Below are 121,896 nucleotides of genomic sequence, written 5' to 3'. Positions count from 1 at the left end.
TGAAGTTCCCTGAGCATCACAGTTCAATTTCTGCTCAGAGCTGTCCCACTTTGCTTTTCATGATTGGGCCAACATAACTGAAATCCTAAACACATCACTTTTTGAAGTTCATAGGCTTAATCATTATCAAGGCAGGCACAATTAGAAAAAAATATATAAAGGTGGCCACTTATAAAGAGGCCAACAATGACAGTTCAGAAATAAAGCACTGAAATGGAGCCGGAAGGAAACTGGGGAAAACCCACTGGCTAATGGGAGACCGAAGGATGTGTCTGTCTAAATTACTAATTATGGAAAGAAGGGTCTGCTGGGACGTCAAAATGTTCATTGGAGGCCTCTTTGATTGAGATGATCAAGGGGCAAAGTCTTCCCTATTTTTGGAAGGATATGGAGGTGGATGTATTTACACTTGTAGCTCTAAAAATGAGAACAGGAAAGAAATTCTTGCATAGAATAAAAGAATCTGGACAATCCTTTCTTCAGATCAGCTTCCTGAGGTGATGCTTTCCTCTCCCAGCCATTCTGCATTGAGTTTCTATGGTGTATCCAGAGGTGCAGACACCACTCAGGGAGCTCTGTGCCACACGGGAAATCAGCATATCTCTTATTAAATTGTTGGAGGGGAGAAATCTTCTCAAAGTTTACATCTCGCAAACTCATACAGAACTAATAAAAGCCATTTCTCCAGGCTTTCTGAATTTTGCAGGCCTGCTGCAAACAATTCAGGAATTAATTGCAAAACAGAAAATGTCGTGAAGATCTTTCATAATGGTAAATTTCCCAGCAACTTAAACACAGGAATCAGGTGAGTTTTAGCATAACAAAGGCTTGGATGTGCACAAATCAGGTCTGCTCCATCACCTTTTCTGACCCACCTATCACCAATTTCAATGTCAAAGGCTCCAGTACCATCTGCCTGTTGATCACAGTGCTTTCAGTACAGCTTGTTAAAAGTTATTCAGCAAGTTAGAAATGACAGCGACGCCACGTGCTGATATCCCTACAAGTCCAGAAAAGCAGGATCTGAGCTTTTGATTTTCTTATTTCAGTATGCCATTGCAGTGGTTTTGTAGTGCAAGGATTTTAAATACAAGCAGACCAAACCGTCCTTATCACATTTTGCACATAGTCTATTTAAATATATAGGAGCTAGAACAGATGAACAGTTAAAGTCTGGCAAAAGCTGGCAAGACTGCAGTCTTGCAAAGCCCAGCAAAAGCAAAACTGCAAACTTCTGCTAGACAGAGTTATTTTAATGGTTATATCGAAAATCTTCTTCTCTAGAGAAGCATCACTCACTTTCCCCTACAGACCTGCTAAATAAGCAATATTTCCTCATATTTGTAAGCAATTCCGGTGAAAGTTCTTTAAAAGATGGTATGTCTGTGTTCCGGCTGTAACTCTTGGCTGTGATCTGCATTCCTTTTTGTGTCTTATTCTTTTACTTTTTTATAGATATGAAATAGTTGAACGACTTCTACTAAGGCTGTGGAAAACAATTTGGTATCGCTCTTAAGGCTAATCATTATTCACATATAAACTGCCCGTTTACCAGTTCTCATATCCAATTTTTGAAGAAAATATTGATGGTGACATAGAAATACCTTGGTGAGGCTTTGAAGAAGCTCTACAAAGCTATTACAGAAATAAATTGCAAAACCGAGGTGCACTTTCCAACCATGTCAAGTGAATGTCAATGTATAAAGTTGAGGACTTCTTAGTTTCAGTCTTTCTAGGCTGTTATTCTAAACAAAAATAACCTTAGACATTGTGTCTCCTGATTCCTGGTTTTTCTCATTCCAGAATGGAGAAAAACTGAGATGCTGCAGTTATGAAATTTGAAGGCAAATGTTATTAACCACTTCAAACATCAGAATTCCTCAGTTCAGTTTAGGTAAATCCTGCCCTAAACCAGCTAGGACTTATATGTGACCTATATTAATGACGTGTCGTGGAAAGGCAGCAAGTCTTATAAATGGCTGTGTGAAAAGCAGCATTGAGATACCAGGGAAATCAGGTCAGGAAAGTAGTGCTGGGAGTCTGAGGAAGAGAGGAATGGATGCAAGGTGGGTTTAGGATCACATCTGTATAACCTTGGGTGTTTAAAAATGTGTTATCATAGATCAGTAAGCGTGGAGAAGGAGCAAACCAAATTCAGCCTGTCTTTCCGTAAAAAATCCAACTGCCAATTCCCTGTCTCCTCGAAATAAAAAAAAAAAAGAAATAAAAAATAGCTGCCCATCTGTTTGGATACAGCACTGACATGGTGATCTTCATGCTCGATGGATACATCTCATGCTGCACACACCTGGGAAAAGCCGCTGTTGGTACCAAACATAACAGCAAACCCCTCTCAACAATGGGTATCGCTGCGTTTATCTTGCCATCCTGCTCTTTGCACCCATTCTCTACTGAAAAGCCTTCAAGAAAAGGCCTTTCATATCCAAGCTCCTCAGGGGTTTGGGCACAAGAGACCATTTTCACTTACGATGGTGAAGATTTGAGCAAAAGGGAAGGATGATCCTGGGCAGAGGTGGAAATTTCATGGGGATGAAATGTGGAATATCGTCAAGGCAACGCTTGAAACTTCGCCTCACCCTGTGACCAGCGGGGAGCTCTCTTGCTTCTTCCACTATAATATTTGCACATGAACAAGAAATTACATTTTCTTTTTCCTACAGCTTGGGGGAAAAGTACCACTTGTATTTTTGATACTTGAATATGCCCGAATGCTTCAACACTCCTTTATAGAAAAGGTGAAAACTGTCTAAACACCCAGACGAACAGATCACCAGACAAAGGAAAACAGTTGTGTTGACTTTGGCTATGAAACAGCACCTAAATGGTTAATTCTTTGTAATTTCATAAGCCATTTTAGTACATCTATAACTTAATTTGCCTTGTACAGCCACTAGCAAAGGCTGCTGTTTTTCATCTTCTGATCTTTTTTTTTCTTTTATTTTCTTGGGGCTTTGCCATGAAAGCTACTTTAATCTTCATAGATAAATCTTCAGGTTTGTTGCTGTTTTGTTGGGGTTTTTTTCCATTTTCTTCTCTTAAGACTTCAGCTATCTTAAGTCTTTCCATTTCATCATGTTTAAATATTTTAGACAATTTGAAGCCCTATTTATAAATGGATATTTATATGATTAAGATTAGGCTCTAATAAGTGCTAATCTTTTCCTCCAACCAGGGAGATAAAGCCTGTCTTTAACCTGGATGGCTTAAGACAAGTTCATTTTTTTGATCCTTACAAAGTGAACAAATAAAACACTATCCAGCAGCCGTATTCACTGGAAATACTGAAGATAATCCCTTCCATTTATTACTGCAAAGTGCTTTTCTTTGTGGGTCTCAGCCTGCTTTACCTTCAGAAGTGCGGGCTGCAGATTATGAAGCTGCCTGAAACGTGGTATTGAAACCCCAACCTCACCTGGTCTCAAAACAAACGTGAAACTTGGCTTCACTTTTTATTACTTTTGATGGAATTTTGGGTGAAGTAGGGCCAATAGAGGCACTAGTGCTTTTTCTTCGAGGCATTTGTAAGCACAAATTAATTACCTAGTTTTCACACCACTCCTCAAGGTGAACAATATCTCTTTTTGGCAGGTAAACTCTGATGCTTTCATGTGCATTCCCCTGTGCAGTTTTGAGATCATTTCTGCTTGTACTTAGTTGAGCCCAAGGTTGAGCCCAAGGTTTTTAATCAAACATGGAGCTCCAGCATTATAAAGAATGCTAAAAAATTATTGAACATGACAATGTAGCCCTGGAGTTCTGGGAAGTGTGAAACACAGTTTTGCCAGTAAACCAAATGTAAATAGAGACATTGATCTCAGAGTTTTCACTGAATGCCAGGCTGAGAAGCTGGAGTATTTTATGACACAGAGCATGAGCTTGAGCTCACTGACCACAAGGGTCATGTAAGCTCCTTGGATAACTGGCCTGTTTCCACCACTCTCTTCCTTCAACGTGCACCCTGCTTGTGTTTGTCTTCCCAGCAGACGTAACCAGCCCTCCCCTATCAAGCAAAGGGGATTATGCTGTTCATTTAAATAGCTTTAATACTCCAGACCATCTTAAAGGAGATCTGGTGGGACTAAAAGTATAATATGCTTCACAGCTGATCGATTGGTAGCTTACGTTCCATATATATATCTGCAGCCAAAAAATGGTGGAGGAAGAGGGAAAACAAGGTTCTTGCTGTATGACAAAATTAACAACTATTAACTAACCTGGTTTCCTCTTGGACAAGCACTCTAACAAACCCTCTAACATTCGTCTGTCTCAAGGGCTGAGCCTTATGATACGTGGTTTATGGAGTAGGAAGGGACAAATGACTGATCTTCATCAATGTGTAAACTGCCCAGTAGTGAACAAATTCCCTTGTTTCTCTGTGCATTTTTCCTCCCTGCAATGACAGGGCTAAATCCTATGTACCTTATCTAAAGTTACAGAGGAAATCCAATTAAAAATGTCTCAGAGTTCCTCAGTCCTGATGCAGTAAAGACTCCTTCCAGTTATTCCACAACAGGAATAAACACCCTTTTATTTCGTGTGAAACTGAAGCTTGAAAGAAATTTAAGGGATCACAAATCAAAGTGAGAATGTGGGTTGGTAGAAAACCCTAAACGTCAGTCTTGTTAAGGTTCTTACCTCTGTGCTCAGGTGTTGTTTCTAACTGTAGCTTTAAATACAGAGATTCAAAACCAGTTTAAAGATATTTTAATACGGACTGAATAGACAAAGCCCACAATGTTAACCAATCTATTTTCCCTTGTTGTTAAGAGCAGTATGAGAACAAAGGTAGAAAATGACAACAGGAATAGCCTTAAGAAACACAGAAGGTTTATAACTTATAGCACAACTCCACCAGATGGATTTTAGTTGAATTTCAGTTGGGTTTTTTTGTACTTATAAACGTTACATTTACTTTCAAGAAAAGTGGCTCTGGGAGCAATTAGGCATGTACTCCTTTATTTTGTGGCATCTACATTTGTGAAAGTTGATTGCAAAAATACAAAATGACATTTGATTGTGAAAATCAGATTTAAGTACACACAAAAAAAACCCTGCGCACCACAGAAGACACATAAAAAGGCTGAAACTTAAATAATCTAATTATAAATATGGTGATCTATAGAATTCCAGCATCAAATTCTGCATTACTTCATCTCGCATGGATGTAAACCTAACAGTCCAAACCTCATACATGACAGGCTCTTGATACTACTCCAGCTAAAGTACTTAATCCAGAGCTCACAAAGTCAGTATGAATCATTTAAGTTTGGAAGTTGAATGCCAATTATTCTGCAGAAAATTACCTTACAAGTCTTTCATTGTTCTTAGGGGAAACTTTGTAATTAAAAGTAGTCTTGAGTATTGTAACGATAATTGGGACATAATTTATCTAGAATAATATATTACTTTTACATTCTTTAGAGATAGCTTATAGGTATCCCATGCACAATGCCTTTCAGTAAGGCATTATAGAATATATGACATGAAAAACTGTATTTACATGGCTACTAACAACATGGGTTTCCTACAGGAAAGAACATGTTTAAATGCTACAAAATGATGCACAAGATAAGGTGAAATTTGGGTAAATATCTTCTAAATCCAGTATTTTTTCCTGATGCTCATGTCACTTGTTCTCCAATTATGTGCTTGTTTACTGCCAGGTCAGAGAACCTCAGCTGTCTCCAGTTTGCATGGTCTTTGGAACTCTTGTATTAAAACACATAATAATTTATGTCTACTTTTTCATCCAAATGTTTTTGGTCAAACAGAAAAAACCCTCCAAATTTGTTTCAAAGAAGAGAGTGTTATGACATATTTTTAGATTAATACATATTATGCAAACTATGGTTCCTTCTCAAGATCAAATAATCCACATGTGTTTCCACAGGCTCTCAACACAAATTGCCTGTCGGGGTAAAATCTTGAAAACTGTCCTGTAACCATCATGATGAAGGAAAATTACTGCCAGACAGATTATATAGTCAAGAAAAACTCTGCAAGTTATTTTGTGCCTCCTAGCTTGAATACATATGGGACAAATGCAAATTTTCCAAATGAAATACAGCTCCGAGTGCTTACATTTCAAACAGATAATAGTTTGCACTTATTAAAGCTTGGTTTAGATCATAAGCAGAGTGCTTTTTCCTGAAATGCCAGCTTTTCTGTAAAGACTGTTTTTTCCCCCTAAAGGAGCATCAATTATAAATAATGGTCTAACCACCAAAATTGCTAGAGTCAAAGCAAATAAACTGAAAAAATGTGATTGATTAAAAAATTGTTATATTGCTATGTGCTCTAGGTATCCTTTCAGGGAATGGCATGGGAGCTTATTGGCAGATACATAAATACCTGGTCTGGAATAGCCAAGAAGTGATGCACAGATCTATAACTGCATGTATCTATAGGGTGAGCATAGACAGAGCTTTTCTGAAAAATTAAATGTTACACGGAAGCTCTATAGCTCTCTGGGCCCTAAGCACTAACTGAAGGTTAGTGTTAGCAGTGGATAATGGGGTAACTTGTATGAAAAGCTACTTGAAGCCTCCTTGCACTCAGCTATGTTGATTTAGATTTAGCTGCTTAAAGCGAGGCACTAAATCAGCAAGAAGAATAGATTGGTTCTTCCAGAGATTAAGTTCTAAATAAATTACGATGAAAACATAGAAGAGCTCAGATACAAAGATAAACAGAGGCATGTTTTGCAGTGGCTTTGGGAACAAAGGTTGACATGAGATGGGAAGACTTGCAGCAGCAGGAGTGTGGGTGCTGGGGGAGGACATGTCTTCTTTTGGCAGCATAGCCACAGACCTGTTGCGTTTATCTGCTGAAAAGTGGATCCACGCCAGCTCTATCTCACCTGTCCTTGGCCAAGGGAAAAGCTCTATCAAGTATAATTCGAGGCAATTCCCTCATCGCTGTGCTTTTCAGGGCACCCCCCGCCTCTTCTGCCGGGAGGAGCGCAGTTCACAAACACTACCACGTATTTTTGTTTTAGCTGTAGAAAAGCCTTTGCACAATTCTGGGGGAAAAAAGGTGAAGAAAGTACATACCAAAAACTTGAAAGTTGGAGGATGTAAGTGCTGTAAATGTGTTATTTTACCTCAGGATTTTGCCTTGTGGAGTGGCCGATGGGTGTGTGGCGGCAGCAGCGCCATGTCTATCGCTGTCTGCAATGCCTGAAAGGAGCTTGGAGCATGTAGAGGGTTGGTCTCTTCTCCTGAGTAACAAGAAATAAGAAAAAGGAAATGTCCTTTCCAACCAGGGAAGGTTCAGATTGGATACTAGGAAAAAATTCTTAACAAATGGTTGTGAAGCATCGGAACAAGCTGCCCAGGGCAGTGGTGGAGTCGCCATCCCTGGAGGGGTTTAAAAGACATGAAGATGAGGCTCTTAGGGACATGGGTTAGTGTCAGAGTTAGGTTATGGCTGGACTCGATCTCTTCCAACCTGAGTGATTCAATGGTTCTGTGATGCAAAGGGACTTTTAGGCTCGGGTTTAAAGCCAGAGGGAACCAGCAGTGATGGGTCTGGCTTTGCTCCCTCTCAGCAACAGCAGGAGCCTGGAGCTCTTGGGCCGCCCAAGGAAACGTCTGTGGGGCTGGAGCCTCCAGGGCAGCCCTGGGGCAAGTGAGAGATGTAGATCACGGGAGCTGTGGTGGTCTGGAGTCTGATTTTAGCCAAACGTGAACACAGCCTTGGGGCACTAGCAGAGGATCTGTGATTCCACAGACTTGTCTACAGCTGCCTGAAAGGAGGTTGAAATATGGAAAGGGTTGGTCTCTTCTCCTCAGTAGCAAGTGATATGAAAAAAGGAAAAGGGCTTAAGTTGCACCAGGGGAGGTTTAGATTGGATATCAGGAAAAAAAATCTTCATGGAAAGGGTTGTCAGGCATTGGAACAGGCTGCCCAGGGCAGTGGTGGAGTCACCAATCCTGGAGGGGTTTAAAAGGCGTTTAGACGAGGTTCTTAGGGACATGGTTTAGTGCTGGAGTTAGGTTAGGTTATGGCTGGACTCTATGATCCTGAGGGTCTGTTCCAACTGAAAGGATTCTATGATTTTATGAGCACCCCGTCAGGGCGGGAGACCTCTCCCCGCAGCTCACCCCCCCGCCGCACGGAGTAGTCTCTCCCCACACGTCCCACCCCCGCGGCGCCAAATGGACTCTCCCGGTCCGCACGCGCCCAGCCCGGCTGCCATGGGAACGGCGCGCGGCGGCGCTGAGAAGCGGGACGGGCCTGATCCCCGCGGGGTGAGCGGCGCCCGGAGGGGACACTGCAGTCGGCCGGGGGAGGGAACCCGAACCTGTGTCTGGGCAGAGGTGGCGCGGCCGCGGCCCGGCGAGCCCCGCCGGTGCCCGGGGGGCAGCCTCGGCCGTGGGGGGTTCGCTCAGGGGCGAATGCTCCGGCCCGAACCAGCGCGTCCCGCCCGGGGCTGCCTCCCGTCCCCAGGCCGGGCCGAGAGAATATCTGGGGACAGGTGGCAGCGCCCCCAAATTCTCCCTGGGAATCCCCTCGCCACGTGCCTTTGCAGTTTGAATTCGGCCTCTACACTTCTCTCTTTATTCCTCCCCCTTTTATGGCTTTTTGGTTCTAGGTTACAGTTCCAAGCAGTTTCCTTCTTCCCTGGCCTTCCTTTCGTCAGTTTCATTGGCAAACTGAGCTATCGGTAACAAACAAACACAAAAAGCCAATGCTTCGATAGCAGGGGGGTTTTAATGCATTTTTTTTCCTCTGCACTTGTACATTGTTGTGTGTTTTCCTAGAGCTGCCGTCCGGACTGACTGAAATCTCTCTGAAAGCACAGACTAGGCTTTGATAGAGGCATTAAAGGCAAATAGAGACTTGGCTCTGTTAATTCACCTGTTAGTGTCCCCACCTGCTGCTTCCTTTGCTGAGTTCTAGGCAGCACTTCTGCAGGTCACAGGGCAATTACTGTCCCTGGATAGTGTGGATGGTAAGGCATCGATCTCATGAAACATACTTGGTAACGTGGTTGGTTGTTTCCTTTTTTATGTTTTTTATTTTTAATAGACTTCATGGGGAGTCAGAGACTGCTCTGCTAGTGTCTTTTGTGTTTGAAGTTACTCAGAATATAGTTGAAAATATGGTTCTTCATTAAACAATGCAGATGTAGGACAGGTAGAAATAGGTGTTGACTTGTCAGAGTTAATGAAACAACACATATTTGCACTGTGTGACAGAATAGCAAAGTATGGGAAAATAGTTAATTATCTTTTAACTGTTTTAATCTGGTTTTCATTATATTACTTTGTGCGTGTTGTGCAACATTAAACAGAAATGCATAATTGATTTTAAAATAGAAAGTGAAGCTTGAAATGGTTGCGACACAGATATTGGGGTGTGGACAACATGAGCTTCTCCAGAGAGACGGAGATTACATCAGTTTACGTTTGTGGTGGTGCTTTGTTTGTTTGTTATTTCAACTAATTAGTGAAATGTTGAAGGGTATTGTTTGTAAGGACCAGAAGTCTCGGTTGATATAATTAACAGCAAATGGGTGGAGAGCAATACTAGGCCAATTCTTTGTTACACTAAGGATTCCTCAAAGGAAATAGTTTGGTTTGAATTATTGGTAAGTGGATAGGACTCAGTCTAGCATGAAATCCGTGTTCATGGTTATGATAATTGGATATGAGCTATTACACGTACGGTAGTATCCCTTTGGATTTTATGGGTTTATTGATGTAAGAAAGCTGTTGGAATTTAGTCTGCTCTAGTTAAACTGCTGTAGTTTGAAATAAAGACAGCTGAAGATGACATCAGTTTAGGTTATAAAACTCTTTAAATTGATTAGGAAGAAATCTGAACTAAGCTAAGATATATGTATATGGGATTTCTGTTCATTTAGCTATGCAGACTTTAAAATTAAATCAACTTAAATTTCTTTTAGCTGAAACACCATTTTTTTTGGTTCAGTCGCACTGTATGTCCATTAGCAGCAGAGAGGAATCCTCTAGAATGCTGAAATTTGAGTACTAGCGTGTGTAGAAGAGCAGGCAGAAAGAATGGGGATAATTAATCCTTGGTTTATTTATGTTGATGCTTTGCTCTGCTGTTTGCCTAACTGGAAAATTGTCTTACAAAGAGAAAAGGATTCACAGATAAGCCAAAAGCACACAGAAAATGGGAACTTTGGTCTATATTTAAATTAGAAGTCTGTTTCTAAGTACGGAGTTTGTTTCTGCGGAGTTTCGATTTGTGTATTAGTCCTTCCCTGTCAGCCAATCTCTGGGGTACTGCGAGGTGTCCTGCAAGCAAAGTATTTCCCCAAATGTTTAATTTTAAATGTTACAGTCTCAGTGTTTACACTAACAGCTGTTCTTATAAAAATAGGATTATGTTCTAACAGCTATTTTCTCAGAACAATTCAGGTTTTTGATCACCTTCTGTCTGTCTCCCATGTTCTCTACAACTTGATGCTTTTTTCCCCACCCAGTATTACTGTGTTCCCAAAAATCTGTAGATGATTTTATCTCTGATCCTATCACAACTTCTAAGTTAGCTCTTGAAATATTTGCTTCCAGTGGAATATGTTAAAGTTTGTAACAAAATATCATTTACATGAGTTAACTACTTTCCTTCCTTGAGCTTCCCGAGCTGGTTTCAGTAATTTATCTCTATTTTTACTATTAGATAGTCTCTTGGCTATATCAAAACCTGCATGTTATCCCTGCCTGTCTAGATGCGTTAGTCCTGCCTGCACACATTTGCCAATACAACCTTCTTCTAGTCTAAGTTATTATTATAGGATATTCTTTTATCTTAGGATGTGATAAAAGAATAATTGTTTTGAAATTATAGGAAAGAATGGAGTGCTTGTTTTTTCCAGCACAGTAAGAAACACTTATTGTGTGCACATCTGATGTTTCTGTCAGCACCGAAATGTCGTTGTGTTCAGGCTCTGTGGCACCAGATGTTTTAACTATTTGTAATGTGCTCTGATGTGTTTTGCCTCGTGGGTAGTGTTATTTGGAAGCATTTTAACTGTATTAATGGTCATTTTCAGGTTTATGTGTGAACAGGCAGCTGAGCTTTTGCTCTTAAGCTGCTACACATTTGACGTATTTCAAATATAACCCTAAGCCTCTCTGCGTAATTTCAATCGGGTCATTCTTTCAGCTGGGATCTAGCAGCCAACTGTTGAAGAACAGTTTCCAAATGTCCTGTCAGCTGTAAGTCTCCAGTCTATAAAGTTGGGGTGTTTTTTCCCTTTTCCATATGCATCCCAGCAGCACAAGTAAATGTTCAGCTTTGGTACTGTGCTTGAAATCTGGTGTTGGCACATTTCTTCCAGCAGCCTGCTTAGGCTGGACTAGTTACGCTGCAAACATTCTAGCACAGGGCGAGTATGGCTGTTAAACTTCAGTTTGGACTCTGTGCTGTATGAACTTGTTTGTTGGAAGAGTATTTTACAACCTGGGAGGCAGGGGGGTAAGGTCTTTAAAATACCACTCTCTTCAAGTTTTGAGAGTAGAAAATGACTGCAAACTATTGTATCCTTTTTTATCAATTTGTGTGTGACAGAAGACAGTTATCTCTCTGCATCAAGATGTTTTGACTTTATAGCAGCTGATAGAATTTTCTCCTCCTCTGTGCTTTCTATAGGTCTGGTTCAAGAAAGCTGTGTTTTATTTAATATTGGACTGCTTTCATTGAAATTTAGGGAATTGCACAAATGAAACAGACAAATCTTTTCCCTGGTATCATAAATGTAATAAAAAGTTTTTATTTCAGTTAAATGTAATTTAGAGTTGCCCTAGGATTTGATTGGGACTTCATATAAACAAGTTCTGCACTCCATTTCTTTCCTTCTATATGATAATATTTTTGATTTGTAACAAGTTTTTACTGTTGTAATTTCAATCAAATTCTCATTTCAACAGGTTTCTAACTGTAGATCATGGAAATTCTATTTTATCTTTTTTTTTAGACGAGATTATACTTGGAATCATGAACATCAATGATTTTGTAATACTCCCGGGCTCAAAAACTGGAACCTCAGTGAGATTAAAAGCAAAGTAAGTGCATTTAACCTGATTGTGATAGAGATGCATTTTCTTCATTTTTAGTAAGCTTTAATGCAACATTAAGTAGAAGAACTTATTTGCGTAAGAGCAAGAGGAATCACAATGAGTTTCTTTTCTTGTATTTTCCCTATACTTTTGTCCTTAAGCCTTTCTTTTCTTAGGCTCTAATCTATTTTCTGAGCAAGTTATAGGTTCTTAATGCTGTATATCAAGCATATATGTTTTGTAAACAAATGATACTAAAGGATTCACTGGGATAGTTTAATATAATTAAGCAACAAACCTTTCTGAAAAGGGGCAGAACCATATCAGTTTTATGTTGGGCACTCTGAAGCTTATATTGGAGTAGACACAGCACTGTCACCGTATCCCCCTGTAATGAGATATTCTTGGGTCCAAGGGCTTTGCTCTGACCTGCTCTAAATTTTCCAGAACTGTTTTCAGTCTTGCTGGGAGACAGAAGAGTGATGTGCCTTTAATAACAAATCTTTCAACTTTTTTCCTGCTGCTTTAAACTTCTTCAGGTGCCTCACTCTTTCATATAATTCTAATGAATGTTTGACTACTTTAACTTTGCCAGAACTGTCAGAGAATTGCAGTTGGAGAAAGAGCAGTTAGAAACAGAGAACAAAGAGATGGAGAAGAAGTTGCGGCAACTGCAGTCAAATATGAGCAGAGAAAAAGAAGAGAGAAAGTAGGTTATATTTCTATTTCAAAAAAGGAATGCAATGAGAGGCTCCCTTCTCACCTCCCTGTGCCACAGATGGGATCTCATGCTAAGTTTGGAATTCACAATAGTGTTGAGTCTCCTCTCTCTGATATTTCTTCCCAATGATAAACTTGCTACCCTGTGACTTTCTCAGTTTTAAACTCTTGTGTGGAATTTTGATTTTTTTTTTTCTCTTTTTTTAAAAAGTAACCCAATAAATCCTTCAGCAGCAGAGATCCCTTTTCCTTATTTATTCCTTCTTTTTCCTTTTCCCCCTGTCTGATTGGATTTGTCACCTTAGTTTTAAAGCAGGAGACAGAAAGTAGTTTCTCTTGCACTATTTCAGTCTGATTTCTGACATTTCTAAAGAGGATGCTGTTCCTAATATTGCTTTGATCCTGTTTTGCATGCATCCATGTAGCTTCTTGAGCTTTTTCTGTATGATGGCTTAGAAAGAAAGCAAATTGTAATGAACCAAGTGCTAGGGTGGTCACGTCAATCTCGGCTCACTCTGGATGTTAGCAAATCTCTGCAACATCTGCTGCCATTTCTTTGTACTTCTGCCTGATTCATTTTGTCACTGGAGATACAAGTGTCTTGGATACCTTGGTGCCTTAGTCCTGGTGATGCTGAGGGCCTGCTGCTTGCAGCTCCACCAACAAAGGGCAACAAAGATGATTAAGAGAGTGGAGCATCTCCCTTATGAGGAAAGACTGAGGGAGCTGGGGCTCTGGAGCTGGAGGAGACTGAGGGGTGACCTCATTAATGTTTACAAATATATAAAGGGTGGGTGTCAGGAGGATGGAGCCAGGCTCTTCTCGGTGACAACCAATGATAGGACAAGGGGTAATGGGTACAAACTGGAACACAAAAGGTTCCACTTAAATTTGAGAAGAAACTTCTTCTCAGTAAGGGTGACAGAACACTGGAACAGGCTGCCCAGGGGGCTTGTGGAGTCTCCTACTCTGGAGACAATCAAACCTGCCTGGACGCCTTCCTGTGTAACCTCATCTGGGTGTTCCTGCTCCGGTGGGGGGATTGCACTGGATGAGCTTTTGAGGTCCCTTTGAATCCCTGACGTTCTGTGATTCTGTGAACTTTTGTTTGAGCTGTTGAGGCAGCATTTTCCAGCACTTTTTCCTGGTATTGTTCTCATGGAGGCGTTTTTGTATTGTTCTCATGGCCTTGTACCTGCAAACCCTGATAGTGTTGTTAAACTGAGTTCAAGTAACAGTAATCATTGGCATTTGCACCACTGGTGGGAAGATCATCCTTTTCCCCCCACTGCATGTTTTCCTCACCCCTTGTTTTGTTTGCTTTAGTTTGTTTTGCTCTATGTTTGGTTTTCTGTAGACCAGTCATTTGAATACTTGATAAATATTATGTAATAGTGTATTATGCACTGTGCTAAAGCTGAAAATCACTGTTTAATCTCCCTTAGTCTTCAATTCTTTCCCGCTACCTACTGTGTTTGTCATAGTAGTCAATATCTAAACTGATATTCACTGAAATATTAATTGTAGGTATGTCTTCCTAGCTTATTAAAATATGTTACATTGATATTCAATGAAACATTAATTGTAGGTATGTGTTCCTGGCTTATGAAAATATGCCACATTTTAACTGTGCTAAATGAATGGCCTGGAGCAGGGGTGTCAAACTCATTTTCACTGGAGCCACATCCATCTCACAGTTGCCTTCAAAGGCCTGAATGTAATTTTAGGACTGTATAAATGTGGGAGTAGTTACAATAAACTAGAGTAAATCAGGACAATAAAGATTTATCTAAAGTGTACTTCTCTTACATTTTTATTCTTCCAAAACCAACCTTAAAGAATTGATGGGTTTTTCTTATGGTTAAAAACTTAGACCAATTTGACCGTCTAAACACAAGTACTTTATTATACATTTGATGTTTTACTACTAGTAAAGTAGATGTGAAGCAGGTTTCAATGAAAGGGAGTTGTTTGTGTTTTGTGGAATCAATGATCCTATAGACAAATACTTTATTTTTGATGCTCTGTTCTTATTTGAAAATCTGAAGGAAAACCTTTATGTTGCTCTTGCTTACAGAATGCATAATTTGTATGTTCTTTCTTGCTCTCGGTTTGTAGGAAATCAAGTGCTTATCGTTGGAAATCTGGACAGGCAGGACCAATGACCATCCAAGCCCGGGTTTTTTCACACAGCAAAGAAAACCATAATAAGGTAGTAATCTATCAGTATATTTGTAGACAAATCTATTTAAAACAAGATTTAGAATATCTATGCTACAGAACATGGGAATTTTATATACTCTAAAAATGTTGAGCACCTTCTGAGTAAAATTTCTGATATATTTTCCCATGCTAAAGTTAAGCTTCACTTTGAGCTGGAGGAACATCAAGTTCTCTGTGGTGATCTGTTTTTGTTTGTTTGTTTTTTAATTGCCATAGATAGCAAATTACTATTTATTCTACAGATTTAATATTGTAAGAGTCTAATTCAATAGTGCTGGAAGTCATTGGGAGCCTGTCTTTAGAATTAATTAGGCCTTGTCTAATGTCCATCATGAAACTGAAATACAAGGCTTCACATGAGGTTTTGAATTAAATTCTTTATCTTCATAGATAACAGCTATGAGAAAGGCATACTACTTTGAAAATACTACACTTAAAGTTGTGGGTTTTTTTTCTTTTAACTCAGTCACTGCATAATGGCATCTGCATTCACAGTAGAACTCTCTTTTTCCTCTGTCCTCCACTTCTGCATGTCCTATAATCTGTCTTATGATGTTTTAGGATTGAAATCCCAACTTTCTACTTGGCCCACAGTAGCTGGAAAAGTCCTACATTTGTCCCCTGAGGACTGATGCTAGTTGGTCAGGTGTGGGTTAAACACATTTTTGAAGCATCCTCTTAGACAAGGATGGGGCTCAGCCCATTCTCTTGGACTGAGACCGAATGTTTCTGAGTGTTTTAAAATGTGGATTAGGTTTATCAGTTGACTTTTGTTCTATGATGTCTTTGCTCAGACCTAAAAGGAGGGATGTAGAACTTTCCTGATGGATCACTGAAAAATTTGTGTTCCTTTTGATATGTGCACAATGGGGTATTTTCTCCTAATTTCCTTTTTGGGAATGACTAGGGCAATTTTTCTCAACCTCAAGAAGTATTAAGGATAAGGCAGATGTATGGGAAAGGTAAAAATTGGTCAAATTTTTAAGTAGGTGAAGACTGGACCTTGTAGGAAGCGTTATCACTTATGACTGTAATAACTAGTCTTAATATTTCATTCGCTGGTGAAATAAATTCATCTTTTTACTAGCTTAGGCTCTTGTCCTTGAGGCTTTATACATCAGGGAAGCACACATTAGATGTATCCGTCATCAAATAACGTTCACAAGTGCTGTTAAAATACCAAGGGTGATAACGGACTTGTGGTCTTCTTCCTTGAATTAGTATGAAAAATCTGTAGGGGATCCCAAATCCAAACTAATTGAACTTGTTCTTTCCTTTGGTAGACACTGATATGTCTATAGAAGCATGAAATTAGACTGAGTAGGACATAAAAAGAGAGCTTTATGTGTTATTTTTCTGGAAGCCATGCCACGTATGCTATAGTGAAATGAGAGCTGTTAATTAAGAGAGACCACTTGAAACGGGCTGAAATAAATCTTATAGAAGTCTGAAGGGAAAAACAGACAATGCCAACTTCAGACTAAGCTGTCACAGTTGCTATTTAAAGTCTTTTGAAGCAGCAGCAGCATTTGGGTATGAAGGTCTTAGCCAACACACCCAATTTCAATAAAATTGCCTACTTGCCTGTAAGTAGAAGAGAGGATCAGAATGAAAAGGGTTTTTTAACCCACCTCTTTCTCTTTCCCCTTCTCTGAGACAAGTAACTCAGAGATGTTACTACTTCAAAGACTTCAGATTTCAGCTGTGATGGCAAAGCAGAAGATGCATGGGGCAGAATTTTTGAAAAGGCAAAATCGAAATGCCAGCTTGTATGTGCAGGAGACTTCACAGGTCTGAAGCTGAACTGAAGTTGCTGTAGTAAGTTCTGCAGGTCTGTGGTTGTGGGAAACACTCGCTATGTAGCAATAATACCTGGCTGGGCAAACGGGGACAATGTCGTTTCATGAATGGGAAGGGAAACTGGTCACAGACATAACTGTTGTCCTGAGCCATATGTGGAGTTTTCTCTTTATATATGTGCTTAGCTATTTTCCTAGTAATGGTAACGTTTTAGTTCTATAAAAGTTAAGCTTTTATTCATTATAGCCCCTTAGTGGTTTGCTTTTTTTTGATATTCATACTCCAGTACCATGGTGTTTATATATGCATATGTAAATATTCTTCCATATAGATTTCTTCAGGAAAAGTGAAGTTGCAGATACTCAAAGAACAGCTTCAAGGTAAATACATATTTGTTAACTAAATAAAAACTCGTGAATTTCTGGCAGAGTATCTGGTTCTTGGCGATTGCTGCAGTTAAGCATTGAAGAAATCGGAGACCAGAGTACTGGGTGGGTGTCTTCTGGTTTTTTTCTTCTTTTCCAGAGCCAATGAAAGGATTGTTTAGGCATGAAATGGCAAATGCTGGAGCTCATGGAAAACCCGAAGTGGAAGAGACAGCATATGGACTCATTGGAATTAAGAGTACACTGCTGGTAAGTAAATAGTTTAAAAATTACTCTGTAGCAACATACTATAATGTGTATATAAAGTAACTTTGTAGCAGTATCTAGATGTACATGTATTATATAGTATAATACCTTGTAAAATGAATCGCCTTGGGTTTATCCAGGCTGTAAGTGATGTGTGGTCTGCACAGACAAACCCTCTGACCCAGAATTCACCTCCATGTGCCTTCATGAAGAGACCTATACATCTCAATACCTATGTGCGTGCCTAAAACACAGGTGCAGGTCTAAATGTAACATTAGCTTTTCTGTACGATGGAGGTGTATGTGGTAGCATATGGACATTGTTGTATGAGCTGCCTCTGTCCCTTCCGTAAAAAGGAATAATTCTGATGGCGATATTGCTACTTTGAGATAAAAAGTCAAGGAGCTCCTTTGAACTTCCAGCTTTAGTTTTCTAGTGAATTGAAGTTTTTTAGTACTTTATTTTTGCAGTTTTTCTGCTGGGAAAAATAGGACTTCTCTAAGATGGTCAGCTTAAGGTGCCATATCAATTATTATATGTGCAACGACTTAAAGGAGGAAAAATACTTATATATTTGATACTAATTTTATCCTACCTTACTTAAATATCTTATCTTTCTAGAATTGAAATGATAATAATAGTTTTTCTTGTCTGTTTCCTAAAATATATTAGTGATATCCACTTTAAGCTTTCTCTCTGTGATAACTATTTAGTGCACATAAGGTAAAGGGAGGTTTTATGTACTGAATTGCAAGGAAACAGATTAAATTGTTGTGTTATCAGAACTTTTATCAGCTCTTTAACAGAGAGTTTTGTTAAGCTGTATTATTATTAATTTGCCCAGCATGTGACTGAAGAAGACTGATCTTTTCCTTAAGAACACTACCATATGATTAAAATAAAATGTATGGTTGCAGGCAAATAGGACAAAATTGAGTGGTGTGTGAATATCTGGTAATTTTAAATACTCTGATTAGCATCAGGGCACATTCTTAATTCTGGCTGCTTTCTGAGCTGATGCTGGCTGCCTGGGGTAGGGTGGGAATTAGTATTATCAACTATGAGGTGATTTACATTTAATAAAGAGATTTTGCCTTTTAGCAGGTATAACTAGTGCTCCATTAGCGCTCACCTGAGCGTTGATGTCTTGTCAGTACGGTCCAGCTGAACATCCCCAGCAGCACAAGGGGGTTTTTCCTTGCCGCAGGCTGTTTTTGTGCTGTCCGCTGCAAATCTTTGTGTATGAGCCGGTACCGAGTTCTGCCGCAGCTGCCGTGGCGAAAACGTTAAGAGCTCGGTGTAACCGGCCGAGCAGCAGCCACAGGGCAGCACCCCCGGCAGCGTTCGGGGTTTGGGGGGTGTGTGTGCGGAAGGTGACCGACGGGATCCGGCGGGGGCTGCTGGGCCGGGGCGCGCCGCCAGGAGGCGCTGTGAGCCCGCGGGATGGACTCACAGCATCCCAAGGTGGAAGGGACCACAAGGATCAGCTGGTCCGACGTTTCTTGGCAAAAGCCCAGTCTAGACAAGCCGGCCCAGCACCCTGTCAAATCTTAAAAGTATCCGATGTTGTGGAATCTGCCAGTTTCTGGGCAGTTTATTGCAGTGGCTAATTGTTCTCGTCATGATAAATTTCCTTCTTGTGTCCAATCAGAATCTTCCCAGGAGCAACTTGTACCCATTACCCCTCATCTTTTCCATAGGACGCCTTGTATAAAGGGAGTTGCCATCTGCTTTGTAGCCACCCTTTAAATATTGGAACATGGTGCTGAGATCTCTCATAAGCCTCTTTTCTCAATGCTGAACCAGCCCAGTTCTCTCAGCCATTACCCAGGTGGTCCTCCCAGGTCATGAACAGCACTTGTAAGATCAGGATAACGCTGGTGGATGGCAAAGCATCATTTTAACACTGCTTTCATTACAAACGGATTACTTTCACACTGTATATGTGACTTTCTTATTCGGTAGAAAGTTTTTCAGCTAAAAAAAAAGGAGTTTTCAGAGAAGCAAATAGCATAGCTGTTTTACTGCAATACTTATTGGAAAAAATAATCATGCTGTCTTGTGCCTTGGTGGATTTTATAGTTATGCACTCCTCATGGAAAATTGGATTGAATTGAAACAATTGTAGTGTTACTTGGTTGAAAATATGTAACAAATTGATGGGTCAGGAGATGTTTACACAGGTTCTTTGAAATATTGTTATTGGTATTTTGTTTGAGACTTTTCCAAATCGTTAAATGTTGAACATTTAAAAAAAAAATGTAAATACTAAGAATGGCCAGAGGTGTTTGTTCTTTCATGAAGCACAATTATATACCTTTGTGAGTAAATTTAACAGTCTGTGTTAATTGTAATTATAATATATGGAATCTTGGAACTCTGAATTCCTACTTGTAATTACGTCCGTTCTGTCAGGTGCCACTTTGGGTGTTCCTGATTCTTTCATACTTGGATTCTACTCACAAAGGAATAAACTGTGATGAAAGTAAAATATTATACTGCACAGTGGAGACTGTAGTTGTGTGTAGTTTTATTATTCAGCACAGTAATATCCAGTTTCTAACGTATGACTTGATGTTGTGTATCTGTTATGAAACAATAAAAATTTTATAATTTTATAATTAGGGTAGTAAAGATTCCTCCTAGAATTATTGTTTAGTGCTTAGTTGGAACAAACTTAAGCTTCTCATGCGTGGATATCACTGGATATGTCATTCTGTTATCCTGCTAAAATTTGTTTGATTACCTCATTCTTTCTCCCCAGAAGTATAATCCTTTTAGAACTGCAGTAAATTGTCAAAGCTATTGCCCTGATAAATACATCCTTGCCAAAATGATCCTTGCTTATAGTATGTTGGTAGAAAGATTACATCATTTGATGGAAAAACTTCAGGTGAGAGTTTAAGGTATTTACAGAAGGATGCACCATCCTGTGAGTAACGAAAAGTAGCAATAAATTGTCTTTTGGGGATCATGTGCTATCCTGAGTTATTCAGTGGATGTAAATGTTATTTTCCATGAGCTGTTTTGTGTGGATAGAAAAATATTTCACCAAACCCATCTAAATGCAGGCTGTAGGATTTTTTCTTTTTTAATGTACTGTAACAGACCTTTTAAACCTGGAACTGAAAACTGGATTGAGATGTTGAAAGTTTATTGTAGGGACTAAAGGCCAGACAGCAGTTCATTGGAACAGTATGAGGATTTAAACTGAGAATCACAGAGGTCTATCATCACTCCGTCTGCATCAGGAGAATTCCACGTTAAGCTGTGTTGATCCCCCCCAAGAAATCACAGAGGGAAATTCCCCTCTTTAAGTATTATATGTGCTTCTGTGGTGTTCATGTGTGTTAATAACATGTTGGGGAAAAGAATCACTGTCAGTTATGGATGATCATGGACTGTAGACAAAGGATCTTGAATTCTGGTCTTTCTCTGTGAGTAGGGAGGGAATAAAGGGAAAGAATGAACATAAAATAAGTTTTGTTTTTGCTTAATAATCATTCAAGAGTTGACAATCAAAACCTTCATATTACATTTTCACAGTAATTTTCTTTGTTTTAATGAAGGTTGCAAATCAGTCCCAGTGTGAATAAAGCTGTTATTCTCCTTCTGTAGCTGTTTTCAGCCAAACTCATCTAGTTCTTTACAGTATGGACTGTCCTGGACTGTTTTTTGTGTGCGAATGGGTATTCCAGTTAGTTCCTCAAACAAACCTTTTCCTCTTGTTGACCTCTACAGTTGTGCTTCTGCTACTGAACAGCTTCAGTAAGCAGAACTTCATTAATAATGTACATAGCTCATAAATTTGTCTGAATGAGATGTGCTGCGTAAAACACCTCACTTAATCTGTCCTGTGTAGTACCTAATGGAATATTCAGGTTATTGATTTTTTGCTCGCACATTTGCACTGTTGATTATTGAAATTATTAGGTGCTTATGTCACCATCACTCTCGGATATGTGGTTACCTTCCTGCTTTTAATATGCTGTTTGGTGGAATGTTTGAGTACATTTATAATAAATGAATGGTTTCACAATGTTTCATTAGCAGGCAGAAGCTGATACATGTGTTGGAAAATTGGAAGCCGCTGATGACTTCATCAAGGAAGTAAATCCAAATGAACCAAAAGTTAATCATGAGCAGAAGAAAGTAAATAGCAAGCATCAGGTCACATCAGACAAGTTTTCATCTCTGCCAGTGTCAGTAGGTGGTGCTGAGGTAATTTACAGTTTGGGGGCAGCTAGTTACTGGGGTAACTAGACTAAGCCCAGAAAACAGGGTCCTGTGTTTAGCTGACACTAAAAATCTTGTTGCTATTGCCTGTAACTGGGTAGAGGATCGTTATCAGAAGTGCTATATTAATTATGTTGTGGAACCGATTTAGGAACAGCCCTCAGAAACAACCTGTGAAGGCCTTGAAAATGAGGACAAAGGACTGTTATTAAGAGGTACATTCAATGAGGAGGAATCTGCAAAGTCTTTTCAGGAAGCTTTGATTCAGTGGAGAAAAGGTAATTGCGATCACAGAGAAGAACTGCGTACCAATCAGGTCCTATCAGGTATGATTTTTTTTCTATCTTAATTGCATTTTAAAAGCATTGGGAGTAATTTTGTTGAGTTAGCAGAGTTTTGATGAGTGAAAGTAGGTGTTCTATTAGAATAGTAAATGCAATTTTTCTTTATAAACAAACAACAACCTCTGAAATTTGTTTTAATGACCTACAGATTATTGTTTTATCCCAGTCCTTGTAACAAATTGTGAGCTTGGACAGATGGTTTAGCTTATGTCCCTGTACTTTTCTGTGGCATTATTTCTCACATCAGACTTGCCTATGAATCGTAATGCCAAAGCATGAAGTCACAGTGAGGAGTGTGCATGGCTCGGGATTTCATATGTTCTAGCAAAGTACATTTTCTGCTTGCCTTCCATAGGCTCTTTACCCCTCACCTCCACTCCTGTCACTGTGGTAATGTCCCTTGATATGAGAAGCTGTAATAAATGAGGTTTTACTGCTTACCCCCACTGTTGACTCTGTCGTGTAAATATAATGCTGCGGCCATTTAGATTTTGGAATTATGCAGAGACTTGTCTAGCCATAGACTACTAATGTGACATTCATTAAAATAATGTAGTTAAATAGCTAGTTTATAAATCTGAATAGCTGTATAAATTTATTTTAAATAATTCTAGTAGAATCTGTGGGAATTTGTGAGGTACAGACCAATCTTCCTGTTAAGAAGGAACCATTCCAAATTGAATTCAAGAAGGGCGGCCTGAGCTACATGGAGAAACTCTTACTAAAGAAATACAGAAGGTATTGTTGAAATTGCTGGTAGTAATGAAAAAAATCAGAACTACTTGATAGCATTCACAAAAATTCCATCAAAACTTTAAAAATATTGGATAGATTATCAAGAGTTAAGGTGACTGTATATAGTGCTTTATTTTAATACAATAACCATTATAACCAGACTTGATGACTTAATATTTAATAATTACTGCACAGGGTGTATTTGGAGGGATTCTCTTTGCTCTCACTGTTGGAGTATTTGAAGACTGGTAATGATACTTGGCTGCTTGATTTTGGGGCGTTTGCTACAGGAGTTTTATAGAGAAAAGGAAGTACAATCTTCAGGATACTGTTATAAACATTAGAGTTGGATTTTTAGTCACTGAGCTGCACAGTCATGTCAGTGAAATTAAGAAGAGTTGCTGCTTTTCAGAGCAGTTAATACTGCGTGGTGTTTTTTGTTTGTTGTTTGGTTTTGTTTGTTAATGACTGTAATATATATATAAAAGATGATATTTTTAAGATTGATTTATCATCCTTTTTTAGAACGCCTGTTGATCAAATTTCTGGTAGTTGTGTTAAAGATTCAAGGCCTCTGCAAACACTGAGTGTACATGAGGCTGTGACTGGAGAAGGGGAAGAAGATGATGATGATGATGTCGATGACTTAACAGGTATAATAGATTTCTGTTTATTGAATCTAACTATTAAATACTTTTTCTTGGGATTGTTGTTATTTCACAATAAATACAAATTTTGTGTTTGTATAAGTGAGTCTTGAACAGGAAAAAATGAAATGCATCAAATTAACTCTATTTTGTAGTTGAAGAGGTGAAGAGGTACTGGACATCTGTTTTTAGAGAGGAAGTAGCTGACACTATTTCTGAAAATGCAGAGTGCTCTTTGAAAATTGAATTCCTTCATGATGTAAGTATGGAATAAAGGACTTCATGGATTTTCACAGGGATCCTAAGTTATTTGTTTCAAAGTTAATCTGTTAAATATTTAAAGTAGCAACAACTATGTAATTTCTAATTTTAAAAATGGTGAGTTTTTTTCTCTTCCATTTTCTTTCCATTTAGCTTCCCAAAGTTTTCCTGCAATTTTTTTCCTGTTGTGACCAGGAACCCTTACTATATAGAAATTATACACTTTTAGTTACTCAAGTTGATGTTCTTTGGAATTTTAATCTGTTGCTGAATCTGTTTTTTCTTTATTTTGTTCTTTACTTAGTCCTATGAGAGGCACTTGGAAGAATCGTCTGACTTGTTGGTGATGGAAGCCTGGGGTGTGGGAATGAATAAGCAAGGAAAAGCTGAAGCACCGGAGCAGTGTGGAAGGTATCAGAAATGCAGAGGTTATTTGGAAGAGAAAAGGGAATAATCTCATCTTCTGATTTAGTTACATTCCTAAATAACACGGGGTTTTACTTGCAGATAGTTGTACTTCATGACTGGGGAGAAACCTTGATTGTAAATTGCAAATTGCTTTACGACATGGTTAAGATGATACATCTTCTCATCCTTGGTGCAAGATATAGACTATGTCAGTGTCGTCACAGTTACTGCTTTCACTTCCTTTGCATTTGTGTGAGATTGCTGGTTTTGTGCTTGAAACTTTTGCAGATCATTCGAAGAACAGGTCAGCAGTTAACGGGTATATGACACGTTTGCCATTAAAGTTAGTGAATAGTAAGTTTGTGTCTTTGACTGTCAGTGAGCCACCAAAGTGTATTAATTTCCTGTAACTAGAGAGACATCACATTGAGATTTCTTTATTTTGTTTCCTTGATCACTCCAATGTTAAACCATTTATTAAGATGTTTCTGTCCTGAATTCCCGGTAGAATTTCTCTTTTGTATTTTCTCATCTCAGTAGGAGCCGGGACTAACATGCAGAGAATTCTGTAGTTGGTCAGTGTTTTGTTCTTTTCAGATACTCTATCTTGTAATTCCAGGCAAAACTAAGAGTCCTAATAATTAACGATACAGTTGCAATTCTTGTGATCTCCAAAAATTTAATCGATTATATGTGATCTGTTCTTCTGCTCTTTGCTCCCTCTGTTTCAAAGTGGATCAGCAGTTGCAGATCAGAATGACACACTGCAAGGCTGTTTGCAAAAAGAAACTGTAGGCGTAATGAGAGTCATCTTGTCATTTACTGTCCACAACTGACACTCAATATTTATCTCTTCCTCTTGACAGAAATCCTGTTTCTTCTAAAGAAGTTTCTCAAGGTAAATTTTGAAAGTTATTTCTACAGTATATGTAAATATGTACAGTTTTGTCATTCTCATATAGGATGTCGTAGTCAACTTCAGTGATTATCTGAAAAATATAATTAAATATTGTTGAATTATGTACCATTCCTTGAGCTATGCAGGTCCCTTGATCACAATTTAATGGTCTGCACAAGCTATTTTGAAATGATAGGCATCCGCTGTGACAGCAATCTCACAGATGTGAGCTCATATTTGAGGGAGTGTCCACCCCAGTATGAGTTGTATACTGAAAACAAACCCATTACAAAGCAGATGAGGTGGTCTTACAAATCTCTTAATTTGTCTTTACTGTAGTAGATCTAATGTACAGCCCATGTCCTTTTTTTTGTGTAAAAATGCTTTTCTGTAAATAGGTTGAGAAATTGAATAAATGATTACCCTTTCTGTGTGAAGAATCATCATTTAAGTATTGCAGTACCTGTTGCATGGCAGTGAAATCACCATGAAAGTTCCTCAACTTTATTTTGTGGCGGTCCCAAAGATCTTGCTCTGTCCCCTAAAACTATGTAAAATATATTGTCACTTTTAAATATTAAGAAATAAGTTAGAATGGAAGGGTACTTCATTTCTTATTCTTGCAAGTACCAAAAAATTGCTGCAACACTTCAGGGCCTGGCACTTGTTCTTTTTGTATTTAGTTCAAGAAGCTGCTTATTCAAGTCATGAAATGTGAAAAAGCAAACAAGGCCTGACTAATGAGGTGTGATTTATGTGCTGCTTTGGGCGCGGGAGAAAAAATAAAATGGCTGTGTCTTGTATAAGCAAAGAAAAACAGCTCGCAGAATCATTCACAGCACGGTAGTATGTATTTCAAACCATTGTACTGCTTTTAAAGAAATTCTATGAAATTGCTACTATTGCAGTTGTTATGCTGGCTCTGGTCAGATTATAGCATTCTACGTGTAAAAAATGACATTATCATGAAGGAGTAGTTGGAAGCATGTTAAGATTGTTATCAAAATCTGACATTTTCATAGACAGTAATGTACAGGAACATATACGTGAGGTATGGAATTGGCACTACTACCTGGTAAGTCTAGTCCAACTCTCTGGGTATTGGGCAGGAAGCTGATGAAAGTTAACTGTTCTTATGTGTAATTGTATGGCTTAGGGGTAACTTCAGTGGAGATTTTGTATTTTAAGTTTGTGAAGAAAATGTGGTAGACTTGCAGCTTATAATTGGTATTGATTTCCATTAAAAAAAAATGTATTTTTATGGTTTTTTTTGTACTATTGTAGAAAAAATGGTTGTCTGCAGTCATCTTGAAAGAAATACAGTGCAAAAGGAGGGTGTTCCACTAAATACTGAGAGGAGATTGCTTAGCTCCTGCAAACTCCCTGAGATCATCTCAAACCCTTCTGAACTAAGGACCAACAAACCTCTTATTGAGACAAAACTGCAGAAAAACCATAAAGATTCACAAAAACCGGACAGTGTCTCCAACAGCCAGAGTTTGGTTTTGCCTGGAATTACAAAGTCTTCAGTGGTAAATATTATATCTTTGTGAAACAGATTAACTGTGTTGCTTAATCTGCTTTCCCAGTTTAGCATGGGGCAACCTACTTTGTTCCTGAATCAGCTGAGAGATCGTGATAGTTGTATGGTTACTATGAAATATTCCACCACTTTTCCCCATTCTTCTGTAGGGGAAAGGGACCTGGGGGTCCTGGTGGACAGCAGGATGACCATGAGCCAGCACTGGGCCCTTGTGGCCAGGAAGGCCAGTGGTACCTGGGGTGGGTTAGAAGGGGGTGGTCAGTAGGTCAGAGAGGTTCTCCTGCCCCTCTACTCTGCCCTGGTGAGACCACACCTGAATATTGTGTCCAGTTGTGGCCCCTCAGTTCCAGAAGGACAGGGAACTGCTGGAGAGAGTCCAGCGCAGAGCAGCGAAGATGCTGAAGGGAGTGGAGCATCTCCCATGTGAGGAAAGGCTGAGGGAGCTGGGGCTCTTTAGCTTGGAGGAGACTGAGGGGTGACCTCATTAATGTTTACAGATATACAAAGGGTGAGTGTCAGGAGGATGGAGCCAGGCTCTTCTCAGTGACAACCAATGATAGGACAAGGGGTAATGGGTTCAAAGTGGAACACAGGAGGTTCCACTTAAATTTGAGAAGAAACTTCTTTTCAGTAAGAGTAACAGAACACTGGAACAGGCTGCCCAGGGGGGTTGTGGAGTCTCCTACTCTGCAGACATTCAAACCCGCCTGGACACCTTCCTGTGTAACCTCATCTGGGTGTTCCTGCTCCAGCGGGGGGATTGCACTGGATCAGCTTTCGAGGTCCCTTCCAACCCCTGACATTCTGTGAGTTTCCAGGCCCTCTCCACGCCACCCAAAGCGATCAAGAGTATAGTTTTAATCAGAGCATTGTCACCGCCTACCATATTTCATCTGTAGTGGATGAAGGCCTCTGTATTTTCGAATTTGTATTGTCAGTTTTCTCTTAATGTTTTGAAAAAGCAAAAGAAAGAGCAGACTAGTCTCAGACAAAAAAAAAAATGTGCTGGGGGAGAAGGCGGCTTTTCTCGTGTTAGTATCAAGGTCGCTTCACCTCTCAGTTGAAAGCCAAAAACTGCAGATACTCTTCTCTAACCTCAATTATTCAAATGTTCTTTCGTTGAATATAAAATTGAAAGAAAAAATAATGGGGGAAGTTGTAACATTAGATTTGCAGTTATTGTTAAACAGTATTACTTTAGTTTATGTGCACAAAGATAAGTGAGAAGATGTCCACATGCAATCAGTGTAAGAATAAACTCAGACTCTCACAATGTTAGCAATGGAAGTTTGTAGGATTTCAAAGCATATATGGTGCAAAATGATCATCCTTATGAATAGCTATTACAGCAGGCTCTCAGAGTCATTCCAAGTTGATGAAATAAGCATTTGATCAATATAAACTTGCAAGGGCAACTTAGGAAGTTTCCTGTTTTTTCCTAATACCTTTTCTAATACCTTTGTCTTATTCAAGTTACAGGATGTAGCCAAAAGACAGAAATCTGTTTCTACACAGTATTTGGGACTTGAAGGTTTCTTTATTGTAGGTGCAAATCCTAAACAAGTAATACCTGAAGGACGTTCTTCACGCTCTGCTGACTCTGGCCCTATGGACAGTACTATCCCATTTTCAGGTAATGGTGTATGAATAGAATCCTCAAACAATATACATATTTATCACTGTTGCTGTAAGACATCCTTCTCTTTCTGTAAATTGGATCTAGCTTACTTTTAGAAGTCACTTTGGGGTAACAATCATGCCAACACACACAACTGGTGCTGTGGAAGGATAAAAGAAATAAGCTTACTACTTTGAGGTAGTAGTAGGTATAATGCTATAGATTTACATGCTGCTTTATATCCCCTGAGAATTTGGTTCCAGCAGTAATTTCTGCTTTTCTTTGTGCATAATATACATCACGAAAAAATGCTTTTAATGGTGTATATGAAACAACACATGAAATGATTGGGCAACGTGAATATTAATTTGAGTGTATCACTTGAATTCAAGCTTGTTAGTGTATTATATGATGTTTTCCCTACAATGTCTGTAGAAAATTTGTTGCATGACTTCTTTAAATCACACACAGCAAATATAGTAACAGTAAATGCATGTTAACACAAAACCTGCAACTAATTTTCTCTAATACTTTTTAGTTTCAGGAGATAGAAAGTGGGTCCCTGAAAGGAGCTTAAGTGAATATGCTGATGGCTCTGTAGTTCAAGATGTCTTAGAAAGTCAATTGAACCAAACTTCATGTGGTTTGGAGACTCAAAATAGCATTTCTCCCCTGATGGAAGCGTGGAGGTCATACCCAGGTAAAGACACAAACAGCTTTGAGTTTTGAGAAACTGTAAGAAGTAGAAGCTCTGTTTGTGATGATTGCCTTGAATTTAAGTCATTTTTGTATCTGCATCTATTTACTTGTATTTTGGGAATAATGGCTTATATACATAGCATTGTTTTCATAAGTATGGGCTTTTGAGTTAAAAATGTTCTCTTTCCAGTGCTCAGTAATAATTCTTTTAATTGTTCTTAGTTTCTACCCCTGCCTTCTACCCCATTACTCCCCTTTAGCTTGAATATTTAGATAATGAACTTTCGCTAACAAGATTATGTATTACTGTGTGTTTTGCAGCATCTAGTACAATATGGTTTTGATGTAATAAAACACTTCTCCATCACATGAACTCTAAGAAACAAGTAATGTTTACCTGCATCTGCACTTCTTCGTTACTTTTCTCAATTTCAGCTGTCTCCATCTCAGGGAACGTAGCTTACATGATTTCTCTCATCTTAAGCAACCAGCTTGGCATTTTAATTTTAAAACCACTATGTGCGGAAATTGAAACTGTCAATTTTGAATCCCATAAAAATATTTGAAAGTCTCTATATTTTATTTGTGTTGCCTTAAATTAAAAAAAGATAGAACCAAAGTTTTGAGCTTTCTATAAGCGTTCTCAATTGCTTCTCTCTCACAAAATATGTGCCATTGTACATAATATTTAAATCAAATATTTATTTTTTCTGAGAGATACCTCTGGAATGTGAGATGCTACTTCCCAATATAACTGTGAACTCTTTAACATTTATTAATTCACAGTCTTAAGCAAAATTAATAATCTATTAAGACCAATTAATAATTTTAACTACAATTAATATAATTAATGAGCTGAGATAAAATTCTCTTTATTTGTGAAATCTTGAATTATTAGCAGTTGTGACCTTTTCTGTTATTTCAGGGAGTTATTCTAGACCGTGGTCAACAAATACGCTACACCGTAAACTGACTGCAAATTGCCCAACAGACACACAGCCAAGACCCAGGAGTTCACCTCTGCATGCGTTTAGAGCTGATACGGAGATACCAAAACACAAGTGCCTTGATGTAACCAAACACGTTGACTATCTTTGGGAATGTGCTGCTGAACAAGAAGCCCTACTTGCTCTGGAAGAAGAATTACAAACTTATACAGGCAAGTGACAATACTGGTGTGGTTTTTAAAGTTTTCCTCATGCTTACAAGTAACACAACAAAGCAAGTACCTATTTCATTCGCCTTCTCAGATCTGATTTTGATGCAAAAATGTACTAAACCATTTGATGATGTGTGTTCTGGTTGAACAGTGATTTATTTTAGTAGAAGCAAACTGTTCCATGCAACTTCTTAAAGTTGTTTATTCCCTGCATTTTTTTGCAAAAATCTTCAGGATGTGCTAGGTATTATTTCAGATAATAACTGCCTTTTAAATAGATATCCTTTCCTTGGTTATTTAATAACGAACACCCCAGGTGGTGTTAGAAGTTAGATGTGATTTGACACAAGGGTAGCAAGAGAGGAAGAGATGGACAGAAAGTTCTATAAATCTATCCTGACAAGAACTGTCACTATTAGAACTTGATATTACACCTCATTTTGGGTTTGACTCAATGCCTCTTCCTCTTTATTTCTTTTAACCCCTCTCCTTGTTTTTCAAAGGTGAGAGAGGTGGCAGGTGGGCAAGGTCAATTGTTTATGGTTGAACAGAATGAGTGAGTTCTAGTTTCATTCTTTGAATCCAGGAAGAAAAAGATATTGAGATGCTTCTGTTCCATCTTAGTGAGGAGACAGGTCATGTGCATAAGACACACTGTGCACGATCAGCCCTGGTGAGCTGCATCTCTTAGGCTGTAACAGGGTGCCTCCATTCTGAGTTGCTGTGGTGCTTTAATATTGGCAGGTCCTGGCTATGATGCATCTTTAGTAAATAAAAGTAGTCTGGATTCCAGAGTATTCTGTCTTTTAAGACGTTTTTACCTTAGGTTTTGCTGTGCTTTTTCACATAACTCTTCTGAGGCTTCCAAATACCACATTTCAGGACAACTATCTTTTCTTTTTTGATCTGTACTCATCAGAACACGTGTTTTTTGGAAGAGTTTCTCTTGTTACTGCTTGAAGAATGAACATCCATGCTGAATGTGACCAGAGGAGAACAGGGAGGGCAATTACTGTCTAACTGTCCCGTTTTTCTTTCCCTTTCTTTCCACTTTCTTGGATTACTTTTCACTTATTTATAGGTTCATAGCAGAGACTTATGGCTAGCTGGGAAACTAGTGATGTACTTTTACATGTGTTGTGTAAGAAGCAAAGACTGTGAGCCCAGTTGATCATCTTTTTGTATTGGTAGATGTGAGATATATCCTATGACTTCACTCTAAATACATACTAGCAATACTCAGCTACTCGAGGTCTACATTTGCTACTGTGTTTTGAAGTTGCATAGGTATTAGTGGGCCATATATATAAGGTTTCATATTGTACAGGCATGAACATCTGAGAAGTAATTGAGAGAGTTTGTTTCTAATGATACAGGAACCGTATTATAAAAAAATCATAATTTATTTGAGGGCTTGTAGTGTCATCCTTCATCAGCTAGAGTTGTTTTGAGACTTTTAATGGCAAGTTTTTGTTGATACTGTGAAATTCTTTAAGATTTAGTGTAGATAAAGTGTTTTCTTGTTTATATTTGTTTCTGAAATGACCTAAAATATTTCAGCTCATGAAAAGCATTACAGCTTAACTTCTGAAGATGTGACCTCTGCTGGCAGACACCCAGAGAAGATAGGTAGAAATACTACAGATTTCCATAAAAAACTTGAGCTAAAAGACCACAGCAGACTTGGTGCTCTCAGGTAAGCTGAACTTGCTGAGTATCTTTTTATGATATTGTAAGGTGCTCAATATGCCAAACATCTTTCCAGAACTGAGATAAAACCAGTCTTGACTTTCTGATTGTACTCAACATGCTGATGACAAATGTCAGCACAATGACCTGTTTTGTATCTTGGCGTTCTAAACCGGTGACCTCAGGCAGTGATGTATTTTGTTGCTGAGACTCCAAGCTACAAATTTTGGGCTTATGCTTTTTAATGCATTAGCTTTTGTTAATATACAGCAACAAGATTTATAAAGGAAAGTATGTCTAGTAGACATCATCTAAGTTCTTTGGGTTTGGCACATTTAAAAAGAGAGTTGTGAGCAGGTGAGCCAATAATATTTAACTCACCATAGTCTGTGATACACCTGTTAGATTGCCGTGGAAACAAGGAGATTCCCCAAAGTTCTGTCTGTCATTGGTTTCTTACTGTCATCTCGTAACTAGTCAGGGTCAGCGAGGCACTGTGAGGTTAATTACATGCTGTGTGAGTAGAGCTGATTCAGAGATGTGTGCTTGCTTATTTTTCATTTTGAATTTAATATTGAAATTTCGGGTGAGTAGAAAAGCAAACAATATTTGCAAATAGTGCAGATAGTAGAAATGAAACCCACTTTCCTGCCTTATCTGTTCTAGGATATGGGATTTCTCTGTTAAGGCACAATAGTGACAACGTGATTTACTTGTTACTCGTTTAAGAGGTGAAAATGTATGTGACAAAAAATGAGGGGAAAAAATAAATATAGTAGCTTGTAATGTATATATACTTGCGAAATATACTGCAAAAGCTATTTTCGTGCCTTCTAGCTTTGCATATGTGAACGTATGTCACTAAGGCTTAAAGTGGAGTAGCTTGAGGAATTGGAGCTGCTGAAAATCACTGTGGTGTGTTTCTTTTAAGGGGCTGGGATGAAAGCCAAATGGAGGACGAGGAAGAAGTTCTGGAAGATAAACAACAGGTTCTTGCATTGCAATGAGCACGCAAAGAACACAATTTTAATCTTTGCGTATCGTGCAAAACCAAGAAGCAGTCGAAGAGGTGTCTTGAATGCTGTTCAAGATGTTATTTATTAAGGATTATTTTGTAAAACTGTCAATAAAAATTCTTAAAAGTCCCTTGATTTTGGCTTTTTTATTAGTATGAAGAAGTAATAGAATAAAAGAAAACTCATGCTGGTTTTTTTTAGGATTTTTTTTATTCCATAATTTTTATTCTACATAAGGTTCCTTCCCCTCACACTGAGTTTTGTGTCTCCAAATGCAGTTTTACGTTGCCCAGCTGAGAGGTGATGTGCAAGAGGGTATTAATGGGGTGTTCTTCAATTGGGGATCTCAATATGGCCCAATTGAGATAGTGAGCTGCGTAGTAGAAAGACTAATAGGTATAGTATACTTTACTCCTTATCATGTATTTTACCACTAAGAGACTTTTCACCTTGCAGAATAGAAATGAACTGTTTTACACAGTGTGTTTTACTTCTGCTACACTCTTTTCTTCTTAATTTCAGCAGGTAGCATATATCAGCAGTAAACTTGGCTCCCTCGCCTCAGCATCAATGGGAAGTCACTTATTTTTCTGTCCATTCTGTTTGAATGTGGTGGACACTTTTTCCCCATAAAGACATCTTAAGAGCTTTTTTTTTTTTCCTCCCATTTTTTTCCCCATAATTTTGATTTAAAAAAAGTGCAAGTATTAAATGGCAATCACAAAGATTTCTGTCTCATTGTGTTGGGAAGTTTGAAAGCTTTGGTCTGACAGTTGTTAGCTATTTAAGAGTTAATCACCTAATGAGACTTGTAATTGTTCACAGAAAATGTGAAGTAGAAACTTTATATGCTGCTTTACATCTTCCATCTCTGTTCCACAGTCCTCTCATAATTGCTTTAAATGAGTATATAGACAATGAAATTCGGAGAGCAACACTGTATGTACTTTTGAACCATGTTATCCATTTTAAATTTAATGAAAGGGTTATGTGTCTACTTCAGTCATTTTTCACCACTGCAACAGTGATCAGTGAGTTATGAAACTTCATGTCAGATACCTTTTAACAAAGGTCATGGTTTCCATCCCTAATATGGTTAATTAGCAAATATAGAGAGCTTTAAGAAATAATTTTCTGTAGAGACTACAATGTTTAAAGATGTCTTTGAGTGTTCTTCTTGAGAAACTTGTGATTCTATGTTCAGAGGTGGCAAGTGACCTTCATCAATGTTGTAGTGGAAACATTCCAATGTATTTTTTAGGTTCCGACTATTGAACATTTATATTTTCCCCACGCTGCAGAACTCTAATGTAGTGTCCACTTGTTGTCTGTCCCCCCATCAATTATGCACTAATGTTTGACAACAGAGACAGTAATCTTTTCAACAATTTCTTTTACAGGAAGAAAATCCTAATTCATAAGATCTAGAGCCATCGGGCTGAACAGACCATTGAGTTTATTTCCCGCCTCATTTCTGGTCTTTAAGGTGAGGGCATATTTTCCACTTCAGTTTTCTTTATGGAGTTTACTAGATATTGATGTTTTATTACAGCAGTCCTTTGCCTGAAAGTCTAAGAATGAAATCACAAAGCGGGTGTTCTGCTTTGTAAATTCAGGCCGGTGCTTTTCTCTCATTACTGTAGCCTTTTCTTTCTTTTTGAGTTACTTTTCCAAATATTCCTATTACTCTCATTTCCCTTGCACAGACAGGCTGATGCTTCCACACTGTTCCCAGCCCTTTTTAATTAAAGAAATGATGAAGCAGGTGCTGCTGTGCTGTGTGCCCAGAGCCCTCAACAGGCGGGTTAATCCTTTGTGTTTGTGCTTGTCAGAGAGAACTAGAAAATCACTGACTGTTTTCAACATCTGATTTGAACAGTTTTCCTTTCCCAGCCCTTTTTTTTTTTTGAAAGAAAAACAAAATGCTTACAATAACACCTCGAAGAAACTTTGGGAAACAAGCTTACTTCATTGCACTAGTGAGCTCTTTGGTGATGATTTAAACGCAGTTTTAAATGTTTAGGTTTGACACACTTCAAGTTCTCTTTCTTGTGTAGGGTTCTTTTTTTCTCTCCAAGACATGGTGGTGGAACTCATATCCTAACTAGAAGAACAAAAAGAGCATCCAAGTTGATGCAGTTCTGTGACATTTATTGCTTGCTTTTCCATTGCAAATAGAATAAATGTAATGTTGAAAGCTTGCTGCTTATGGTTATGGATGTGGTTTATTCTACTTCTCTATAATACGAATACAATATGCAAATGGTTGTGTGTGTGGTTATAACATCCATTATATATTAAAAGATTAATAGAGACACACCTATTTTTTAGTAGTCTGGCAGACTCTACATTTCTGTCTCTTTTTTGCCTTTTTAATGTGCTTTCCAGGGACTCTCAGTGTAACAGACATTGATGTAAAAGACTCCTTGGTGGGCAGGTGGGTTTACTGGTTTTGGTGCTTACACAGTACAAGAATGGGTGAACCTGGCAAGAATTACATTGGATTATTGGAGGGATTTTGAGGGCTCTTGTATTATCTTGGGAGCAAATGTTTCCATTCTGTCCTTTCAACTAAAGAAAATACACGATTCATGATTTTTGTTTGTGCTGTTTAAATATTAGTATTCCAACACTCTCAGCTTTTTTCCCCCCCCATGTTTATTTTTCTTAAGAACTTGGTGTGAGACCCAGGAAAAATCTGACTCCACCACTCTTCTGCTTAGAAACTTGCAAATGTAGTTAGTACTAGATAATGGAAAAATTTGTGAAGGAGGAGAGATAATAACCCTATCTCTGATGGGGAAACTCTACCCATGTATTAAGACTCTGAGCTCTGCTAGCTCCAGTTCATGATAGAATTCTTTCCTCACAGCCAGTATTTCTTTGTTTCTTATACCTCAGCGTAATGGCACGTTAAGTGGAGCTGCTATCAGAGCCCATCAAGACTCCTTCGTCATCCTGTTTTCCTGAAATTACCTCTTCCGGTGGATTTACCAGATTGCCTGGCACCAGTGGATGACTCTTACTGGTAAATTTAGCTGGTAGCAAGTTGCCAAATATTCTTAAGTCAGTTCCTGTATCTTGGTGTTTTAAATGCCAGTTCTTCCTACAACTTGCCAGAAGACAAATATCCAGCATAATGATAAAAAAATCATGTGAGATTTGTTTTATTCCCAAACACTATCATTCCAAGATTTTATTTCCCTTGTCTTCCTCCAGGTATCTTAGAGCATTTTAGGGAAGGTCGCAGATTCGCTGCTTAAGTAGTGTCAGGTTGGCACTATACAGCCAGGGTGCTGGGCTGTTGTGCGAGGTTCTGATGGGCATATATGTAATTGCTTAATACGAAACAGCCGTGTTTCTGTGACCATTAATGAGCGGACCTACAGTGTAAAATGAATGTGCCTTGTTCTCAAAATATAGACAAAGTTAACAGCTGTTAACTTCAGCTGAATGCTCATTTCTAAAGTACTTACCTGGGAGTCCATGAGATATTTTAATTGGCTGCTGTTTGGCTGGCTGCCTGATAATGTCTAATGCTGTTATATATATATATATATATATATGTTTTTGTAGAAGGGGCACTCATCCAAATAGTCAAGCTACAGAAACCACGTGAAGTGCTGTCTACTTCTGCTCATGTAGTTGTCTGTACACACGAGAATGTGTTAACATTGCAAAGGGAGAATTGAGATTTTTCCTATTTGTGTTTCATTTCAGCCAGTTATTGCAATGAATGAATTACCTTGAAAACACTGTTCTTGACTCTACTTGTGCTGCACTGTGAAGGTCTCTGGTATGTATTCTTGGACTCTGCCTCTAACAGAGCAGAGCTCTGTTCTGTGGTTTGATTCTAACCTTTAATGGACTTTAAGATGCTTTCATTTGCTGCATCTCATTTATAAAAATTAAGGGTTGTTCTTTCCTCCATCATAATATGGCTTACATGCATCTCATTCAATTATCAGAAATGCATAAAACCAATTAGTTTTAATTTATCTGGACCCTTTAGATCAGGGAAAAATACATCTGTCTTTTTCATTTGAAAAATGAATTCTGCAAATTGCAAGGCATCAACACAAGGGCATTTGTAAATTATTTTGGTCGAGAGAAGTGTTCCATGACTTTCTATTTGATTAGGATTAATTAGGTTGTTGAATATGCTTATGCTTTTTGTACGGGAGGGAAACATGATAATCTACTTAATATTAATATTACAGATCAGTTAACAAGCACAAGAAATGGAAGGCTCAAAAAAAAAAAAAAACCAAAGCTAATTTTCAATATATTGAGCAAACTAAGGAATTCATTCCCTACTTCCCATGGGCAGGCGGGTGTTCAGCCCTCCCCAGGAAAGCTGCGCTTCGTCATGCATTATGTTACTTGGGAAGACAAATGTTGTAACTCTGAATGTCCCTCCTTCCTTCTTCTTCCCCCAATTCTTATAGAGAACATGACATCGTATGGCATGGTGGGGTCAGCTGTCCTGGCCATGTCCCTTCCCAGCTTCTTGTGTACTGTGTGAGAAGCTGCAAAGTCCTTGGCTGCTACTTAGCAACAACTAACACATCAGTGTATTATCGACTTAATTCTCGTTCTAAATCCACAGCAGTAGAAGAGATACCAGGAAGATAATTAGCTCTGTCCCAGTTGAAACCAAGACAGACATCTTCAGTTTCTCATCTGACTAAAGACCAGCCATGACTATATTTTAAAGGAGGGTGCCTGTCTAGCTTGGAAACCCATATGAATGAGGAATAGGAGGTGGAGAAAGTGTAGGACAAGCTTTGCTAGAGGTTTTGAACAAAACCAGTTCAAGTAGCTGTTGGGGGAGAGGTATTTGTAGTCTTTAAATGGGGTTTTTTTGAGTCTAAACCTCAGTTGTGTGTCCTGATGGATTTCTCTGCAGAAAATCTATTTCCTTTGCTATGTGTCTGTGCTCCCTGTAGCTCTGCGCTTGCTCTTCTCCCGGCAAGGTGAGATTACAAGGGAGCTCGTCTGAGCAGATGTGTCTCAGGAACATGAGCAGCACCTTCCATTGCGAAGATGCCCAAGAGCACAGGGTCTGGAAGGAAATAGTCCCTGAGCTGGTGTCTGTGTCACTGTGATCTGGAGATGTCACAGACTCACTGCTCGGGCAGTGAAAAAAAAATATACCGTTTTGGTTGAGTACAACATTAAACTTCAATTTCAATGTAGATATTAAACAAGCTAATTAGATTTTTCAGTTTTGAAGCTGGAAGACTTCATAGCCGATATGGAAAGACTTGCTAAATTAAATAGACTTGGATTTGCTCTGTTTGTATGGAATATTTTTGCTGATTTGCATTTTTAACAGAGGTATCGAAGCAACCACAGGCGTTTTCTGCTAAGAACCAGTTAGATCATGAAATTAAGTGGACCGAAGGTTTAAGAACTTGTTCGACTGTGACATTGTTAGACAGGTCAAAGTCAAGATAGAGTAACTAGCAATAATGCTAAATAACATTCATAGTTATTAATATTATTGTTGCTGAGTCAGCTTTAATTTTACTGGGAACTTTTAGGCCTTGTAGACAAGAGCCTATTGTCACAGAAAATGTTGGTATTTAACAATATAATTTGTATTGAAAGGGCACTGGAAATCATCCTGGTCTTTTACAAACTGCTTGAAAGAGTAAGGAGATTACTGTTCCAAGGAGTTTACAGTTTAAAATGCCGCTCACTTCATCAAAATCCAATACAGAAATTTCATATTACCCTTTATTTTTTTTTTGCTATATTGCACTGGGAGCGTGAAGCATCTTTTCCTAATTTTACAAACATTTGTAACTTACAACACTTCAAAAGACAGTGTTTTATAGTTATGTGCAATTCCATTCTGCAGCGCAAATTAAAACTTTCTTAACTGTCTTAGATAAGCATCACCAAGTACCATTTCTTGTGCTGAGTAGAGATGACTGTTCCGAAAGTCAAAATAGCTTTCTAGAGAATATTTTGCATGTTAATTTTTCTACCTGAATATATTTGGCAATGTAATTCCGGGGACGTTTATGAGTTGGCTTATATAACTTATGTGTATAACATTTGAAATACCAATAATCTTAAAGTAAAGCATTTTCTTTCCGCTTCCCTGCAGCGTTTTATACTGAAATGTTAGAAGTTGGGATGTGCAACTTCTACATTAATGTCTCTTGTATTTACGTCGTTCTGACAATGTCAAGCTGCAGAAATGAGAATTGTGGTGCAGTACTAGGGCCTTGTACTAAAACTTGTCTCAGAAGCTGGAGTAACCCAGCAAGCTCATCAATTTAAAACATGTAGCAAAAGTTATGGGCCACTCCAAGGTATTAACTGTGAAGCAGTTTGCCAAGGTGCAGGAAAATCACTGTCAGACTAAAGCACTGTTTGTCTGGCTCCATGTTAAGGCTCTTTTACTGCTTTCTGCTTTGCATTCTGGACAGCAAGAAAACAACTAAATAAGCACAATAACATTTAATAGCAGTACATTTAGTGAAGGAGGGTGACTAGGGAAGGAAGATGACAGATGTCCTGTCCAGGAGAAATCTACTGGGAAGGAAAGAGCTCGACTGGAAACCTCTGAAGCCCTGATGATGCTCCTCTACTTTCCTCTGAAAGATACATCCTAGTGATCTTCAACAAGCAAGAATGATGAGTGTTTTGTTGCTCTTCTCTTGGCATCTCCCAGTTCTCTTACCACCATCATTGCCTCTCCTAGTTTGGTGTGTGGCTGTCCTGAAAGTCTCAGTTTCCACAAAGGTTACCAGGCCTTAAGTTAAATATGCCTTCAAAAATGTTTTATAATCCCTTAAAATATTACTCTGAATGTACTCTGAATGTAAATAAGAAAAGGAAAGGAGCTGAGCCTTGCGAGGCTGGGCATGAGCTTGGTTTCATGTGAAAATGTTTGTCAATTTGGAGTGACTTTCAAAAGCAGACTAAGATTTTCACGTTATTGGAGAATGGGATTTGAGTCAAAATGAGAGGTTAAATATGAATATAGGCACAAACTTAGGAAATCCAATGGAACAAACCGAAACACTTCTAGAAATTCTTCTGAAAGAAATAGCAAACAAGCAGTGTGCACGTTACTGGCAGCATTTGTCATCTGTATGATGGGGCCATGATGACGTGAGCGAATCCTTTACTGACAGAGCTTTTGTGGTTTTGGGTTTTCTGCAGGATTTCACCGCAGCATCATCGCTCGTGTTGCAGAGCACCAGGAGTTGTGTGGTTGGTGCCACTTCATTACGTGTCGGTGACTGTGTCCAGGAGTTCAACAGGTGCTTGAAGAAAAGTTTGCTGGGAACTGCTAAATGTCCTATTGCCATTTCTTCTTTCTTTAAAAAAGGACCATAATCTCACCTTCTTTTGGTCATATCTGTTCTATATTTGACTCTTCATTTTGATTCAAATTTTGTTGTCTTCTATTGTGAAAATCTCTCTGTACTTTAAAAAGTCACTTTTAATTTACAAATCAGTTAAACATTTTTTTAAGGAACGTCATCCAAGGGTTTGTGCCTGCAAGTATCACTGCACGAAATGGGCTATTTAAAGCAAAACCTTTTTGCTTCAGAGAGAAGAAAAATGCTCTGAATTTGAATAATGTGTCAAAACGTCAACCAAATTGTCACCCGAATGCGGCAGCTCTTCCATTCTTAGCTTCATGTTATATAAAAGATAACTGAGGAATGTTGTAGCTCTTTTTATTTGTTTTGTTTAGTGAAAGTATATTTTATTAGAAGTGACTTTTTCAGTAATCTCCTTTTACAGTAAACAGCCAAACTTTTATCTACGTTTCTGAATAAACTGCCTGTTTCCAAAATCATCTGTGTAAAGTATTGTGAGTGTTGAACGCTGTTAGAGATTTATCCCAGTTTCCTCACATATTCTTCTGTGCTTTCCCTTCACGTTCTGCAACTGCCTTTGCCCCCTTCCATTTTAGTATTGCTAATCAAGATGCAATCCACTGCGAGGTAAAGCAAAGAAACTGTTATTGTGTAAACAATGCAATTCCTTCTTTTTTTCTTTCATCTTCTGTTATAGAAAACATCTACTTCTTGTTCCTCAAACTTTGCTTCTTGTCCTTAAACTCTTCTTTTCCTTCCCTTTGTAGCTGGTAACGAAGAAACGGAAGAGAGAGAAGAAACAAGACGTGGCTGGTTGCAGAGCAGACTTGGTCTTTAATGGTAAGTTTCCCTTTTCAGGCACTTGCTACAGAAATTTCTGGTCTCCAGGACTGATGTTTCCAGGTCTCTCCCCCAATCCGACCAATCCTTCCACCCCACCCTTTGCTGCAGTCAGGGGGAGGTTTGCTTGATTAAATTTTCTTGATTCCCTGCTGTTAGGCAGTGCCTTGACCTCCGTTTCTCTGCAGGCTCTCTGGCTCCAGCCTTTGTTTTGTTCATCAGTGTTTCTCTTTGGTGGACAGCCCTCAGTGAACGTTGCTGGTACCTTCTAAACACTTTGTATAGATCTCAGGCCAGGAAACTGAAGGAATCGATTGCTATTCTTTTGTGTGTGTGCCAGTCAGGAGCTAAAAGCTCCCACAAGATGCACACAACTCTATTCTTCCCTGTCAGTTCTCACTTGGGAAGATCCATACATTTCCATCAAATGAGAGTGATTTGCTTATTTTGGGTTATTGGAAATGTAGCATCCAGTAGACAAAGCCCTATTAAAATCAGCTTGGCTTTCAGGTTATTTTTTAGAAGATGAGAGGAGTAGGAAAAGGAACAGTAGAGAGGAAAATAGTAGGTGTATTTGTATGGATGCATACACTGTGTGTAGATGACTGTGAAACTAATGAACAGATTCCTATTTTTTCATTTGGGAACCAGATTTAAAATGGAAAGATTACTTATTGTGAGAGCAGCAATGTATTTCTAGATGCTTAAACTTACGTTCAAATGTTTTCAGAGCGTGTGTGTATAAAACCATCATAAATGGCCTAACAAAGGCGAATAATTTGTAGCAATGTTGTGGAATATACAGCAGCTTTAAAGTTATGACTTTGACCACATTCCCTTATGAAACCTACCTCACTCACCCCAGCTGGGAAGATGGCAAACAAGCCATGTCTTGCAGAAAAACAGGTGCCACATCTGTGGTTGAGTTTTTGTAGGTAAATGATACTGCTAAATGTGAGTTTTCTGGAGGGTTTGTTGAACTGAATTGACCTTTGTAGCACAGCTTTGTTCTCTTTAGCTATCCGCAGGTTTTGAAACAAATCAATAAATTGAGCAGTAACACTTCACAAAGAGCAGATGGTCTTCACCCAGGACTTCTAAGGGAATTAAAATGTGAAATTACCAGGCTGCTGCTGTGGCGTACCACTTAAATCTGCCTTGGTGCAAAAGGAATAGCAGGGAGTAACTATTCCACCAGCCTTTTTAGTGTTTCAGTGTGTAGCTGAATTCAAAGACAAGTAAGTCTGACTTATTAATACATCATAAGGAACAAGTAAGGTAGTCAGAGGAATGGATAAACTTATGTTGGAAAGTTATCACTGTAACTTATATGGAGATAAACAGGGCCTTGAAGATTGTAGTTTCTTGGAGAAGTTAATGAATATGTTCATGGGGGTAAAAGAATTTACATATTGTGTGTAGATTTTTCCAAAAAGCCTCTTAAAAATTATAAAAAGCTTTTAGAAAATTGAACAAATGTTGGATTAAAGAGGAGGCCTTTTATGCATTTGTAACATTTGAAACTGAAGGACGGGATTGTATGTTTTCATATGGAGGACAATAACAAGGCCTCAACTATGTAACAAGTGTGGTCTGGAAAGGCAAGTAAATAGGTGACAATTTGCTGCTGATACGAAATGACTCAGAATATTCTAATTAAAACTGACTGTGGAAGCTTGCAGAAATGATTGGATGACAGAGGAAATTGAATATTGATAAATGAATTACTGTCTGTGGGTGGGAAGGAACATTAGTCAAAGTCAGGGATGAGTTTTAAATTTGCTGGTTGGGAAATAATCATTGTCTATAGTTCCTTGAAAATGTAGCTGAATGGCAATCAAGCTGCCACGTATGTGGTTCTTTATGTAGATGCTAGTTATGCTACATTGTTCGCTATACAGTGGCACTGTTGATGAAATCTTAGAGGGAGGATTCAAATTCCCTGCCTATACTAGGAACAGATTTCTCTATTAGAGGCCCTGTATCAGCAAGTCGAATCCTCATTTTGCAAGCAACATGTAAATATATTTTTGTTGGTTGTTTTTTGCTGTTGATACCATGTTTGCGAGGTGCTTCCAGAACCTCACTGCTTTAAGGGCCAAGTTGGAACCTTCATCTAACTTCCAGATTAACTTGGATTTTATTAATTAATTTATTTTTGACCTTCAGAAATGTATTTATTTTTAAGTAGCATTTTTAGTTTAGACGGTTCTCTCTCCGCCAGTGCTTTTCTTTCAATTAATTATATCTAATGAGAGGCAGCAATTAAACCCGAAAGTCAGTACTTTGCTAAACCGATTGAAGACAACACTTTCTTTCAGGAGATCCCCCTTGGTTCTCATAGTAACATCTGACAAATTCACCTTTTTAGGAATGCAGCTAGGTTTGGTATAAAAGATATCCCAGGTACCTTCTTTAGTAATGTAGTTTGATGGTTTAGCAGAGGTTTAATGCAGCAATCTACGTGATGAAGCAAATGGCTTTTGAGATTCTATGAAGACTGACTGTATCAATCTAATAAAATTCCTTATTTGTTGCATAGGTGCGAAATCTGGTATTTGGCAGAGCTAGAAGAGAAACTTTTGGATGCTTTTGATCAAAGGTGCTCACAGAAAATTATGCCGCAAAGTATCAAGTGATAAGAATATATGTAATGACAGGGTTTGAGAAAGAATGAAGCTTTCATCAACAGACGCTGGTAAATTTTTAGGGAAATTTGCCGCATACTTTCTTATTCCTCGGTTAAAGCTTGATGCTTCCATGTAACATTCAAATAAGATGCTTTAAATAATGGAGTTCTAAGGCAGATACTATAGTCCAAATTTAACTAAAATTAAGAAAATCAGCTACAGAAAAATGGTCTTATGACAATGGTCACTTGACGGAGTTTGGAAGTTGTTAATTAGCAGCTGAATAATTTTCTCACTCTCCAGTGCTCAGCTTTATGCAAGGATATATAATTTATTTTGCCAGTAGTTCAGTAACTGGAAAAACTCAGTGTCCAAGCTAAAGGAGTGGTTTAGCTTATGTTGCATTTTGAGGGCTATATTATGTTGCAAATCTAAGGCTGTTCAATAAATAATAAGGATTTGTGTGTTCTTCAGGGCTGTGATTTCTGTAATTTCCTAAGCAAACATAACAATGGAGAGAACCTTCTCCCATTAAACAGAGAACAGCTAATCTTGCATTTGACAATTCTCTAATCTGATTTATATCTAGTTTACTGCTGGCCACCTGCAAATAATTTGGTTTTTAATCTTGGGAGCACTCCTTTGTCTGTGAAGGATGGTTCCCTTGGACTGGTGCAGGATCTCGGGCCTGCTACAGCAGCTGGGCGCTTGATTCAGACATTTGGGGTTACTGAATCTTGATTTTTTGGTAGGGGTTTCGGAAGGCTTGTGGAACAACCACTGCACTCCATTTTAGAAGGAAAATTGTCTTTCCTGCTGTGGTGTTGGCTAGAAGCATCTCCTGTGAAGTTACATCTCATTGCATGCAAAATAAAAGGTAAAGAAACCTAACTGGCCATCTAGTCTTCTAGACACTAAAATGAAGCAATCCTTATCTTTTGATACTGGCACTAATATTGTTTTCGCTTTAGTAATTTAGACAAAATCTTTTTATTGCTTCTGTTTGTTTTTGGTTGGGGAGGGAGGGTCATGGTTTTTTCCTTCTTTTTTCTCCTGTAACGTGGTACAGGTCCCCTGATCTTAGGCCTAAATATTTACCTTCTTTTTTCCTTTAATCCCTGGAGTGCCACCAGAATACCTGCGAATCACTGCTCCGTCTTGCTTTTTCATCAAACTGTTCAACTGGTTTTGCTTGTGCAATGCTTGGATAAGATTGGCTGGAACTTCACAAGGGCACTGGATAGAGGGAGGTTTCCTGAGGTACTACAAACATTTCTCCTTCTTCTCTTGGTAGGATGGCTCCTTATTCATTTGAATAACTTGCTTTAGCAGGTCCTTATTCTACTCAGAACTCTTCTGAACTTACCTGTGGTCAAAAATATTCCTCATTTGTGTGTAAATTATTGGACTTCTTTAAGGACCAAATGTCCAATGTATAATATTAAATTCTATGCAGTATGTTCCATGTGTCTAGCATGATCGCACATCATAAATACGCTTTTCATGGTGTGAGTATGAATCTGCTTCCATGTATAATGTAAATTATGGATTTCAGAGGGCATTTGGAGTGAGATGTTTGGAACAGATGTCTCTCATGGTAGTTGGCTTGGTCTAAGACTTCTTGAGAGTGTCTCAATCCACATATTCAGGTATGACAACTGAAGTGATAGGGGGATGTTTAAGCAAACAGACTGTTGATAAAATTAAACTTTGAAGAAGATATTATAGCAGAAATCTAAATTCTATGCTCTTAGCTCATGCACTGTTGTCCAGTCTGTGATGTGGTTGGTGTGTGTATGTACAGGTAACCTATAAAGCAGAAGTTAAAAGCTACACTTGGACTTTCTTGGAATGAAATAGCTGGTTTGGAGTGCTCAGTTAAATATAGAAGGGGGGGACTTGTACGTGCATACGTGCATGTTCTTTAGATCAGTGGTGTATTTTTTATAGTGTACTTTGAATATTGAGATGGGACTTGAGACTCCAATTTGTGAAAAGCAAATGAAATAAAGGAACGTGAGCTGAATTAGGTAAGCCCGTTCCTGTCTTGAATGACAAAAAGAACAGGAACTGTCTGAAATGCTGCTCTGATACAAAAGCTCACCGCAGTCAGAAAGTGACCTGAAAGCCCTGTCACCGAACAAATCCAGCAAGATGGTTTGCTTTGAGGGAAGAGGAAAGGATGCTGATGTCCAGAGGTGCTAATATTGTGGTTGCCACAAGTGTGATCAGCCCATCTGCTGCCCAAAGCCTACAAAACAAAGAGGAAAAAGAAGCCAGTCAAAATAAGTGTAAAACTCATTTTAAAGCGAAGATGGAGTCCTGAGAATGATGCTGTGTAAGGTCTCATTTCCCGTTGCACACCATGCTAAATTGCCATAAACAGACCCAGATGTGACCAGTTCAAAAGGTGCTACAAAAAAGCTGGGTGAGACATCGGAGAACGTACTTTCCCCCTTTTATCATTGCTGCAGGATACTACTTTAAAATACTAAATGACCTCTTTCTGCTGGCTGCGGAGAAGGATGAGGAGAGGAGGAAACCTAATAACTTCACAGTCTCCACCAGCATGAGATGCGTGGAACAAAATTAAAGCAGTCAGAAAAGATAATGGAAGCTAAAGCACTTTTCACTTCTGTGAGAGTTGAGCCACAAAGTAGGGGCCTCCAGGCAGCCCTGCTATTTGATCCCAAATCAGTCACAGCTCTTGAAATACTGAAGTAAATGAAAAATCCACTGGCAGAGACAATACCGTTCAGTGTGTGATGGACACAGAGTGCCATCAGTGATTTGAAATCTTGAATGCATCCACACCCACGCCTCTATACAAGCATCTACTCAGACACTTAACTAAAGCGATGTGGTTCTTCATGGATTCTGTGAGGTAATACAACTGCGCTGAGATGTATGGCCAGATGGATGACATTTGGCTTTCAAATGTGGGAGAAATCCCAGGCAGCCCTGGCAGGGAGCTGTAGAAGGAGGAGCCGTTTCATTCCTTGTGCTGGGACAGGCGCTTGCCATGTCACATCACTGACTCCAAAAGCCGCAGAGATAATGGGAACAAGGGGTCTAGATGAGAACTTCAGGTGAACTGAGAGTTTGGATTCCAAAAACCACAAGTTTGCCTGGTGGTTTATTTTTGCTTTCTGTGGCCAAGAGAATGTTTAAAATACATTATATTGTACAACAAACTTTGGGATGCCTAAGGCAACGCTTAAGTTTTTAATGTTTTAGTGGCAGTGTGTCTGTAATATGTAAAAGGACTCTTTCCTTTCTAAACTGATATCAGGAATACCTCTGCTTCTGCCATGCAACCTCCACTGATACTGATGTTCTTTGGTTTTCCCTCACTCTCGCTCCAGTCAGTTATTATTGCTTAAGGGCTGGAAAGAGATGATTACTTAAGTCAGGGAGCAATTTAACATGGGTGGAATGTGAGGAGCTTTCTAAGGGAGGAGATAATGGAGTTGGTTTTAGCTCTTGCTGTACACAGCAAAAAATTCTTGCCTGTCCTTCCCAGGTGGTGTCTGTCCCTGCCAAAAAAGTCTCTGTGCATCTTGCTGATTTATTCCAGCTTTTCCTTTTCAGTTTGGGTAAGGAGTGAGGAGTAGCCACATCGTTTCTTCCTTATTGTTTCTTTCCATTTATCATTTGCTTTAGAAAGAACCATCTGTGAGTTTGTATAAACATTTAAGTGCAGGAAGTAATAAAACAATGTTTTATGGATGGTAACTCTTTTGTGACTGTTTATATTTATTCAAACTGTTTATATTTATTCAGAGACTCACATGGAACTCTACAGAGACCTGCTGCTGCCAGCCTGGAATGGTCGCAGTCCTAAGACCAGTATCAAGCACTGCTTAGCGTCCTTCTGGTCTGCTCAGATTAATGAGGGTGGCTGCTCTGGGCAAACAAATGTCATCTGTACAATTTAGCAAATACATATGTCTAGGACAGGCACAACTGGAGGTCAAGTTAATGGATAAAACTCAAAATACCCCCATTTTTTCTTAAAGGAATAGGTTAAATGAATAGGAGTGAATAAAGGCAACTGTGTTATAATCGGAAGCAAAGACATGAATACATCCAGATGTTGAACATGAGGGAGGAGAAACCTTAGTCAGTCTTTCCCTGAAGACTAAAAACCAAAGTATTAACGTCATCCTTATATCCAGGATGCCTCTGTTAACTGGGGATGCTGGAAAAATCAATGGACCAGTAGATTTCTTGCCCTGTCTCATAGCTCCAGACCATGGTAATTCAATTTGATCCCTAGTCATGGTAATCTCTGAGCCCATGCAGGATTTCTGTCATGCTGAGGTTGGATATCTCTACTATCGCTTCTGTTTCTGCGTAGTAGAATCAGTTTGTCTGATGGATATGCCGAAATGGTATTGTTTAACACATTGCATCTCTTTCTATAATCTCGCCCACTTAGGGAACTGTGTGCTTCAGTTCTTAAAAAGCAAGATTATTCTGGATGTTACATTTTTATCGCTGAAAGCTTAGTACTACCTGCAGTACTGAATTTCCTCTCCATGAAAATGATACTATTTCTTAAAATATGCTAATTGTAATTTTATATTGGGAAATGTTATGAAAGCTTTTTTTAATTGATTCAAGATTTCCTATCAAATACTTTGAAGAAAGAGGCTTCTTCATAGAAGCCTTTGGTGCCAGGCTGCTATTTAACTCTTCATTAACTGTAATATCGCAAAGAGTTAAGGGCCCTTGGGAAGAGAATGGAAAAGAGAAAAAGGCTGTACTGCCACATTTTTGTTGAAAATTACAATTAAAAGTGTCAGACTTTGTGTGTTCAAGAATGTGATATTAAATGAATTATAGCACTGAAAATGGCTTCTGATGTGGAGAACAGCATCAGCCCCAAAAGATGTGGCATAGTGTCCAAGAGCATTTCAATTTGAGTTATTAAAGGAAAGGAGGCAGAGAAAGAAGAAATATTCCTTCATTCTGCAAAAACAGAAGCAAAGTCTTGAGTACATTTGCAAGAGAAAACACATTGTACGACATCAGTGCAACAATGCAGAATCAATAGGAGATTCTGAAGATGCTCTTGTTTTGTAAATTCAGCAGCACTACAGGGAAAAAAGTGCTGATCCTTTGAAAACTGTAAAAATTACTGCCTCTGAAGAAGTGTTAACAAAATATATTCAGCAATTATAATAACCAGCTTTGCTCTAAACTTGCTATTAGCGTGGTTTTCTGACATGACTACCATGAAAACAGGTGTAAATTGGGTCCTGAGAGATTGGCATATGGTATTCAAACGCTTCCTTGTTGGATTTTAAACAATACATATTGCATGCACACACTATTATGTTTATGCGGCACTTAAAAGTTATTTCTAATCCAATTCCTTCCCAGGTTCCCCATTTTAAATACATTTTTTCTGTAGGTGTCACTGTAGCATAGCGGATAGAAAACACTTCCCTTAATGAAAATGTAGAATACACATAGACCAGAAGCGGCTGTAATCTGGTTTACTGTGCCATGGTTGTCATGTCAACAAAGAGGTTTCCCAGCAACTAACGGAATAAAGTATTATATAGATATATTTACTTATCCTTTCTAATAATGAACCTGATGCAAGACAGTTTTTTCGCCTTTATAATTATGTGTCAATTAAGAAGGATTTCCCAAATCTTTTACATTTTGTCACATCTTAATACTGACAGTTAAAATTAATCTTGTTAATAAAATTGAAGCTGATAGAATTCATGAAGATTTTCCGCTTGCACCAAAAATGTAGCTATTTTATGTTGCAAAACTTCTTGTATTTCTAGTTAACTGATTGATGAGAGAAATGTAAGTTATTAGTATATGTGACTTTGATGGTGTTGCTTTTCATGGGTATTGAAGACATAAACTTTGTTTGCCTCTCTCTGCTTAGACTATACATCATTTCTTAAAGAAGTGTTGAACAGAGCTTACTACTTTAAAGTGTGGTTGAAGGAGATGCCTTGAGCCTGCCTTTTACAGCCAGTACTAATGTAAACTTCAGCCTAAGCATAGCTGTGGGGAGTTTCTGGGAAGCTGTTGGTTTAGTCTTAGCTTTCAAAAAGAATTCTATGTGTGAGTTATTTCCTTATCAACCCAATGCTTGTGTAGCATAAAATGTGTAGACCATTAATGCGAGCAGACCTTGGGTCATCATCCCACCTTCTGGCAGAGGGTCAGAATCACAAGGCTTTGCAGCATCATTGTGAATTTTACTCTCTTTCCTTGCGGCACACTAATTTGATGTGATTTCTCCAGAAGATTTGCCTTCCACTTTGGTCTTCTTGGCAGTCAACTCTATGGGATGCTCACTTGGGTATCATCATCAGCTGTGAACGATGTGGTCTTGAATCCTCTCTGGAAGAAGATTGCATTGACCTGGCCTTCACTTCCCTGGTAGGCTGTTCTAATGAAGCTATTATCTAATCATGTGGAAGTGATATTCTGGTGATCATTTAAAGCACGTACAGTTGCTCTGGTCTATTAGCTGTACTTGGAACATGCTTAATAGTTCAGGGTCTCAAGGGTGTTAAGAGGCCCTCTAGTTAATTAGAGACATGGGATTTATGCATCTGGCTCCTTCAGATACAAATTTAAAAGCTTTCAGAAAAAAGGGAGATTTTGTGGTTTCTTACCTAGGTAACAAGTAAAAATGTTTTGTTTTGGTTTAGTTTTTTTAATGGTAGTTTTGATTTAAGCTCTAAAAACCTGGACAAAGCCTTTGGAGATTGCTTTTGCAGGCATAGCTAATGGATCAAATTGCTAGAGATGCCAGGGTATCACACTGCCACGTCGTCTTAAATAAGAGCTGGAAACCGAGTTCTGGCCTTTAGCCTCTCAAGCAGTAGGTGTGTTAAAGAAAGATTTCTTGCGCACAAACTGTCTCGGATTTCCACTCTGCAAATTACTGTGTAATTTATACCACACGTCCTAATAAACTCTCCCTCTGCTTCTTTGGAGAATACAGCACTTGAAGTTAATTAAATAGAGAAACTCTGTGAAGCTCAGAAGCAACTAGATCAGCTCTGATTGTCTGACTGTTGGAGATCATCTCAAGTAGGCATTTGGGCACTTACTAGCAAACTGGGAAACTGCATGTTAAGAACCAGGGATTGTATATGCTGTGCAAAATCTAAGGAAAGATCTTTGTCCAAGTCTGTGGAGGGAAAAAAACCCACCAAACTGTTCAGTGAACAATCAAAATAAATTTTATGTGATTAATAGAAATAGTTTTACTAGCTCAGCTGGAGATTTTATTTGATTATCTCTTTACTTCTGGAAACTGTTCAGGATTTTTTTCCATTTTTGTTTCTTTGTTTGTCTTCTCTATCTGATTCTTTGGCATTTGTGGATCTTAGTTGCTATGTAATTTATTAGTGAAATTCTAAGACCCTTCTGAGTTTTGTAGCCTGTACTCATTGTCCCTTCATGTTGGGGTGGTTTCTCTTAAGAATACACATGAGTATAAATCCCCAGAAAGAACAGGACACAAAAATCTCCATAGTGGAAGAGAAGATATTGTAGTCTAATTACTAATAATTAGCTTTAGGCACCTTCTGATAATTTCAAGGAACCAAGATAAGTTTCTGAGTAACTCAGCTCAGCATCTCCTTTAGGGAGTGGTATGACTGCTTTCCTGCATGGTATAACCTTTACAATATATATTTGATATATGTGAATATTTTTGAAGGATTAATAAGTAGCATTAATATTTCCTGAAATTACTCAACTGCTACTTTTGTGTTAAAGCTTCACTATTTGCAATCGTCTTTATAATAACTAGTATATGAAGGAAACGTATTTTTGAGAGCCTGTTCTACTTAGCCAGTAGCAATGGAGTCATTTATTGTTGGCTAAAACTCCTTTATCTCTGTTTGTCCCAAGAAGAATCTAAATCACTGGCAGGATAAATTCATTTATCAGGAATATAAGAATAGAGGCTGCTGTTTCACTAGCTGGGATAAAATTACCAGGCTATTAGTTCTCCTGCTTCAGGATATAAATAGATCATTAGATACGTTCAGTGATTTTTCTTCCTATGGTAGCCAGATCCTCTATGTTTTTTGATAACATTAGATATTTTACTTGAAGCAAGTGATATTAGCCAGTGCTGCAGAGAAGTTAAAGCTACTGGGTGTTTCTTAAACTTTCACACTCCCATAGCGACTTCATCAATCTCGGATTCTTCCATTCCTCATTCTTTTTACTCTATACTCCCACTAGGAAGAAATAAATTGAGAAGGTAGACAGATGAAAACAGAAGAAATTGTATACAATGCATTGAAATTGCAGGCAGCATTCTGCACAGCACTTAATTTATTATGCTTTTTTGGTAGGAAGGTCAAATGTGGTAATTTTGAAGTGAGGATTTTGTTATAGAGGATATGGAGTATTAATATAATATAGCAAGAAAAGAAGCTAAAAAAATAGGAGAGGAAAGAGATGAATAATTTATAAGAAAACACTTTCTTCAACTCATTAAAATGGCCTGAGAGTCATAGAAACCCAAGATTTTTCTTGTTCAGGAAGAAAGTAGAACACATGCAAATGAACTTTTAAAAAACTAATCAAATGAAGCTTTTCTCCCTCTTTAAGTCTTTAGAAAGAGAAAAGTCTTAGTAGGATAGTTTGGATCAAAGTTTTTACTACTGTGATATTTACACTGATATTTAAATTTCCCTGAACAGATCTCTATGAGTAATTGAAAAAAAAGTCACTTCAGTTTCCAGTGACAGATGACGGATCACAAAATAATAACTGATTTTATTGTGTTTTTCTTCCTTCTTCAAACAGATTTGAATACCTGATCCAGGAAGAGTAGGGAACGACACATGGTTTTGCTACATTCTGCTCCTTTTTAGTAGAACTTTCTGTAGATGGTATGAAGACCAAGGAGGGAGTGTTGGGGAGGTGGTTCTGTGTGGTGGTTTCTGCAGGGCCCATCGCTGCCTTCCCTGCCCGTGCTGCTCTGGTTTCTTCCAGTTTGGATGACAGACGTTAAGATTCTCTTTTGCAAGAGCCACATTGTTATAGAGCGTAAAGAAATGAGGGGGGAGATGCAGCAGCTTTGCATAGACAGATCTTATTTCACAAAGTACTGCAAATCTTGGAACTTAAAGCTTGTCTTCAAAGTTTTCTATTCAAATTTACAATTTGGGGGATTTTCATGAGACATTATTTATGAAAAGAGTTTATTTTTTTGCCAAATAATTTTCAGAAAAACCTTCATCTTTGTCTTCGTCATAAGGATAAAAAAAAAATTGAAACAAAACTTTTTAAACCATATTTCTTTTTTTTGTTCAAATTTTGGAAAATGTCAGCGGTGATTTGTTTGGTATGAAAAACTTCTGGATTCAAGGGGGAGAGTGTAATTTACCATCTTGCGATTCCAAGTCAATTACCTAAAGTTCGCATCCCTGGTTTAGGACAGAGTGAATATAATCAAATTAACATTTAAAGAAATTATGGAATGCAGGGTTATGTTTTGTTTTGTTTGTTTTCTTTCTGAAATAAGTCATCCCCACTATTCCAGCAGCAGCCCATTGGAATGAAAACTCATTGTGATTTTCCTATTCCCAAAAGAATGAATCAGTCTGCAATAAAAAATGCAGTGCATCACACCACCATCTAGTGTCAGCTGGGTGAACTCCTGAGTACTCTGTGTGTGGATTATAAGAAAAAGAACAGAGTGATATAGTAAAGAACAGTAATAACCGCATCAACTGATCTACTGTCTTAGGTTTTACAAGCGAAGAAGGTGAGGTAATGCGTTCTATGAAGGACAAAGGGCTGAAGACCTCGCATTTTGGTGAGATTCTCAATTATTTGTTTACTTCTTGAAATATTCCATGAATGCACTTACGGTTGTATGACCCATTGATTTTAGCTTCCCTTAGCACATTTTTTCCCACTTGAAATCTAAAATGAAGCAGATTAATAAGGGCTGTCATCCTGCAGTAATTCCAAACTATTAATCCTTTGGACTTTTTAAACTGTTATTTCAAATTTTAAAGATAGTGTGGGTATCTTTTCCTGTCCCTGTTGCATCCAAGTAAATGTAGGGGGAAATAAACCAAAAGAAAACCCTTTCTTTCTTCTTTTTCCAGCTCCTATTTGATCCATCTTTGCTATTGTAGTTTGGGTTTGCATTCAGCTTCTATCCATCACCTGAGCTGGATTATTTAACTGCTGTTCCTGGTTTTGGACTACCCTTAGAAAGTGGGGTTTTTTTGTGTGCATGTGTGGTTTCGTGTTGTGTTTTTTGTTGTGGTTTGGGTTTTTTTAAACTATTTTCTTTTGAATATTGTAAAAAATTGCCCTTGAGGAGTCATTCTTGGTGTTCAGATGGATACTGAGGATGCTCTGTTTTTGTCTGGCTGTTGGACATGGAGCGGTCTGATCCCTCAGAGCCACAGCACTTCTGGCTGTTCACGAAGTAAAAGAGACTTGCAGTTAATTTGTGCATATACAGCAAATCCAGCGCATCTCCAAAGTGCTGGATTTACTGCACGGGATGGGGCAGCCGTGCTGTCGAGGGTTTATGATTGTGGGGAGACAATAAAACCCTGGCAGATGTATTGTTAAGCTCCTCTCCTCCTCTGTTTCCCCCTTTTGCCCCTTCCTCTCCCCACTTCCCACTCAGCACAGGTGATCAGGAGGAAAAGAAGGACAGAGAGAAGAGAGCTGGAAAAATTAAAAATGTTTTACTAATGCTACTAATAAGAATAGAGAAAATAATACAAAATATACAAAACCAGTGTTCAGCAACTGCAGATCTGGCACCCAAAGTCCTGGACTGGACTCTGCAGCCAACCGGAGCTGGATTCAGTCTCTCACTAGGCCTCAGTTTGCAGGGACAGCTTGCAAGGTCCTCTCCTAATGTCGGCCATAAGCAAAAGGGAAAAAAGGAAGGAAAGGGGCGAGATCCTTCTGATCTCACACTTTCATATGAAGTATTCACGTGAATGGAATGTTTTACTTAGTTGGTCAGTTTCTTTATCGTTTCTCATTGCCCCTCTCATGAGATGTCCATCCATGCTTATCAATAAGTTTGCATTCCTTTGCTATGTTTACCAAAACATGTATCTGGTTCTCCAGGAAAAAGCAGCTAATATGAAGGCTTTAGCTGACAGGCAAATTCACTAAAAGAGAAACTTGTTTTTTAGCAAAACCAGGACACGTACTCTCCTCTCCATAGATTTGTGCCCAGGAAATCTCGGACCAGAAATATAGCAACCAGCGCTAGAGCTGAAGCTGTTTCATTTACACAGTGGCTCTTAGTAAAAGGAAGTACTTTAAAACATAAAATGGTTTATAAGTGATCGCCTTGACTAAATATACTCCTTTGACATTTTTCCAGCTTTGCGGCTTTGTTTTTCACTAAAATATAACTGCTTGGAGACCTAATCCCTTAACTCTACACAGTCATTGATTCTACTAGTTTAGGGAAAAACACACACAAGGAAGGGATGTTAATCTGAAATAGAGACAACTTTTTGACCAGCAAGTTGATGAATGCTGCCGATTAAAAGAACAATTCCAACTATGTTTATTTAGATCATAAGAAAATCCTGTTGAAGAGCGGGGCCGGTCACACAAGACTGACCTGGAACTATTCTTTGTACATTTAGCTGTACATGGCCAGTTTGATCCTATTATTTTCAAAGATAAAGGGATATGTATTAACACTCTCTGCTTAGATGGTTCCTTCAAAACCAACAAAACAGCCGCAGGAGTTTAATGTCTCGCAGCGCATAATGAATTACCGGGGCCTAAAGTTCCAGTCTTGAGACTGGCAGTTGGCTCAGCTTTGCATGAGATGGGGAGATTAAAACCGGTGTCCTAAAACCAGACCATGGCTGGTTTTGGTGAATGTGACCGTGGTTCCTTTTGAGTGCACGCTCAGTCAGACCAGCTCTCTCAACTGACTCCGTCATTGAGTGTCATTTCACACTTTTAATGTGTTGCTAACAAGATACAACATCATTTTGTGCTCTTTGTTTTCTTACCGTGCATGTCTTTAATTTGGAATAGAAAGACTCCTTTAAGATCAAAGATTTCTTCAGCTTCTTTATGAGCAGATGATAATTAATTGAAACCTAAATCCAACTCCATAGTTTTTCCAAATAAGCTAAAAACAAAGAAACAGCAAAAAAATCCCCAGGTACTCTGTTTATCCAGCCTATTTTTATTTTTAACAGTGTTGCTGATGTTCATCTTTTCCCCATGGAGAGTCTTTTGGATAACACCTTAGTCCATCAAACATCTGAGTTGTTTGGGTTTTTTCAATGAAGACAGTGGGCTATATTTTTAAATGTGTCATGCACTGTATACTCTTGTGTTTGTGTGAGGAACTGATTTCCAAAATAAGCGTTTACAAAATATTTTTAAGGCTTACTCCAAACTTACTGTGATAAATGAAAGGCCCTAGCCATCAGATTGATCAATGTGGGATGGTTTTATATGCATTTACATAGTTTTGAAGTAGAAGTTTCAAGTCTGTGCTGCTCTTTATAACGACCATAGATCTTTTATATAAGAAGAGTCAGCCAGATTTTCTTTTGACTGTTTCTTGAAGCATAATTTTATTTTTCTTTCTTACCAAAGGAAATATTTATCGTTGTTACCAAGTATGTTCACAAGCAAGAACAGTTGTATCAAATTCAGATGTCCTACTGGAGAAGCTGACTGGCTCCAGCAGGGCTCTGTGGTGCTGCAAACATTTTCTTGAACAAAATGGAAATAGGGGAGGATCACCTAGATAGAAAAACTGAGAGTTTGGACAGCAGTGGTGTTTGACAAGAATGATGATGGTATGCTTCACTGTTTCAGTGATGGAGGGCACCAGAAGAAATCCTGGGTTGCAAAGAGTGCAGAACGGAAAATTTTGGAGGTTTGGTGTTCCACTTGCAACTTTCTCCTTACTTCATTGCTAATGTGGTCTTACAGCTCTGCTGTTGGAACGATAAAGGACTCAGCATTCCGATTCAATGTGAATCACACAAAGCCATTTATTACAGAAACCAGCCTCCTTATATACGCAACTATGTTCTAATCACGCGTCCACGCTCCAAGCGTGGATTCGCTAAATGAGTATCATGGGCTGTCCGTGTGCTGGAGTCTCACTTATGGTACATCCGATGATTCACGCCACGCCAGGACCCTGCTGATTGAGGAACACCCCTCTTTCTCACAGCAGATTCTGTTCTCAGCTTCTCGAAGTGGCCTTGAGATTCCAGACTAGTTCAGCAACAAATCTTTATCTATCAAAACTCCTCCACACTCTACAGCAAAACCTGTCCAGCTTTACCTGGCTTTTCTTCATCCTCTGTTGCTAGCAAGAGAAACAAGAGGGAGGTTAATCTCTCTGGCTGCAGCTGTGAGCTGACTCAGCTTTTGCAATTCCTGATGATGTCCTGACAACAGTGGCATAAATGATTCCATTGCGAACTGTGTATAGATATGTCTTGAGAGATGCTGAACTTTGGGCAGACTCAGAACTAGATATCCCAGAACTAGATATCCCTGGGGTCCTACAGCGATTCTCCAGTGTAAAGAGTTTCTAGAAACTGTGGCTGTTTTACTGTTTAGCTATTTTAGCTTCTGCTCTGATGTGGAAATGCTTTTGGTGTCTTGAGTGTTGGCTAATGTATGTATGTCAAACATTCAAATGGCTCAAGTCAGACCCCTTCAGGAAGGCAGACGTTGATTGCTTTTTCCACATGGTGTTTCAGGCTCTGCTGTGCCAAGACTAAGTCACGTACCTAGTGGGATTATTTTTGTCTGCTTCTCCTCACCTCCCTCAGATGAAAGGACAGATATTGCTGTTATTCAGACTGTATGTACTTCTATAGCACCTTGGCTAGCTTTCCTTTTTCTTGGCTACAGCTCAAGCCCTTGAACTTTTGACACTCTTTTACCTTGCTGGATCTGTTTCAAGATTAAACTGCAGATTATGTTGCCTTTTCAACAGGAATAGGCTTTAAGTTTTAGTCAGAGAACATGCTGGGAAGATGATTTACCTTCTGCCCTAATTATTTTCCCCTTCAAAATGTTTGTCTTCTCAGTAATGGCAGAAATAACAACTGAACAGCCATCAAGTATAGATAGCTGAAGCTGAGCAGTCAAAACAAATAGTCTCAGGCTGAGCCTTATTGGCCTCAACAATTTAGCAAATACAAATAGTGGTTTAAATGTGAAGATTGTGAATATGGAGCTGTGCCCGTTTTGCAAACACAAAGGTAGGCTGCTGTCCACCGCTCTCTTATCAGGCAGCATTTTCTGGGTGAAATTCTGTGCTTTTATCTCAGTAGAGACACAGCCTGTGAAAGGATTTAAAGCTGAGATAGAGGGTTGGAGGTTTTTATCCTCTGGCCCCTGAGTCACCATGGACTCAGTGCTGGTCCCCTCAGCTCCCCGGGGCTGCCGGGGAGGAGGAGGTTCCTGCAGTAGGTTTTTGTAAGGTCTGACAAGGCTCCCTGCATAGCTTGCCCTTGAGGACCTGCCTTCAGTAACAAGTGTCTTTGATGACGTGGCTGCCTTGTTGGCCACACACAGAGGTCTCCTGCTCTTTACTTCAACTACAGTTTGCAAAAGGCTCTTTGGAAGCCTGCCTATAGGTTTTGTTCCTTTCTCCTTGGTCAAAGAGATGCTTGGATTACATTTATCTAACAGTCCTTTCATATGGCATAAGTTTGGAGTGGGGTGAAAAGATGTTTTTTCCCCAAAGCGATTTGCCGTACTAACGACATCTCCAAGTTGTTACGGGTTTCGCAGGTCAGACCTTCGATGGGCCCAGCTTAGACGAAGCAGTGGTTTAAACGCAGGTGTCTGAAAGGGACACTCAGGGCACTTTGGAGTTCCATTTCTCACATTTTCTTTTCAAGGTAAGTGGCTCTTTCAGCTTTATTCTGTGTGTGTCTCGGCGCTGCTCATACGAGTTAAATGTGGGTGTGACTGTGGGTTTAGCACAGACCTCTGTGTTAAGTGCTCTTTGAACTTGGCCTTTCAACTCCCTCCAGAGACTTCTCCAAGAGAACAGAGTTTAATTTCTCTCTGAACTGGGACAGAGTTTATGTGGGAACTAGGCACTTAGGTGTTCGCCTTCTAAACGTAAATAAGAACCTATATGTAGGTGCTAATGGAGAACTGAATTGCAAAAGAACAAGTTGATTTTAGTGCTTCCAAGCCATCCTTAGTCTGGAGAACAGATGGTCCTTTTTATTTTTGATATCTGAGGTATAGGATGTTGGATGTTATGTGGAATACAGGTGGTCTGGTTTTTGGTGTGTCCTACAATGCTGGAAGTCACTGTGCCAATGTAGAACTACAGAACTGGAAAAAAAAAATGATAAAAAATGAACACAATTTTCTACGATAACACCTGGGTTGATAGTGCTGAAGAATCCAGGTCAATAAGCTCTGCCTGCGGTGTTACCTGGTTGTAATCCAAATTGCTGTGCATTCGGTGAATACACTGCTGAGTTTGACAGTCCCTTCTCCAGGCACCAAAGCAGGTTAAGAAACCCCTAGAACATTCTGCTAAATGTATTGGGCCATATTCGTTGATACGCTCTGGCTACTTCGTGCTGCTCTGGTGATGCAAAGCAGCCATAAACCTGGATTAGTGCAGTGGAGCAGTGGGAGACTTCAGTAAAGAAACAGCGTGACTGTAGTTTGCTCTGATATTTGTTCTTCTCCGAGACTCCTATTGAACATATATTAATTGACCAACTTAATAAAATTATCATTTAATGGAGTTCAGCTCTCCGAGGAGTCATGAATGCAGTAAAATGATGATCTTTTTCTTTTAATATATTTTCTTTAGAAGAGGCGTGGAGTAAGTCTTCATATGTTTAACTAGTTATTGCTCATGGTCTTAAAGGACCTGTGAAAGATGAAAATGTCATACTGTATTTGCATACTTTTGCCCAAACAGGGAGGAGACGAGAGAACAGGATGAGCATTTGCTACATAACCATGGAAAGCAGGAGTAATGGATTCTTTTTTTATTGTTGTTTAAAAAATTGTATTCATTTAGAGTCCAAGGGTATAAGGAAAGAGTTCTCTCTCAGAATTTGAGGTCAAGCTTAAGATCTGTGATCACCACCTCTGACTAACATAGGAAGGCAGGAGGAGTATCTTGTGTGGCAGTATTAGACTGTCACAAGGCAGCTGACATTAAACAGATAGTAAAATGGAAAGCTTTATTTCCAAACTCTTAAAATTATATATGAACCCATTCTGAGAAGAAAATGGAGTATGCATTGCAGAAGAAAGATAAGGCTTGCCTTACTTCTCCCCAGTACACCACCATGTTTTATATAATCATTTTCTCTTTATTATATTTTGTTTGCACTCTATTTCAGCATGATGAACTAAATCTTAGGGGACATAAAAATGCCCGAAATGGCTAATAACCAACTTCTCTGGTTTGTAACACAGCATAAGTTACGTAAACTGAGCCAAAGTAGTAAATATTGTGTTTTCTTTATATGCGTAACTATCAACCCTGCTTTTGCAATTATGCACTTTTTTTTGTCCAAAGAAGAAACCATTAATAGAAGACAGGGTTTCATAACTTTAACTGGAGAGCAAACACATTACTCAAGACTCTCTTGCTTCTGTTCTTTGCTTTCCAGTACAAAATTGATGGTATCTCAGGTTAAACCTCTTGAGCATTAAAATCAAGCCCACACTGATAAATTTGACAACTTCCCCATATCACTCTGGAGCAAATATATGTAGTCTCACGTATGCACCCTCCCCCTTTTTATTGAGTTTTGGAGAAAGATTGAATCTCTGAATTTATAGACAATCCACACAGAAATGATGATTAATTACTTATGTTATGTTTATTCTTCTTGACTAACTACCAGGTCAGATTTGATGTTGAGCTCTTCAGAGCTGGGCTTTGAGAAGCTGAGATGTACAATCTAGCAATGTCTAACTTTTTATATTAATTCTTTTTCCCTTTGCATTCAAAGCATCACTTAGGGCTTGTTTATATGCATTACTGTACTTCTTTAAATTAAGGTGTAATTTAAAATCTATTTCGTTAAACTAGTCTAATAGGCTGTGCAGCCACTCTTATTTCAGCATAAACTAAGTTTCTATCAGGTTAGTGTAAATCAGCTAGCAACACTGTTAGCTTAAAATGTAATAATCCATTAAATTAGACTAAAATTGAGGATGTCCTCGCAGGAGTTTGCACTGGTATATACTCACTGAAATTTGCTAGAGCAAGTTTATGTGTACACAAGGAATTAGAAATGAAATCAAGCACATACTGTCCATCACCTGGGACCTGTCGATATCAGCAAGTAAATTTTGTGTGCTTGATTTTTCGTAGCTCAGTTCCATCTCCCTCTATTTGCAGAAATAATGGGGAGAGTGGATGGAGAGGGAGAGTAATCCAAGGAGTGGGGTTTTTGCATGAGGAACGAGCTGTGTTTTGTTGCACTTCTGCAGGATTTTTTAGGAGGGAAATATGCAGGTGCAAAATGGTAAAAATAACCTGTGCTCTCTATCTGAAAAGTTTATAACACCATCTGTGCTTTGGCACAGCTCTCATCAGCAGAAAAATATGAAACTGCTTCCCTGCTACTAGTGATTTATTTCACTGAGTTGCCACTTCAAAAAAAATAATATTTATGTGTTCAGTAATACTTGCTGAATTATTTACTAAAATGTATTACTTGAAATGGACGTATGAAAGATGCATTTTGGGGACCTGTATTTTTCTTCCACCTAATTTAGGTTTGAATTCTTTCACTTTACCTACCTCTGCAAAGACTAAGAGGGAAGGGCAGAGGAAGGGGCAGCATCTTTAGCCTATAATTGAGGTGCCAGTAGCTGATCTGATATTTATGGAGCTCCGCGCAGTACCCAGCAGTGAGGAATCACATTGGGAGCAGCGTGGCCGTGATTCCTTCCCCACAGGAGTGACCTCGGCTGCTTCAACATCATCCTTTCCATCGCAAAATTTCAGGGGGGATGGGGAAGGTTCTTATCCTCAGTTGGCATTGCTGAAGCACTGTCCTCTTAAAAGACAACTCAAGTAGTTATTTTATTATTGTCTTATGCTTACGGCAGGTATTAAGCACCAAATGTCTGTGATCATCATCAGAGCAGCTTCTTAGTGTCATATTGATTTTAAATAAGCAGGAACTAAAACTAAAGCAAATACTAAATATTATGGTTTCTTCTTCTGCTGCTTCTTCTGCTGCTTCTTCTGCTGCTTCTTCTGCTGCTTCTTCTGCTGCTTCTTCTGCTGCTTCTTCTGCTGCTTCTTCTGCTGCTTCTTCTGCTGCTTCTTCTGCTGCTTCTTCTGCTGCTTCTTCTGCTGCTTCTTCTGCTGCTTCTTCTGCTGCTTCTTCTGCTGCTTCTTCTGCTGCTTCTTCTGCTGCTTCTTCTGCTGCTTCTTCTGCTGCTTCTTCTGCTGCTTCTTCTGCTGCTTCTTCTGCTGCTTCTTCTGCTGCTTCTTCTGCTGCTTCTTCTGCTGCTTCTTCTGCTGCTTCTTCTGCTGCTTCTTCTGCTGCTTCTTCTGCTGCTTCTTCTGCTGCTTCTTCTGCTGCTTCTTCTGCTGCTTCTTCTGCTGCTTCTTCTGCTGCTTCTTCTGCTGCTTCTTCTGCTGCTTCTTCTGCTGCTTCTTCTGCTGCTTCAGGACACCTGAGCAGCTTTTTCCTGAATTTCTTTTTTTTGTGTGCTTTGATTAAAAAAAAACCAGAAGAGGCATTTGGGCTTCAGTCACTCCTGCTGCTTCTGTGCTGAGTGTGATGTGAATCAGAATAGGTATTTTTCCTTTTTATCTATAAATTCATTTACATAAATTCATCAGTATGCAAGACGGGGCCTGACTTGTACTGGTGAAGGGATTACTGATATATGAAGAGATACCTCAGCTTTTTAGTTTATTCTTCAGGCAATAAGTACGTGAAGGTGCAGCTTGCTAACGATATAGCATACAGCTTGTCAGTTCTGCAACCTGTATCATATAGAAGGGCTTTTTAACATTAAATTAATTAAAGTATTACTTGGTCATCACCAACACTGAAGTATTGGAATAGGAGATTTTGGGGTTTTTTTAACACAAAAAGAAACCACCATCAATTTCAAGATGAAATTGAATCAAGGTTCTCAATACACAAACTCCCGAACTTTGGGAATACAGGAATGTAAGCCCCATCTATATTTTCTATCTCCCAGCTGTCTTAGAAAAATAAGCATTTAAAAAACAAAGCACAACAAAACAAAACAAACCCCAAACATTTCCCGTGTAGTTAGTGGCAAATTCTAGAAAAGGGAACCTTTGAGTTTAGCAGTTTCTGAATTCATGTAGAGTTTGCCTGGGGTAGGTTAAAGCACTTTTTGAATGAGTAGAAGGGCAAGGGGCCACTGGCTGGATCAGAGAGCAAATGTGATACGATGAAGGTGAGATCCCAGCTGACTCAATTTCACCTGAGGGGCTTCCAGGGAGCAAAATGTTCGTGAAAAATGGTTTGGTTGGTTTAATATTCCTAGATCATCAATTAAAAAGGAAAGTCAAGTTGCTTTTGTGCTTAAGTTGCCTGAAGAAAAATGATGTGTTAGGTTGATTTTTGGAGCTTTTGTCAATTTCAAATATATTGTAGCTGGAAATCTGAATAGTTTGGTGTGAGTTTTTTGTTGTTTGTTTGTTTGTTTGTTTGTTTGTTTGTTTGTTTGTTTTAAAGAAGTGGGAGTTTCCTGCCAGCTTGGCTGTCTGCCCTCTGTTTCATTGACTTCTTTTGCTTTTAATTTTAAAATGGAAATAGCTCTCAAATGTTTACAGCTCCTCAAGGAGAATGCACTTTGGTGGTATATATCATTAGGGCCCTATACTGTTTCCGGGAGGCCTTATTAGCCAAACTGTCTTTTAGCGATCACTTGTTTTTATTGTTTTCTTGGCACCTTCAATGTATTTTGAGCTGCTCAGCAGAAAATATGAGACCTTTGTGTAGTCTCCCTTGTAGGCACCGATTCTGGAAACCTGTAAGTGTTCACTTAATATATTTGGCTGTTGTCTGAAGACAATAGCGTGTGTGGGGGTGAGTAAGCATGAGCTTGTGTAGAAGATGCTAAGGGCATGTCTTAAGGCAGAGGAAATTTCAAATCGTGTCTATATACTTGTTATGGAGAGCTCTTGATTTTTACATTTCTCTTGATGAGATAGTGCACTTGAATTTGCAGTAGGTTATATGTATGCATGTATTTTGGTACAATAGTTGTTAGCCATTCAAGGAGAAAAACATATATTGTGTTCACTGTTGTGATCACAATGACCTAAGTCACAGTTAACGTGGTTTCTATTTGTATGTTTAGAAAAATGAGCTGAGTTCAAGCTCAAGGGTCTGAACGCTGTGAAGGGGAGACGGGTTCTCTTTGCACTCTAATCCATGCTCTCTTATCTGAGCCTTTAAGTGATGCACTTACTGCTTCTGCATGTACATTTATTTTTCTGAGAGAGGAAAGGCAACCTCAAATTCACAAGCACTGTGAGCTGATAGCTGCTCTCTATGTGATCCTGGGAACACCACAGACAGGCGCAAACAGAATTCTCGTTCTTACTCCAAAATATAATAAAGTGGTTGTTCTTTTATTTTCTTCTTGTCTCCATGCTGAATGCACTAGGGGAATATGTGGTGGGGCAGATTATCCAGAACAGTTTGTTCTTTCTACTTCTTTATTTCATTTTTCTGCAATGTGCTGTAAAAACCAGAAAGTACCGTTCCTGCTTCAGAAGGCCATGAAACCAACGTCGCGAGGAGGAGCCAATGAAACCAGAGACCGTGGTTATTTCAGGGATTACAAAGTGAGACCAGGACTTGAAATCCTCACATAAACCAGATATGCTTCGTGGCACATTCAAACTTCTGGTAGTTTAACCCGCTTCCTACCTTGACACAAGAAATTCCTTGGCTACATAGTACAGCAGTAAGTAATACAGGGTGGGCTCGGCACCAGTCAAATGTTTTGACTTGGTACTGACTTTCTTTCCTCATCTCATTTAGATTTTGGGACACTGAATTTAAAAAAAACATTTGTTTTTAAAAAACACTCCATGTGTTCATCACTGTTTTCCTCTCTCAGAAAAACAGGACTAAGAGCAGATTTAATTCTAGAGCGTATATATCTGTAACTTACTCTTGAGTGACTTTGCAACAGCCCTATGTAATTCTTAGTAATGGTGTTTTGTATGTACGTTTTACCTTTTCTCATTGTCTGTGTTTTGTTTTTTTTTCATCTTGTGTGATAATTGTTTAGACCTTTAGACTTTGTAGAGCTATGGATAAAAAAAATATGAGGAAAATTCATTTATTTTTATGTGGGATTCCTCTCTTGTTTCTGTCTTGTCTTCTTACCTGGGCCTCTATGGACATAACATGAAAATAATGTGGGAGTGAACATGACCCTTCAATGAGATTAAGTGACCAGAACATCTCCAAGATCTCTTTTTGTGAATTTTTGCTTTCAGTGTTCTTGTGTTGTCTAAAAGTCTTGGCACATTTGCAATGTTAATAAGGGAGCATCATGGATGGAATGAAAATAGGATGTAGTTCTCCATCTCTGCTTGGTCAGTCTCCTAATTCTAGTTGTCACCTGTGGTTAATTCAGAGTTACCCAAAATAATACAACTTACAAAAGAGAGTGAACTTTTAGAAGTTCTGGAAAGGGTCATGAAGCCAAAGCCTTAAGGCACTTCTGGCTTGTTTTATACAATGTTTAAAGCCAGACAGATATATTACAGGCTTGGGCTCCTTGTTCACCTGGGGTTTATGACTTGGCTCTAAACCAATTCATCTAGTCAAAAGCTAGTCTTGTATTACGTTTTAGTATTTCAGTTAGACTGTAGTGCTGCTTGGTAAGGTTTTATTGGTGTTTGACAGGCATGGACTAAAAGGAAAAACTCCCATTTCAACAAATGCAGGAATTTGAGATGTTCCCTTTTTCTTCTGAAGGTCACGTTGGGCTGAATGGAGAATTAGGTTCTACCAGGCTTGAGTGATGTCTCTGTCTCAATGTGTCACTGGGTAACCAGTGGGAAGCACCACCAGTGTGGTGTGATAGAGTCAAAAAGTAAGGTGTTTTTTCTTCTTTTACATGGTTTCCTAGAGGATCATTTTCACCTTAACAAAGAGCCACCCAAATTCCTATTATCTCCGTTTGTAAAGGACCATTGTCCTCATCTCTTGATTAGTGTGTTCTAGTGCAAACTCATTTTCATATTTGCACTGCAAGACAGTGTGGAGAAACAGCTCTGCTGGAATTTGAAGATATTACCAGAAAATTGTAGGCTTTTACTATAGGTCTCACACTTTTGAATTCTAGGTATTTGGAGCCTGACTGAAAACCAATTTTACAATCATCTCACCTTTCACTGAGCACCCCTATTGCTCCAGGAAATGGAACTGCTTAAGGAAAGCTTCAGATTCAGAATTCCATTATTATCGTGGACTGGCATCTCCACTGTGATCAACCGTGTCTTCTCTTGAGTGTGCGTTGTTTGCTTCCTTTCTGTGCTTTATCAGCAATGAAGGCAGGTGTGTTCTGGTTCGAGGTGCAATATGTGTGACCACATCATGTAGTAACTTTTGCATGATGGAGATGTAAAGCTCTCTCATTTTTGTAGCTGAATTATTTTCAGGTAGAAGCTTCTTTTTCTTAGAAATGTTATGCCCATGTGGTTATTATCAATGCTTTAAAATAAATCATAGTTCTTTAAAGATATTGTCAACCAGACCATTCCCATTTGCCATGCAAGCCTGAGGATAGAGTAATTAAGCTTATCTTGAAGCTGGTTTTCATTTAAAGTCATGATTAATTACATAATTCATAACTAAGGGAGTTTGTTTGCAGAGTTCAACGGCTGTGTTAAGATCTTTCTTATCGTGCTATGTATTTGTTATTTTTTTAAATTGAGTATGCATTTTAAGACTTACATATCAAGTTCTGTCTTTGTTGCTGTTCTGGTCAAGCTGTTTATTCTTGCAAAACAGCTGATACCTGGTTGAGTTATTATATGTGCTGTCAGCTCAACTACCTGTTCTGTTAACTAGTCAGGTCCTCAGTATATTTGACAGTGTTGATGAAGGTGGGAAAATGTGATTCCACCCATTCGCGTTGATTCCTATAGTAGGCACAGCTGAACTGTGCTGGCAGATGTGTCCAGCTGTGGGTATAACATGAGAAAAACCTTGGTGGAATACAGTTGAGACAAGGAATCCAGTTTTTGCTGAGCCCTACGAGCAGTCATGAGAAGAGCCCAGGACCTTGTACTGGATGCGAACCCTGAACTGGCTGCCAGAGCCGCGCTTGGAAGGATTTATGTGCGAAGCTGCTTATGCTGAACTGAAAAATCTCCAATGTTTGCCTGGGCTCTCTTAGAGCACATCGTTAAATCTCTCCTCATTGAGAAAACAGCAGCTGAACGTGCACTAGAAAACGCTAACTGGGTGCTGCGTTATCATGGTTTGAGCTGTAGAGAGACATTGATAAGATATGCCAAACCAAGGCAATTATATTATTGGAGCCCACAGTTCAATCAGGACAATAGGCATCTTTTTTATTAGAAAATTTGGCTGAATCAATGAAATGGGCAGTTCAATCAGTGGGTTATGAATCTGTCCCCAAGGTATATGGAAGAGCAACTACTGCTTTAATGTATGGAATCTGATCATGAAAGTATAGCAACAGTTATTGAACTAGTCAAGTATGTACTTGAAAATGGAATGACTTCTATCTTAAACGGTATCTCGTAACATGAGGATCAATAAAACACTTATGCTGTATGAATCCTAAAGATTATTGTGTATCTCTGAGCTGTTTTCTAACTGGTTTATGTTCTCAAGTTGGTGCAGACAGCTATACAGAAAAAAACACCAAGGGTTAATATTTAAGTAAATTTATTTTCATCTCACTATGATAAATGAAATCCTTTTCAGGATATTATGTACTTGAATTCATTTAAAGGGCAAGAAGGTCTTATCCACTGGTTTGAAGACTGTAAGGTTGGAAATGAGGATCAGATTTGATTTAATTTATATTTAATTTGTATTGTATATTTGTTTTGTAACTAGATTTAATTGGTGATGCTTATTGATATTGTACATTGCATTAACTTTGGATTTAATTTTGTCAAGAAGCAAGAAAGAAGAGTATTACACCTTTTTTAGCTTGATACCTATGTTAGCAGCTTGGAGGCAGAATTCTCTGATGGGTCCTGCAACTGCCAGTCTGAAGACGTCGCTCTTCTCTATTCTAGTGGTTATGGAAATCTCTTGGTACGTTCCTTGGTCTGCTTTCTTCTTCCACTTCCTTTTTTTCATGATCTTCTAAAATTTCTGGTCTTGGTCGCAGGATTTTTGGGGGTGTGTGAAGCATCCAGGAGGAATTCTAATAGGAATAAGTATTTCTCAGTTAAATCTGAGCTATTATATATGTTTGGTTGTTTACAGTAGTTCATAATAGTTTACAACAGTAACTGGGTGTTCATTGTACTGTCTAAACCTTCCTTTTCAATAGTATTTGGGATGGTTTCTCCATAACATTTTAGTGTACGTTCAGTGATCTGCAGGATTTTGAAATGACTAAAGCCTTCCCATACAGTTTGTGCACAATTATGCGCTATTAATCCATGCTACAAAAGTGGTGAAGTATCCAGATTTGCATTTAACTGCTGTAAAAAATAATGATTTTTGCTCATGAATCGGATTTCTTCTCACTCTGGATTGTTTGTTGGTTTGTTTGTTCTTTAATGTAGCAAAAAGTTTTTCTAGGCTTCTTAAACACTTATAATTTTAGAGGAAAAATACAGAATTACTTATCTGGCAGAATTAATGTCAGAAGAAATGAAACAATAACCATGCTGCTTCATATTTTTTCTTGATTGTGTACAGGAGCCAAAAACTGCAGCTTTTAAATATGCATCTAAAGATGCCCATTGCTAATTTTGTCCCATGTAGGATGGACTGAGAAAATCAACAAGCGTTTGAGCTGTACGATCTCTCATTAATATGTTCTGGCTTCTTTACTGGGAGAATGTATCAAAGTAAGTGGTGCAATATATTTACATTGATAAGAAAACACTGTCAAGAAAATTAATTATATATATATACTAAAAAAATATGTATGCATGAAAATAATCAAACTTATATAGTGGTTTGAATTGGTGACATATTTCAGGATCATACATGTATATGGGTAAAGGGAGTGTCTGTGTAAATGTATATTGCTTTGGAGAGGCTTTAAAAAGCTGCTTCTTGCTTGGAGAGTTGGGCAGGGAAAAAAATTAATGAAATATAATAAGGGCGAGTGTAGAGTCTCACATCTGGGTAGGAACAACCCCAGGTTCCAGTATAAGTTGGGGAATGACCTATTAGAGAGCAGTGTAGGGGAAAGGGACCAGGGGGTCCTGGGGACAGCAGGGTGACCATGAGCCAGCACTGGGCCCTTGTGGCCAGGAAGGCCAATGGTACCTGGGGTGGATTAGAAGGGGGGTGGTTAGTAGGTCAGAGAGGTTCTCCTACCCCTCTACTCTGCCCTGGTGAGACCACATCTGGAATATTGTGTCCAGTTGTGGCCCCTCAGTTCCAGAAGGACAGGGAACTGCTGGAGAGAGTCCAGTGCAGGGCAACAAAGATGCTGAAGGGAGTGGAGCATCTCCCGTGTGAGGAAAGGCAAAAAACCCCACACACAAAAACCAAACCAACCAAACAAAAAACCCAACAAAACCACAAGAGTAACCATGAATAAACAGTAAAGGTGTATGGTGTGTCTGGCTGTTATTAAGTCTCATTTTCTAGTATTTTTTGGGAAGCAGAGATCATGTAAGATCTTGGTCCTTCAGCTCCTAAAGCTTAGGAGGAAGTGCAGATCATGAAGGGAACCAACAAATAGCACTCCCTTCGTGTCTTAGCATAATGTTCTCTTAATAACATGGTTCTTAATAAATTATGAGGATTGAAGGGGGGTGTTATTTTTCAGGAACCCTCATTATGAATCAAACAAGAAAGTGTTAAGCAATGTGGCTGAAGGTTTCTTACAGGCTTGCCTACCTACCTCTGGACATGTCTGTTGCTTTGAAACTGATACAGGACTTTGGGATATCTTTGCTAAGGTTTTGCAATGTATATCTGTAGAAATTTAATCCTCCATTAATTCTGGATTTTGGAAATGGCTCCAGAAATAGACTTAAAATCAAATGTAATATCGTTCTGAAAGCTCAAATATTACAAGCGCTGCTCTTCAGATGTGGCCATAAACTCAGGTTTCAAATCAGAGTTTCATACTGTTATTGCTGTTTCTAGATGAATGAATATAATAGCAAAAAATAGGGAATTATTCAAATCACTTTAAGTTTGCTAAATATTTATCCTAGAGACAAACTGGGCATTAAACTGAAAGCTAAACATTTTAAATGTGCTACTAGATATTGAAGTGAGCCATGAAGTAGTTGGTTTGCCCACTTTTGCTATCATCTGCTAATTTAGAATCATCCTGCTCTTTGGAACTGTGGATATGAAGTCAAATAAGAAAAAGCTGGATAAATAAGATCCATAGTATTTTGGTACTCACTGTTGGGTCGCTTTGCTTCTTCCCATTTTGGAGATGGACTGTACCCTTGGTTCAGGTATGCACAACTTGTTGATGTTAGCGATAGTTTTGGCTGGCACCAGAAATGGATTAAACCTCCTGTGCTGAGGGTCTGTAATTAAAGATTACCTCTCAAGTCATCTGCTGAAGGAAGTTAGTTATTAAAAGCAGGAAAAGAACCATGGGTTTGAAGTCTTTGTTTTAAGCAGTAGGATACTGTGTTGAAATGTTGAAATGAGCATACCCACATTATCATTTGTCCTCATTAATGCATGTTAACAATCCACATTTCTGTTAATTCAAATTACATTTTAATATGAGCAATTTTTGAGGTGACAGTTACATTTTCCAAACTGATACACTCTGATATTTTACTTTCACCCACTGCTTCTGCTGTTTCCATCCCAGAAGCCGCAACGCTTTCTCTTTGGGAAGGATGATTTTCCAGCTGTTACTCTAATAGTTCAGTCTTCTCTACTTGCCTCCTTTTCACTCATTTCTTGTGTAGTTTTCAATCTTACCCATCCTTTGAAGTTCAGTTTGAGTTCCTGAGGACTTTTCCTGCTTCTGTACATTTGTATCCTCTAAGATCTCTCAGCCACAGTCTGCTCCACAGCCTTTCCTACTCTGCTTTCCTTTTTCTGCTCTGTCCTTCTTCTTTTCCATTTTATTCTCCTGCCTTTGAGCTGAGCAGCAAATATCCTTATGATATTTACAGGAGAAGTAGTATTTGGATAGTTCTTTGTTTGGTATTTCCATTGGAAATATCACAAGCAGTCATGTTTCCATGATATTTCCATTGACATTAACTTCAGAACGACTTCCTTTAATCGGGCTTAAGGGGGAAGAAGCTTCATATTCATTGCCAGCTTTGTGTGTTTGCTTGCTCTCTTTTTGGTAAATTAACAGGGAGGGAAAGCTCACAATCAGTTGGCTTGTCTTCATTCAGATTGAAAACTAAAGCAAATGTAACTTCTGCAGCTATGGAGTGTTCATGTACAGGAAGAATATATTGAGGTGATTTAAATAATTATATATAAGAAAGCTTAAACTGCTGAAAGATTACATTCAAGAGAAGACATAGATTTGAAAACTAACAAATTATTTCACAGACCAAGAAATTATAATTGTTCTGATATGAGACCTGACTTGTATGAGGTAATTAATCAGAGCTTTTTGAATAATTAAATGATTTCTTTCAGGGAAAGCAAAAATCAGCCATTATAATTTAACATTTTTTTCACAGATCTGCATAGTAGTAGGAGGCTTTTGTTGTTGTTGTTCCTAAGTGAAAAGGTGAATGAAATCTGAGCAGAGATTAAAAACATAGCAGAAATCTTCCTATATAACAGCACGACCACGCTGGTTTCGATTCAGCTACAAAAGACGCCGATATTGTTATCCAGATGTGTGCTGATCAGCGCAGTTCTCCAAACATCTGTCCCCTTGAATATGTGGCATCTGAATTTAGCAGCTTCATACTCCACATTTATTGCATTAGGACAGACAGCTTGTTATTTGTGGACTGTGGACCTGTGGTCCTTAAATCAAAAGCCGTGGTGTAACCACAGATCGCACATCTCAGAGTCTCTTATAGTCGGGTCATTTCATGGCAACAGGGGATGGTGAGAAGATGGATGAGAAATATCAGGGATCTGGTGCAGCTGGTAGTGGTGATAATCGACGTATATATGCCATAAATTCAACTAATGTGAGGTATATTGTAGTGTTCTGAATGAGAATTCTATTTGTTTTAAACCCCACACTTGAAATAAAATATTGAATTTAACGATGAAAATTTATCTGGTATTAGGACAAAATAATAGTTTTAATTCTGAAGAAAAATCAAATAGATTTTATTGGACAAGAGATGAGAATATTTAATTTCTGTGTCTGAAACATACAGCTGCAGTGCACTGTGCCTGGAGGAATGGCTTTGTGGAGTTATTCACAAGGTCTGGGTTCTGTTCTTGGCATTTTCACAGAATTGCTGAATTTCCATCAGTCATTTAATCTCTGTAGTTACTTCAAATAACCTCTGCTTCATGAGAATATGAAATGAATATTAAATTAATGATTGTAGGGTGCCAGGACTAATGTTGGCTGTACAAATGTTTAACTAAATCAATACTTTAGGATGCACATTTGCATAAAACCATACTAGGAAATTAGTTAGAGCCAGCCATGCAGCCTGGTTTAGCCTCTGAGTAATATTTTACCCTAATTTACACCTGTCGGGAGTTATAGGCACAAACGGATTGGAAGTTGGGTGAAATATCACCCAGTTTAAATGGAAAATGCATCTTATTGTAGCAGGTGCTCAGGCAAATACCAGTGAATCAAAATACTGAACCAGAGTCGATTTGAAATTCCTCAGATTCTTCCTATTGACTTTGACAGGTTTTTGTTTGCTTGTTCGGAAATAGCGGTGTCCTCCAATGAATGGGATCTAGCTAACAACATAACCCCATTTTTACCCCCAGCTTCCTAAAACATGAATTCAATATGACAAAGAATAGAAGGGAAAACTAACATATCTTGCAGTATTGAAATTCTGAGGTTTTCTGCAGAACAGGAGTTTCAATATTTCATTTATCTATTTTGTTTTAAAGCATCTTTGGAATTTTGCTTTGACTTTTCCTCAGTGTTTTGGAGCTCCTTAAGGTCCTCAGAGGTCTGACCTTTCCTGTGAATACGGAGCCACTGCAAGGAACATTTGAAGGAGGCTGCTAAGGAGCAGGAGCACCGTTTTTCCAGAATATAGGAAAATGCGAGTAGATAGTGAGATGATGAGGGTGTTTTTGAAGCCTGAACATTAAGGAACTGTGAAAGCTTTGGCTTAAGATCCTTCTGACTCCGATGTGCTTCAACCTTTTTTGCAAACTTACTCTGCATCCTTTTACGCAAAACATGGTGTCTTCGCATTAACATTCTCAATGTGCTTATATGCTTTTTAATCAGTTTTTTAATGAGAAGATAATTATGTTGCTATGCATTTAATCTGACGGATCTGACTGAAATCGGCTAACAGTTCCAGAAATTCCTTAGGAACCTGCGTGCAACCACAGACCTCCTCTTCTGAGAAAAGTCAACCATATTTTTAGCTTATATTGTTTTATGTGTGGGTTTTGCATCTTGTTAATTCAGCCACCCTTAATGATGAAAGAAACGCCAATATTTGCTCTTTGACAAGTTGTTACCCGCTTTTTTTCTCTTGGTTGTCTTTCAGGCTCGTATTTTTACAGTTGCCATTAGGTAGCATGTCGAACAGGTAGAAATTATGAATTCTGTGAGACAATTTTCAGGTAATCTATCCTGAGCACTTTATTGGCAGTATAATATGATTCAGAATCAGAACAAGCCTGTGAAGCTCATAGGTGATGGGGATCATGTTTATTCATCGGGAACAGAAATGTCAGCAGCAAGAAGGACTATTTTAAACACTCCACCTCACTTGATGAAGTTGTGACAACCATGCCAGGTTCAGGAAACCTGTAACCTCACAGGACAGCTTAATTAAAGACCAAGAAGATTTGTATTTGAGAGGAAGAAAAAGTAGTGACAGATGCAACTGAAAATCAGAGGTGTGGATAAGCTGAATATAATGCTTTGACAAGATACTCTGAATTTAGTCCTTTGCCTTAACCCTCACAGTCTTTGGTTGATCACTTCCCCACATTGTCCTTCCAGAACATTTCTGCATGCAAGAGTGAGATTTTTGTGTAGTAACTCTCTCCCATTTAGCAAGTGATAGGATAAGAGGAAATGGCCTTAAGTTGCGCCAGGGGAGGTTTAGATTGGATATTAGGAAAATAATCCTTCATGGAAAGGGCTGTCGGGCATTGGAACAGGCTGCCCAGGGCAGTCGTGGAGTCATCATCCCTGGAGGGGTTTAAAAGGCGTTTAGACGAGGTTCTTAGGGACATGGTTTAGTGCTAGAGTGAGGTTAGGTTGTGGTTGGACTTGATGATCCTGAGGGTCTCTTCCAACCGAGATGTTTCTATGATCCCAAAGAGCTTGTGCTCTCTCTTTAGCTCAGTTGGAAGGTACCTTGTAAGCTACTAGCCTAAATTTTAAACTTCTGACTGGAAGGATTCCCAGTGAAATTCTTTAAGTCATGAGATTAGTTTTCATTAGAATTTCCTTTCACCAAAAAAGAAGTGCTGGAAGCTATAATTTAGGCATTTGTTTAATCAAAACAGTATTACAATTAGAATAATATTTTTTTTTTGTCAGAAAATGAAGGAATTGCAAAAAGAAAATCATACAAGTCGTAATGTAAGAAGGAGAAGAAAAAATAATCTAGCACTGCACTGTAACAGGATTTCCTTATCAACCACTTTCCAGATGCTGTAACTGTCATTTAGGCCATGCCAGTGACTGGGCTCATGCCAACATAATACAAGTTGGTTCCACTTGTCACCCTTTCAATTTCCCAGCTGGACTCAGTTTTAAAGGGCATATTAGCATTATCAAAGTAATCTTTGAGATGTGCATTTGGTTTTCTTCTAAATCTGTTTTGTTTCTGAATCACATTAGTAGAAAAAAATAATGAAATGCTGAAAAGATAAAAGGAATATTAGTATCTTTGTATGGTATCAGGTGTTATGCTCTCAAACTAAACTCATTCTCTTCTTTCAAAGGAATGTGAAATGTCTTGGCCAATGCGTGATGGTAGAAAGCACTTGATTGCTGTAAAATCCCTTTTGCAGTCGGAAATCCATGTAATATATATCCCTGCTTATTAAAATAATATTCATTCAAGTATCTGAAAAATATCATTGCCTATTAACTTTAGAAGACCATAGTTTTTCTTCAAAATTTTACACTCTAAAATAGTGGAAAATAATGAAAATGGTTGAAAAGCAATGGCTCTTAAAATACTCTTAAGAAAATAAAATAAGGTTTTATATATAAATAAGTAACTGAAGGTATTTTCTGCTTTTCCATCTATCCTATCTCTTTTATAAATTCCATCTAAAATTGGTTTTGTTAGGCTTTTTGTATGACCTTTTTGAAATTGCTGCGTTGGGAGGCCTTTATGGTAGTGGTGGTGTTCAGATAATATATTTGCTCTTATTTCTTCAGTTCTCACTGAGATAATTAATGGAAATCTCATGGCTCCCCAGAAGCATTATTAGAGGTATTATTCACAAACATCAAGGCTTGCAGCGCAAAAGAGAAACTGAAAATAGTGCTGGAGACAGGAAGCGTCATTTGAAAAGAAATGATGAGCAGAGTAGACTCTGTGCAGAAACCAGAGAGAAAATTCCAATTGCCAAAGCAGTTCAATGGAAGCACAGCTCGTGGGGAAGGATGCCCGGCATTTGTTCTTCCTGGGGTGAGAAACAGAACTTCTAGTTGCGGTAAAGTAGCCTCAGAAAAGTCAGCAGTCTAATAAAAGGTGGGAGGGATGAAAAGCACCTGTCCTCAGTTAAACAAACACCGATCAAAAGTAAACTCGCTGTGTTCTGTGCTCTGTGTGTTACTCCCAAGTGCTGGAATGCGGGTGAAATGGCAGCGTGTGGGGTGCACTCCTCCTCTATCTTGTAAATATGGAGGAAACAGGTGAATCCCACAGAAATAACTGGAAAACTGAATTTCTATAGTTATTGGGGGCTCTTTATGATAGTCCATTCTGTATTGCAGTTGATGTTGTAGATACAAGACTTAAATCTTTCCCACCTCCCTGTCAATTCTCCTTTCTTTTCCTCTTTTATCTGAATGATTCATTCCCATACTTTATAAAATATTCTCTTTTGCTAATTATTTTCTATACACCTGCTATTGCTGCTGAATCTCCAGCCACAAACTCATCCTCCTTCAGCCTTTCCCGTCTCCCCCTTCCCTGGGTATCGGTCTCTGATTCTTTTTGAAAGCAGTACTTTCCTTGGCAAGAAAACAAATCATTGCTTGCTTTATTTTAACCTTTCCTGTCACTTTCCATATCATTTAATGGTGTGAAATTCTATTTCTTCTGTCTATCCAGGTATAAAATTATCTAGCTAAAGGGTCCTATTTTTTCTACTCTGTTTTATCATTATACTTTACCATTAAGTACCTCGAAGTCAGTAGAATTTTGCCAGTAAAATACCAGGGCTAGTGAAAATGGGTGGTATTTATTCTTATTTTCGCTTGACTTAATCTGAAGGAATTGAATTCTTAGAAAATTGGTAGGAGATCCTCTGGTTATCTCTACAGTATTGATTTCCATCTGATCAGAAATATTCAACTTCAATTGCTATTACTTGTAAAAGCTTTATTTTTATTTTTTTTAACTTTTTCAGTTTTCCTCTCCAAAAAGTATGAGAAATGTGAAATTAATGTGCCACAAGTCAGTTAAAGATTAATAGAATTATAGAGGTGTTTGATATTACAGTTGAATATTACAGTTATTCATTATTAAATTTACAGATGCAAATTCTGTTCCCATCAAAGACGATGCTTGAGTTTAATTAATTTTAATTTATGGAGTGTGCTGGATGGCGCTGCTTGAGTGGGCATATATTTGCTTAGCAGTATTACCTCCTAATGCCACTCTGGAGGATGGCGATCTGAACGATTCTGCATTGTCACACACAACTTTGTCACGCAATATTGGAAAAATTAATTTCAAATCACTAGTCATATTAATCTGAAGACACTCTTGTGTTTTTGAGCAACCGTCTTCATTTGCCTCAGAGACAAAAATCAGTTTATCTGTTATCATATTTGAGCAATATGTTATGAGTGTGTGCCAATAGTTTCCGCAGAGTCAATGTCATATCGCCCTGATTGCATTTGAATACTCCTTGTTCTCCTGAGAGCCTGCCTGGATTAGTTTTATGATAATTCTCATTTCTTATACCTATGAAAGGTGAAATTCACTGTTGCTGGGAAGGCTGATGCACCCGCTATTTGCCATTAGAGAGCTCCTGTTTATTAAGTCCCACACAAACCACTGTCCTGGGAACAAGCCTTTTTTCCTCAGTTCAGCCCTGCAGTACATGATCATAAATTTTATAGGATATCTTGCCAAAGTAACTGTCAGTCCCATGTATCAAGCAGCTGAATCTAATTCTATCTGCAGCCTTGATGTTGCCGATCCCTATCGCGTTACTCAGCACATAAGCTTTCCTTTATGTTCCGGAGCCATATGCGATCCTTCTTGATATCTCTGTACGTTTCAGCAGGATTTATTCTGGATGTGTGATACCATGAGATGAGACTGAACTGAGCTATATTATAGATTACCGAGCAGGAGAGCGTTTGGGGGACGTGTGGGTGGGGAAAGACGACACTTTTGTGCTGATTCTGAACGTTACTGTACCACACTTGATTTTTCTGAGATGTGTGGCAGTGTTGCCTAGAGCAGATCATAATATAGACTCAGCATTTGGCTCGACAGAAGCACCTGCTGTCTCAAGAAGTGTTTGGGATTGTTGCTTCGACATCTTCAACTACAGTTTATGTGCAGCAGTTTCTGCCCTTGGGGAAGAAGTTTGAAGTTGATTGCTGTGATTTTTGTGTTGAGGGTCAAAAAGAGATGAATGGCTCGATCTTTTCTGAGTTTTGCATTTTTGGGTGCACGCTGGATGATGGATTTTATTATTTTAATGTTGATGCTTCCATTTCCCATTTAGGCCATTTCCCATGGCCCTAAATAGCAGCGGATGGAAAGTCATTGAGTGAATTGAAGAGAAAAACATCTGCCCAGAGTTGACTGGGCTAATCAGAGTCAAGTCAGAGAAGGCCAGTTTTCTGTCCCACTGATGAAAGTTGTTTCAATATGGGAATGCTGTGTTTGGCTCAGAATAGACCATGATCCACAGACAGCAGGTACAAGGAAAAGAGTTTCTATTGTTCCAAGGTGCGCTGTTGTGATAATGCTAGGAATTCTGGAGACTGAAGGAAAGGATGTTCAGCTCTAGTCACCTGATAGTCAATAATGACATTGCCTGGCTGATAGTAAAGATAGTAAAGCAGACAACAAAGGTTTAAATTTTGCAAGTGCCCTGTTCCAGGGTACAAGGGGTAATGGGTTCAAAGTGGAACACAAGAGGTTCCACTTAAATTTGAGAAGAAACTTCTTCCTGGTGAGGGTGGCAGATCCTGGCCCAGGCTGCCCAGGGGGGTTGTGGAGTCTCCTTCTCTGCAGACATTCCAACCCGCCTGGACACCTTCCTGTGTAACCTCATCTGGGTGTTCCTGCCCCATGGGGGGATTGCACTGGATGAGCTTTTCAGGTCCCTTCCAACCCCTGACACTCTGGGATTCTGTGAAAATAAATTGAGAAAGGCGAGCACTTCTGCCCTTCTGTCCAAACTTCATAATCAGAATTCTCTTCTGTGGTCTCATCCTGCAAAAGTTTTAAGATGTGGTTGTCAGGCCGGATTCTCCCTTTCTTTGTATCTGCCTGATTTGCCAGGTATTTAGCTCACTGGTTATAAAAGTAAGAAATCCGATGGCTATGAAGGAGAGCCACACCGTGCTTATCTCGGTGAGTGTTTTTATAACTGTTGGGCTCCTGGTGGTGGAGTTGTTTGAAAAACAGCATCAGGACGGCTGAACCGCTGCCCCGATTTCTGCCGTTCCCCACTCCAAACCTCACAACATCAAGCTCACAGAGGAGGGCAGATCCAGGGGCCTAAACGCGGTGAGTTCACAGCTTGGGGACTGTAATTGGTGCAGTTCAAAATGCCGCCGTCCATCACGCTGCTCGTGATTTGAAGTAGCGGATTTGCTACTGGCCGGTAGCAAAGTGCTTTGGGTGTTGAACAGCAGCCTCTTATCTCCTGGTTCACAGACGGGATTGTGGGTGTCCCGCTCCTGATGGGTAGCGCTGAATAGGAAGTTTTGTAAATGATTCTTGGCAAGAGTACTCATTACATTTCTATTGAGATTTATCTCCACAGCTGAGTTTTCCTTTGCTTTTTTCTCTCTACTGTGCAATTAAATGGGTGACCGTCCTATGCAGAAGGAAATGCTGCTATTAAGGATGAAAAGCACTGAGAGTGAAGCCAGCCACATGCAGCACTAGGTTGTAAGCCAGCTTTGCTTCAGTCTTCAGAGGATATGAAAAAAATGCATATATGTTACATATTCCTGCTATCTGAGATACCGCACACAATATTTTCATGTGCTCATAAACATATCGCAATCTTATATCAGCCTTTTGGACTGGAAAAAGGTTCTTTGTCTAAAAGATTGTTATCCATTTCTAACATTAGGTAATGAGAGCACATCTGTTGCTTTGCTGACAGCAGTAAATATTTCCCATCGTGTTCCTTATTGCCATTTTAATGACAGGGCTCCCAAAGCTGACTAGAAACTGCATTTTGCTTTACAATAAACTATTCTGAGAGATACACTATTGACTGGAGAACACCGCCCTGTTTGACAAACTTATCGTGTGTCTGTGAATCCATATTTTCTTAAACTGTTTTGAAAATATAGGAAATAAATAAACAAACCTGAATATTTCAGCGATCATAGGTGATGTGTCCCTATTTTTTTGCTAAGCCTAAACAATGAGAAATTTGACTAGGGCAAAATGTTTTCATATATAGGCAGTTTAGACACATTGCCCATGGAAATCAACTCCTGTAAATAAAAGCAAATATTTAGCTTTTTCTGATTTTTTTTTTTATATTTATTATCCATTATGAACACGCAACTTTGTAGTTAAAATACTTCACCTGTGCTCGGAGGAAATCTGAACTCAGCTGTGACTTGTATGTAATTTGCCAATAGGTGGCATGAGTGCATTACTAAGGTTTACAGGTATAAACTGCAAATAACTGCTTAAATTCAACTTAAAGATGCAGCAGAAGGCAGCGTGTCTCTTGTTTGCAGTCACCAATTCCCATATAGTAACAACGGGCTGAGAAGTGCAGTCTGTGGTGCATGCTGCCCATGATGAAGTACTTTTATTACAGAATTGAGAAAAACAAACAAAACAAAGCTAATGCATAAGAGAAAACAGGAGTGAAGTTTATGCATAATGGTTCCTTGAAAAAGAAATGACCTGAAATCAACCGCAACAACCATACAAGTGTGATGAAAGAAGAAAAGGCAAGATTCTTATCAATTAATAAACATTAATTTACAGCTAGTCCTGAACAAACAAAAGCAACAAAAAGCTCAAAGTGTTTTAATAGAGGCCTAAAACCTGCTGAATGCAACTGAAAAAATAATCAAGTTTATTTAAAATTGTGTAACAGTTTGAGATGAAACAGATCCCGATCATAGGTAAGAGGAGTTTATTAAGAGGAGCAGCTGTGTGATAGAAGAGGGATAGTTTAGGGGAGGAACGGTGGAAAAGGGGTGGTAATTTGTATAGAATTGCAACCCTACAATCCTGCTGCAGACTTTAATGCACCCGATGTCTCTCCCATCCACAGCCTCGTCTGCTGGTCCTGAGCAAACCTCATATCTAATTAACAGAGTGAAATATTTGCATTTTGTGTGTGTGTTTTGTTTTGTTTTCAGATCTTTCTCAGGTGTTTGCTGGCTGTGATTTATCCAGATCGAATAACTTTCTAAATATGATTTATGGGTTGAAGAGCAGTTACGAGACTGCAAAAATTCTCATTTGCTGTTCTTCACCCCGTATTACAGGAGCGGTCAGTTTGATGATTATAACTATCCAGCTGCCTTTGAAGCCTGTGAATTGTTGTGTGGTATGAGAATGTGAACAAAGTGTTTGGGAAGTGCCCATATAATGATTTTGATCCTTGCCTGGATGCTCCATTTCTTCCAAGACCAGGTAATCATCCTGCAGCTGCTGATTTACAATGTGTGAGGTAGGGAAATTATGTGAGTTAGAACAGATGCAGGTTAATCTTAGCCCACTTTTGTCATTTTTATGAACTGACAACCTTCAGAATGGCACCATCCTCTCTTCTAGATGTATGTGTTCTCTTTGCCCTTCTTGGCATATAAGTATTAGAATAGAATTCGACTTCTTGTAGGAATTCCATTATTTAGGAATTCCTTGTAGGATTCTTGTAGGAATTCCAATATTAGGCACTATTTAAGATTTGATTTTTATTTTATTTACACTTTTTTTGCAGCCCTGGGGTCTAGACTTCTGCTTTGCATGAGGTTCTTCCAGTCCATTCTCTTTAACCAGAATTGATATTGAGTATATATGAATTACTCAGTCCGTTGGCTACCTGCAGGTTGTTGCAGGGTGGGGGGACTTGGCTTGGATGGGGCTGTTTAGGGTTAAGTTGTAGATCTGTCTTAGCTATACGAAAGCTGGATCTTGCTTTGTTCCTAATTGCATTTCCCATGCCGTTGGAGGTGGACATGATGCTACAGAAGAAGGAGGTTGCTTAGGTGTTTCCATTCCCTTCTCTCTTGTTTCCTTCAGGTCACACAGTTCCTAGCCTACAAAAATCAGCCCATAATTGGTGTTTGCCAGTCGGAAAAAGTGAGCGAGGTGTATACAGTCAAAGCTTAACATTTGCCACTGCTCCCCACAGAGCTTCTCCCACAAAATGAGTCTAATAACCTAGAAATACAGCGTCTGAAAATACCTTCATCAAAAGTTGAATGTGTGAGGGAAAAGAGACTGAGCAAATTCGCAGTAGTAGCCAACAGGTTTTTGCAAAACGCGTGAGTTTGGATTAAGAGGTGTGTTTTCAAAGCGCTAATTTCCAGCCTTTGCTTTTTTGAGACCAAGGGTTGTTCCACTTGCAACCATAGAGCAATGATCCAACTCTTACATTCTCAACACTGACTTATTAGGTCATCTTTGAGAAGAGATGGCACACTGCTTTAAACACAGATGGTAACAGGTGTGGGCTGGTGCTGGTTTGCATTCAAATATTTCTAATTTTAGAGTAGGCTGAACTAGAAAAAATGCCCACAAGGAGTTTAGAAACATTTCCTTAATACAGACAAAATTTCAATCTCCATCTGATAGAAATAATAGCACTAGAAGAAATATGAATTACCATCATTCATCTCAGTGGGATGCTGATTTTTTGAAGGCAAAGCGCTGAGTTTTAATGTTTTTCTATTTTTTCTCTGTTTAACATGAGGATTTTCAGACACGGTTTTGAAAAAGGAAGTGTCTGTGAACTTTTGAATCAAAAACTAGTTAAAACTGGAATAAAAATAAGCTTGGTTGAGATAATTTTTCAGGGCTTGTGGTCAGTATTTAGTTTAAAAGACTTGCAGCTTTTGCTTTCCTACCACTAATAGCCCAACAGGGGCAAGAGAGCACAGAGCAAGTTCTGCAGAGCACTATCTTTAATATACCATGGAAAACAAATATTAACGAGACATGGGTTGATTCAACTAACATTTTGACTTATTGAGGTGTGGTGTGTGGTTTTTTATCTATTTATTTATTTATTTTCCCCCAATTGTTCAGATTTTGTCCTTGGGAACTGTCTTCAGCTTTGGTTTATTTCATTTTTAGACAAGGTGGTTTTAGCTATAGGGTGCATGATTTGCATAGTTAGTACTGTTGGATTAAGACAACTCTCTAATCCAGAGTTCTAAAATGATTTCTAGTTTTTGAGAAACTTCAGTCACCTGAGCTCAACAAGTCCTAGTTAAAATGTATCCTGACATGTCCTGTCTCTGTAATGACAGCATCTGTTTACGTGGAGCCAAAATGCAATATATTTGGAGGACTATTTAAATGGGTGGCAAAACTGTGTTTGACTTCCTCCTTTAACCAAAATTCTTTGTTCTCTGTTGTTTGTGATGCAGAAAAGTTAAATGGGAATCATAAATTGCTTCATTTGGTGAAAGAATAGAATAATGCAGTTTAGGTGTTCTTCTTTTCAGTTCTTGTCTCAAATAAGAGCTTCTCTTGAGTGATGGAAAAGGGAAATGGTGCCATGTGCTGGAGGGTGAGAGATGTTATGGGTCCGGGCTTCTGCAGGAGCATTAGATCTGAAAGCAGATGACTTTGTGCTGCCCAACAGAAGGCTGCACTCCATTGGGATTCGAGGGATTTGGGGAATTTTTGGGCCAAACTTGGGCTTTCTTCAGTGGGCAAAGTAGATTAATCTCAGTTGCCAGATCCCAAAGAATCTTGGAGACCTCACTTTGTATACCTGCTTGGATGTTCCATCCAAGGGACCATCTGCACCCAGAAGAGAATTCAGAGCTCAGTGCTGACTGTGTTGAGGATTATATCTGGCCTTCTGTAATATTTAGAGGACAGAAAGAAATTGGGGACTTTCTGTGTCCCATCTAGTAAGCACTTAGGCTGTAGATCTAGGCATAATGTTGAGCTGGTGTTTTCAATGATGTCAGCAAACATACTTTTGTTTTTTTGCCAACCTTTCCACCAACTTGTGCTATTTTTCTTGATAAGAAGTTTACGTAATTTCGTAATATGGAGAATAGAAGCCAATATGTGAAATTTTCCTTCTCGTAATGCTACTGAAACTTTGTGCCGATGCATATTACTGGACCTCTTGCAATTATTTTACTTCTGTTGTTTTCTGTGAGCTCGAGCCCAACCTGTTGCTGTTCCTGCTCCAGCATGGGGTTTGGACTAGATGATCTTTCGAGGTCCCTTCCAATCCCTAACACTCTGTGATTCACGTAGCATTGATGACTCCAAAAGCTGAGTTATATCAGTTTATACCACTCGAATCCCCAGCCCTGGGATCAAGCCCATTTATGCAGTGGAAAAACACTGACATGATCCCTGTACTAGTAGGTTTGACCTGCAAAGAGACTCCCAGGAAAATTGTTGCCTGGGGGATGAAAATCCACATCCACAACCTTTCTGTGCCAATCGTGTTCCTCAGAAGGGACAATGTGTGTTGGTTCAGGACCCGCCCCGGAGCAGAGGCCGATCTGCACCCCAGGGCTGAGCATCCCCGAATGGGAAGGAAAACAGTGGCATCGCACGACCTGCTGCTTGGAAAAACAAACCCGAGCAGGGATTTTATTTGTCTAGGCGAAGCCTCCTGCTGCAAATTTATAGGCTTTTTAACTTGCTGTGCTACCTGTCAGTCTGGGAACAGATGCACAGCCTTCAGGCTCTCGGAGCTTGCCAGTAACTGGCATCCTGCTGGGAACCGCAGGAGGACTTGGAATATGGAGCAGGGTGACCTAATAATAGCACAAGAATACTCTGAAACCAGTGCTTGCACAAAGAAGTAGAAATGGGTAACCTGTAGTTCTGCTTTTTTCAGCCAGCAGAAGGATGTGTGGGGTGAAACCGTGGACCGTGGACTTGAGTGCTTGCTTGGCAGCTGGATGCTCAATACCTTGGCTAGTATAGCCAGATGTTTGAATTTCCCCAAAGCTGAATGAAGCCATAGATGTGTAAAAATAGAATTTTCTATGCGGGCTTGCTTCTCAGGCTGTTCAAAATTTACTGGCTATAATTTACCATTTGAGTAAAAACAGAGGGATGGAAAAGTATAGCCGGGTGAAACACGCATTTTTATTTTTCTGGGTATTATAACTGTAAGTTTCATAGTTCTGTATCTTCAAGATTCCTCAGGGTTCAGTTCAATTGCCCAGTTGTAACCCACGGTATTTGAATGAGGGACGCTGCATGGGCCTGGGTTGTTACGTTTATACATTCCTAAAATTACATTTGGCCCATAAGGCAACTGTGAGGCTGATATGGTCCCAGTGAAAGTGAGTTTGACAACCCTGCTCTAGACCTTCATTTTTGCCAAAAATTACTTATTCTTATAGAAAAAGAAGTAATGTTGAGGTAAGAGTTGTCAAGATCTGAGGAAACAGAAATAATTATTAATATCATCATAAGAACACATTAATTTTGGCATTTCAAGGTATAACGGGAATTCTTCATCAGAACTACCATCTGCCAAGGCAGAATTTCCCTCAAGTGATCAGGGTAAATTGCCAAATGGTAACTTGTTCTTTATATTCATTTCTGTTTCTAGAAAGAAACCCACAAATTATTAATTTGTAAAGATTACTTGTAAATCTCTCAAAGCCATTCCTACTCCTTCCTAGCTCTTATTTTCCTATGTATTAGGAAAGGACTAGAGCGACTTTATTCTCCAGAACATGGGGAGAAGCCTTGTCTCCTGTGGGGCAGAGTGAAAGTGGGAATGAAAATACAGTTTTGGGCAGAGCAGCATGGAGTTAAAGTCCAAAAATCCCCCCCGGTGCTGAATTATTTCCAGGAGGGCCACCCTTTAGTGGAGACAAACTGCTCAGGAAAACATCACTAAGTGCTCAAAGTTAGTCTTGGGCTGCAGCTTTCTCCTTCTGGGAATTTTGGTCAGGAATTAATGAAAGTTTATGGGGAAAATAACCTACAAGGCCCATAATGTTGAGTGAGAAACTACGTGCTGACACTGTTCTTAATTTTCAACGCATTTGTGTTTCCGTCTTCCCCGGTGGGACCCACGTCTTCCTACAACCTCAAATAGCAGTTTTGTTCTTTTTTTTTATAGAGAAGGCTGATGTGGGGTTTTATTTTTAATTTTACTATTGGTACGTCCTGCAGCTTCCTCTCAGATTACACAGTTGGATTTGGTTAAAAACATCCCCCCAGATACTTTTGTTTGTGGAAAAACGTTGTCTCTCCAGGATTTTCAAGGCCAATTAATTTTTTAATTGACAGAGGTATACTTGAAAATATAAAACATTCATTTGTGGAAACTGGTCTGTTTCTAGTTATTGTTGGTTTGGTTTGGCAAGTCACATCTTTCTTAAAGTAGAAAACAAAATTCTCATGCAGAAGGATAAATTGTTTAACTTCCATGGGCATCCTTGGGCATCTCTAATTCTTTTTACTTTAGATTTGGTTGTAATTTGTTGTGTTTAGATATCTACTGTTTTGATTAAAAAAATATAATTAATTTGAAATACACTTTCATTGTGGTTTTCAGTGCTTGATTCAAAATAACTTATAATGTCCACCAATTTCTTAAGCATTTTTCCTAAATAGCTATTAGTTTGACTCCTGCAAAACAATCAAGCACAATGTCAATAACAGGAATGTGCAAGCACGTGCTCATTGTGTGAAGCTGAAATAATATTAAAGCATTTAATGATGTTTTAGTTCACTTGTAAATTGAAAGAATAATGAAAATGTGCTGCAATTTGCGAATGTTCACATATTTTTTTCTAGAATCTGCTTCATGTATATTGTCACTAATGTACAAAAAAATGGTTTAGCTTATGGTACCAAAATTAATGTCAAAACTAATTGACCTTCACAGGCAGTTAATTTTATGCTTCTTTGAACATGATCTGTAGGATCACCCCATGGATATTGCATTTGTGTTACTTTTCCCAAAAAAACCTCTGATAGTGACTTCACAGAATAGAGAAGACAGTAATAATGCTCTTAAAATTTCCAACTTTTTCCTTGTTTGCAGGGTAGTCATTGAGCTGCATGAAACAGCTCCTGTTGCAAAGAAAAACTTGGAAGTCTTCCACGTGAAATGGGTTTTGCAAAAAGCAAAGTTTTATTTAATATGAAGAGTGCGTTAGTTCTTTTCAGAGGGATTTCGATGTGTTGAATATCTGATGTATTTTCCCCACTTCAGTTTCTTTGCTTTACATATTTACACAAAGGGAAGAGGAAAAGTAGTTTGCACTTAAGTTAAAGCAAGATCCTGAAAGAAATACATGGTCATTAAGACAAAAAATAAACCCCTAAAATTTGGAAAGATTTCACATTCTGTTAATAATGATTTAATGTATAGATTCCTCTGAAACCTTCTCAGTGGTGCTGTGCTGCTGCTGTAAATGTACATCACTAAAATCTTGTCAACTTGTTTTGAGCGTGATACCTCGGTGCTGCTGTGACCAGGCACAAAGGTGTGACATGTTTTGTCTGGACCAGGTGACAAAGTGCTCTGAGTGATGTGCCCGACCCTGATCGACACAAGGATTTAAAGCTGGGAGGAGTGGCTGACACGCCAAAGGTTGTGCTGCCATCCAGAGACCTGGACAGGCTGGGGAGTTGGGCGGGGAAAAATTTAATGAAATATAACAAGGGCAAGTGTAGAGTCTTGCATCTGGGTAGGAACAACCCCAGGTTTCAGTATAAGTTGGGGAATGACCTATTAGAGAGCAGCGTAGGGGAAAGGGACCTGGGGGTCCTGGGGACAGCAGGGTGACCATGAGCCAGCACTGGGCCCTTGTGGCCAGGAAGGCCAATGGTACCTGGGGTGGATTAGAAGGGGGTGGTCAGTAGGTCAGGGAGGTTCTCCTGCCCCTCTACTCTGCCCTGGTGAGACCACATCTGGAATATTGTGTCCAGTTGTGGCCCCTCAGTTCCAGCAGGACAGGGAACTGCTGGAAAGAGTCCAACGCAGGGCAACAAAGATGCTGAAGGGAGTGGAGCATCTCCCGTGTGAGGAAAGGCTGAGGGAGCTGGGGCTCTGGAGCTGGACAAGAGGAGACTGAGGGGTGACCTCATTAATGTTTACAGATAGATAAAGGTTGAGTATCAGGAGGATGGAGCCAGGCTCTTCTTGGAGACAACCAGTGATAGCACAAAGGGCAATGGGTTCAAAGTGGAACACAAGAGGTTCCACTTAAATTTGAGAAGAAACTCCTTCTCAGTGAGGATGGCAGAGCCTGGCCCAGGCTGCCCAGGGGGGTTGTGGAGTCTCCTGCTCTGGAGACATTCAAACCCGCCTGGACACCTTCCTGTGTAACCTCATCTGGGTGTTCCTGCTCCATGGGGGGATTGCACTGGATGAGCTTTCGAGGTCCCTTCCAACCCCTGACATTCTGTGATTTTGTGATTTGTGCTTTGCTCAAGTTAGCAATTGGAAAAACAAGTACAGTGAGGATGCAGTAGTAAAAAATAAAGAAAAAAAATAAAAAAAATCTACAACTCTGTTGCATTTAATGAAAGATGCTTAAATTATGGCAGAGTCATTCCTTTATTACATTTGCGATGTCATATTTATCACATCATCTTTATGGTTTTGTAATTACGGATTCACTGCAGTTTCCCCTGTACATCCAGTTATTCAGGAGTTCATAATTCTGCCCACTTAATTTATAATGTGATGAAACTTCGCTAATAAATTATTGCTCTGTATGCAAATTCTTGTGGGTTTTTTACTGACTTCAATTGATTAAATGTTTTTAAGCTGTGGTGATGAAAAAAACCTACAAAGGGCCAGATCTAAAAAGTATGTAGGTGACAAAAGTCCCCAACCCTGACAAAAGGGTGTTAACTACAAGCAACAGAACTCAAACTCACAACCCGAGCCCCCAGCTGGGATACTGCTTGTCTCCAGAAATGCCTTTTTTTGCATAATAGTTATATTTTATCCAGAAAGTTATAGGACTGTGTGTCTACATGCAGTGACACGGGTTCTCTGAAGGCCTGGATCTGAGAGTGCTGCTTGGGATAGGACGGATGTGCCCAAACAAGCCTATGGAGGAAAACTTTGTGAGTATTTTATAATAAAAAGGTGCCTGTTCCAGTAAAAGGAAGATCTGATTTAAATCTCCCTTTCTAGTCTGAGGGATATGAACTTCTGTCATGCTGGTTTAGAAGAGTATCAAATTATGAGGCTCTACACAATGCGGGTACAGAGATAGAGAAGATTCCTACGTGCATGTGGGAGTTGATTCAATCAGGAGGAGATGGGCAAGAGGAAGGAGCCTGATTTGATAATTGGCAGTTATGGAAACAGCACAAAACTGGCTGGGGAAGTCACAGACTGGTTGGGGTTGAAGGGACCTCTGGAGATCATCCAGTCCAACCCACCTGCTAAAGCAGGTTCATCTGAGCAGATCACACAGGATCATGTCCAGATGGGTTTGAATGTCTCCAGAGAAGGAGACTCCACAACCTCTCTGGGCAGCCTGGGCCAGGCTCCAGCACCTCAAAGGAAAGAAGTTTCTCCTCAGATTTAGATGGAACCTCCTGTCTTTCAGTCTGTGCCTGTTGCCCCTCATCCTGCCGTTGGGCACCACTGAAAGGAGTCTGGTCCTCTAGACACTTGACTCTTGACACCCACACAAGTCAAGGCTTTCACAGTTACCTGCTGTATACCACTGTATTTTTTTAAGGACTGGATTTGTATAGTTAATCTGGAATTATTTTCATGTGACCAATGTCATTGCCAAAGAGCTACCTGTGCAACCAGGAGCCTTGATAAACTTTTTTAAAGCTCTTGTCACACAAAAAGTTCAGAGCACAAAGAAGAACATTGCATGTCTGCCTGCCAAACGGATCCTTGGCAAGCTGTCCCTTGAACAATTCTGATTTGTTTCCATTTAATTAATGAACACTCTCCTGCTTTGTGATTATTGTCCTTGCCTGAAGTTGTTCCCGTTATAGAGATGAATAAATAGTTCTCGACATTAGTTTCTACCTGCTTCGTAATTTGTTACACCATCAGGGACCCGTAACTTGTCCTTGCTTTAGTCTCAGCTAATTCTGTCTCATCTTGTTTCTTTTTGTTTGGCATTTATATTATTTCTGTTTTGTCCTTCACAGTTAAATAAAATAACACTGGCGTTCTTTTATTGCTATTACATATATATTTCGTCTTTTTCCTTTGTCATGGAACGTATTTCCTCGGTTGAAGTAGGAGATCTCTCTTCATTCTAGTAGCTTCTTCAGGAGCTGCTTGTGCCACATAAACTTGTGAAAGAAAGAGCATAAATTATCACAGACATTTTCCTGAGTGCAGAAAATCAATCTCCCACTCATTCTCCCATTTTGCTGTGAATTTTGTATCTGTTTGCACCTCTGTCGCTTTCCTTTGAATGTTTTAAGTGAAGTTAGATTGTGAGGCCTTTGGCAAGCGGAGGTCTGGGGTATGGTGTGAGCAGACTTTGTGTGTTTGGATTGTATCAAAAATAGCTTGTCATTTCCTTGACTTTTAAGCACAAGGAATAACAGAGAGTAGTGACTTGTGCTTTGGCCGGAGCGTGTTCCTGGGGATTGTTCAGGGAGTGGTTGCCAACAGCAGCAAGCAGAACTGGGCAGTATTTTCCATTTGTAAATTATCAAGAAATGACTGTTACATTCAATACATAAATTATTCACAAAGAAAACAGCAGGTTCTGATCACCTCCAAATTAATGCTTTCCTGGCATTTGGTGTCCAGGCTAACACAACGTAATTGCTTCGACATGTGCCATACTGTCCTATGAATGTCACAAGTGCAAGACTGTCCTATAATAGCTGTTATCCATGAGATAATATAAACTAACACCTTTTTGGTAAATGGTGCTTTATCCCGTGTGTCACCATAACTCTCTGCATGCATTATTAGAAGGGTGATACATCTGAGGTTTGTCTCCCCAGTTGCTCTGAATGGTCCTAAGCAAATTGTCAGCGTGGTGTTCACAGCTTCTCTTGGTGTGTTGCCATAAATGATGGATGAGTCTGATATTCTTCAGTTTTGGGTGTGATGCTACTTCAGTACTTCTGGACTTGTTTACATGTCCCTTTGAAAACGGTGAAGATATTACTGAACGGGTGAATTGGTTCAAATACAAAGAACAACCCCAAAATATTCCCAGCAGGAGCTTTCTTTCACTCTTGATTTGAACGTTGGAATATGGATACATTCACATGTTTGGTTTTGTTTATTCTGTCCACATAATTAATTCCTTTTTGCCTGAATATATTATTTTACACTGGTAGCGACAGCGAAAGTAGAACTTGTTTGAACGAGTGTGGTCCTTGGTAATGTGACCAGTTCAATGCCAAGGACGGGCAGGGAACAGACTCCTGGATGTTTAAAGCCCAGCGAGACAAGAAGAGGTCACATTAAATAAATTTGTTAACAGTGTACGCTTTTTCTGCAGGGCTGGCTGCTGTGTTTTCATAATACTGAAATGCTGTGAAAAACAGGAAGGCATGGTTGTGAGTTATCTGAAATTAGAAGGGCTTTTGTCTGAACATCTTCAAACCTTCTTAGTGAGCTGAGATTTGATTCAAGATCTGCAGATGACCTCTTATAATTTTGATTCGACATCTTCAGATGATCTCTTGTTTTAATGGACTTGAAGCACAAACTGGGTCTGGAAAATGAGGCACCGAGGTCTGAATTTTCCATTTTGAGCCTGTCTCCTTTTGAAAACTTGTTGGTACTAGCATGTACTAACAGATTGCAGTGCTACGGTGGCGGTTTGAAGTATATTTTATCTTTTTGAATAAAAATGTGTTCAGAAGAGAGAGACAGACTATTTCTCGCTTCTCTGGATGCAGCAGTTTTGTCAGTGCAAGCGATTCCTGTTCACTCAAATATTAAGAAAACATTATTTTACAGGGAAATAGTGATTAAACAAAAATTCCTGTTGTTTCGACAGAGACAAAAAAATAATATACTTTTTAAAAAGGCTTGGTCATGAGAGCATAATAGAATAAGATGATTAATTCAGCAATTTCTTTGAAGAAATTGTTTCTGTTGAGGCCTCCATGAGAGATTGGCCCAATCTCCTCCCAAGTGTTTTCTGGTAGGTGAGCAGTGTTGGCCCTTCCACCAGGTTATGGCTTTTGAAGCAATTGCCCAACATCATTACCATGCTGTGTTTAATGCTATGGAGTGGTCTTGGAGTGTGTGAACTGGTATCAAAAATTAAATGTGAAGATCTAGCAATTCACTTCATTGCTCTGTCACCATGAACAATCCTGCATTTCTCCATTGCTTTATGGAATCTATTTTGCAGATTCAAAAAGAGAGACAAGTGTATTCTGGACACATGTTGCTCTTCTTCTATGATTTATTTTTTGTGCACTGGAAAAGACTGACTGAAATCAGCAATAATATTGGTTACAAAGAGTTACAATCAAGTTGTGCCATTGCATGAATTCAGTCAGGCTGCTGCATTACATGGTGAATTTGACCTGTAATTCAGTGGAAGGAAAAGTCACCTGCATGGGATAGTTCACCTATATAATTTTTTTGGTGGAAACTGCATCTTGACTGGAACTTAAATTTAGAGAACACAGTCTTCTGTGTGTATCTGCAAGGCTTCCCTCAGTGGATATTCCTTAGAAATGGTGGTGGAAATTACTTAAAAAGAAGGCAGTTAAATCCTCTGCCATGACTGACTGATTTTACTGACGCCTGGAACCAACCAGACCTTTACGGTCTCTCTTATCAGTGAATAATTCATATCCTATGAGTGAATAACCCAACACAACCAAACCAAGATGTGCAGATATCTGTCTGAAGACTTTAACGGCTCATCTTTTGGGTAAGACTATTATAAAGTCATCTGGAGGAAGAAGCTCATACGTAAAAATGAATGTTGCCATGCAACAAGTGCTAAAGAAGAAACCACAAGATTTAAGCCTTAATTAATTTTCCATAGCAGCAGGGAATGTTGAGGAATAGGGAAATTCAGGAGCACCACTGTTAATTAAGCCTCATTTGCTACAAATCTGTGTCTTGTAGTTGATGACTTTGATATCTGAGGGGGTATAAAGTCCAACCGACACTTTTTCATGATCGTAACATGTAAGGGCATGCTTTCCCATTAAAATTCCTTAATATTTGATAAATAAAATGTGTATGTAGGCTACAACCTCTCTATATTTGATGCCTGCACTCTATTGCATAGGTACTTATTTACTCTGTGTTTATAGCTCTCCCTAATCTCTGTTCAAATTGTGCCCATATCTTGTAATAAGACCCCCAAAAGCAGATGACCAGAGGTCATGTGTAGGGTTTGGGCTCTGTGTGGATTAAACAGACCAGTATAAATGCTGGTATATCTAAGACAGCATAGCTGAATGGAGATTTGTAAATGCCGATGCCATACAGGCTAAAATAGCTGTGATGTTAACTATTCAGATGACAGAATCCACTGCTTCTCTGACTTGTGAGCACTGATTTGCCACGCTGTGGTGCATTAGACAGAGATTATTATTATAGCAGAGGAAGACATTTTGAAACACACAAATTAAACCTGTTAATCCATATTTTCGTAATTCAGTTCCCTGTAGGTAAAACTTGATTTTCTTTCACCCAGCGGATACATCAAAACACATCCTGTCAGAGGAAGTCTCAAGTATTATGGTGAGTTGATGACCAGAAAAGCATGTAAGTATAAACACGAATACCTTTCATTCAGCTGTATGTTCTCAGGCTCTTAAACTCCTGCAGTAAGAAGGTGAAGCACACACAACCACCATGGTCCTGTTGTTCCTCATGAAACTGATTTAGTATTATATAGAGATTCTGGATATTGGTGGTATTCAGTAGGAAATATTGCAATTAGATCAGGCCTTCCTGTGGCATGTTGTTTTTCTCACTGATGGTATTAATCTTTTCCTCACAGAAAACAAATGATTAAGAAGAGCTGAGATCTTTTTGAGCTGCTGAAATGATTGCTAATTTTTGAGTGCTTTTCAAATGATCCATGGAAAAGATGAACATAAAGGTTAGCAAAGCTATGCTCCGTGGCTGTGATGCAAAGGGCAGTTTCTAGTTGAGCAGGTGCTGAAGCAAGTAGAAATATCCCATTTCAGAAGATGACACAATTATGGATTAGGTAGGATTAGGGAACATTCAGTTTCTACTGTCCCACCCCAGTAGACTTCGCCAATTGTTACAAAAACTCATGGTTTCAGGTGACTGGTGGAAGTAATTCTGAATTTAGATGGTCCAGACCCTGAATCACTGTTGCTTTTGACCTTCACTGCAACTTTAAGTGCTGGAAGTAGTCTATATCTTTAAAGGATTTTTGTATTTGCTGTCACCAAACATGACTCTTGCTTGCTGAAAAAAGGATAGAAACTGAGCTTCCTTATCTTGCACAACAGGAAACAATATTAGCCCTGATAAAAAACATGCTTACACTTCTATCTTTTTCAGTATCAATTTTTACCCATCATATTTACAGTAACAAAATGTATTACATGCTGCTGTGTTGACTGTGACTCTGGAGGAAGTTTGAACAGCAATCACCAGGGGTACAATTCACTTGGATATGATTCAAAAGACACAGATCAGAGATTAATAGATAACATAAAGTAAAATTACAGATCAATGTGGCGAAGAATCATTCTAATGTGTTTGTAATCATTTTCTCATCCATTGGCCGTGCTATCTCCCTTATATATTGGCAGGGCTGCTTATCTAGCGGTACTAGCAACTCTCTGAACGTTTTATCACTTCTTTTAAAAGTGGAGTCAATTACAACTCTAGATTAAAATTGTGATGTACTTCAGGGAGTAAAAATGATATCCTGTTATGTGTTTTCTGAAATTGCTGGTGGGGCCTGGCTGGTGAGTCATAACTCACAAGTTAATGAAATTAAGAGGACGTTTTTGGAGTCGCTCTCATCTTGGGGTGGGGGAGGACGCAGCTTCTTCCTGTACTGAGAACCTGTGGCAGCAGAAATCAGTGACTTCACCTGCAAGAAAAGGAGTGTCTGTGCCGTGTATACGTGAGTGCACATCTATGTGCGTGAGATACTGAGATACCTGGGTCATAGCACAAAAGACAAGAAATCGCAATGGTACTAGGTGCAGTCTTTTTCCTTTTGTAGAAACAGAGAAGACCTGTGTGCGCCTCTTGCAGTTTAGGTTCCTTCCTTCTGCTCTCTTGCAAATCTCTCTGTGCTGCTCCACTAGTTTAACAAGAGGAATCATAGAATCATTTAAGTTGGAAGAGACCCTCAGGATCATCGAGCCCAACCATAACCTCACTCTAGCACTAAACCATGTCCCTAAGAACCTCGTCTAAACGCCCTTTAACCCCCTCCAGGGATGGTGACTCCACCGCTGCCCTGGGCAGCCTGTTCCAATGCCCGACAGCCCTTTCCATGAAGGATTATTTTCCTAATATCCAATCTAAACCTCCCCTGGTGCAACTTGAGGCCATTTCTTCTTGCCCTATCACTTGCTACTTGGGAGAAGAGACCAACTGAATAGATGTTCAGCCTGTATATTAAACAAAATTTATGGGAAAAAATGAGAAGAGCTATACATCTTACTCTGCAAGCCAACTATTCTCATTAAAAGAGGGTAATTTATTGCATATTCCACAAATATAATTGTTCTACAAAGAGGAGACAGAGGGAGAACATTAATGACCTTCAAATATGTGGAAGGTTGCAGAGAGGAGGAGAATCTTCTGGTTTTCATTTCAAGGTAGACTGGACAAGAGGCACTGAACTCTAACTGCTGCAGAGGCATTTGAGATAGATGTTAGGAAGACTTTTCTAGTGGTCAAAATGCTGAGTAGTCATCTTGAAAAATAGGCATTTCACAAAAAAACCTGTATTTAAAGATGGTTGTGTTGAGACATCTTTATGTGCTGGTGCAAACAGTTTAAGAAAGATCCTTAACATCAGGTAACGTGTGAAAGGGGGGAAACGGCTGGTGAGTGAGGTCTTTTCAACATATAAGTTTCTAAATTTTTTGTTTTAAAATTCAGGCTTTGCAATATGTTACTGCACAGTTCTTGGTAGACTGTGATCCTTCCTGTTACCTACACAAGGCAGAAAGACATCTGTGCCTCTTTAAATATACAAAGTTTTGTAAGATTCTTTTTTCTCCATAGGAATCTTGGTTCTTATCCCTGAAGTTCTGTTATTTTCCTCCAGGAGTGATTCCAATTTCAGCCACATTCCGGTTACATTGTAGCAACTGGAGTTATTTGCCATATCTTAACATAAAGATAAAAAAGTGTTTTCTTGCAGAAGAGGTCAGAGATGATAAAAGGGAAAATTGAACTGTAAATGTTATTGGCTTTGGTAACAGGAGCACAGTGTGGGGTGAGATGAAAAAGCGAAGGATCAATGCAAAACGCAGTTTCACAGCCCCTAAAAAGTGAAATCTGAGGTTAGAGGCTCAATGTGTCACTCGCATTTGAGTCTATTCCAGTGGCAAGAGTTGCATAAGATGATATATTCTAAGGCTTTTCAATCAAGTGCAAGTTCATTTTTTAGATCTTGCCAGATTATTCAGATTTCACTTAGTATGACAGTCTCGGAACTAAGATTACCTTCCCTGGGTCTGTATGACTCAGAAAGAAGAGATATAACAATAGGACTCTAAATTTTGAGAGCCAAGCTAAATTCTGATGAAATCAGATGGAGGAATACTGCCGAAGGACTCCAGTCGGGAATAATGAGAGTGAAGCAGTTTTGTAGAGGCTGTGGGATTATAGATTTAAGTAATTAGAAACGTACATTCTGTGTTACGTTTTTTAAAAAGTAAGGTATCTAAGTGTAGTGTAGGTATCTAAGCGTGTATATCTAAGTTGCATCAAAATGCAAAGTAAGAGAAAGAAAAAAAGAAAACAAAAGTAATTGGTTAGGAATCTTCTTGGCAAACGGTGTACCAGCTACATCAGGAGAATATATATATATATATATATATAGGGATGCATGATTTCTTTAAACCTAATTTTAAAAGTATTGCCATGAGTTGTTCCTTTCAGATGTTTCTATTTTCTCCTTTATGAGTTTATCCTAAAGGAACGATCCTCTTCTTCAGGATAAAGTTTTTGAAAATATGAACAGGAACTACTTCTGTCTTTTCCCGAACAAGATTAAGAACAGAATTAATCATTACACTAACAGCAAGACCTAAGTAAATCTAGTAACCATTTTATTGACCGTTGTATCTAAATTTTGGTAAAGGACTTTGTAGCTTGGAAGTGGGGAGCAGGGGCTGCTGGACTCAGACCTAGAGGAAGGTGTGAAGGTTGGAGAACAAGGTGTGAGTTGGGAACTGCAGTAGAATGAAAGGGGCCAAACTGAACAAAGTGATCCCAACTAGAAACTGGCCTGGGTGGGGAAAATATTGAGAAGAGACAAATCAGGCAGAAATCAGTTTAAAAAGGCAATGGGATGGGAGATCCTGCAACCCAATGGCATTCAGGTGTCTGAAACTGTAGCAGTCAGCAGTGACTGCTGGTATAAACTGCAAGTCAGAAACTGGGCTGCGGTTACATACAACACAAGTCCAATGAAGTCCTGGGCTGATAAGTGTTAATTTCACCGTAATGAAAGCCAAATGGATCATGTAATAAAACAGGAAAACTACTAATTGAGTGTTGGAATGTAGGTGACACTGAGAAGGCAAACTTCTAAAATTAATTCCAAACAAGTATATAGTACCTCTTTGTCTCCCCCAGAAAAGTTTGATTCCTTCTCCTGCCTCCCCCAAAATAATTTACCTCCATTTGGAGAATCTCCAAATAATGTCACAGGGAGCACACAAAGTTTACTGCATAAGGCCAAGCTCTTTTTTTTCCCATAAAATGAATAAACTATACCCATGAGTTTCATTTAACATTATCATTTCTTTCCTCTCTGAAAAGCTTTTGATAAGTGGCTTAATACAAAACCACCATGGAGTTAGGCTTTTTTTATTTTCCTTTAAAATTTGCCAAACAAAAGCCTCTATCCCAAAGGAAAGAATTTATAAAGCCTGATAATCTCACTTTAGTTCGATGTTTAATTAATTTTTATTTCATTTTCTCAGTTTTGGGGAAACCAAAGCATTTTGCAGAAAGAAGTAGAAAATGGGAGAATTGTGAATTCTGTTTAAAAAGAAAAAAGAAGTCATGAAAACAAGTCTCACAGGAAAGCATTGCCTCCAATCTTTTTGTTCCAGTTTCTTTTAATGAAAACTATTCAGCTTGCTTGTGGATATTTTTTATTCTGATAGATTTATAGTTTGAATGCTTTGCAGGACTACTGGACCTCATAGAGAACGTTAACACGGCGGCTCCAGCGAGCCGGAACCTGAATTTTATCATTAATGTCACTATTCACTGCATTTGCCTGAACCAGAGGAGTGGAGGGTGAAATGAAACTAGCAACACCCCACTTTTTTACATATAAATACTTAACCTGGCCCCAGATGTTTCTTCTGTAGATCATAATTGCTAAGTAGTAAGAAATTACATCTGCTGTATGCAAAGGTCAAAAGAAATTAGATATGTATTGACTTTGTAGGGGTAAGCGATGTTGTGTAGGATTTGACCTGACTTGCCATCCGAGAACGGACCAGGGACCATTCACCTCACTAAGGGTAAACTGGATTTGTCCCTGTTCCTGCAGCTTTATACGTAAACAAGTCGCTTAGATTCTAAACTCCAATGGTGAGGATAAAAAGCAGATGCTATTTTTGCTGGTGCCTCCTTTTAATCTTTTGGGAATGCAGCGAAGTTTAGGACGTGCTGTGAAGATAATGAATTTACCTGAGTTGAACACATACCATCAAAATAGAAAGTCCCCAGTTATTATTTGTTTTCAAGCAATGGCAACAAGACAACCTTTCATTTTTGTCGACTGTTTCTGTGCTGCTATAAGGTCTGGTAACCCATGGAGAGTTCCACGGCAGAGCAGACCAGTGAAAAAGGCTGTGTTGACCAATTAAGAATGTAACTTTTACTGACATTTTTAAGACCTTCTGAAAAGAATATGATAAATCCATTGATGAACACTGCCAAATCCCCCAGTGTCAGAAAAATATGCTTTTAAATACGCCAAAGATGGATAATTCATCCTTTATTTTATATTTCAGAGTATCTAAAACTAAATCACAGTGCTCAGAGGAAATGTGACTGGCTCAGCAAGAAACTCAGAACAAAACTACCTGCAGAAGTGTTTTTTTTTTACATTATTTATTTGAAAGTATGGCTAAATATCTTATAGGATACTACAGTTTGGATGTGTGTATAGCTGCTGCTTCCCTTCAATAACATGCTTACACACACTCCAAATCTCACCATACGCGGCCTGATGGAAGGTCAGCTTTGTGGGATAATGATTATTCAAATCTGAGGAGAAGCTGTTCTGAAAACTGAGTTATTTCTGTTTTTTCTTCTTTTTTTTTTTTCCATAGGCACTTTCTACCTGTACCCTCATCGCTGACAGGAGTTTGATCCAGATATTAATGGGACAAGGGATGGGCTAATGATGGACAGCTCTGGTCTTTTGAACAGCCTCGTCTCCCTGTTTTAAGTACTCCAGGAACACCAGGTTGGTTTGTCATCCTTGCAGAGCCATTTTTGTAGGAAAAGCAGAGACACCTGCTGGGAAAACCCCTCGTGACCCCCAGAGTTGTAATCAGAGCTGTGACATTCTTTAACGAGTCCGAGGTCCCCAGACAGGAGGAACACGAGCATGAGTCAGGGGACAAATCTGAAGTTCTCGTGCACTCTTGGCTCAGGGCTCCTCTGCCCTTTTCTAATATTCCTTGTATAATTTCTGGCTCATTCTGTTCGATCTTTGCTTCTTGATTGCAACATCCTTTTCTGTAGGGAAGCTGTAGGGCCACAATATGAAGTGATTAATGCATTCAGAGTAGAGTGGCTTTTTTCATTGATGACACTGGAAACTCTGAATCGGAGTTGTTTGATTTTTTTTCTTCTGACAATAATTGCAAGGACTGGAGTGGTGTGAATGAGGATTGAAACAAGTTACACAGACACGAGCTTTGCTTTCCCAGAGAAAAGCCCTGAATTAAACCTTCAATCCAAACCCCTTTGAGTCCTCACTATAAAGTGTCTTAGTCTCAGCAGGAAAGATTATTAAAGCGAGATCCCTGGAAGCGGCGTGTACTGTCAGCATCCGTACAGCGTTATCGTTGTGTAGAGGGCATTGCATAAACCAGCTGATGCAACGTTACAAAATGTCATTAAGAGCTGCAGTAAATGGCTTGTGAATTACAGCACAGCCAAAGTTGCGATTGGCAGAACGATGAGCTGTGGATGAGCGTTATCCAGGTGGGAGCCACCGATCCATCAGTTCCCCAATCCCTCATGCCAGGGGAACTCAGCTCATAAAACCAGAGAAGAGGGTATGTGAATGCACACTCTGCTAAGGGTGTTGTACATGTAACAATTAGTGGCGCTCTTGAATTACAGAGTGATGAGAAACACCATCATTGTGGCAAAGGGGACCAGGGGGTTTGTTCCGGGCAGATAAAATAGTTATGTAGTCATACATGACTCCGTAGATCTTCTTAGCCAGTGGCCTCAGGCAATTAAATGAGCCAGAAGCTGAGCTCTCCGCAAGCATTTAAATAGCAACTGTTCACACGCGTGCACAAGCGATTATTTGGTGTTCAACTAAGACATTAAAATTGAATGTAAAATCTGTAGAGTAGGGAATAAAACACTATTTCAGTTTCTTGGTCAGTCAGTAACTTTGTAAGCTTAATTCCAAGTTCAGATAAAAAGCCAAGTTTGAAAATGACAAGAAAAACACCAAAAATTTTCAGATGGTTTCTATATATTTGATAATGTTATGGCACAGTATAAGCACTAGTCTGCATATATGCACACCTGCCTATATTGGATATTATGTGTTCCAAAAAGTAAAAGAACCATTAAGTGACTATTTGAACCTAATTACCTGTAACAGCCCCTGCAATACTAAACAGACCAGTCCCTTAAGAAACCTCGAATTACTGTAATTTCTTTTCCCTATGCACTGGATGCATGGGCAGGGCATACAAGTGAGTGATGGCATAATTGGATGAATCACTCAATAATTTGAATAGTAAAAAGCTGTCAGGCATTTTCTAAGTATAAAAATGGGCTCTATTTCTTAGACAAATGATTTTGAATACCTGAGACAACTTCAATGGTAACACCCTGATTAGTTTTTAATTTCTTATTGGAGTTTGGTAGGAATGCAAAGTTTGAAAAGATCACTGCAAAATTAACATTAAAAAAAAAAAAAAAGAAGCTTTTTTCTTTCCAATCAGCTTCTTCTGATTCTTTAATATTGTTTATGCAGTGCCAGATTGTGAAATCAAAATTCATTAGCAGGAAGAAACTCTAAAAGTTGTAATATCAGATTATCAAGTTAAGTAGGTTTAGAATGTTAAATGTGTTGAGGGACCACAAATGTAAAGGGCAGATATTTGAGGCTGGTTGTGTCTCTACTTGTTCCTGTGCTACAACTTTTAAATACCTGTAGAGATTTGAATCTTCAAGGGAAAACCATTAATCTCAAGTTGTCTAGCTCTAGATTTTTTTTTAATTATTTTTTTTAAAGTGCTAAAACCTCTCATGGGAATTTGAAATGCAATTGGAACCCATTAAGTTCCAGAAAGTTTAGATATCTAAATAGGTTCTTAGATGTACTGGAAGGTCTTAAATTCTGGTTCTAGTGAAGGGTGGACGAATGTTTCAACAAGGAACAGTCTTTCTTGTTTTGAACTGGTACGTAAACAGACAAGTTCTTACTGTGTTTTAAACTTGTGTGTTTAGTTGCACTGGAGCCTTTCTCTGTAGTGATGTTGATTTCACGGTGTCACCAAACCACCATAGGGTGCAATGTGTTGGCGTGTGTGTTAAATAACCTTTTATTCTCAGGGAATTTTAATTCAGTGGTAACATTTTTAACAGGTTGCAACTAAAAGTCAATTAACAGAATTTTGTGTAGTGCTGATTTTTGGAAATGTAATCAATATATGGCGTATTTTTCTTTGTTAACATGGGCACATCTTCAGTTAGAATAAGTACTTTGACTTGCCAACGATAGAATCAATACATATATTTAACATGTATTTCAGAATGTGCAAAATAGCATAAATCTTGCTATTAAACATAATATTTTCAGAGCTACCATACTGAAAGGACCTGCTGATGTTTATTGAGATTTTTCTATCTGATATTCTGATGCTGGAAGATCCTGTTTTTCTAAAGATGGGTATCTTGGGGAAGACTTAAGTTATTTGTGTGTGCATTGAATCACTCTGAAGAGCAGCAAGGAAAAGAATTTTAAATAAGAATGAAAATAATGAAAGACAATCGTGGATAATACATCAACTACTTCTCTTACTTGTCCACTTCTTTTCCATGATAAAAACTTTTTCTGAGAGAGAGGAATTTAGCAGATATTTCCCATGAAATTTGTTGATCTGTGCTGATCTGTCAAAGCTGAATTACAGATGACAGCCACTTTATTCTGATTTGTTTTCCCAGTCAACCAGCTTGGAAAAATATTTAATGCGGGTGACAGATCAGACTTTTAATTTATAAAAAATCAAGTTCTTGTGTTGAAAACTTAAGAAGAAATTACAACAAATCAGCCCCTTCCCTGTAAAATTGAAGTTTGGCTTAAATTCCATCGATTCAAATTCTCAAAAAGGAATATTAAAATTGTTTCAAAGTGTAGGGGTTTTCTCCCAGATTTAGGACAGATTTTATGTTCTCAATTTTTCTCTTAATATTTGTAGCATTCCGGTGTTTATGGGTTGGTAAGGTATCTCACATTCAGCCTGGGCTGCCGTTGTGCTTCTTGGTGTTAAAACCAAATCAGTGATTTATTATTAACAAGAAAAAACGTATTATTAGTAATGACTGTCTCTTTTGTTTGCATAAAGATGTAGGTACGCGAGAAATTCTCAGGGAAGTGAGAAGTGAAGTGCTGAGATTTACATTGAGCGATTGATACTGTATGTCTGGGAGGGCTTAAATACGTTCCTCAAGAAAAGCAGCAGGAGGTTTGTTGCTAAATTCTTGTATACCTGAAATTTTGTCTGATAAAATGAGGTAGAATAGACAAGGCTCATTAAAATGAGAGGGAATATTTAAACTTTTTGGTGCTGCTTTAAATAGAGCTGGTTTTAAAAATCACAAAACGTACCTTGACTTTGGTGGTCTCCCCGTCAGATGTGAGATGTGCCAGCCTGAAACTTCAAGCAACATTTGCAGCCAGTTTGTTTCCATTCGGTGACCTTAAACCAATTTAAACCAGCAGTTTCTACCATTACAGAATTTACTGTGCTCTGCTCCTGGGGAGGAACATCCCATCCTCTGAGCACAGCGCTATAAAACCAGCGCACAACTGCACTCATGATAATATAGACAATTCTCCTGCATGTTATCCCATTTATTTTCCTGCCACAAAAATAAAGGGCAAGCCTTAAATCCGGCCGAACTATAATGTAAAAGCTGAGCAACTGTCATTTTTATTTTGGCTGCTTTCCCTGTAGAATTTCTTCAGCAAACTGAAGGGCCACCATGTGGGGAGTAGACGGAGTCTGAAGTGTCCCTTTATGTCTCCTGCAGTTACTGAAGTCAAAATTCACCCTAATTCCATTCAATTACCTCCACTGTAATGCTATTTTTGAACTACCATAGATACGCCCGGTGTGCTGCTCAGTGTGACCCTGCAAAGGTCAGCAGGGCTGCGTGGTGAAAGGAGAATAATGATCCTACATGGGAAGAAGTGTTACTTTTTAATTATTTTTTTGGTTTTAGCAGCTGTTCTTGTTCTTTTCTCATTTTCCTCGTTTAGGAGGAGTGCTTCTCTGAATTGTTATGATCAAAGGGAGAAAGAGGATGTCTCATAATATAAGGACTTTCAGAGTGTGCCCACATTAGTAAAGAAAAAGAGGGAGAGGAAGGAAAAAGCAAGTTTTAAAAGTATTGTATTTTCAAGAAAACAGTGGTATGGATTTGAATTGGGAAGCCAACCACTCTGCAATCACGCTGTTGTGCTTTTATGCCATGGGAAGGTGTAATTGTTCTTTCACAATCACGTATTTTTTTAAACTTCAGTGTTTGTCAGAGTAGTTCCCCTGGTTTCTATTGCTTTTGCCATGAACTCAGGATATAAAGCAGAGAAAACTGTGGAGGATAAGTCCCTGGAAATAATAACTGGTTAAAAGTGGCAAATCTTATCCTTAAGAGCAGGAGGCTTTAATGAGACGTAGATTTTGTTCTTCTCTACCAATGAAGGATTCGTCTCAGCAGAAGGGACTCAAATGATAATATTGATACCGTCTGCCATGAAAGCTGGGACTTACTGCTGGCACTTCCATGGTGGAATCACCAAATTGGTAGATTTTTACCCAGTTTTCAGTAACACAAACAGGGTACAGAGCTGGACTTAAAGCTCATGCTTAATAATAAAAAATACTAAATGAGAACCTTGAGTGTTTTCTAGCAGCACAAAGAGAGAACAGGTCACTCCTGAGCTGCAGATGAATTTTGACATGTAGCAAGGACTTTTTTCCCACTTCTTACAAAAAGTTTATTTCTCACCATCTCAGGTTTGAAAGGCCTAAGAGATTGGGACTTAGAATATTTTCTTTTTGTTGTTCTAATCTTTTCATGAAGACAAAAGTATTCCTTTTTGACATGGAGGACAACATTAGGGATTTTAGATTTCCTTTTTAATTCTCTTTCATCAAAAATATTGAATGTCTTGCTCTGTTTTTTCTTCTCATGTACAGAAGAGCTTGCAAATGCCTCTGAGTCTCTTGGGGAAACAACATTATTTGTATGTGAAGAGTAGAAAGCTGGATAAAAATTTGTTAAACATTTCCAGATTTATTTTTTTCTTTTTTGGGGTGAAACAAAGCCTGTTGTGTGGCTTGTTTTTATAACAGTTTCTTCTCTGGTGTTTCTACAGGTTACATTAATTAGGATCCACACCATGATCTCAAACTCTGGTAGGTTGTTGGTGACTTCTAAGGAGGGGTCTTTCCAAATGACCACGATCACACCCCAACATCTGCCCAACCTAATCCAACGCATCCCTTCAGCTACAGTGATTACGGCTGTTGAATATGAAACAATCTGATTTTGGTTATGCTAAGCTCCTCTTTTAGGTGATATTCAAAAGTAGAAAATTACATATCTATAACATTAAAAGTCTTGATTCTAAGTCTTTTGCTTTCTCTCTTCTTTGGATCCAGCTACCTCGAACCATGTGATGTCTGCAGTTGTGTCTGTGTGACCAGGACAATGGAGAAGGGGCTGTTTGGAGGACAATTTGCCTGGGACCCATCTCACAACAGGGTTAGTTTCATTCTGCAAGAGTCTACTGACCTCCCTGTAATGTTTTTTTTTCTGCTATAGCAGAGAAATGTGAAAGTATGTGAAGCAGCTCAAACACCTTTATCTGAAGTGCATTTGAACAAAGCAACCTGGTTAGCAGATTGCCATGCAACATACTATGGCTGAACTGGATGATGGGTAATTTATAAGGAAAGAAGTGCTGGAATTGGTGGCACCCTCTGTAACTAAAAGCATCCCTGCCTCTGCTTTGGTTCTCCCTGCAATGGGGGAAACCACATAATTCATTTGGGGAAGCTTTTCCAAAATATATGAAACCCACTGACCACTCAGTAACCTCCTCCTTCTCCTCAGGCTTGGCCCTTGTCCTCATTACTCTGAATTCTCTCATGTTAAATTACATGAACTACTTGTTGGAGCTGGGAGACTACAACTGGCTGTCACTTCCCTGCCCATGGCTGTTCTCGTGGTATTTTCAGTTTGCGGAAGCTCTTCGCAGGGCTGTGTGTCCCAGCCTTGGTTAAGCCTTGTTATTGCCTGGCCAGATTTGGAGCAGAGTTCTCTGTCTTGTTGACTGTTGAGAAACGTTGAATTTACATTTGGATCAAAAGCTATTGAGCGGACTTTGAGGCTGCTTAGATTGTAAATTATAGTGAGGTAGGTGTAACACATTGCGGTAATTTATGCTTTAAAAAATGACCAATGTATGCAGAGCATCGGGCTAAAATGTGTGCTCAGACATAAATACTAAAATTTATACTTTGAAATCCATATATTGACTCCTATGTACGTGACTCAATTTCCTCTGTGAGTGCTGTGCATTCTCAGTGTTTCTGAGTCAGGCTTTCATCCAAACTACAAATATCAGCTGGTCCTTAGTAATTTTAAACTATTTTATTATAAAATATGAAAGAGAAGGAAAAAAATATTTCTTTTTTTTCATATCCACCATTAACCAGGATGAAGTTAATGATAATTTACCTAATAAGAAAGAACAAACATCCAAATTAAGAGTAAAGTTTTTTACCTGGTTAGCCGAGGTGTTAGGGGTCACTTGTGTAACTCAGAAAAGCATGGTATCTAATTAGATATGTCACTTATTGTGCTCTAATTGTCCTTCTTGCCACAGAGGGGCCAGGAGAGTGACATAATGTAGGAGGCTTAGTCAGCCCTCAGGTTTAACTGTGGCTGGTCCATGCTGTTTCTCTCAGTTATCTCTATATGAGTTGCATGATAGTCAAATCATTAAGAAAAAAAAAAGGAATTTCAGAGATAGTGCCTCTGGAAAATCATGAAAAATAGCACAGCATTGTTACCAATGCGACGTCAATGATTTTTTACCTTTAGGGACTTAGATAATAGATAAAAAATAAAGACAGGATGAGAAGGAGCACGTAGATGCTGGGAGTGCAGGCAATCAATCTTTACATCGCCTACCTTAGGCCTTTAATGTAGCTGGCTGGTCTCTCTGGGATTTCCCCTGTAGAAATGAGGTGAAATTAGGTGTCTCCAGAAGCAGTCCACATGCCTCGAATAGGCTATTATTCAGAATAACCTTTTCAAAAAACCCTGTTGCTCTCCACTCTTAGTAAGGAAGCCCGCGGAGACTTAAGAGGCGAGCAAAGTGTGGTGCCTGGAGTTGGATTGAATGAGTGTCCTTAAAACGATAACGATGCAGCTCTGCAAATGGGAACGATGTGTCCTTGAGGATGCCACGTGCCCAGAAGACTTAACAAATTGTGCAACAGGCTGTTCTCAAAGTTTCTCTGTTGTCAAAGGTCAGGCAGATGGAGTCACACAGATTGCTTCCAGGACCGTGAAGTCTGTCTTATTGTGCTGCTATTTCTTCCCTGCATAGCAGCTAAATTTTTTATGTCGTGTGCTGGATTCTGTTACAGTACTGAAACAAACTGTCGCTTTAATTCCTTATGCTTAAAATGTAGTTATATTTACTCTGAGAGACAGTATTATTTTGAAAGAGAATTAATACATCTTTAACAGCAGTTTGCGGAGTTCCGTTGGGATGACAGGTAGTACTTAAAAAGATAGGAGTGTTGTGTTTTTGGTTTTGTTTTTCAGAGCAGTGAAAAATCAGAATTACACTCAGATTCTAAAGCAACTGAACCCAAATATTATAAAAGCTAATCAACAGGAAAAATAAACCTTTTAGTAAAAGACCCCCAAAATCTGTCAAAAATAATAATGAAGAACTTGTATTGATGTTAAGCAAATGTTGGTCATGGTTTCAACTATTTTGTAAAACATCAATGCAGTGAAGATAGATTGCTTTTGGAGAGGAAAACAAGAGACTATTCCACTCCAGTGGTAAGAAACAACAGATATACATAGGTTATATTTTTTCATGCAGAATAACATGTTTTTGGAAAGCGTACCACTAGTGTAGATGTAAAAGGGGGAGTGGGAATCTCCTAAGCATGCCATAAACTCAAAAATACTGTCAATCTGATAAGCTGCAGCAGCTTTGCTGTTCGTTTTTATTATATACACTCTGTTAAGTTCTTCATGCTTCAGAGATATGTAAAGCACAACATATTTGTAGTTTCAGTCTTTTAATTGACTCTGATATTTTATTTTCTTTTTACCTCAAGAAGCCTTCATTAAAGGGAAATGATTTTGCAGTCAATACCTTATGATTTGTTATAATGCAAGTAACATTTAGCACATCTTGTAGACTGTCTGAAGAATTCCCACAAGCTTCCCAGCAAATGTCATCTCAGTCCTGCACTGAGCGAAGTGCTGCCTTGCTTTTGCTTTCCTGCAATTTGTCATGCTTCATACTTGGCTAAATCTGCCAATTTTCATTGTCCTCGCTGACAACAGCTGTCAGGATGCCATTTATGTCTTCAAAACTCTTGGTGGCAGCATCCTCTAAGTTACAGGATTGAAATGCAACCTGAGCAACTTGGAGATTTCGATCGGTGTGACTTTCTTGCTGTATCATGCTCGGAAATAGCACCACAAAATCCCTTAATTGCCCTAGAAAGGAAGAACACAGCTGTATGTAACAAAGTGGCCAACAGGTCCAATAAAGTCGTCATTATCTCCTGCGCGGCTTTGAAGAACTCATGTTGACAGTGGTGGAATTAAAATTATTGGGAGTGGCGCCCATGTAATGAATCTAATCACTGTGAATAGATGGTGCAGGCCAGCTAAATAATTTTCTCCCTTTGTTAGCTGCAGAGCTGTGTAAATGCTTTTCGTTGTACGTTCTCATTTATTACAAACTCATGACTGCTTTTGAATTCTTCCCAAACCCAAGAGCTGGCAATCTGCAAATTGTGGACAATTCCCACTCTTGAGACCAGAGTTGGGGATAATTTTTAGTGTGCCATGAGAAAAGTTCCGCTGTTTTATATTTAACCTATTGTTTGAGGAGTTTATTATCCAATTTTAAATCTTCCTTTATTTGAGAGAAATTAAGGAATTCCTTTGAAATCGCAACCTCTCAGTGAGTTTGCGCCTGCCGTGGATACAGATTTATTGTAATTCAGTCACTGTTTATCCAAACTCACAGTCACTGACCAGAAGTGGTCAGGCGTGGTGCGAGGAGTCTGTGCTCCCGGAATGGTTGGTCCTAGCAAGTGGTTGTTGGGCTGTATTTAATAGGGAAGATAATTTTGCTTAGGTTGGTACGGAAGTTTCCAGAATAGACTGGCTTTTTAGAGTTGTCAATATGGAAGTTTTCTACTAACTTGGGATACAGTCTGTACCTTGGCAACACTGTTGTTACAGAGCGGTTTAACAGTGGATATTACTTTGATTAGGTTTTAGCAACAGAGCAGATTACAATAACTATGTTTCTGCTAATATTTTTGCACCGCTCTTTGGCTGTGATGTCTGTATGAATACCCAGCAGCACTCCCTTAGGTGTCCACAGAGAAATAGCCACATTTCAGTGACTACCACCTGAGTTAACTTTGAGCTCATTACCTACATTTAGCTTTGCTCAAAAAGTTCCACAGCAGCTGCTGCCTAGTTGCTTATTTACTTTGCTTTCAGGCAGGTTTCGAGATCCTGTTACAAGTACCTGAGACAGCCAGCTCAGCGATGCTCAGGTGTCTCCATCCAAGCTGCAATCTCTGTGTTGTGGTAGCTGTATCCTAAAGTGCTGGGGATTGAAGGGATGCGCCTGGTAATCATAGAATCATTTTGGTTGGAGGAGATCTTTAAGATCAAGTCCAACCGTTAACCCAGAACTGCCAATTCCACCTCTAACCCATGTCTCTAAACCTCGTCTCCACGTCTGTTCAACCCCTCCAGGGATGGTGACTCCACCACTGCCCTGGGCAGCCTATTCCAATGCCCAACAATCCTTTCTGTTAAGAAATTTTTCACAGTATCCAATCTAAACCTTCCCTGGTGCAACTTGAGACCATTGCATCTTGTCCTGTTCGTTGTTATATTGGAGAAGAGACCAACACCCTCCATGCTCCAACCTCCTTTCGGGCAGTTGCAGAGAAAGAGAAGGTCTCCCCTCAGCCTCGTGTTCTCCAGGCTGGTGTTTGGGTAAGAGCAGAACCACACCATCACTGGAAATGGTCTTTATTATTTTATTTTCTTATTCACCACTGCAGTCACAACAGTGATGTGTTTTATCTGTTGTCTGCAAATGATGTGGTTTTCTCTCTCCTCAGAAAAATATCATTAGCTCATGCTACAGCAGCTTGCACTTATGTTTTTTTTGGTACTTCCAGTTTGTCAGCCAAAAATGTGGATTAGAATGCATAATCTTGTGGATCACATGAAGGCCAAACACAAAGTTACCCAAAAATCACAATGTACCCTTTGTAGCCTTCCCTCACTGCTGTTGAAAAGAGCTGATACCTTCCCGGTCTTGGGGACTGAGGAACAGGGGCCTATTGCTTCGGGATGTGTGTCCTGCTGTGTATCCTGGGGCATGTTGATCTCTGTATTTAGCTCTTCTGACACACGCATTTACGAAAGAGCTTTGCACAGATGGGTAAGAGGTTTTTATCCACATTTCTTGGCGGTTTAGCGTAGTTGCATCAGGAGGAGTAATTATTTCTATCAGCAAGATTGTGACAGCCACCACATATTATGGAAATTTTCTTCATTGAAACTTTAATTCTTTTTCCCCTTTTGTTTGATTCTCACAGCAACACAAAAAATAGTTTAGAAATATAATTGCAATCTCTAGAAGAAATATAACCAGCCTGGCTATGAAGCTGAATCACATTTGAGCGCTGGGAATAGAGCCACCTAGAAAAGAAAATGAGCAGAAAGAAAATCACAGCTTGAGCAGTTGTCATTTGTCAAGAAAGGGGAATCTGTGCTGAACCACCACCAACCGGCCACCCAGGAGAAAAGTCATTTTGACAGTGATGGCTTGTAGCCTGCCAGCATTGGAAAACTCGTGAGGTAGTTCTTTAGCAGCAGCAATTACTTCATTATTGACACATGGTGTGTAGTTACGCTGCTTAACTACATTTGTCTAACACATTTTATCTCATGTGGGATCAGGTTAACCAGTTGTGCAGGGTGCTAATAGAGTTAAATGCTCAGTTAAGACCTTCAACAACCAGCGTAACCTTTCTTAAACTCAAGGGTTTGACATGTAAAACATCTGTGCTTTGTTGCCAAACAATAAACCTTGGCTGCTTGGAGGGAATTGCAAATGAGGTACTGATACAGTTAATAATGTTCTCAGGAAAATCTTTGTGAAGGTTCAAGTTACTTTATTTAATGAATGCATTAATTCATGACACAAATGTTTTAATGCCTCATTCTTTTTCAACGTTGCGCTCGCTGAATCGCAGTTATGTATATTATACACTTTCAGATATTTTTATATTATCCTTTTTTTGGCTTTGTGTACGTGCAATCTGTAATAACTTATAACTGCTTGCAGAAAGACACCCCACAAGTATAGATGATCTTAACTGTATTTAAGAGCCTTAAATTTAAAAACAACGCATATTTTAGATTGGAAAAGAGAAATATGACCTCCTGACATTTGAGACTCAGATAATTATCTTTTATTAGTATTTGATTGTAGTGCATGGGTGTAGAGATATTTCCTAGAACTGATTACTGGCTAAAAACAGAGGTATGATTTGTTGAATGCTTTTAGATCTGCAATTTAAAAATAATTGACTTATCTATGAAAATATGCACTTGCTATGGGGTAGAGCAGAATGTAAAAGTTTACTTGTTAACTTTAGTATGTAGTAGTTTAAACATTATTTAAACATTTTTAGCTATTTTCTTGCAAAATCTTGAGTGCATTGTCAAATCTTTAATGTGGAAAAGGCTATGCTGCAGGAATGGCTTCTGTATTTATGTCCATGTAAGGAATAGCAAGAAGGTTTTCAAATTAATAAATTCCTTACTGATTCTTATCATCCTAGAGTCATTCAGGCCATGAGACACAGTGGGAAAGAAGCACTTCTATTGTATTTCGTGGTTCCACCGTTATCTTCAAGAACTCTCTAATGACAAAGTGGAATGAGTAATTTTTTTCCCCTCTAGACACCGAGCGCATGTTTCAACCCTGATAACTGATGGAGAACTTCATAGAAAGGGACAGTTCATGTGGTGCTGCCCCATGCTAATCCCAGCTGCTGCTGTTTCTGCTGGTGTTGTTTCATCCTCGCTGTTTTTGTGAGTGCTGTAGGGACGTCGTGTCTGTTAGACGGAAAGGTGAGCAAATTTATTGTGAGAGGTAGGGAGGTGATCTCGGAGCAGCTCAGAGACGTGTGGGTCATGCCAAGGGGGGTTTGGGACCAGTGGAAAGAGATGGTATTGCAGGGTTAGAGCATATGGGTTATGTATGGTAAACATGTGTGGATGAAAATCATACTTTTTATGTACCCCAAGAAGAAGACGACCAGGGATGCAGGGTTTGTAGGGAGAGGCAGTAATTTTTTAATTAGAATGGCTGACATGATTGAAAAAGTGATGAGTTTTTGAGCTTCACATTCTTCTATCTGGTCCTGAGAGCAGATTGGTTCTTTTCTGTCAACATCAATTTTTCTATTAAAAAGAAAAAAAAAAGGGTACTGCTTCTTCTGATCCTTTTAAACATGTTGGGTTTTTAAGCTCAAAGCGCAAAATGGGAACAATAGCAAAATTTATTTCTATGTGTGATGATAGATCTTGATTTATTTAGAGTAAATAACAACAATCTGAAATTCTGTACCTGATCTGAAATGATATCATGGTATAGCATATCTAATTTTCAAACTGAAAATTAAAAGTTAAATTGATCACTGTGTCGTGCAATTAGTTTAGGAGTTGTTATCTTATCTCATGAAGTGCTGAGATTTCCCCTTAGGTAAGTTTGATGATAAGTCCTGTTACCATCCTCTGTTTTCTTGTCTTTGCTGCTGTGTAGACTGAAAGTATAGAGGGAGGAGAACTAAGGAGGGAGGTGACAGTGGCATCTTCCCGTGAAACAGTCACCATTTGTGTCAAACACTATTTTCCCCGTCTTTTTATTTTCCCTTTTGAGTCAGAGTTTGGAAGAGGGAGAGAGTGAGCAGATACCTCTCTCAACTTCATTACAAATGTTGGCCTAGGTCCTTCTCTTGACATTGTTGCATGTGTTGGTTAGTAATTTAATCATATATTTTGGTGCCATCTGGGAACTTGGGATAATTTTCAGTGAACTGAGTCAAAACTCATTTTAAGATACTGTTAACTCAGGTAAGTCACTGCACCGTCATTGTTTTTTCATAGCTTTTAGGCTGTTTCAGCCATTATTTCTGGTTTTTAAGTAAATTGCTTTATATTAAGAAATATTTAAAAATAAGGGGTTTTGTCTAGAGAATAAGTAGGTGACACTTAAGAGTTCTTAACTCTGAGGTTGAAGCAGGGGTTGGCTGAACTGAGCTGACAATGGCCAAAAAGTGTGATGTGATGCCCAGAAAGATGTGGGGTTGACCAAGATATGAATTTCTGCAGCAGCTGAACAAATACATTTCTTAAACTGCTTTGAAATACACCTCTAAAGATGCCAACTTGACATTAAACCTAAACAGCACTTTACTGTTAAGTCCCTCAAGTCCTCAGAAAGAAAATCAGCCTGAAAATCAATGGAAATTGGCAGGATCTGACCAAAAATGAAATGCATCAGTTTAATATTGCAGTGTAAATGATGTTGATTTGCAGCCTTCTTACACTGATGAAAGAGAAAAATGATAAGGAAAAGGAAAAATTACTCTTAAGAACTAAGTTTTCTCATATTTAGTTGTGATCGCTTGTGACAAAGGAAATGAGTTTTCATTTCTGGAAGGTATTCTAGGCAGAAGTAGTGGAGAATGTGCGTTCAAACGCAGTATCAATGCTTTCACTACCAGCACTTTCTTATTTCAGCCACTCGTTACAGGCTAATAAAGGAGCACAGGACAATTTAAGCAGAAAGGAATGGCAAGTCAGTAACAGGTAGCATTTATCGTTCAAATGATTTAAGGCAAAAACCTCTATAATTGAGTATATCATGGGCAGAACTTGGTACGTAGCTTGCATCACACCATTTGTATTTACGCAGCCAACAAAACGACTGCACTACCATTAAAAAATCAGAAAACTACCACTGTGCAGAAGTGGAAAATACCTGCTCTTGTGCTGATGGAGCTGTCAGGGGACTCTGGCTGGAAAAAATAGCTTTGGGCTTGGTTCAGTTGAAATCGGTGAAGTTGTGCTGACATAAGCTGGAGAAAAACAGTCATGAAGTCAGTCTCAGGTATTTCAGAGAAAATCTTAAGGTTGTGAGAGAGTCGTGTTTTCAGGTAAGTGTTTAATACTTGATACAGTGACTTCTGGTATTGGTGTCACCACTCATAAAAGTATCATAAACATCATGCTAGAGAATTCTGCTCGTGTTTGCTTTCTTATTTTAACTGATTGAACATTTAACTATTTCCTGTAAAATTGCTTAGCTTTGAGAGTTACTGTTACAACAGAATAAGCTCCAGTTGGTGGTTGCTTAGGACTGAGAGGTTACGACCTGTCAAAAAGTGATATAGACTTGAATCTCTTTTGGGTAAGAAAGGAATTGAATGCAGGTATCCTTGTGCAGCCAGAGAAATGGAAGATGATATTTTTCTGAGGAAAAAAATCCTAGTTGATTATGATGTTGTGACATCTTTCTGCTAGGGACCTCAATGGACAAAGCAAAGGAATTCTGTGCTTTGCTTGTTTTCTTAACCCTGTTGCCTGTGCGTTTTCATTCCAAGTCACACCAGGAATTTGGTACATTTAAAATCCAGCCTTTTGAAATCTGAGTATCATTAAAAGTCAGTTTTAAAATTAAGGCAACATCTCTTGAAAAATTTACCCTGGGACAAGTGTCAGGAAGAATTAAGCTTTGCTGTCAAAGTGTGATGAGATGCACCGTTGTTTTGTGAAACACTTTCTTTGGTAGCACAGAAAATGCAGACACGGAGATAATAGTTGATTGCTTTTCACTGTGGAATAAAGTTTAGTTTTTGAAATTCCTTGCTAGTTGCTAGCTTCATGAAAGATTTTTAGTGAGTAAATACAGCTAACAGATTCTTAGTGAAGTGGAAGTTATTAAAACAGTTGTCTCGAAATTTTTGTAAAAAACAAAAGACACAAATAATTGAGATTTTATATAAGTTAGGAGTAGTAAGTGTAGGAAAATATTCTATGTTAATAATAGGCTTAACTAGGGAAGGCAATAAATCATTTCTAATTACTAGTCTTGTCGATTATATGTTTCCTCATTCTAATCTTCCAAATTGCATCCTAAGCTCAGACTCCTTTGTAAATGAGATTGCTTTTCTTCTTCTTCCACTTTGTAGGATGTGTCACATTGCAGAAAGACATACGTGTCCATCAAAATCACTTTTTTCTGCCTTTTGGATCATGATCAACATTTTGTTGAAAAAGACGGAGTATTTTCTACAGCCATCTGGAATATTGCTATTGTACGGCTGGCTTCAGTTCTTTCAGGGGAAAAAACGAACAAAATAGATTCTTGCTGTTGTCATTGTACCAAACATAGTGTTGATTACCTTTGTGTGTCTGGTTTAAAGTCTGTCATTCCATTTCCATATTTAAAAGAGGATTATTGAGAAGTTAAATCTCTGAGGATGGCATAGGAAGACCTGAGGGAGGGTTGCTGAAAGGTGCATCTCCTTCTAGCGTTTTAGGAAAGCACCCAGCACTCTAAGCTAAATAAATAATGGTAATTTTATTTTCCTGAGAATTATTTTTTATTATTATTTTTATGTAGCCCTAGGGTCTAGTGAATAACTGGTGGGAGAGAGATTGAAATCTCTTTCTTACCCTTTCCAGTGTGTGCTCCACAATTCTTACCATGCTGTTGTGTCTGAACACACTGGGTAGGAGGGATAAAAATACTCAGTGATCCAGCACGTTGGGAGGCTGTGTGGCTAAGAAGTAGGATATTTAACCAAAATCAAGTCATCTTATGGTTCTTCTTCTGTCCAACTGCTCTGTTGTCACTTAGGCACAGTACTGAATTTTAAAAAAGGAAAGAAAAATTCTTAAGGCAGTGCTGTGCTGAGGAACAGTATTTCTGATTGACTCTGCTTTGCGCTTCTCTGAGGGTTACAGATCATACACTTAGACCCAGGAGTTTACATAAAAGCATGCTTTAGTTTTAAGTGTATGCTATATGATACCTTTACATTTCTCAGAGTGGTTTACTGCTAAATTGGCAGAAATTTGAGGAAAATTTGGTGAAATTTAGGCTGGATATTAGAAAGAAATTCTTTACAGAAGAGTGATCAGGCATTGGAATGGCTGCCCAGGGAGGTGGTGGACTCACCTGCCCTGGGATCTAATGAATGGACTGGAGTTGGACCAAGGGTTGGACTTGATGATCTCTGAGGTCTTTTCCAACCCAGTTGATTCTGTGACTCTGTGAAATTTTGGCCCAGTAGCGTGTATAATTCCAAGAAAAAACAAAAGCCCTGTTTTTGCAACCCTGGCACCTGCAGGCAGTTGCCTGCTGACATAAGTAGTCATTGTGGTGAAGTAGGGTTTTTTGTAGTAGTTTAAAGTGGTTTTTGCTCTAGTAAGAGCAGCAAAGCAGCAGCCATTAGGGAAGAGGTTTCTGCCCGTGGTGACATTGGACACAGGACCCTCGAGGCATCTGTCCCCAACCACCGAGGCTGCGGCTCTAACCCAGACCTTCCGAGGCCTGACTAGAGTCTCAGGACTTGGATACCTGATCCTTAGGAGCTGCACTTGGACCGTGAACTAGTCCCACATGAATCACTGTACAGCCATCAGAGTGCTAATGACTTCTGGTTTAATTACATGTTTTAGAATTGCAGGGTCATTCTCTGCAGCCATCTTCGCTGTCTTTTGACAGTTTTGCTTTTAGACAGAGCATTGTTAGTCTGTTCTCACAAGATGAGGGCCTAACCGATGTCTGCAGGGGGCTGCTGTTCACAGTTTTTCAGGCTAAATGATGGTTTAGTGTTATGAGAACTGAATTGCCATCACTTTTTCACTGAGCTTAATTTTTTTTTTTCAGTAGAATCATAGAATACCAGGTGGGACAGGACAACAAGGATCATCTGGTTCAATGTTTCTTGGCAAAAGCCCAGTCTAGACAAGCTGGCCCAGCACCTTGTTCTGCTGAATCTTAAGTATCCGATGTTGGGAAATCCACCACTTCCCTGGGGAGATTATTCCAATGGCTGATTGTTCTTTTCATGAAAAATTTCCCTCTTGTGTCCAATCGGAATTTCCCCAGGAGCAACTTGTACCCATTACCCCTCATCTTTTCTATGGGACCGCTTGTAAAAAGGGAGTCGCCATCTGCTTTGTAGCCACCCTTTAAGTACTGGAACATGGTGCTGAGGTCTCCCCAAGCCTCCTTTTCTCAATGCTGAACCAGTCCAGTTCTCTCAGCCGTTACTCACGTGGCGGCTTTGCCTCGGCTGTTAATGAAATTCACATTAATTATGTGCAGCTCAGGAAAATGAGTCTGGAAAAACAGCTGCACTATAGCACCCTGTAGCTGTGCTTGTTTATGGGAACCCAATATATATTTGTGACAGTACGGTGCCATTTATTCCTTTAAAAGATGATTCTCTGGGGGTTAATGCAGTGGCCGTGCTCTGGTGTGTTGTGCAGCCATATGGCTGTTGGGGATTGGGTTTGGTGGCTGGTCTCTGTTCCTTTGGCTGGCAAGGGATGGAAGCACTGGAGAGGCAGCAAAGCAGGTGCCGGGGGAAAGAGCAACTTGCTGGCGGTGATGCTACCTTTGGCCAGCACCCAGAATCTGCTCATGGGCTCTGCAAGAGCTGTCTCCAGCCCTCCCCAGCTGGGGACATGGCTCTTGTGTCCGGCCTTAAGGGAAGGAAAAAGTAAAGAGCGGAAAATTAGAATGTCACGGAGGATAATTGGTCCTGAACTAGTTTTAATGTATTTTTTTTTTAATTAAGTGTTTAGGGTAGCACAGGAAGACAACATAAGCAAATAACAATGCCTCGTGACTTGCAGGTGTTTACGGAATATATTTTGCAAACTGTGAAATTGTAGGTAGAATACAGATTTATTTATGGCTACGAAAAGCTGCATTTCTTTAACTTACACGAGTGTTTGTGACCAGAGTTTGTGTTGCTTTAGGAACTGGAGAAGGAAATAGGTTGTGAAAAGTCAGTGGTCCTGAGAAAACTTGCAGTGAAAAACGGGGAGCAGTGGCAGTTGTTCGCACCTCGTGTGCCGTGGCACTGCGAACAATTTTACACCACAAGAAATTTCCAGGTAAGTGTTGTCTGGAGCCAGACGCTCCTTCTTCTTAGATTGAAAACACGTAAACCTTCCTGACTATGAGTGCACAGCAGTGTACAGAAATGCATCTCCTTTTACAAACTTTTTTGGCTGAGCAGCTGGAGTTTTCCTGGGTTGTGTTGTTCCTGTGTGCGTAGTCTCAGAAAGACGGAACAATTTGTATCCTCCTGTCTGGGCCACGGAGCTCCAGGCAAAACGCCTCCAGCTCTCCCTTGGGAATCTCCATGTGGTGCCCAGGCAGCCCATAAATTATTTGCTCACCTATTTTGAATATTCACAGCTTCAGCAAATGAGACCTTTATAAAACTGATCACATTTGATGTATTTCTTATAACCTACTAGTTTTATTCTTTGATTGTCTCAACATTTTGAGTTCAAATTGTTTTTATTTAACTATCTTTTAAATTTGTCTTAGTGTAGGAATGTGAGAAACAACATCATCACAGAAACGCATCGGTAAAATTTGCACTAGAAGACTAATTGGAACACAATTCAAGAAATTAAAACTAGGTTTCAGGGGAGGGTTCTTTTCCTTTTTCAATCAGGGCAAGTTATGTGCTAGGACTTGCAAGTCTAAAAGCAAATTAAGCAAATTGCAGGAGTAAGAAAGTGCCATGTAAAATTGCTGTCAGCATAAAATAGATGTTATTCACCTAAATCTGTAGGATTCCTTTCAGTGCTTAGTTAAAAAAAAAAAATAATGAGAATATAATCATCAACTAAGGTATCAGTTTGATAATGCACCAGGCTTTTTTGTCTCAAATTATATTTAGTACTGATCAGAATAATGCAGATAAAACTCAACATAATAACTAGATCTCTTTTGTTTAGTGTCCTGGACTCTCACATTTAGCAGAACAATTTTACCACAAATAATATTTAAACTCTGACTGATTCACATTTTAATTGAAGTCTAAATTTTTGAAGCTATCATCATAGAAAGTTCACTCAAGTGCACTTCCATCGTCTGAGCTGCAGCATTCTGGGGGTGCCTAGCTCAGTGGAGAGTGATAAAATTAATGTCAAACTCTTGTTTTATTACCTTGAAGAGCAGGAAGGATTCACAGATAAAGCGAACTTGATAACAAGGCCTAAATAATATAATCATGTCATGGAAAAAGGAGGGGAAGGGAGATTTCTCAAGACTGGTTTGTTTGCCTTTTGTGTAGAACTGGATGAAGTAGGAGATCTGTTACAGAAGTGGAGCAAGTCGCCGTAACGGGCCTTTGTGACAGAGGCTGTAACTCATTGAAGATCTCTGAGCTGTCAACTGGATCATGGAATTTTTTAAAGGTGCCCAGTTATTTATCCAAGCTCATCCTAAAGACTCTGCTGTTGGTGAGCATTGCATCAAGATCAGAATTGTCTTCTGGAAAGTCCCAAGATTTGGACTAAGCTTGTTACAACCCTGAAATCCAAATGGTGACTTAAGACACAAACACGTATTAGGCCAAATGTCTGTTATTCTGGTATGTGGTGTCTAGTTATGTGCTTTGAGTCTTGTGTATAAATTGCATACGTGTGCATCCTTGTAGCAATAGCAGACAACTGTGCTATGTCTTGCATTACCCATGTGCCCAAATGAAGCTTTGTGCTGAAGTTACTCTTTGGCAAGTTAATATAACTACAGGGATTTAAACACTGTAATTTCATTGTTACCATTAGCCTAACAAAGTATAACTTCAGATTGTACTTTTTGCAAATGAGAACTTCCAGTGGCCCTCACCTCTCCATCATAACCAAAGCAATTACACTGAGTTATACTTCATAGGTATAACCACTCAATTATTTTCAGAATGCAGCCACAAAAGTCATCATCTTATGTCAGAGTAATCTATATAGTGCAGCTCTACTGCATATATTAGCTCTTACTCTTTTCTCTAGTAATACCAGCTCTATCAGCCTCTTTACTTCAGGTTTTTCTGCCTCAAAATTGTAAAGCTTACTGAAGAAGTGCTCTCTAATTGGGTATGGTGTAAGTGGAGAAAAGCTCATTAAAATAGAGGAGTTATTTGTGGATGTTGCAAAAGAAAATAAACCTTTGTAGCTGGAATTCACTGCATCATTCTTTTAATTCGTACGTGGCTTGGACCCACATATAAAGGGCAGTCTGGGTCATGCCTACAGGAGCTTAATGGCAGCTGTCGCTATTTAATCAAGAAAGGAGAAGATGCACTAACAGTGGAGATACACACACACACACACACACACACATATATATATATATATATATATATATATATATATATATTGCTGTGACTAAGAATATACCAAGAAAGAAGTAAAGAAATTAGTACTCCTAGGGTTCAGGAACAATATTATTTTCTCCATGCGACTGGAAATTCTCTAGAAAGGTTTTACTTGTTTTGCCTCTCTAAGGATAAGTTACGGGTTTCCTGACAAACCATTACCTGCTGTTCCTTACAGCCTGCTCTGACCTGAGATGACCTGGCCTTGTTTCCTCTCTGTTAACTAGTGCTATAGTGTGATCACAAGTTCTTTAGGATTGATCTGATGAACACTGAAGTCAGTAAGGTCCTGGATTAGGACTAGAAACAACCATTGGAGCATCCATCAAAAAAAATGGTTCAAATGCTCCTGTTTATGATACTGATACCACACTATTATTTTTTTGCTTATGTTACCATATATTTCTTTTCAGAGGAATAGTGAATACTTCTTAGTGAAGTTACATATTGAAAACTCCTGTAATGTTGTGCTCTGTCTCTTTTCATCACCTGCTTTTGGTCTAAAAGATGGAAATATATTCATCTAGTATATCTATGCGCAGCTCCAGAGATTTTTAAGAGTATCTTGTCTAACAAAAGTTTATGAAAGAGAAAACTTCTTTTGTTTGCATTGTTTAAGGCCAGAAGAGAATATGTGGCCTGACCTTCTGTAAATGTCAAACCTCGGGAGCTCCTGAATTGTTCTCTGCTCCTAATAGGAAACATGCAGTGATTCCTGGTACTGTTAGAATTGTTATGAATTTTGATGGGTTATTCCTATAGTTCATTAATTTGGCTATATTCACTTCAAGGCTAATTTGCCATCCTCAGCCTCCATCTAATTTTTCTATTGGATGGCAAAATTATGTTGTTAATATTTTGCTCTCAAAATTCTCTTAGGATTCTCTGCGGGTGCCATGGTAGAGATAGTGGAATTTGTGAATGTTGACCATTTTATTCACAATACTGCAGCCTTTTCAGAACCTTGAAAATGGATGCACATAATTCATGGGCATTAAACAATTATATTGTTTTGACAAATACAATCCATGATCATATAGGCTGGAACACAAAGCTAGTAGATAGTTAAATGTAATTAATCCTTCAAATAACTTTTGACAAGTAGATGAAAAAAAATGCAGTCTGATGGTGTATAATGTGTTTTTCTTTATTCATTGGTGTAAACATCACAGCACCTGTAGCATAAGTAGCACAAACTAGCAGAGGTGGGTTCCTGATTCTCAATTATATGCTGAACAGTTTGTAACTCTTAAAAACAGGACGTGCTTCTGAAAGATGGAGTAACAGAAAGAACGTTGTTGAAAATCTACATGGATGAATTGTTCTTTTTGAGGGCAGTCACGAAATACTTAGAAATATTCAAGCAGTCAGACTGCACCGCTGATTAAACCATCCATGAGCTGTAATTAAGCAACACAAGCTGACAGGTAGCGCATTTCTATAAGTTTATTGCACATCTCAGGTGCCTTTGAGATAACAAGGCTTTCAGATTGGTCTCTGCTGTTACTCTGGGCACAGAGATTCAGAATCGATTTGACTTTCAGCAGTTCCTTACCTCTGCCACGTGCAATTATATTTCCATTCTTTGCAAACCAAAGAGAATCCCAAAGTATTTCATGTTTCTTTTTTTCGGTCTGAGAATCAAACTGGTTTATGTGGCAACAAAAGAACCAGTCTTGAAAGCCACTGTGTGAATCTGTGACATCCAAGGGATGTAGCAGGAAAGGAAGTTAAATAAGGCTGGTGTTTCACATTTCCCAGACCTTCAATGTGTTTCCAAGGAGAAATACTGCTGACATACGATCCAACTCATGCATTCATTATTTTATTTATTTTTCAATATATATAGAGCCCTTCATGGAGAGCATCGTATAATGCTTTATAGCAAGTGTGAATTACAAGCTGTGGATAGTAGCTTGACAACTGCATTAAAGGAGCTCCAGAGTCGAGAGCTGGAATTTAGGGAGGGCATAAAAAAGGGGAAGGGGTTGGCAATGCAGCAGCTCCACACAGGTAAATCCTGGCCTGGTAGGGCCAGGCTGGGATCTCTCTGGCAATATTCCAG

The 121,896-nt window shown here is 38.9% G+C and overlaps 1 protein-coding gene and 1 long non-coding RNA gene across 8 annotated transcripts; both read left to right on the top strand.

The window, feature by feature from the left end:
* Positions 1-8,158: 8,158 nt before the first annotated feature.
* ZBBX (zinc finger B-box domain containing) lies at positions 8,159-32,814 on the top strand. 7 transcript variants are annotated; one of them, XM_021280532.2, is made up of 19 exons: positions 8,159-8,273; positions 11,975-12,062; positions 12,652-12,765; positions 14,895-14,988; positions 17,131-17,179; positions 17,325-17,434; positions 21,483-21,653; positions 21,820-21,994; positions 22,630-22,750; positions 23,273-23,400; positions 23,550-23,653; positions 23,960-24,066; positions 24,930-24,961; positions 26,246-26,493; positions 27,978-28,137; positions 28,661-28,822; positions 29,747-29,980; positions 31,541-31,676; positions 32,601-32,814. In XM_021280532.2, the coding sequence occupies exons 2-19, from the start codon at positions 11,995-11,997 to the stop codon at positions 32,674-32,676; spliced, it is 2,289 nt and encodes a 762-aa protein (XP_021136207.1). In that variant the 5' UTR covers positions 8,159-8,273; positions 11,975-11,994; the 3' UTR covers positions 32,677-32,814. The 7 variants fall into 7 exon arrangements, with proteins under 7 accessions (XP_021136207.1, XP_021136202.1, XP_064929557.1 ...); XM_021280527.2 differs by having other exon boundaries at positions 22,627-22,750; XM_065073483.1 differs by lacking the exon at positions 8,159-8,273 and adding an exon at positions 8,314-8,977.
* An 8,087-nt stretch (positions 32,815-40,901) lies between these two features.
* LOC110355228 (uncharacterized) lies at positions 40,902-119,768 on the top strand. Its single transcript, XR_010474609.1, has 11 exons — positions 40,902-43,572; positions 44,257-44,381; positions 44,629-58,410; positions 65,873-67,824; positions 68,440-68,591; positions 80,735-93,099; positions 98,889-99,025; positions 104,420-104,459; positions 104,706-104,808; positions 117,418-117,555; positions 118,752-119,768. It is a non-coding gene; the product is annotated as an uncharacterized LOC110355228 (long non-coding RNA).
* Positions 119,769-121,896: the final 2,128 nt, after the last annotated feature.

The sequence above is a fragment of the Columba livia genome, chromosome 9, assembly GCF_036013475.1.
Source record: "Columba livia isolate bColLiv1 breed racing homer chromosome 9, bColLiv1.pat.W.v2, whole genome shotgun sequence".
In the NCBI taxonomy this organism is placed as follows: domain Eukaryota; kingdom Metazoa; phylum Chordata; class Aves; order Columbiformes; family Columbidae; genus Columba; species Columba livia.
The sequence above is the reverse complement of the archived record's forward strand: the minus strand, read 5'-3'. Positions and strand labels throughout refer to the sequence as shown.

Excerpts from the sequence above, each read along its gene's own strand:
- ZBBX (XM_021280527.2), top strand. The coding sequence starts at position 11,995 with ATGAACATCAATGATTTTGTAATACTCCCGGGCTCAAAAACTGGAACC. Across the intron at positions 22,751-23,272 it reads TTACTAAAGAAATACAGAAG|AACGCCTGTTGATCAAATTT; the intron begins GTATTGTTGAAA and ends ATCCTTTTTTAG. Across the intron at positions 28,138-28,660 it reads CAGTACTATCCCATTTTCAG|TTTCAGGAGATAGAAAGTGG; the intron begins GTAATGGTGTAT and ends AATACTTTTTAG.